At 43.3% G+C, this 108,852-nt stretch overlaps 1 protein-coding gene across 2 annotated transcripts; it reads left to right on the forward strand.

Annotated features, from left to right (window-relative positions):
• The first annotated feature begins 33,031 nt into the window (after nt 1-33,031).
• On the forward strand, nt 33,032-101,265 carry Fhl2 (four and a half LIM domains 2). 2 transcript variants are annotated; one of them, XM_090336077.1, is made up of 6 exons: nt 33,032-33,252; nt 77,240-77,423; nt 90,690-90,864; nt 94,902-95,071; nt 98,666-98,852; nt 100,671-101,265. In XM_090336077.1, exons 2-6 carry the CDS (start codon nt 77,268-77,270, stop codon nt 100,820-100,822), a joined length of 840 nt encoding a protein of 279 aa, XP_090192203.1. In that variant the 5' UTR covers nt 33,032-33,252; nt 77,240-77,267; the 3' UTR covers nt 100,823-101,265. The 2 variants fall into 2 exon arrangements, with proteins under 2 accessions (XP_090192203.1, XP_090192204.1); XM_090336078.1 differs by lacking the exon at nt 33,032-33,252 and adding an exon at nt 63,202-63,269.
• Nucleotides 101,266-108,852: the final 7,587 nt, after the last annotated feature.

Here is a 108,852-nt window from a genome sequence, read left to right on the forward strand (position 1 = left end):
AAGTGGATGAATGTTGAGGGCATCGTGTTAGTGAAGTGATCCAACCACTTCACAGAAGTGCAAGTCTGCTATGATTATACTTAACCTTAGCTATCAAAAGAACACAAAGTACATGGCTACCTGGGCCTGGAGAAGAAAGGAGGAGGAACTGATCTTTAATGGAATTAAAGTTTCAGTGTGAAAAACTGAAAATAGTCCTGAAAACAGAATGGTGATGGTGACACATTATGAATATCTGCATGTCATTGAAATGTAGACTCAAAAATAAAAAGCAGTTGAAAGGGTGAACTTTAAGCCGGGTGCGGTGGCTCACACCTGTAATCCTAGCTACTCAGGAGGCTGAGGTCTTAGGATCAAGATTCAAAGCCAGCCCAGGCACTAAAGACCAAGAAACCCTTATCTCCAGTTAATCACTAGAAAAAGCGAAGTGGGGCTGTGGCTCAAGGGGTAGGGCGGTAGCCTCGAGCTGAAGAGCTCAGGGACAGTGCCCAGGCCCAGAGTTCAAGCCCCATGACCTACAAAAAAGAGGTGAACTTTATATTGTACGTATTTTGCTACTTTTTATTTTTCAGAACTTGGGGCTGCACTCAGGACTCCATGCCTGCTTCAGAGGCAGGCATTCTATCACTTGAGCCATGCCTTCACCCCCTTTATTCTCTGGTAAGATCTTGACTAATGCCCCAGGGAAGCCAGGACTGTGATCCCTTTACTTGTGCTACCCATGTCATAAGGGGATGGCAGACACCCACCACTGCACTCAGCCATTTTTATGTGTCTGGAATAATAGGAAAATGTTACTTTGCTCAGTCATTGCTTGAGATGAAGTCTCTTGAACTTCTTTTTTCACTGGCTAGTCTCCATTCTTAAACCTTGATCCTCACCACTCAAGTAGCTAGGATTAAGGCTTGATCCATCATATTGTTACCATATCATTTTTTAAGCCATATGTGGGAAATGGACTGATGTTTTCCCACTTCCTGTGGTCTGTCTGTGACATCTGTGTTAATCTGGTAGGGCCCCCTCAGTACAGTAGAGTATGTCACAAAGGTGTCTAACAAAGGAATGTGAATCTCTCAATGTTCTTTACATCAGTCACATACACACACAAAAAAAACAGGCTATAAATTTTTCTTCTAGTTTGTTAAATAATAGTGATATGAACCAGGCTGATGTGCTGATAGTTCTATTTACTTTCCATCTCAAAGAAAACCTTCCTTTTTGAGGAACATTGTTTTCATACATTTTCATGTTTCCTGAATCTGAGGAATGTGACTGGGGATGGCTTGAATTTCAATTGCCAACTTTTTAGAAGAGATACGTGTTGAGCTTCATACCACAGCCTCCTACCTTTTCCACCACACTCCAATACCCAAACACAACTAAGTCAAGCCAGGGTGCTGTGTACTTAGCTTCATGATTCTTCTCCCGTATCCCAGGTCATCATTTTTAAGCTCAAACACTTCAGTGACAGGGATAAAAATGGATAAACAGAAACATAACATAAAATTTAAAATCTTAAGAAACATGTCAAGGAACTTTTGGAGTCAGACCCAAGGCTAATGAAAAGGTTTCTTGTGACCAGATTTTAAATATGTATGCCCATCCTGGGATTTGGATTCAAGGACCTAGGTGATACTTTTTGCTCAAGGTTAGCACTCTACCAGTTGAGCCACCACTCTACTGCTGGCTTTTTGGTGCTTAATTGGAGAGTCTCACGGACTTTCCTGCCTGGGTCATGGGACTCTGATCTGGGAGCTTAACTAGAATTAGAGACCTGAACCACCTGCACTGAGCTGTGATTTTTCTCATGTTTTTTCTGGTTCCACCAGGTGTTACTGATGGAAATGTGAACATCACAGAACTAATCTGACAGAAGCAGAACTTGAGCTGCTCCAGGGCTTCCTAAAGTAGAGCGCAAAGGAAATTTGTGCATGTGAGAAACACCCAGCTTGGTGCTTTGAGTTCTTCTCTTCCATTCCTGAATTGAGGCTTCAAAAGAGTTTCTCATTAGTTGGGGGGGGGAACAAGATGATTGAGAGGGGGGTGGGGGAGGGAAATGGGGCAAAACCATGAGGAGTATCAATGTGTGCGAAGTAATGCACCTACTTATCTGGCAAATGTAACTGTAGCCCCTCTGTATACTACAATAAAAAGAAATTTTAAAAAAGAGCTTCTCAACTAAGCTAAAAGAGAGGATCACACCTGAAGAAGAATAAAAAGAAAGAAGAATTGGGGTGGAGACCCCTGCAAACGTATGCACAGTCCCCCAGGCTTCCTGCACGTGCTCAGCATGTGTGGTTGTGTGAACTCTAGGAGATAGTGTGGATGGTGCTTACTGTTGAACAAAAGTCATGACAACCCTCTCACACACACACACACATGCACTGAGTATACATATGTCAAGTCAGCTCTTATTGAGCTCAGTGAAGTCTCCAGTGACTGCATAGACAGTCAGTTCCCACATGGGAAGACAGTACACCGATAGTGTCTCCAGGTTATTGTGGAAGTGAGGGATGGTCACAAGAACAAAGGCAGAATAATTGATAATGATGACCTGAATTTTAGTCTTTGTCATTTATTACAATGACTGTAGTAGTTTCCCCCATGGAAACACTACATGGTTTCAAATATCCACGGGGCAAGCTGTGTCCCTGTGACAAGATGGCCCATCCACTGGATATATGAAACCAGGGAGAGAAACCAAATCTTTTGTAAGCAGTATTGAGTCTGTTCCCATGAATGCATACCTACATTAAAGTTTATGAAGTAGAGCCAGATTACTAATAAAATAGAACAAATGATGCCAGAAATAAGGTTCCATGATAGCAGGCTTCCTTGGCCTGGAAAGGCCCCGGGGGTTCAATCCTCAGCTTACCAAAAGAAAAAAGTAAGAGAAAACTGTCAGCACTATACTATTACACAAATTTAGAGAGAGAATCTAAACAAATAAAATACTATGAGTATATTGAGTGCTCACAGATTACAAATTGTGGAGAGCAGCACACACATAAAGAGAGGGATGACCAGGTATTGTGACTCACACCTGTAATTCTCGCTACTTGGAAGGATGAGATCTGCTCGGGAAGGATCATGACCCAACGTCCAGCCTGGGCAGGAAACTCCATGGGACTTTTATATGTAATAGCTACCAGAAAACCGAAGTGGAGTTGGGGTTCAAAGTGGTAGAGCACAAGAACAGTGCCTAGATTCTGAGTTCAAGCCCCAAGATCTGGAAGAAAGAGAGAGAGAGAGAGAGAGAGAGAGAGAGAGAGAGAGAGAGAGAGAGAGAGAGAGAGAGAGGAGAGAGAGAGGGGGGGGAGGGGGGGGGGGGGGGGGAGGGAGGGAGGAGAGGGAGAGAGGGAGAGAGGGAGGGAGAGAGAACATAACATAAGATAAGCCCAAGGCCATCAGTGTGTAATGGGGGATGGCTATAAGGACTAAATGGCACCAAACAGTGCAGTGGCCTGTGAAGACGCTATTTGTTGTATCTCAGAATTATTTCTACTTGATGGGGGCCACAGACATATCAGTTACGTGTTAATCACCTGCACACAGAGCATCTCTTGAAATCCACTGATTTAAACATGAACTGAAGCAGACGCCCAAAACACCTTTCATTCGTGACGTGGAATACTTTCGGGGGTATGGAGAATGGGAGCAAGTCTGGCATACAAGGTTTTGTTGGCTTTCTTGGATTGAGTCCCACTGTTTCCACACAGTGTTCTACCCGACTTTCCCAGTCTTTGTTCTCAGTGGTTTCCAACCTTCAGCCAGAAGAGCAAAAATTGTGTGGCTGCCAGTGCCACCTGCCCCATCCCACGTCCTGTTTGTCTGCCACTTTTTGAATGGCAGGCACCCTCCTCCTCCTTTCTTGATTCTGTAGAGTTCTCTGCTCAGCTACCGCTCGCGGGCCTTCCGTGCCTGTGTTTACTGTCGCTTTGTCCTTTTGACAAGCATTTAGATGAAATTGTTTGCAGGAGGGAGGGAACAAGAGAACCTAAAACCAAAATAGAATGGTTCGCAAGGACAAAAATATTCCATGCTGAATGTTATCTGAACAGGGTTATCTGGAAGCCATCTGCTCCCAAAAGAATTATAGAAATGCTAGAAACTATTTTTTAAGAGTTCAGTGAAATCCAGGCGCCAGTGGTTCATATTTACTGTCCTAGCTACCAAGAGGCTGAGAACTGAGAAAATAGGTGTCATGTCGTTCATGCTAAACAAATCAAAGACACTTAATCTTCAGTTAACCAGCGAAAAGATGGGAATGGAGGTATGGTTCAAGTGGTAAAGCATCAGTCTAGAGCAAGCAAGCCAAACTAGAGCACAGGCCCTAAGTTTATAATCTAGCACTATCCCACACAAAATAATAATCAAAAAATATTAAAAAGAATTCAGTGGATGAAATCTTAGATGTTCAACCTAGAGAGAGCCCGGTTCACAGAAAACCAATCTTCTACCACCAAATCCTCTAATTTCTTGATTTTCTAACAAAATGGGAAGAGTGGGCAACACAGAGACTCCGTGTTGCACATTACTGTGATTGTAGCACGTGATTTAAGGAAAAGCCATCACATTGTGAAAACCCCCCTGGAGGAGAGAAGGGGAGGAAGTAAGCAGAGGGGGTACCCAGTATCCTTGCTGCCCTCCCTCCCCAGCAGTTCCCTCTGGGCGTTCCTCATGCTCCATGTGCTGCTTCACTTAGATAACTGTGGGTACACTCCTGAAAAAAGTGGGAGTTGAGGAGCTGGGAATGTGGCTTAGTGGCAGAGTGCTGGACTAGCATGCATGCAGCCCTGGGTTATGTTCCTCAGTACCACATAAACAGAAAAGGCAGGAAGTGGCACTGTGGCTCAAGAGATAAGAATGTGAGCCTTTAGCAAAAGCATCTCGGGGACAGTGCCCAGGCCCTCAGTTCAAGCCCCATGACAGACATAAATAAAAACAAAAACAAAACAAAAATGTGGAAGTTGAGAGCCAGAGGTTTCTGATGTCTCTCTGACCCTGGTCTGTGGAGCAAGACAAGCGGGAATGGAATTGACTCTCCACAGCTGCTCATGTGGACTCCCAGCCCACGGTAGAAATTTGGTCCTCATGTCAGGTGACAACGGAACGTGCTCTGAGGGTTATAAACTTAAGATTTAGAGAGACCAGCATTGTTGCCAGACCAGGGGAAATGTGGCCTTCCCTTCTGATGTCAAAGTTGTCAGATTCAAAATGGAGTCACCTGCATCAAACCCTGGCCAAGTGGATCTGGGGAGGGCTATGAAGTAAGGTCTGGGTCTAGGCACAATTTTCCCAAACACATGAGCCTTGATCAACAAGTGTGTATCCAAATAAGATATAGTGGTGATTAGACAGTAAATAAATCATTATTTCAATTAATATGCTTTTTTAATCAAAGATCTACTGTGTCATTAGGGAACAAATGCTTATCAAATTGTTTAATCCTAACTACCTATCAAACAGAACCAATGGGTTTTTTTTTGTTTGGGTTTTGGCTTAGCAGCTTTGGGACAGTTTCTGAGATAATACAATGGCAGGGAATGGAAGGCACATAGGAACTTCTAAGCTGATGGCAAGCTTATGCCCACAGAGGTAACATACGAGCAGGTAGGCTTCTGACAGGTGCCCTCATCCTCACAATTGCTTCTTAAACTTTCCTCCCTTGAGTTCAAGGTACAAGAGCATCTTGTCCCTCTCTCAAGGGAAAGTGGACATGAACAAAAAGATAGCTGTCTTCTTTTAAGGAAGTCAGCAAAAACCAAAACAAACCCCAAATGCTCACATTCAGGTTAGAGGAGGAAATTTTTAGATCTAACACAACCACACAGAGGTAGTTTGTCTCCTCCTATCCCCAGGACCGAACACAGCGCAAGAAGGGGCAGGGAGGAGGGAGGAGATGCCACAGAGAGGCAAGAATGCTGGCGTGAAGCACTTGCAGGGTCTGTAGTGGCAATACAGTTGCCAGGATCCATAGAGTCCATAGTCACAAAGTCCTATATTCAATCCTGAGAGACCATCCAGGAGTACAAGAGACTAGAGATGCTACTCACAGAGGTCGTGAGGTTCTAGATAGAGGAGGATAGAGATGAAGTTGACCTCATAGTAAAAATGAAAAACCAGATGAAAAGAAATTTTTTTACATATTTGAATTTATAGATCAAAAGTCACTCACCATTGGGGCTGGGGTATAGCTCAGTGGTTTACACACATCTACAGTGCAGAAGAGACTGGGTTACATTATATCCTCTTCTCTGTTCCATCATTTTCATGGTGTTTATAGAATCATCACATTACAGAAAATGAAGAGTTAAAGACATCTTTCAGACCCAGTCTCTAATGGCTGTTTGGTATACCTCTGTAATCACCTCTATTCTGGAAATTTATGTAGAAGAACCATAGTGCAAGACAAATCCAGGCAAAAACTGGACATTTTTTAATTATGTGGCAGGTAACTAGACAAAAAAGGCTTGGATAAATGATTTAAGTGGTACAGTGCTTGCCTAGCAAGGATGAGGATTTAAGTTCAAACCTTAAAGTATTCCTCCCTTCTGTCTTTGGAAATGAGTTAATGCAGCATAAAGGTCCCCCTCCTTGACCTTGGACTTCCTTAATTTTATAGGAACTACATTTGTATCCTTTATACCTTTTCCAGTCTGTGTTTTTCCTGTTATAACAGCACAAAACAGGCTAAGAAAAGTTAATTGAATAGATTTCCAGTGGAACCTCAAAATGTGACCTTGCTTGGAAGCAGGGTCTTGGCACAAGCATGTAAGTATTTGGAGATCCTAAACTTCTGGTAGCCACTGGTGTCTTCACCAGAGGAAGGGAGGAAAATGTGGCCCTCAAGAGAGATACCTGAGAGAAGGAAGGAGGTGGGGATAGACACTGGAGTTACCCATTTGTGAGCCAGCGAGAGTCGGGAGCCACCTGGTCGGGGTCCTGAACAGACCAGGACCGATTGTCCCCGAATGGCTTGGAAGAGAGTGTAGCCTTTGATTCTGGACTTTGGCTCTTACAAAAACTGTGAAAGAATATACTTCTGTCATTTTAAGTGGGTTTGTGGTAATTTGTCACAGCCCTATGTGTCTTATGTGCCCTGTGCTGGGTGCATTTGTGTAGCACCCAGCAGAACTCAGAAGTACACACGAGCTGGATGACTCCTCATAATTCTGCACACCTTTACTTAAGGAAAGAGGAAAAAGGGTCACAGGTCATGTGCTTACCTGCGTGGCGCTTGAAGTTTCGTTATGGAAATGAAAACAACAAGCACCCTAATCCTGGATAGAGGGTCTCCACATCCAAGAGCTCAACATCTTCACATGAAAACTATTTGAAAGATGGGATCTCTCCCCCGCCCTCTCTCTTTGTGTGTGTGTGTGTAGTGGGCTTGAATTCATGCTTGTGCTCCCACTTGGCTTTTTTGCTCAAGGCTAGCCCTTGAGCCCCACTTCCCATTCTGGCATTTTACTAGTTAATTCTAAATAAGTATCTCCTGGACTTTTCTTCCCAAGGCTGGCTTTGAACTGTTCTCATATCTCAGCCCCTTAAGTAGTTAGGATTAGAGGTATAAGCCACTAGCAGCTGGCTGGTATGAGGTTTCATAATCATCTATGGAGGATTACATCTATAGGAGATGGTGCCTGGATGCTGGGCTAATACTCCCATTGTTTGGGAGAGACTTCTGCATCTGTGGGATGTGGTATTCTTGTAGGGTCTGGAGCCAGTTTTCCTCAGATATCTTGAGAAGGACAGTACTTGAAAGAATGGCAGGCATGTGGAGATGGCATCACAGGAGTAAGGGTGCTGAGAAGTGTGGTATCCCCAAAACAAGCCAAGGAAATATTTTCAGAAGGGGGAGCGGATGGACATATCTGATGATTCAGTGACACAGGAAAGGAGAGGACAATCCAATAAAAGTGGCCAGCCTCAGTAACTCTGATGAAGTCCCTATAAAAATGTCCTGATGGTCCAACTGGAGTTGTTGATGAAGACAGGCAAAGAAGACAGAGTCAGCCCTCCTGAGGATGTCTGCTGAAGAGAGAGACTGGAAAATAGAGGTAAGTAGAAGTGACTTTGTTGGTAAACTTGCTCCTTTATTAAGACTGAAGATAGGATGTTTGCTGAACCAAAATGAGAGAAAAGTAATTTGAGGTGAGAGAGCAGAGAGAGTGAAAGAGAGAGGAGAGAGAGAGGGAAGACGGGAGGGAGGAGAAGGAGAGGGGGAGAGGGGAAGAAGAGGAGAAAAGAGAATGGGAAAGGAAGAAAAGAAGAAGGAAGTAGAGGAGGATAAGGAAGAAGAGGAAGAGGAGGAGGAGGAAGAGTGTTGGGGGCCGAGTAACGCCATTCCAATAACTTTCTGCTGAGACCTGCAGTGGGGATAAACAAGTGGACCTCTTTATCCTGCCCACCTGTTGTGCTGATAGGCTCCCGCACCCAATATAAGGAGGGGAGTTTTAGAGAGAGATTCCTGCCTTGAGGAAGCTGCGTGGCGTCTCTGTTCATGCTCCGGAGAAGCAAGGCTGAGTGCGGGAGGACAGTGGGCCCTCTCCTCTCGCTTGGACTGGTTGGGGTGTGTTTTTCCCATCCCTCCTCAAGAGGGACTGGGGATGAAGAACCCTGACAGAAGAGGAGGGAGAGGGCGGGAAGGGTAGGGGAGGAGGAGGAAGAGGAAGAAGAAGAAAAAGGAGGAGGAGGTGTTGGAGTGAGTGGAGAGAAATGTTTTTTTCAGGGGGTACCTATTTCTTTCCTGGACCCTTGAGGGACAATAGGAGATTCAGCAGTGAGAGGATTTGTGTTACATAGAGAGACGTCTTTCAGCAGAGGGATAGATTTAGGAGTAATATAAACATTGGAATTGGCATCTGGGCCATGTACACAGACCAAATGATATGTAGAAGAATAAAGGAAAGGCTAGAACTTTCTTGGGAGAAAGGAAAGTAACATAAGATGTCTTGAAACAAAAGTTCATTCATGCTGAGATATCATTTGGATTATCCTAAGCTCCCATTGGTGACAGTCCATGGGTGTGAAGGACTTAAAATCAGGATAGGCTGTGTCTTCGGACTGACCTTATTAAACTCTGTGTCACGGGAGGACTCTCATATGAACAGCTGGATGTCCTTGTGTGCCCAGCTGTCCTATGTGACTCATAGTATACTATGGATTGGAAAAATGTCTTGTGATAGTTCATATTGACATTATCTATTATGGACTTAGAGTCCCTTCAAAATTCAGTGTAGGTGTGGTTGGAGCTGGGGCCTTTAAAGAGATACCTAAAGTTAAGTGAACTCAGAAGCATGGGACCCAATCAACCAGATTAGTTTTATAAAAACGAGGGAACTGCTGTGTAATTAAATGGTAAACTTTCCACATACCTACAAAAGCCTAGGTTCAATAATTATAGGACTAGCTGATTATGAACTGAAGCCACAGCCCAAATAAATCTTTTCTTGAGCTGATTGTCTTGTGTATGAAATAAGGAAAAACTGTCTAGTACAACTCTAACCTTCCCTTTAGAATTAGACACCTCCCAGGGGCTCTGAATTTGCTGTGAGGCTACAGGGCCCATCAGCCCATAGTTTGAGAACCATAGTATCCAACAACAACATAATGCTAGTTATTCTTTTGGTCTTAAACCTTCACAGGCTTAGTGATACTAGGTCATATGTTCTTGTTAAACATCCAAACTTATTACTTGGCTCTTTTGACCAATAATTTATACCACCTCATAGTGTTATAAAACTTTATATTTCTAAATATTTAATGTCAATCTATGGGCAAAGCAAACATACCGAACTGATAAAGAGAGTCAGTGGAGCCACAGTAAAGTTGAGAGGTGAAAGGGAAAGAGGGATGATAAATAGAAGCTGCGCTTTCCTTTCTGAAAGTTATAACTAAACAGAGGAGAAAAGAACTATTTCAAAGATTTCAGTTATGTGATGTGAACCCCAAAACTCATTTGTCACAGTCTCTGAGCAGCAGTACTGGGAGATGGTGTGGACTTTTGAGGAGGAGGAGGAGCCTAGAGGGAGGTCCTTAGGTCGCCAGGGAGTTGCCCTTGGAAGGGAATGTGCCTTTTCTAGCATGGGATCTTGAGACACCAAGCAGTTATACAAGGCTGCGCCTGGCCCTGGAATGTCTGTTTCTGCCTAGCCTTGAGATGTCTGTTCCCTTTGTACTTTGGCTCTACTGATCCACCCTAAGGCCTTCAACAGAAGCCAAACAATGAGTCAACTGATCTCAAGAGTTTCAGCCTTGCAATGCATAAGCTGAATAAGCTTCTCTATCTTTATAAAGTTAGCCTGTCTCAAGAATTCCATTATAGTAAGAAATGCCTGAGTACTATAAATATTTTTAAATGGAGAAAGAAAAGAAGATGGGGGATGATGAGCCAAATTCCTCCCTGTACCTCAGAAAGTCAATGATAGGAGCTAAATCTGACACTTTATCAAGCACAGGGGTAAAACGAAAAAATTGTTCTAAAAGAATAGAGACGTGGTGCAGGTATCTTTTCCCGGGGAACACTGCTGTGTGTTGGGGCTTAAACTGAAGCATGATTCTTGTACTTTTTGTTTGAGACCATCCTATTTTCTTTGAAGTGGTTTTATATTATTTAACTGTATTGTGCTTATAATAATTTCTAAGAAGAAAATGCTCACCCAACTTGAGGTGGAAGAAATATCCAAAATAGAATATGCATGGTGATTCTAGTATATTCCAATATATTCGGGGGGAAAAGAAAATAAAATCCATTTCAGGGATAGAGAATGTTTTGCTACCTTCCTTTTGCTTTAAAATTAACTTGCTCTGTCTGAGTTAACAACAACTGATTTAAAGATCTAATGACTTTTGTTGGCAACTTCTAGGTCTGTCAGGGTCCCATCTAGAGATTCAGTTGCACTACAGAAGAAGTTTGGCTTTACAGGCAGAAAGAGGCCAAAGAGAACAGCAAGCCACTGTAGTTACAAAATCACTTTCTAAAAGAGCACTTCCTAACTCCACGTTCTCAAGTAAAGGAGGCCTTTTCTAACTGGTAGCTGTGAGTCTCCTTTTGGCTTATGTAGTACCTAACACGAATGACTCCATTCTCAGGTGGTCAGATCTTCTGGTCTAAAACAATGGCCTATAAATTTTATTTAACAGGAAGAAATCACATTGATAACAATGGCTAATTAAGGATAATGGGGAGATTTCTGGTTTTTTTTTTTTTTTTTGCCAGTCCTGGGCTTGAGCTCAGAGCGTGAGCACTGTCCTTGGACTCTCTCAAGGCTAGAACTCTACCACTTGAGCCTCAGCACCACTACTGGCTTTTTCTATATATGTGGTACCAAGGAATCGAACCTGGGTCTTCGTGCATGCTAGGCAAGCACTTTAACCACTAGGGAAATATGTGTGTGTGTGTGTGTGTGTGTGTGTGTGTGTGTGTGTGTGTGTGTGTGTTAATTTCTAACATGAGTAGGGAAAACCTTGCAAGCAGTCAAGGATAGGAACTGAAGACTTCCAGGTAGGTAACAATGAAGCATATGGGGCAGAGTGCTTTCCAGTTTCTTTCATTGTGGCTTATTGGAATCTGCTCAGAATCAATTAACTACTCAGTCTACAACCTTTAAGAGCAGCCTAGGGGTTGCAAACCCATTGCTTGCAACAACCAAGCTGATGCATGTATGAGTGGTGTGGACCACTGAGAGCACCAAGGCTTGGGGTGGAGAGGACACTGATCCAGACAGAACAAACCTTGGAAACAGGACAGCACTATGTGCCCATCTCCCAGAGAAGGGAAGCTGGGGAGGAGAACCCAAGGCCAGCCTGGCCCGTTCCCATTATAACAGCCCTGCTAAAGCAGGTCAGAGGAGCTAGTCCCTGAATGTGCCAGCTAAAGTTTGCAGTAAAAATTCTGAAGTAGAACCTTAGCTTTTCCAAATCTGGTTATTTTTGTCAGCCTTTGCTTAATTCTTTACTTTCCGATTTCTTTCTCCTCTTACTTTTTTCCCCTCTCAATTTAAGCAAAACAAACGTTGAATGTTTTGCCTCTAGAATGTTACAGAAAAGAACTTACTCAAAAAAGCTGACTTCTCATAAATATCCTGATTTAGGAAGGTGAGATGATAAGCAGAAAGCTGCAGACATTCTTAATTTGTGTGTGTTGTTTGTTTGTTTATTTACCTTTCCAGGGACAGGGTCACCTAACTTGCACATTCTTTACAGAGTTCAGCACTTAGTTCTGTAAATTTGACACAGTTTCTTCAGCTGATGGAGTCTACAGTCAATGACCTTTCAGGCCAACAGACAGAAGTAGTTGGAATATTAACCACACAAAGAATAACATATTAATGACAGGTAAGGTTGAGATCCCTTCTATCCCTTACTATGTCAAAACAAGGTATAAGGCAGAAAAATGTATTTATGTTGATACCTTCTCCCACCCATTCATGATATGTTCTTACTCCTAGAAGACACAGTAAGTCCTCAAGTTTCTAGAATAAATAATTGATAGAGCACTTTGGTCAACACAAGAAGGGTAATTTGATACCAAACATGGAATGCATCCCAGTCTTTAATGAACTGGCTTCTTCATGCTGGATTCCAGACCCTTGAAGGTGACTTCTGACCTCCTCTACTCAAATTGCCAACCACCAGCTGACTCACCCTTTCATGTATAGGTGAGATTTTTTTTTTCCTTACAAACAGGGGAGTGGAGAAATGGGAGTTTTTTTGTTGCTCTTTTTTTTAATCATCTGACCTTCTGACCTCCTACTACTTACTACCAACCTTAAGAATTTCGCAACAGAAAATAAAATTTTACTTAAGCCCTCTCTGTGTATCTCTTCATGGCATTTTCTTTTCTTTCTAATTTTTTCTATTTCTGCGCTTATTTTGCAGTACTAGAAAGTGAACACAGGGCTTCAGGCATGCTAGATAAGGATTTTAACATGTGAGGTATACACTCAGCCTCATTCTGTCTTTTTTTTTTTTCTTTTGCAAGTCCTGGGCTTGAGCTCAAGGCCTGAGCACTGTCCTTGGACTTTCTCAAGGCCAGAGTTCTACCACTTGAGCCTCGGCACCACTTCCAGTACGTGGTACCTAGGAATCGAACCTGGGTCTTCGTGCATGCTAGGCAAGCACCACTAGGCCAAACTCCTGTCCTCCTCATTCTGTCTTTTTAATGAAAAAATGGGTGTTGATGAAAAATGGAAAATATTGTTAGTTTAAGAACGTATGAACAAAGTTTTCAGAGTTTTCACCATGCTAATGATGTGTTTGAGGAGATAAGTATGTTTAATTTGCTTTAAGCATTATGTAATATATAGATATATGTACGATCAAACATTTCATTTATCCCATTAACATGTACAATTTTTTGTTATGTATCAATTAGAAAATAAATTTAAAAATTAACATTCTCATTTCTTTTTTTCTTTATTTTTTTTGTCAGTTGTGGGGCTTGAACTCTGGGCCTGGATGCTGTTCTTGAGCTCTGAAGCTCACGGCTACCACCCTACTCGCTAAGCCATAGCACCACTTTTGGTTCTTTAGTGGTTAAGAGAAGAGTCTCAGAGTATTTAGTGCCCCCAGATGACTTTGAACTGAGAGCCTCAGATTTCCTGAGTAGCTAGGATTACAGGAGTCATTTCTAAAAAGAAAAAAAAAAGAATGCTTGAATCAGAATAGACATTATCAATACATCACTTCCATTTTCTTTGTCATGAGACCTGTACAGTGGCCCAAATGTTATGTCTCCCTCAAATGCCTATGTTTAAATCTTGGTGATGCTATCAAAACTGGAGCCTTTAGGAAGTGATTTGAGCATAAGAGAGGAACCCTCTTGAATAGGATTAGTGCCCTTATACAAGAAGTGAGGAGGCATGACTCAAGTGCTAGAGGGATCTGTCTAGGAAACCCCAGGCTTCCCTAAGTTCAGTCCCCCTACTGCAAGGAAAGAAAAAGGAAGGAAAGGATGGAGGGGGGGACAGAAAGAGGGGAGAGAGGAACACACACAGATCGAGAGAGAGAGAGAGAGAGAGAGAGAGAGAGAGAGAGAGAGAGAGAGAGAGAGAGAGAGAGGGACCTCCTGATCCTTTTTATTATACAAAACCATGGGGGTAGGCGAGGGGCGGGGAGTACCTACTAAGAACCAGATGCCTGTTGTCAGTGCTATTGTTGGAGGGCTTCAAAACATTCCCCAAAACTTTCTCTTTTTTTTTGCATTTTTTTATTGTAATTAGTAAAGGGGTTACATGATATTTGCCAGATAGAAGGTGCATTAATTCACATACATTGATACCCTTTCACATGTCTTGGTACCCATTTCCCTCCCCCCCCACACACCGCCAACCCGTCTTGGTTTTCCCCCCTTTCCCATCAAATTTCAAATAACCAAATACAAATAAATTCAATATATCAGATAACAAAGTGAGATACTATAACAATATGAGATAACCAAGGGACAGCAAAGGAGATGAGAGACAACATAGTACATTAAGGACAACAATCATTCGTTATATGGCTTTTGTTTCGATATCCTGGAGGTCCTTTCAATTAGCTTCATACTATATGGCCTTATGTATCAAGATTTTGCTCTATTGCAGATCTCTGCTAGTAAAGCCCAAGGTTTCTACTGATTATGACGAATGAGGAAACCAGAACTTTCATTTTCTGGATATTGTCTCAATCAGGCACAAAGAGACGCTTGCTCTTTCTGTCCTTGTTCCCTCCAGTGTTGTCATCAGCTTCTTCTGACCCCCTCCCCTTATCCTTCAATTTGCACCCCCCACCCACCCTGGCTTTAGGCCTAAGCCCAGAGTTGGTAGAATGACAGCAGAAATCTGCCCTACCGAGTATGGCTCCTCTCCATACTCTACATTTCTCCTGGGGAAGCATCGTCCCCATGCCACCGTGAAGCATGAAGACATCCCTGAATGCCAGGGGCACTAGCTGTGTATATGGAACCTTTTGGTGGTCCATCAGTGTTGGTTTAAATCCTCCCATCCATTCCAGTGATTCACTCCATGGAGTAACTTGGAGAACAGGGCCCCTCATGTCAGGTAAGAGTTCATCTGGAAGGGAAGTTAGCCAAAAGGTGACATCTTGACTTTGTCAGCTGTCACCATTTACTTTCCAACTATTTTAGCTCAGCAAAACCAAATCCCTCTCTTCCTGGACTTTTTGTAGCTTTTTCTGTACTGCTGAACACCATGTGTACTTTAGATGAAATATAATCCTCGTGTTTCTCCCAGATTTTCACTTAATACAGCCAACTATTGCCTTTTTTTATATCCAAGAATGATTTTAGGAGATTTGAGCAAACATCTTTTAAAAGATTCTTCCTCTCAGGGCCCCCAAACAGGATATGGAATTTTACTGAGGACCAAAAAACCTTTTTTTTAATCATTTCTCAAGTTCAAGTGCAGTTCCACACCAGACACCCAACATGATTTAAAATACTCCTGAAATTCACATGTGTTCTATTCCCTCAGGCTCCATAACACACATAGATGAAGATCCCAAACAAGCTTGTGATACTGAATCAATAAATATATGTGCCTGAATACATAGTGTAAATCTCTACGTCTCCAATATGATGCTTTCGTTGAAACTCTAGGCGGAGGACAGCTCACGAGCATTCACCCTGCATGGGAGCATCATGTGAAGAGTCGAGCCTGGTGAGTCGCCTCCACCAACCTTGTGACTCAGGAAGTGAAAAATCAGGACTGAAATGTGAAGCCAGTCAAGGCAATAAGTTCATGAGACTCCTCATCTTGACAAAAAATACTGGGCATGCTAATACATACCTAGCATCCTGGCTATAACAGAACCACAAGGAAGGGATTTATTTCTGTCGAATCTGAAGAAAAACTGAGATGACATCCAGAAAGTAAAAGTTCTCGGGGGGGATGTATCTAAGCATTAGCACTGGAAACAGGCTACTCCTCTATATTTCCCCGACTTGGTTTAGTGAAAAGGATCAGGACCTCTCTCTCTTTTCCTCTTTCTCTTCCTCTCTCTTCCTTCCTCTCTCTCTTTCTCCCATCCTCTTCCCCCCTCCATCCTTTCCTTCCTTTTTCTTTCCTTGTAGTAGGGGGATTGAACTTAGGAACGCCTGGTGTTGGAGTCATGCCTCCCCACTTCTTGTACTTTAGGGTACTAATCCCATTCAAGAGGACTCCTCCCTTATGCCCAAACCACTTCCTAAAGGCTCCAGTTCTGACAGCATCACCATGGAGGTTAACATTTAAACATAGGCATTTGAGGAAGACAAAACATTTGGACCATCATACCAGTCTCCTGAAAAAGAAAATGGCAGCGACTTATTGATAATGTCTACTCTGAGGCATGCATTACTTCTTTTATAAATTATGTTAATTTTTAAATTTATTTTCTAATTGATACATAATAACATAAAATTGGACATGTTCATGGTACAACCTGCAATGTTGACTTTATCATATATAACTTATATTCCTGCTTCTATTCAGTCTAGTCTATTGGTGAGAATTTTTGTGGTTTTTTTTTATTTTAATGGACTGAAATTTTCATATCCAAAATTCATTTGGTTCTTGGTCAAAATCTCTATGTCTTAGTTCTTTTGTATCCTATATTTGCTTCCTTCACTCAGATACTTGTTTGTATCAGCTGACAATCTTTTGACTTATTTGTCAGTATTTCATCCATTTGGACACATTAGGAATCAGTTTCTAAAGAGTTAAGAACTTTTGGGAGAATTTCTTTATATTTGTTGTATTTCTATGTTAATATTTGAATATCCATTTGGGTAAATATCTTTTCAAATTTTATGTGAAGATTTTCTAAATGAGCAGTCTTCTCTTGAGGTCTCAAGTCCCAGTACTTTTTAGAGAGGAGAAAAATAAATCACAATAACATACAGAGAAATAGTTACCTAAAATCAATAAGAAGCGACTATATTGCCAGTAAAAATAGAAAATAAATGGGAAAAAATATATAAAATGAACTCAAAGATTAAAAATTAACAATATGATTAATAAAGACAATGAAAAGAAGGTAATGAAAGAAAAAAATGAAATGAAGGGGGAAGGAAAATGAAGGGGGGGGGGAAGTGCAAGAAATAACAAAAATCCAAGTAAAGAACAGAACGTAAGTAAACAAATTAGTAAACAAAATTAGAGGAAAAGAAGAGAAATAAAAGAAACAGAATAGGGGAAGTACCTACCAGCTGACATACTTGGAGTGGAGAAGCTCTACCCTGGAGCCTCTGATACTGGAGCCTAATGGGAGCAGGAAGAGTGGGTCGCAGCCCACAGTAGTTCCTCTTAGCACCCAACAACACGGTGATGTTATTTAATGGGCCTGCCTTGTGTCTCCCACTTAGCTGATTAAAGTTGCATTTGTTACAACAGAGCTATATTCACTCCAGATGCCTGCTGCTGGTACCCCTAACAAGCTTCAGGGACTGTGGGGATAGGCAGGTTTGCACTGACTCCATAGACCCTCGGGAACATAGTAAATATCCAAGCCCCAGCATGTATCCAAATGGAAAGGAGGACTGTGGGAACCTAATCCTAGCGCTCTCAGTCTTGCTACACATAGTCCTGGCATTCTCTGTTAACTCAGTAGAGCCCCACAGTTAACCACCTCTGACCTCACTCATCCCAGACAGAGCCCTTTACCAGCAGCATTCCCATTGCTCAGATGTCTCAGCAGGTTTTTTAGACCGTCTTTGTCCCCATGACTGCCTCTTCTGACCACCTTGAACACAGTCTTTGTGGCAAGGTCTTCCCAGGCATCCTGAATTGTGGTTGTTTCATATTTTCTGATCCTTGGAATGGTTCAATCCCTAACAAGAGGTCCCCTTTCAAGATGGCACCTGGCTGTAGCACTCTGATTTATGTGGAACATGTGGCACAGTGGATTTGTTCCCTGTAGCTGGCTGCCACGAGCATTGGGCCTCATCTTTACAAAGCATTAGATGTAAAGCTAGAGAGAACGGTGGGTTCCTCCTGCAGCAGAGGGTACCAATCTGTTGTCTCCATGGCAACCTCAACGTCCAGGCTTACCATATTGGCGTCCTCTCCCAAGGCAGGAGCCCAGGCTCCAAGCGTGAACTGATTGTACTTGTCCTTGAATCAGTGACTGTCACCCCAGTGTGTTTAAATTCCACAATTTCACCCACAAAGAACGCACCATTGGATTACGTGGTTCAGTGCACTGTACTGTCTTCTTGCCTGGACTCTCAGTTTTCTTTGTCATCCCTTTGCTCAAGTCTAGAAAAATATTCCATTTGGAGTGTCTTGCCTTCCTGACAACAGGGGTCGGGGGATACGCAGCTGCCAAATTCAGAAGTGTACCATTTCCCCTACTCATTACCTGCCGAGCCAGTTTCTACCCACTCCTAAATTCACCTCATAGTACTACAGGGATCAAAATCAGTCTGTCATTCACGCTGTAATTATAGAAGCTCTCCATCAGCACTTGCCCAGGCCACGGCCAGGGGCTGGGTTACCAGCTCCGTGCCAGGAGTAACTTTGACATGATCACAGAAAATAAACATCATTATCACAGCAACGGCAGTGAGGCTCTGCTTCCAAGATACCTTTGTCACTTGGGCCACATGTCTTTGAGTGTACTCATGCTCAGAACATAGCCTAATGCTAGTGTCGGCTGTCTGGAATGTTGACCCCCCTGGGGCCTGAACTCTGCTGGAAGGTTTTGTTTTAACTTCATCTACAGGAAACAACGGTTCCCAAAGTAAACTAGACCCAAATTTTTAATTCTACTGTACAAAACTAAAGAATAGCCTATGATAAAAACAATATATAAGGTCAAGAATAAAGCAGTCAATATAGATTTCATGTCTCAACTTCTTCCTTAGTATGGAAGAAGTAATAGAATTGTGTGTGTGTGTGTGTGTGTGTGTGTGTGTGTGTGTGTGTGCATGTGTGATGGTGGAAAGCAAACACAGGGCTTGCACATGCTAGGCAAGTGCTCTACCATTGAGTTACATCCTTGGTCCATGACTATTTTTTTAAGATTCTTTCTTTTGTATTTTATTGTCAGGATAGTGAATAGAGGGGTTACAGTGACATTCATCTGATAATGGGTACATTACTTTTCAACCTTCATCCCCATTCCCATGTATGTCCATTGTTTTTTAAGGTCATGAAAAGCGAGTGTGAAAAGCAAATACTTTACGGCTGTGTGAAATATTAAAAAAATAGTTTATTGAGTGAATTAATGAATAAATCTCTCAAAGTATATTATTGTTGGCTAGAATAAAACTCACATGATCTACCAAGTCAGAATAAAGGAAAAAGCACCAGAAGTTCTAATCTCTAGTCTCTACAAATACCATTAAGGCACGTTCATTTAAAATGTTTTCAGAGTTATTATCAGATGGAAAGTTGGAAATGGGAGCAGGAATTCATTACAACCACCTGAGCAGATTCTCATGTTTTTTTTTTTTTTACAAAGGTTTGAAATCAGAGGCTCATGCCACTGAATCGGTGCTTTTTTTTTTTTTTGTCGGTTATGAGACTTGAACTCTGGGCCTGGATGCTGTCCCTGAGCTCTTAAGCTCAAGGCTATCACCCTACCCCTTGAACCACAGAGCCACTTCCAGTTCTCTGGTGGTAAATTATAAATAAGAGTCTCACAGACATTAGTGCTAGGCTGGCTTTGAGCCACGATCTCAGATCTCAGCCTCCTGAGCAGCTAGGGTTACTGGCGTGAGCCACTGTGCCTGACTGAGTCAGAGCTTTTTTACTTAAGCCATACCTCCTGCCTAGCTTTAAAATTCTCAAGACTTTTCTGCCTAAGCAAGCTTTGAACCAATATCCTGCAAATTTCAGCCTCCTAAGTAACTAAGATTACAGGCAAAACCCACCAGCACATGGTTCTGAGCAGCTTTTTACACTAAATATCTCTGCTTCATGCTGGAGTAGTCAAGTGAGAGCCCCACCTCCCCATCCTGTAGTCCACTTAGAAGTTCTTACCTCCTGTCTAGTAGCACTAACTCCTGGTAACATCACTCCCATTTCTAATCCATGACATACAATGAGAACTCGTCCTTTAATCCATTCAGGTGGCTGCAGAGATCTCCCAAGCTAGCCACCTGCTTCACTCTTTCACCTTCATCATTATTTTCTTGTTGATTATTTATTGTGATTCTACTAAAGGCAAAGGAACAGAAAACACATAGGGTGATGTACTCAGAAAGAGTTGAGTGTTCAACATGTGTTGTCTCTCCAGCTCTCATGACTGGGATTGCTGCAGATAAACATAAGAACATCTTCCTTCTGTACCCGTGTATTTAGGAGAATGGAAGGAAGCCTTGGGAACTAGCCTAAGAGCCATAGTCCAAGCCACTCCCTGTCAGCACTGCCCAGAGAGGGCTTAGATATTCCCTTTATTGCCAACCCAAGTCTCAGATCCCCTATGGACTAAGCCCAAGTCCCAGGAATTCACACGTCCCAACTTATTACTACTAACTAAATTTAGTGCATCTCTTTCCTCACAGATAGTAGATACTCTTCTAGCTAGCATACCCATCCAGATCCTCTTCCTGCTATTCCTTTAGACACATTAGCTAATTCCCTCTGCAATATTTTATTCACTGAAGCAGGCTAACTACAACTATCCTGTACTATCTGTGAAAAAATAGTTCCAGGATTTTCTCATTATTTATATTAACTCCACGTGACAAATAGTAACTAACATAATGTAAATAAATAGTTGTTTTGCTGCAAAAGCAAGAAAAAAAAGCCTGACGTGTCTAGTGTAGTCATCAAATTTATCCAAATATTTTCATCTAGAGTTGGCTGAATTTGCAGGGATGGAAATGACAGATGTGAAACCCATGGATACAGAACCAACAGACATGGAGGTGACTTATAAGGAGGCCACCTAGCTCAGCTCTTCATGTAAAGATAAAGCAAGTCGACTCCAAAGTTAGTAAGTTGAAACATTTGTATAGAGAGAGATGGAGTAATACAAACCCTGTCAAACGCCAGGAATTGTGTAGAAGCTGTAACTAGAAACACAAAATCAACTTGAAGTAATTTAAACAGAGAGAATTTCATGCTGGGAATTGGGGACACAGATGGGAAATGGAGGAGCTGAAGGGCTGAATTAGGGAAGTGAAGAAGAAGTAATTGCCAGAGGGCCAGGAGGTGGGAAGGGACCCCACAGCTGCTCAAGTGGCAACAATAGACACAGCTGTGCCAGATACACCAGGGAGAAGGGGCAGCACCTCCTTTCCCTCCCTCACCTACAGGCTTGTCCAGGGGCCAGACCAGGGTAGGAGTCTGGGGTGACCCGTCCCTGGCAATGCAGAGCAGAGGAGGTGGGGAAAGGATGAAAAATGGACAGAGGCCAAACAGGAATAGATAATACAAACTCCACAGACAAACTGAGACAACAGAAACTCCCTGAGCATTCAATCTGGGCTTCTTTGGAGTTTTTACCACTCTATGTGGGGGTAGGAAAAGAACACTGCTCTCCTCTACAAGATGAGATAAAGCATCTCCACAGTCTTTAGGGACATGGTCTCGGAAATCCTGTGGTATGTCTCTAAACAGACCAGTTAATGATTCCTACACATATCTAAGACTTAAAGACTTGAAGAAAGCAGAGTGAGACTGGGGCTCAAAGTGGCTGAGTAGTTGCCCAGCAAATCCTAGGCTCTGAGTTAATCCCTAGTAAAAAAAAAAGACAAAAACAAAAACAAAACTCAAAGTGATATTTCTTGACCTCTCTCATTTTTTTTGCCCGTCTTGGTGGTTGAACTCAGGGCCTGAGCCCTGTCCTTGAGACTTTCTCAAGGCTAAAGCTCTGCCACTGGAGGCACAGCACCACTTCTGGATTTTTCTAGGTATATGGTACTGAGGAATCAAACCTGGTTCTTAGTGCCTGCTAGGCAAGCACTCTACTACTCGGTCAAACTCCTGGCCTGACCTCCCTCGTTTCTAAACAAGGACACTTATCTGCTGACCTACTGTGCTGTAGATATAACATATCCTTCTGACATTTATCCCAGTTGAGCTTCACAGGTTGAGTTCTTCTGACTTTAAATTATGCTTATTTTTTTTTGGTCCATTGGGTGTCTTGAATTCCAGGCCTGGGTGCTCTTCAGCTCAAGGCTAGTGCTCTATCTCCTCAGCAACTTTTGGTTTTCTGGTGGTTAATTGGAGATAAGGGTCTCACGATCTTTTGTGCCCTGGCTGGCTTTGAACTGTGATCCTCAAATCTCAGCCTCCTGAGTAGCTAGGATTGAAGTCATGAACCACTAGCATCTGACTCAAACTATAAATTTTGAATAGTTAAAACAGCCAGTTGCTGGTGGCTCACACCTGAGATCCTGAATACTGAGGGGGCTGAGATCAGAGTTCAAAGTCAGCCCAGGCATAAAGTCCATGGAATTCCAAAACAACCAACCAAAACAACCGGAGATGTGGTTTAAGTGGTAGAGTTTCTAGCTAAGCAAGTGACAGTTCCCGAGTTCAAACCCAGGTACCACATGGAGGGAAGGTTTAGAAGGGAAAAGAAGAGCCAATTTTATGTAGGTTTTACAAGTTAAAAGATAATTAAAATTCTTCCTGACGACTGGATATTTAGGCTATTTTAAAGTGACTTTTTAAAGTACATTCGGGGGTCATAAAACAACATCACGTTACAATCGGTGTGAGTCTATTGAAATCAGGTAGCTGCCCTGGATTCTTGATCCCTGTGGTCCCAGAGGAAGACTGAGAAAATGGGCACTGCCTCTATACCCAGGGGGATTAGAGCAGCCCACCAACATTTCAGTCATCCAAGAAAGGAATTCCTCCGCTGCCTAATAACTCAGGCAGAGGGTAACATCGAATCCACTTCCAGTGAGCAGATAGGAGGCACAGGTATGCTGAGTAATGGGACAGGCAGGGACTTGAAGATGCCCAGATGTGGCCATCTCTCCCATCCATCTAGAACCAGGACTCTGCCTTTATGACATCAGCTCCTCAGAGGTAACACTGGCTCTCAAATAAACAAGAGGTTTCCAGCAAGGTCAGCTGCACCTGCACCCCCACTAGCTTCCTGCTTAATGGGATGTGCTGAGGTTGCCTTCAGACTCCAGGCCACCCCATACATGGGAGATCGCCCTTGTCTCCTTAAACAAATGAAGAGTAACCGTTTGATGGCAAGCAGTTGTCAATGCTTCCCGAAGCTTGTTGTGTCATCAAAATCCGGTATTTTCTACACATCTGTTGAAAGGAGCATGGTTTAAAGGACGGTACTTTACCACTTGAGCCACACCTCCACTTCCTGCCTTTTGCCTGGTTAAATTGAGCTAAATGCCTCTTAGACTCTTGCTCAGATTGGCTGTAGTGGTGATCCTTAGGTATCAACTTTCTGAGTAGCCAGAATTAAAGGCATGGGCCACTGGTGCCCAGACGTCCATTTCTTTCTTGCAGTTAGAACTCTGGACTACCCATTCGAACAGTATAAAAATCTCTTCCTGGCATGAATGGGGTCCCTACTCTACCCTCACTTACTCTGCACCAGAATCAAGGCTCTGCCTTGCCTACCAAGATGGTGCCAGTCAATCCTGTCATCTGCTCAGGGCAGGGTGCCCCGCCCTTAGAGATCCATCCACCTCCCTTTCAGTCCCAATGAAAGTGGAAGTGGGGTAAGGGTAGGTGAGGCTATGCCTGCTCCTGAACACATTTGAAGTTTTCCTTAGCCTGCTCTACTCAGCTGTAACGGAAGGAACACCATTGACCCGGGAACCTATAAACAATAGAAGTGTTTTCTGGCTCATTGTTTTTGAGTCTGAGCAGTCCAAGATGGGGAGATCACATATGGTAAGGGGCTTCTGGCTGTATGGTGACTTAATGAAGGCATTTCATAGTGAGAAGGCAATAACAAGAGGAGGCTAGCTTTAATTTTACAACAAATGCACTCTTATGATAAGGATAATCCATTTGTGAAGACAGAGCCCTCCCGACCTAATCAGCTCCCTAAAGGCACACCTACAAACACTGATTAAGTATAAAAGTCACATGAACTTTGGGGAACACATTTAAACCATGGCAAGATCTGAATATTAAAAGAAATGCCACATTCCATTTGACAAGATCCAGCACCCCTTTATGCTAAAAGCTCTGGAGAAACTAGAAATCCATGGAACATTCCTCAGTATACTAAAGGCTGTGTATGACAAACCCACAGCTAGTATTATACTTAATGGCGAAAAGCTAAAGCCATTCCCTCTAAAATCAGGAATGAGACAAGGATGCCCACTCTCTCCACTCCTCTTCAATATAGTATTAAAATTCCTAGCCAGAGGGGCCAGGACTTTGGCCTTGTGGTAGAGTGCTTGCCTAGCATGCACGAAGACTGGGTTCTATTCCATACATAGAAAAAAAAAAGCCAGAAGTGGTGCTGAGGCTCAAGTGGTTGAGCTCTAGCCTTGAAAAAGTCCAAGTACAGTGCTCAGGCCCTGAGCTCAAACCCAGGACTGGTAAAATAAATAAATAAATAAATAAATATATATATATATAAGCATTTATCATTAAAAAAAGAAAAAAATCATAAAAAATTCCTAGCCAGAGCAATAAGGCAAGAAGCAAGCATAAAGGGGATCAAAACAGGAAAAGAGGAAGTGAAACTTTCCCTCTTTGCAGATGACATGATTCTCTATTTAAAGAACCCTGTAGACTCCACTCCCAAGTTGCTCGAGCTGATTCAAAACTTTGAAAAAAGTAGCAGGGTATAAAATTAACCCTCAAAAATCAACTGCCTTCCTGTATACCAACAATGAGAAGAGTAAGGCAGAAAGCAGGACAGCAACTCCTTTTACAATAGCCTCAAAGAAAATAAAGTATTAAGGAATAAACTAAGGAGGTAAAGGACCTTTATGATGAAAACTTTAAAAACCTGAAAAAGGAAATTAAAACAGAACTGAGGAAGTGAAAAACCTTCCATACTCCTGGATTCGAAGAATTAACATCATGAAAATGTGTAGATGCCAAGGGCTATCTACAAATTCAATGCAATACCCATCAATATCCCAATGTCATTCTCTAAAGAAATAGAAGAAGCAATCCAAACTTTCATATGGAATAATAAAAGACTCCATATAGGAAAAACAATCCTTAGCAGAAAGAACAGCGCTGGAGGAATATCAATACCAAACTTTAGACTCTACTACAGAGCTATAGTAAACAAAACAGCTTGGTACTGGCACAAGAATAGGCCTGAGGACCAATGGAATAGAACTGAAGACCCAGAAATCAACCTGCAGACCTATGGCAGACCTAATCTTTGGTAAGGGAGCCAAAAAAATAGAATGGAAGAAAGACAGCCCCTTTAACCAGTGGTGCTGGCAGAACTGGTTAAATACCTGCAAACAACTGAAGTTGGATCCTTCTATGTCACCCTGTACCAGGATTAATTCCAAATGGATCAAAGTCCTCGAGGTAAAAGCAGATACCCTGAAAACTTTACCACTAGGCCAAACTCCTAGCCCTCCTATTCCTTCTTGTAGAGTCCTTACTTTGCATGCACAAAGACCCAGGTTCGATTCCTTGGTACCACATATGTAGAAAAAAAGCCAGAAGTGGTGCTGAGGCTCAAGTGATAGAGCTCTGTTCTTGAGAAAGTCTAAGGACAGTGCTCAAGCTCTGAGCTCAAAACCCAGGACTGGCCAAAAAAAAAAAAAAAGGAATAGGAGATACACTAGGTCTACTTGCAACAAGTCAAAACTTTCTTAATAAAGTCCCAGAAACACAACAAATTAAAGAAAGCTTGGACAAATGGGACTGCATTAAACTGCAGCGTTTCTTCATGGCAAAGGACATAGCTAGCAAGTTAACTAGAAAGCCCCAGAGTGGGAGAAGATCTTCACTAACCATACAACAGACAAAAGCTTTGTATCTAAAATATATCTATAGCTAAAAATAACTGAATCTCTCCAAAACAAATCTTCAAAGAAGCAACCATCCCAAATGGGCTAAAGACTTAGAGATTTCTCTGAAGAGGAAGTAAGAATGGCCTATAGACACATAAAGAAATGCTCTACACCTCTGGCCATAAAAGAAATGCAAATCGGGGCCGGGAGTTTGGCCTAGTGGTAGAGTGCTTGCCTAGCATGCACGAAGACCTGGGTTCGATTCTTCGGTACCACATACATAGAAAAAAGCTGGAAGTGGTGCTGAGGCTCAAGTGGTAGAGCTCTAGCCTTGAGAAAGTCCAAGGACAATGCTCAGGCCCTGAGCTCAAGCCCAGGACTGGCAAAAAAAAAAAAAAAAGCAAATCAAAACAACTTTGAGATTCCACCTCACTCCAGTTAGAATGGCCCATGATCAAGAGTGTAAACTCATTCATCCACTATGGAAAATAGTATGGTGGTTCCTCAAAAGGCTAGACATAGAGCTCCCCTATGACCTAGCAATTCCTCTCCTTTGTATTTATCCAAATGTACTAAATCCACTAGCACAACGATGTTCATTGCAGCACTATTTACCATAGCAAAGATATGGAACCAACCCAGATGCCCCTCAGTAGATGGAAAAAAATCCCATTAAGTGAAGTAAGCCAGACCCAAAGGAACATAGGCTCAATGGTTTCCCTCATTTGTAATAATTAGTACATATCTAGGACTCTCCTAGGAGAGGATTATAATAGCTCAAAACCCAAGTACATAAGGTAATATAGGATGAGACTAAATAAAAGGAGCTCTAGGATATGGAAACGAGCTTTATCTTGTGTGATTGTTGTTCTTAATGTACTAGTTATTTCTCTTCTCTTTTGTTGCCCTTAATCTCATAGTTACTCTATCTGACTTTGTTACCTAGTATTTTGTATATACATTTCTATGTTTATTTAAAATAGGAAAGGGAAGGGAGGAAAACAAGATGATTGGGAGGGGGTGAGGAGGAGGGAAATGGGGACAAAAACCATGAGAAAGGGTATCAATGTGTGAGAAGTAATGCACCTACTACCTGGCAAATAACTGTAACCCTTCTATACATTACCCTGACAATAAAAAATAAAAATAAACAAATAAATAAGTAATTGAAAACAAAAAATAGCATAAAAAATGAAATTCCATACTCAAACCAGGTGGTTGTAGGTGCGTTAAACCAAAGGAAATATAGTTCACATTCAAAGAAAATCTGACTTTGAAAGGGAACCCTGATCCCCAGTGGCTTATCTCAGATATTTTGTCAAAGGACAGAAATCTGAGTAAAGCAAGAGAAAAGTGTAACAAATTAATTTGCTCAGAGTTCGATGTGCCACAGGAACCTTCAGAATGAATTACCAAAGACCCAAATCAAACAACCCATTTTTATGCTTAGGCTCAATAAAGCCTGCAGAGAGCCAGGTAAAGATGTGATTGTACTAAAACATATAAGATGATTGAAATAGACAGACAGGGAATCAGCAAGGCCTGTCCAGATTCTTGTTACAATGGTAGAATTTATACATGACTAACAACACAGATCAGAGAATTTGGACAACTTCTACACAGAAAGGCAGGGAAAATGTAGAGCAATACTTTTAGGTTTTTTCTGTTGTCCTTTGAAGAGATACATTCTGGTTTTGATGGATAGAAGGGATGGCTTACCTTGAAGAAAAATGGGAGGCAAGAACCTAGAGAGTAAAAGTTCAAGGGGAAATTTGCTTCTGAGGACGTTTTTGAGATCTCCAATTTGGTGTATTACTTCTGAATCCCAACAGTAGAGTAGCTTAAGATAACACTGAGGCTCCAGCCAATATGGAGTTTGTTTCCTGAGAAAGTAACTTGGTTCATTCCCGCTTCAAATGAGTTCAACATAAGCCACCATCAAAAGAAACAGGCCTGGATTCTGTCACATGGACAAATGGTAGTGTTATTTTTTCAGACTGAAATTTCCCAGAACTGTCGTGCGTGGATTTACACCATCAGACGTTTCTGCAGCTGTCCTTGCCTGTTTATTGTTCTGGAAAGTGTGGAAGGAATGTTTACTCAGAGCTTTCAGTATTCGCAAATGGAGTGATTAGGCAATGAGAGGTACTCACATGGAAAGAGGCGGACTTACCGTCCTAGCTGCCTCCTTAGGGAGTAACTCCTCACCCTTCTGCACCCCAACTCACATTGCTTCTGCATCTTCCTAGTCCAAAAAAAAATCCAGCCCTCCTGGCTCCATTCTCTTCTCTGCTTACAAAAGTGAATGGGGGGGCCAGGAGTTTGGCCTAGTGGTAGAGTGCTTGCCTAGCATGCACAAAGACCCCAGGTTCGATTCCTCAGTACCACATACATTGAAAAAAGCTGGAAGTGGTGCTGAGGCTCAAGTGGTAGAGCTCTAGCCTTGAGAAAAGTCCAAGGACAGTGCTCAGGCCCTGAGCTCAAGCCCAGGACTGGCAAAAAAAAAAAAAAAAATGAATGGGTTCCATGCTATGCTTCTTGCTCCCCCTAAATTTCTGGCCCCACACTGTTCTACCTCCTCCCTCTCAGCTTGTCCTTCCTTCTCTGGCTTCCCTGGTGAACTCAGTTTCCTGTATCCTAGAATCTCTTTCACAGCCACTCAGAGGGGAAGTATAGGAGTAGTAACAGGGTCCTCATTTTCACTGTCGTCAGGGTCATGGCTTCACGCCACAACAACCATACAGTTTAACAAGAGGAAATCAAAATAATTAAAGCCTTAGATGACACAAGAATCTTCAGAAATGAAGACCCAAGTCCTAGGGAAAACATCTGCTTTTAAGTTTAGCTTCCATAAGGCTTGAGCAAAAGGGTCACGGGTAATGGGAGCAGGGAGAAGCCAGATAGACCTCGCAGCTCAGATTCTTCCTAGCCACTCCAGCAGCTCTCCTTCCTTCCTCCCAGGTATAGGCCAGGATCCCACTGGAATGGACATCTTTGAGGAGAAGGAAGAAGACAAAGAGGGGCTTTCTGGGTTTTGTAGGTTGCTTTGAGAGAGGGGAATTCTACTGTTAATCATCTAACTTGGGGAAGAGAAATTTCCATCTCTGTCACTTAATGTGGAGAAGAATCAGGGGTCAGAGATAGGAGTTCAAATGGCCAGAAGAGTTTAATGTACGCAGTCTACCAAAGCCATACTTTGAAGAATCATCTTCTGAGCCACAACAGAAGAGAACTATCGCCCTCCACCAAGGGGCTGTGTGCATTAGTCTCTCCCACACACAGTCCCATGGAACCAAAAGATTAAATGGAAGGGGAGGAATATGAACTCTACTGTCCTTCAGGATGGATGAGAAGCTGAAACTCCACATAGCAGGTTTACACAGGGCCCACCCAGTGCTACAAGAATGCCCAGTGTCTTCCTCATCTAGTGATTGGACAAGGCACCTCATCAAGTTTTCTCCAAAGTGCAGCTCTGGCAGACTCTGGGAACCACAGAACCAGCTCTACAAAAAGGTTAACCCTTCCTACCCAAGAGCTGAGAGCCACAGTGTACATGACTTTCTCCAGGATGACTGTGATGGCAGCCGTAGTTAATGGTATCTACAGTGACTTGGGGGAAAAAATGGGCTCAGATACAGGCAATGCCTGCTGCATACCATGTATGAAGAGCTCTGAAGATGAGTGAAGGGTTCCTGCCTGGCTCAGGACTGAGGCTCTATGAGCTAGCTCAGGGTTTGGCATGTGGGAGATACTCAGAGAACAGTGATGAGGGAAGTGGAGGACAATGGGATTTCACAACCCCACAGGTCTGTCTGCATGTACAGACATGGCGGGTGAGGTTCTGCAAGAGATCCAGGCCATCGTGGGGTATCACTGGTCCACGCCGATGTCTGAGGATTTACTGTTGGACTTCCTGCCTATCCTGGTCTGTAAGCTCTCTGTCTTTGTGCCCTCATTCCTGTGGAGAACTCAAGCCTCTTTCATAAAATTAAGTACAGGAGACCATTATTTTGGACTAAGTTCCTTTACAGAACAAAAGTCAAAGTAGCATCACTCATGCCAGTTGAAAGGAAACTGCTTAGGTGACCTAATGAGAGATCAGGATTCAAAAGTTAACCAATTGTTCCAAATTGGCATGACAATTACATTTCCTCTTAATCCTTACACGAAAAAGGTAACCTCAGTTCTTTTATTAGTGTTCTGTCTCCTTGTCTCCTTCATGGAGTGAAGTGTTGGTCTAATACTAATCCAAGATTTTTAACCTATATTGTTGTAATGGTGTCCTTTTATTTATGCACTTCCCAAGTTCCAAGATACTGATTCCAGACTTACCTGTCTATTGACTTTGGTCTCAGTTCTGCAAACTGTAACCAAGAGAATCTGTTTGCCAGTGAGTGGTGAAAGTTGGGCATATGCCATGTTTGTGACTAGTTCTCTCTAGAGATCACTGGGTTCTGACCACAGCCCAGAAGGCTTGCCACAACCTCCTCAGACACTTTTCCTCCTGCCACTGAGCCTGTAAACATGGAGTATGGCTGATCAGACACAATACCTCCATCCCTAGGCCATCACCTCCCACTCATCCTGGAGGCTGTGCAACCAAGTGTGTGGCACAGGGAAGGTGTCAAACTGCGCTGCTGCTGCTTGAGGCTAAAATGTGCCATGCTAAACTATAATGGAAATATTGTAAGAATATACAATAAGAGAAGTAGGGTAAGGGAAATTCATCTCTATGGAGGAATCGCCATCTGTGAGAGTGCATCCCTCTCCACACAAGGAAAATGGCACTACATTCCAAGTCACTACGTGTTTATTAGTGGAGAGGCACTCTGGGACTCAGAACAGTGCTGCAAAATATGGTACTCTAGGCCTCAGAAACAGCCTCAAAAAACAACATTTCTCAGCTTATCAGGGCCCCCCTCTCCCCTACAAGCAAGCAGTAGAAACTAGCATCTCTCTTCCCTAAGGCAGGTCATAGAAACCAAAAGAACCTCTTTACCCCCAAACCAACCATAAAGCGTGAACTTATTGCTCTCATTTCCACACCCACCCACTCTCTTGCACACACACACACACACACACACACACACCCCTAACCATTCAAGACCTGCCATAAAGAAATTCTGTGATATACCTTCCCTAGTAAAAGACGACTAAGATCCCTATTCCAGAAAGATCCTGCCCCACATACAGGAAAGGAATGCCCCAGGGAAGGACCAGGAAGAATCTGGACAGACAGGCCTGGCTAGATTTTCCCCACAGTCCCATAAACTCTAATGAATCTCATTTCTCTTCTTTCTTTCTTTCTTTCTTTCTTTTTCTTCTTTTTCTTTTTCTTCCTTCTTTCTCTTTCCCTTTTCCTTCTCTTTCTTTCATCTTTTCTCCCTTCATCATCCATTCCTCCCTCCCCCTCCCCCTCCCTTCCTCCCTTCCTCCCTTCCCTCCCACTTTTCTCCTTTCCTTACTCTCTTCCGTGTGTGTGTGTGTGTGTGTGTGTGTGTGTGTGTGTATATGTGTGTGCACACATACACATGCACACCTGCACACCAGTACTGAACTTGAACTCAGGTCCTTATATTCTTGCTTGGCTTTTTTATTCAAGGCCACACTTTTACTACTTAAGCCACACCTCAACTGCTGACTTTTTGCTGGTTAAATGAAGATCAAAATCTCAGGTAGCCAGACTCTGGGGGTCCCCTCCCTTAATCCTAACAACTCCAGAAGACTAATATCTGAGGATTTTAGTTCAAAGTTAGCCCAGGCAAGGAAGTTTGTGAGACTCTTGTTTCCAGTTAACTTAAAAAAAAAAATCAGCTGCAAGTGGAGGTTGACTCGAGTTGTAGATATCTAGCCTTGAGCACAGAAGCTCAGCTCAGACCCTGAGCTGAACCCCTTATGAATGGCACACACAAAAAAAATATTGGGTAGTTTTCTTCCTGGGCTGGCTTTGAACCTAGATCCTCAGATCTCAGTCTCTGAGTAGCTAGGATTGCAGGTGTGTGCCAGCCATGGTCCTCTTCTGGCTCAGAGCCACCTTTCTTTACCTAGGAGACAGATGCATGATTATACAACCTTTATCCACCACCATTCTTTACCCCCACACATACCCTCTCATGCTTGTCCCCAGCCCCCTAGACGCGCTTCCCCCTTCTTTCTGTAGCTCAGGAAGCTCAGGAAGACATTCCAGCACAGATCCTCTTTCAGCCTCTCTGCCATAGCACATAAGCAAATAACTGGGATTTTCCTTCTATTATCAGTCTAAATGCCAATTCAACTTGTAGCCCATCCTTCCCCCATCCCTACCCTCACCAAAAAACAAACAAACAAACAGCTCCAGAACGATAGAAGGAAAACATTTTTCCCCTCCTATACATTGAGTCAGCTCCTCCCCAGCGTTTAGGTTACTTTCAACTTCCCTTAGTTATAAAAGAAGATCTTCAAGAATTGTCCTTGGAGCTGCCTCTGCCAGCATCCATTATTTTCCTTGGGATGAATTCCCAGATCTGGATTAGCTGTGGTCGAACAGCCAGCCCTGGGGAGGGGCTGGCGTGGGATGCCTTTTCAGCAATTCCAGGGAGGGATCTGGAGCCCTGTCTGTTCTTCCTTCTTCCAGCTTATGGCTTGAAAAAGACCCCAGTAAGGTTTGGTTTCAATCCATAAAGAAAATCATGTGTGTAGTTCAACCATCATGTGTAAATGGGGAATGTGATGGGGAGCGAAAACCTACTCCACTCCACAGCAGCACATGTGCCTGCCTGCCAGTCACTGAACCCCTGGGTCTTTCAGAGCTCCCCAGAATCCTCAACCAAGTAAAAAGCCTCTCCCTCCTGGGCCAGAAAGAAAAGGAAAGGTCAGCAAGCATTTCCCAAGAAGCAGTGCTAGGCAGCCAATACAGCCAAGATGGTGCTTTCCTAGCCTATGGAGGTGTTCGGCGGCTGGAAGAAGTGCCTCCCTCTCCCAGAAGTGCCAGCCTCCTCATCTCAGAAGCTTGCAGCCATGGCCAGGCTCCATTCTCACAGGCTCTGCCTTCCTTTGGCAAGGTGACATCCCTTGCTGGCCTTGGTGGTTTTCCCCCTTCTGCAGCTTTCTGGATTAATAGAGCATGTGTGAAACCTGGGATGTCCTTGAGGTTGCTTAAATGGGGACACAACAGCCCCTTTCCATCTGGAGCCTGAAGCTCCTTGCATGGGAGACCTTAAAAGGCATGCAGGAGCTGGGGCTGGTTCTTATCTCCTGGGCCGGTCAGTGTTCTGGGCTCACCTTATTTATAGCACTGCTGACAGGCACCAGTGGACTCGGGGCCATCCAACAAGACAGACCATCTGCATGACCGAGAAAACTAACCACACTGGCCCAGCTGCAGGACAGAGGGCAAAACCCTGGCACCACCGGTAAGGACCATAGCTTTCTGTCCCTTTTCTCTCACTGCCAGGCTCCCACGCCAGCTGGGTGGGGTTCCTGCTCCATGTAGAAGTAGTGTCCCAACCTGGGAGAAAGTTCTCCGGCACTGGGGACCTCCGGGGTCCAGCAAAGACCAGGCACTCTGGGCGACTGTTTCTCCCACCTCCAGAAGCAAAGCCATGGGGGTACCCAGCCCTGTGCTGGTGCGGGCCGCTCCTCTAGGCCTCCTTGATGGAGAACAGTTGGGGACAATACAAAATTGTTTTTCAAGGAGCAGCAAAAGAAGAAGGGGGAAAAAATATAAGATAAACATTGGAAGAGAGAGAAACCACAGCACACTTGAGCTTTTTCTCTCCGACAGTATTTCCGGATGGCCTGGGGTGAGAAGGCTGCCAATGGGTCTGATTATATTCAGAAAGTATGTTTAGATAAGATGACTTGTCAGGGCCAAGGAATGGAGAGTCCAGAGAGCTGTCTCATGTTTTCAAAAGGAAATGCTTAAGTATTTGGTTAATTTCTAAAGCAGAGCAGAGGCTAAGTTGTAGAGTACCGAGTAAGGCTGTTTCTCATTGTGTAATATTCTTGTAAACCGACAAGATGACACACATGATAACAGATATTATAAATATATATGTACATATATAAACATCCTTTAGTCAGTTGGAGGATTAGCTAAATTTGTAGAGTGCTTGCATACTTAGCCTAGGAAAGGGAGGGGCTCAATATTGACATCTCCACTTGGTTTGTCAGAGGCATGGCTCTGAAGTCAAGACCCTGTACCAAAATAATAAAAATAGTCAAAATTGGTTTGGTTTTTGAAAAGTAGTTCTAGAGAGTGTAGCCTGGTGGTAGAGTGTTTGCCTAGCACGCACAAAGCCCTAGGTTTGATTCCTTGGTACCACATACACAGAAAAAGCCAGAAGTGGTGCTATGGCTCAAGAGGCAGAGCACCAGCCTTGAGCAAAATTGCTTAAGGAGTGTGCCCAGGCCCTGAGTCCAAGTCTCAGGACTAGCAAAAAAAGAAAAAGAAGAAGGAGAAGAAAGAAAGAAGAAAAAACAAAAAAAAAAGAGAAAGAAAAGTAGTTCTGACGTGCAAAAAGTGCTTGTTGCAGGCTAATCTGATTTTATCTGTTATATATGTGTCCAGGTTTATTGTTTTTCTTCATTATTTCTTCTTTATTTCATTGATAGATTTTTAACTTATTTTTCATTGTCTTTAAGTAGTTGTACAAAGGGGGTTCAATTCAACAAATCATAAGATAATACATCTTTGTCACCCCTTTCTGTGCAAGGATACAGTCCTTGTACTCAGAGTGCATTTGTGAAAGTGGAAGGGGTTGGTGACAATGCAGGAAGATAAAAAGAATGGCACTGATAAGCTTTGACAACCAATTGCCAATCAAATTGAGCTATTATACTTTACAATTATTTTGTTCTTAATTGAATAACTGAATAATAATAATTTAAATAACTCAAATGATAACATTTTTAGAGATGCTTTCTAACACTAAAATACTAAAAAAAAAAAATGTGGTAGTGACTGAAATCAAACCCAGGGCTTTGTGCAGGCCAGTCACAGACTCTATCTCTGAGCCCTGTGCCCAGTCTTAAGAAAATAATGTGAAGGGCCAGGAGTTTGGCCTAGTGGTTAAAGTGCTTGCCTAGCATGCATGAAGACCCAGGTTCGATTCCTCGGTGCCACATACATAGATAAAAGCCAGAAGTGGTGCTGAGGCTCACGTGGTAGAGCTCTAGCCTTGAGAAAGTCCAAGGACAGTGCTCAGGCCCTGAGCTCAAGCCCAGGACTGGCAAAAAAAAAAAAAAGAAAATAATGTGAAATTTCCATGTACAGTTACATATTTTTCCACCCATATTTTTCTTTACTAAACATTTGGCATGGTTTTGAGCACATATTGCTATTGTAGTATTTTTGTGGTTGTTTTGGGTTTTGTTGGTTTTTTGGTGTGTGTGTGTGTGTGTGTGTGTGTGTGTGTGTGTGTGTTTGCCTGTCCTGGGGCTTGAACTCAGAGCCTGAGTACTGTCCTTAGGCTATCTCAAAGATAGAGCTCAACCACTTGAGCGATAGGCACCATTTCCAGCTTTTTCTATGTATGTGATACTGAGGAATAGAACCCCAGGTCTTTGTGCATGCTAGGCAAGCACTCTCCTACTAAGCCAAACTCTTGGCCCCTGTAGCTTGTTTGTTGAAGTTTTTAACTCAAGGCCTTTTACTTACTAGGCAGTTGCTCTACAACTTGAGTCAAGCCTACAACTCTTTTAGTTTTAGCTTATGTTTGAGATAAGGTCTCATGTTTTGGGGATTTGTTTGGTTTGGTTTGGTTTTTGCCTGCATCAACCTTGAACCATGGTCCATTATCTATGCTTGCCATATAGCTGGGATCTCATGTGTGCATTATTACCCCTGGCTTCTTCGTCAAGCTGGTCTCAAGTTTTGATCTTCCCAGTCTCACCTCCCAAGTGGCTATAACAGTGATTACAAAGGTATACTTTCATACTAAGATGTCTGGTCTCACTTTCTTCAAGGACTGTGTAAGATGCCTGGCAATAGAATTATGGAGCAAAAGAGCTATTCTAAAGCATATGAATGGAGGTGGGAGTGATGGAATCCATGATGATGGGATTTGAGAGTGAAAGAAAATATTTGGGACAGACAGAGCAGTATGTGTTGGGGGAGGGGGGTTAGTGCTGGAATGGAGGAAGTGCCAAAGGTTAGGAGTAGTACAGGTAAGGGCAACCTGAACAATACAGTTGTAGACCCAAATATGATTCATCCTAAGGTCTAAAATCCACTACTTTTGGAGTGAGGAAAAAATAATGACTTGGGGAAATGGCTGCTTCATGATCTTTGTTCTTTTTTGATACACACACACACACACACACACACACACACACACACACACCCCGGCAGCAGCAGCTCAGCAGCTCTCTGAGGAGCTCTGTCACTCCAGTTCATATATTTCAGGGCACAGAAGTGGAGGGGAGAGCCTGAAGTGCAGTCCAGTGTGATGTTAACAGAAGCCCAATGAGAAACTGTTGGAAGGACAGGTGAACCTTGTCTGAAAAGTGAATGGAAGCTTTCAATTAGCTTTCATTTTCCTTCTAGATGTTCCCGTGGCAGTCATCTCAGATTCTCCATGGCTTGTCCAATGACTCCCACGGCTGCCTAGAATGAAACTGTGTCATTCAATTTAGACTTCAAGAACTGTCTAGAGTTGAAAGCGGAGCTGTACATTTTCCCTGTTAGCTGGTACTTTTCCTTTAGCGATGCTAGCTGTTCACTTCCTGCTTTTCTGTGCACACCACAGGGACAAGGGTTCCTAACAATGCTTTTAAGTGGAATTTTTATTTGGCAATAAATACTAATATTTGGTGAGAATGTGTCCTTACGGAGGTAATTCTCTGACTTAGAAGTCTCATTTTCCAGTCGGGATGGGGAGAAGGGAAAAGATGAAATGCCAAGTAAATTCAAACTCTGGAAATTTCTCTTTTTGAGTCACTAATCAGTCTTATCTCAAATATTTTAGGTGTGATTTTTTTTGCCAGTCCTGGGCTTGATCTCAGGGCCTGAGCACTGTCTTTGACCTTTCTCAAGTCTAGAGCTCTACCACTTGAGTCACAGAATCACTTCCAGCTTTTTTCTATGTATGTGGTAACGAGGAATCGAACCCGGGTCTTCATGCATGCTAGGCAAGCACTCTACCACTAGACCAAACTCCCAGCCCCTAGGGGTGATTTGTTTTAAGGTGTACTTTAGGAAAAATCAAGTGAGAGAGAAGATAGTAATACCCTCATTTTAGTTGCACGGAATTGGGGTGGGTCCCGTGTACCAATGTGGTGCTCTTCCAACTCAAAGACAAGAGAGCAACAAGTGGTGACCCGTGAGAATGTATCCAGTGTGTGACATACGCAAAGCTGTTTGGAATAGCTCCTCTCAGTTCCTCTTCCTCTAGACTGGAAGACTAAAAATACAAAAAAAAAATCATATAAGCAGGTACAAACTTATAGGCATTCAAATTAAACCAGCCTAGGCAATCATCCAGTAATCCAAGTGAGAGAAAAATAAAAATTATCCCAGTGTGTTCAGTGGTAGGCAACAGGGAAAGCTGGGGGTAAGGGTCTAGTTGTATATGTAATACAGGAGTTCAGCAAGCCACTGGTGTGGGAATGCACAGGGTCATGTTCAGCCTGACCTCAGCAAAGAGCTATGGGCTGAAGAACTAATATGGTTTGCGCTACCATGTTTGCAGTTGCAGCAGCAAATCCTCCAGGCTAGATATTGATCAGGTCTGGTAGAATCCTGCCTCTCTGCCCACTCTGCAGTTTCTTCTTTAGTATGGCAGCACCTCAGTCTTTCCTGGGAGTGCCAGCAAGTTGCCAGGAGCAGCCAGGCAGTTCCAGAGGCCAAACATAAAGACTTCCTTTTTCTTCTTTGCCAGTTGTGGGACTTGAACTCAGGGACTGGGTGCTGTCCTTGGACCTCTTTGAACTCAAGACTAGCGCTCTACCACTTGAGCCACTTCCAGCTTTATTTTTATTTTTTTAGTCGTTTATTGAAGATAAGAATCTCATGAGGAATCTTCTGCCTGGGCTAGTTTTGAACCTTGATCCTCAGGATCTCAGCTTTCCTGAGCAGCTAAGGAGATCATTTAAAACACACTTTTCTTTGTAAAATGTATTGTTATATTTGTGGTTTAAAGCAAAACACCTCTCCCTTGTAAAAACACATTCAAATGCTTTCCCAAATCAACATAAAAATTAAAACTCTAACCATAGCACATGCGTACCTAGATGATTTAGCCTCTAGCAATCTGCCCTGTCTCTATTTCCCCTTTCTGTAGTGGGCCTCAGTTACAGTGCTCTTTCCCTGTGAGGCAAGTGAAGACTGTGTCAGAGCTTTTGCACTTAGCAGTATCTCTATAGATCACATGTCTGCTTTATTTACACCTCAGTGCTGTCCCACCCTTCACCTCCCAAGTAAAATTACATTCTCACTTCCTAGATCCTTACCCCCAATTGTTTTCTTACTTACTTTTGCTCAAAGCACTATCTCTCACATACGTACCCATGCCAATATTACATATTATATTACATGTATGCATTTTGTATTTATACAGTTTTCTCTCCATGTACATGAGGGATTGGTTTTGGGACTCCCTTAGAAATACAAAAATTCAGAGACAATTAAATCCCTCACATAAAATGACAGCATCTATGCATACAACTTAGACATATCCTCCCACATTCATTAGTCATCTAGACAACTCATAGAAATGATCTAGGTGAGGGGCTGGGAGTTTGGCCTAGTGGTAGAGTGCTTGCCTAGCATGCACAAAGGCCTATGTACCACATACATACAAAAAAAAAAAGCCGGAGTGGTGCTGAGGCTCAAGTGGTAGAGCTGTAGCCTTGAGAAAGTCCAAGGACAGTGCTCAATCCCTGAGCTCAAGCCCAGGACTGGCAAAAAAAAAAAAAGAAAGAAATGATCTAGGTGATTGGTAGCAGATAATACTATGTAAATTATATGCAAATGTACCTCAATAATATGTAGGTGATATATAGATGCTGTGTAGCTGTCTAGGTGACATGTATATGATATGTAAATTGTGTCCCATCTTTGTGACAACCAGGTACTATTATAATTCTTAGTTTTCAAATGAGGAAGCACACAGCAGCCCAGAGCAGGATTGAATTAAGGAGAAACACAGCGGTCACCTTCTTTTCCTTCCTACACTATGGCTCTGCCTCACTGCTGAAACAAATTATCCAAAACTATATTGTCATAAAATACCAGGATCTATTATCTTACAGCTATGAGGGTCAGAAGTCTGCATTGGATCTCACTGGGCTAAAGTCAAGGAGGTTCCAGGGGATAACATGTTTGCTTGATTGTCCCAGTGTGTCTACGGCCTGCTTATATTTTTGGCTCATGGCCTCTGCCTCCCTTCCTTCCAATACAGCAGCACAGTATCTCCAAATCTCTGTCCCTGAGTTTCTGGCCTCTGTGTTTCACATGGAAAGTTCCCCTAAATAATATCAGGGAATCTGCCCACATCCTGATTCTTACTCATACCTGCAAAGTCCTGTTTCCCCTTGAAGGTGTCCCAGGCCCAGTTTCTGGGATTTAGAAGGTATACATTATTATTGGGGGGAGGGGAAACATCATCCTGCAACCAGTCACTGAAAGGCAGAAGAGTGATTTGCTGACCTAGTAGTGTGCAGAGGCCTATTATGTTTAACATACCCTCTTCCCCTTTGTTGTAATGAGAGGAGGGTGGAAAAGCTCTGGCTCCCAGACTCCCATTTCCTTCTCTGACATTAAACAACATGTTTCATACCTTCTGCCCCTACTCTTCCACAGTATACAATGCCAAAGGTTCCCAGCTAACTCTAAGAATTGCTTTATCTCATTGAGGGAAGTTTTTAAATAATCATTCTCACCATATTCCCAAATGTGTCATTGACTTCTGAGAGACCACAGACATGCAGAACCATCAGCTTAGCCCTGCTAAGACAGACCATCCGCCCTCCCATCAAGAGCCAGGTGCCAAGCACAATGCAGAGCCACAGCTGGGCACACCCAGGGACCCAGGAGCCAGGGTGACCTAGCTCAGGTACACAGTTTGAGTGACTGGGAAGTGAAAGTGGGTCAAGATGGGACAGACAGAAGTTCAAGGCCAACCCAGCAGGGTGGCTGACTCATGAGGACAGAGAGAAGGGCAGGCACACATCTGCATCAGCCATAGGGGGCCCTGTCTGCAGCAGGTGATTTCTAGCAGGCCTCGGAGCTAGGCTGAGGGAGTCTAGGAGAGTCCCAGCTTCCCAGGTGTAGTGGGAATGGACACCAGGACTTAGAGGCATGCTGTCATTTTAGAACATGTGATAATCTCGCTGTGAAACTCAAACCTGCTCTCCCAAGATGGGATATCAGAATCTGAAATAATGAAATGAACTGGCAATGGACAGGCTGCTAGGAGAAATTAATTACAACTTTCTTTGACAGTACCTTCACAAGATACACAGACCTTCAGAGTGGAGATCACAAAACCTAGGATCAGCTACCCATGTTTGTACTTAAGTCCCTTGAAGAGGAATCACTGTGTGGAAATGGAACTGATATAATTAATATATCTCTATATATATGCACACGTGTGTGTGTGTGTGTGTGTGTGTGTGTGTGTGTGTGTGTGTGTGATCACTGATAGAAAGAGAAGAAGCTAGCCAGGCCTGTCTGTCCAGATTAGATTCCTCTGGCCCCTCTGAGCAGTACTCCTTCCTCTTGGGAAAAGGTCACGAGTGTGATCTGAGGGTCTCATGTTCTACTCTCAGGCAAGGAAGAGAGGAGAAGTTTTCTATGGCCAGCTCTGAGACAAAACAGCAGTGAAAAATTAAAGTCAGAATGATAGGTTTTATGGCCCATCAGGGATGAAAGGGTTCAGATTTCTAGGACCTGCTTTAAGGAAGGAAATTTTACTTTCTGGGACTTGCCTTAAGGAGAAAGAAAAGGGGGAGAAACTGGCAGAAGAGCAGGGAACATTTTTGCTTCTGAGATCTTTACTTTGGATATCACATTCTGAGCAACGACATTATCTCCACAATCTCCCAAGTCTCTATCAGCCGAAGTCTATGTAGAGCTTACCTTTAGTGGCAAAGGCTGGGAGCTAAGTTATTATTTATACACAGGGATAGTCTCACAAGTGTGATTGGTACCTTCCACCCACTGAGGGATAGTCAGGAGCATCCAGGACTCTAAAAGGGATCTCCAACCCTTTAGGTAAGAGGTACTCAGAAGCTTAAGCAAGTCTTCAGACCACAGGAAGATATCATGACCGTGATTTCCAGAGACAGGAGTTCTTATCTGGTCCCCAGTGGCATTATTTTAGTCCTTTCCCTACTGTGTATTACAGTGTTACAGAAAGTAAAGGTAAATCTATCGATGGGCTATGTTTGCAATGAAGCATACTGTAGACATTTTTTCCTCAATTGTCCTTATGGGGGGTGGCCATTTGTAAAATTCATGATTATAATGGAGGCACTTTATAGAGCCATGTATTGTAGAATGACATGTAGGTCAAAACAATGTTATGGCCAGGTGCTGGTAGCTCATACCTATAATCCTAACTATTCAGGAGGCTGAGCCCTGGCAGAAAATTCTTCTCTCCAATGAACCAGCAAAAATCCAGAAATGGAGGTGTGGCTCAAGTGGTAGAGTGCCAAACTTGAATAAAAAGTCAAATGAGACCATGTGGACTTAAGTTTAAGCCCCAGTACCAGCACCATAACAAAAAAATCATGATGGTCCCATAAGATGACAATGAATAAAAATGATTCTTTTCACCGTGTGTGGAGGCTCCTGCATGTAATCCTAGCTACTCAAGAGGCAGAGATTTGAGGATCACGGTTCAAAGGCAACCCAGGCACTACAAAGCCCTCATGACTCTTACCTCTAATTAATCAGAAGTGGTACACTGAGGCTCAAGTGTTAGGGTGGTAAGCCTTGAGCTGAAGAGCTCAGGGACAGCGCCCCGCCCCAGAGTCCAAGCTCCACAACCAATCAAAAAAAAAAAAGGATGATTCTTTTCATCCAGTACTTTTACTGTGCCTTTTCAATGCTCATTATATACTTAGATACATAATTACTTGTTGTTGTAACACAATTGTCAGTTATACCTGAAGAGAAAGGCTATCCCACATGGCCTAGGTATAGTAGAAGGTACTAATTCTAGTGTTGGGTAGTTGCATGTTTTGCTGTTCTTAAAACAACAGTGGATCTCCAGGATATGGAAACAAGAGCTATATATTGTGTCATTGTTGTTCTTAAGGTACTATGTTTTTTCTCATCTCTTTTGTTGTTCCTTGGTTATTCTCATATTGTTATAGTATCTTACCATGTTATCTGGTATATTGTATATAGTTTGTTTATTTGAAATAGGAAAAGGAATGAGGGAAAACAAGATGAGGGGAGAGGATGGGGGGAGGGAAATGGGGACAAAAACATGAGAACGGGTATCAATGTGTGTCAAGTAATGCACCTTCTATCTGGCAAATAAAACTGTAACCCCTCTATTAATTACAATATAAATATATATATATATATATATATGAAAAAACAACAGTGTCACCGAATGTGGTTCTCAGAATGTGTCCTCATCATTAGTTGAGGTATGGTTGTATGTCCACAGATGCACATGGACGTGTCTTTATTGTTGCTGCTGAAGGCAGGTCAATCTTTGTCCCCCACGGTCTCATACCACAGGAACTAAGGCCCTAGAAGAACTGCCTTTGTTACAGAGGGGAGATTATTCCCTCTCTGTACACTTGCCTGTAGCTGTTTTAAACCTTTGTATTCGTTTGATGTGGAAGATAAATTCTAACATCCTGTTTCTTACAAGTGGGCTCTATGATGACCCATCCTGGGTGTCTCCATTGGTAAGCCAGAGATTGCCTGCCCACAGGCAGTTATGGGCATTCCTGCTGGCCAGCTTTTCTTTTGTACTATGGTCCTAAGGTCTGAGCTCTTTGCTTCTCTACTGTGTTGTCTAGCAGGCCATGAAGGCTCTTGTTTGTCAGTCTTTTTGACTGTTGTAGCTTCCTAGTGTACTGTGAGCTAGGAAAGCAGCTTAGCAGCTAGAGATGGGCGTGTACTTAACAAAATTAAGTATAAAAAGAGGTGGAACATATGAAACAGTACATCTCATATTAGGACAGGAATTCTATCATGACAGTAGACTATTCTAGTCTGTATGGGGGAGGCGTGAAGTGGGTGTGAGGCAAAATGACACTTCTGGAGCAGGTTGCTCTCAGAGAGCTGGCATTCTCCTGTGGGCACTGCATTCAGCCTTCTCTTCCCCCTGCCTGGGCCCTTTCAGTGTGCCAGCTACTCCGTTGCTCTTCCTTTGGGCACCCTCCCTTTGCACATGGCTGATTTGTTTTTCAGCTGAGAGCTGATGAAATGGCTTCTTCATTCATCACTTCCATGAACATGTGTCTTTATCACTAAAGGAAAAGAAAAACACAAGCAACATCACAAAGCAACAACAAAACTTCTTGTGTCACTGAAAGGTGAGAAGGCCAGAGAGGGGCAGAGATCTCTGGGAAAACCAAAAACACATATACTGGGTATTAGAAGTTCTAGCTTCTGTAAGCATCCACAGAGAGGCACAATTTGTGCCAGTGTGTGAACATGCCACGTGAGTATGTGTGTGTGTGCATTCTCATCAACTTTCTTCTGTGCCACAGAGCAAGTGTAAAATAGTGCAGCCCTGCTTGGGCATTGTCTCAGGGTGCCACTGTTCTTTTCCTGTCATTGGATAGAAGGCAGTGACAGGAAATGGGGAGGGGCTCCCAAATCAAAGCCTCCTTTCCTGACAGCTGGTTAGAGCAGGGGTTGTGGAGCAGAAGGGGCCAACCCTGGGCAGGATGTCTGGAAGGAGAGATAGAGCCAACTGCAAAATACCTGAGTATACATGCTGTTTCCTTTACTTACCATGTGTTTCTCATTATCTATTTGGGTTACTTTCAGCTTGAAAATGGAGCTTGATTAAGGTAACTTGGACTCAAATACTTTTAGACACCAAAAAATGGATACTGATGAGGGTGGGGTTAGGGCTGCTCATAATTGGCTAAGACAGAAAACACATTGTCTTTTCAGAAAGCTGGAAGACTCTTCTCTTCTGGGAATTGCCTGTTTTTCCAAGAACCCAGAGGACTTTGACTAATGCAAGTGGTTGAACATTGCATCCAGTAGGGAATACAGCTCAGCAAGACGATACATGTGGCCTTTTATTGCTTACTCTTTGAACCAGAGGGCAAGACGCAAAGATAAACATATTTCCCTGCAGTGGCTTACTCAATTACTGTGGCCAGGCATTGGTGGCTCATGTCTGTAATTCTAGCTACTCAGGAGGCTAAGGTCTGAGGATCATAGAGCCAGACTGAGCAGGAAAGCCTATAAGACTCTTATTGCCAGTTCACCAGCAAAAAGCCAGAAATAGATGCATGGCTCAAGTGGTAAAGCATAGACTGTGTCTAGGCCCTTAGTTTAAATCCTAATACAGACAGACAAACACACACACACACACACACACACACACACACACACAATGCATACACTCTTGGTACTGTCCATTTGTTAGCAAAAGGGAAATACTGCTAGCAGCAAAATAAATTGATTATGCTTATGAGTGTGTGTATGCATGTGTGTGCATGTGTGCACATGTGCCAATAATTTTGTTTGAACTCAGGACCTGGGCATTGTCTCTTATACTCTTTGCTCAAGCTGGTACTCTACCACTTGAACCATTCTGCTCTCACTCTGTTGGGTCACAGCGACTATATCTGCTTGATATTGTATTGTTATTGGTCCTTGGAGTTTCTAGGTCATGCTAAAAGCAGAAATGAAAAAAAAAGTTCAAAAGTTATTTTTTTCTGAAAAATAGATTTGGCAATTCATAAGACCAGGGGAGCAGAGACTGCTACCCAGAGTAAAGAGATGGATGATCTTTGAGACACCTCCCTGTTCTTTCTCTCAGGAAGATAACACCTTTACTCATGAAATGTGTGTGTGTGTGTGTGTGTGTGTGTGTGTGTGTGTGTGTGTGTGTGTGTGTGTACATGTGTGTAGTGGTAGCAGGGATTAAATTTAAATTTGGGACTTTGCTCTCTTGTTTGTCTTATTTCACTCACAGCTGGTGCTCTACTACTTGAGACTTGAGCCACACCTCTAGCTTGGCTTCTGCCTGGTTATTTTGAGATTCACTTTCTCTGACTTTTCTACTCTAGCTGGCTTCACACTTCAATCCTCAGATCCCAGCCTGAATAGCTAGGATTACAAGCATGAGCCACTGGCACCCAACTATCATGTCCTGTCCTATCCTATCTTCTCCTGTTGTATGGCATCAAATCTATCTGACTCCCACCACAGACTCTTAGAATGCGTTAGCAGAGGAAAGCATGTGAACCTCTTACAAAGAAGGAATGAGACATTTGCTTCTGAATCCACAGCATTTTGTAATTTGACCAATATTTACTGAATTTAACTTAGGTTTTCTAAATAAAGTGGCTACATGAGAACTTTACAATATAGGGTACTACATGGACCAAACTAATGAGGCAGATTTCTCACTCAGGCTTAGTCCTGAGTCTCATCTTGCAGACAACTTGAATGAAAATGAAACTGAAGACCCTGATCTAGCTCAAGCTGGCCTGGACCTGAATCCCCATGATTTCAGCTTCCCAAGTAGATAGGATTACAGATGTGAGCTGTTTGTCCATGCACAGTTTAAAGTTTTCGTGCATCAATAGATATGACGTATGTAAACAAAACCCTTTGGGACTCATAATACTATTAAAGTACATATAAGGATTATGAGTAAAAAGGAAAGAATAGGTGATATCATTAAATGAAATTGATTGAATATGGTTCAACTCTCCTTCATGTTACCCATCTGCCTCCATTATATAAAACACAGAGGCAAAGATAAAGTTGTGTCATAACTAATCTGGATACATGTGTGATTCAGCATTGTGTCTTTATAGGGAGACTGGTGTTGTTCATAGACCTTGCTGCCTAACTTGGGACTAAGCCAATGCAGTTTAGAGGTGCATGCATCTCTGTGCTTTTAAGGAATTTGCTTTGCTTACTTTTTAAATTCTATTTTAGGAACAGTTTTTCATCAGGTTCTTTTTTCCCCAACACACTCTAATGTGATTTTCACAGACACAGTTTCTGTTCTTGCAAATTCTGCCATGGATTATTCCATTGTCTAATAAAAAGCCACTTTCATTCTCTTGGGTTAAAATATCAACAAATTTTAGTTATTTAAAGCCATGATGGCTTAAATTGCCTTTACTGTGATAGAGGATATCATTCTTATTTTATTTATTAATAAATACACATAGTGGATATTAGGTCCAAACAGTACAAGAGTGATGATTCAATATTCAGGTGCCCAAGGTTATAGACATAGTCTTGGAGATATAACTATATAGACATAAAATCTATGATAGGATATATACTTTATAGACATAATGTTATATTATATAGATTGATATGTATCTATGATATATAACCCCTCAGCTTAATTTTAATTATGTTCTATAATCTATGTGCCACTGATTGCATATAGATTCCCTTCTTGAATACTTGTTTGTTACACGTGACATTTGAGATATAATGTAAAAAGCAGTGTTAATAAAATCTTTCAAAAAATAGAGATGGTGTAAAATTCAGAAGGTACAAAAAGGAGAAATAATAGAAAATAGCTTGTATTCCAGTTTCCTTTTTCCTGTCTTGCATCTCTGCCTAGAAGCAGCTTCACTGCTAATTTTAAATGCCCTGTCTAGCCTTTCAGAGATGCTGCACACGTGAAGAATCCTGTGCGACTTAACACTAGGGACAGTTCTGATAGAAGCATTGTCACATCACAAACTTTGGTCCTTTGTGCTTCTGACATCGATGTACTGAGCAAACCTACTTGCTATCAGCTTTGACACACCGGACTATGTGCGTTATATGTGTATGTTCATCCATATGACTATGTTTTATATGTCCATGTTTACATGTAATCGTCGACTGCTCCTAAAGCCATAGGGAACATGAAATTGAATCTAACCAGGTGCTGTCAGCACATTCCTGTAATCCTAGCTACTCAGGAGACTGGGATTGGAGGATCAAGGTTCAAGGTCAATTTAGGAAGAAAAGTCTAAAAGATTCTACCTTTATTTAACCATCAAAAGCCTAGACTGGGGGTCCTGGCTCAAGTGGCAGAGCACAAGCCTTGAATAAAAAGCTAAGGTACATTATCCAGGCCCTAGTTCAAGCCCCAGAATCTGGCACAAAAAAATAAATTAAATTAAATCAATCACAAGAGATAACATCTTCCTGGGAAGTGGGGAGTGTATGAAGCTATTGTTGGCATAAACACTACACTGGTTTTTAAAATGATTATTATAAATCAAGATAATATCATCCCTTCCCTCATTCTGAGTTTCCCTTTGTCCTGGACGTATAGTTCATGTTCAACATAGGATCTATGCAGTGAGTATCAACCACTGCTACATTTATTTTCCCTTTGTCCCTGTTTATGTGCCTTCTCATACCTCCCGATGACAGATAAGTGAACAAACAAGACAAAAAGAAAACGACAACAACAAAGGTAAAAACTACTTGATTCTGATTCTTGGAGTTTATATATCTATATATTACATTTTTGGCCAGTCCTGGGGCTGAAACTCAAGGCCTGAGCACTGTCCTTGAGCTTTCTCAAGGCTAGAGCTCTATCACTTGAGCCACAGCACCACTTCTGGCTTTTTCTAAGTATGTGGTACCAAGGAATTGAACTTGGGTCTTCATGCATGCTAGGCAAGCACTCTACCACTAGAGTCCCAGCTCTTAAATACATATTACTTTATATGATCAGATGCACGTAGGCATTGTGCTGCTGTGTTCCTTGTCTAGAGTCCTATGTACTTTATCAAGTCCTGGGATAGTTTAGAACTAGCTTCCATGTGTGAGAGAAAACATGTGCCATTTGTCTCTCTGAGTGTGGCTTACCTCACTTAACATGCATTATTCTAAGTCTATCCATTTCCCTGAAAATGACATAATATTATTCTTTCTAATGGCTATGTAAAATTCCACTGTGTATAGGTACCACAGTTTTTATTAACTCATCTATTCTGGGGCATTTGACCTGTTTCTACAACTTGGCTATTGTGAATAGTTCAGTAATTAATATGACTGTTCAAGTATCATTAAGGTATCCTTACTTGTGATGCTCTAGGAAGATGCCCAGGAATGATATGCTGGGTCTTAGGGAATCCAAAGTGCTGTCCAGAGTGGTTGTACTAGTTTATATTGCTACAACAATGCAATATCTCAGAGGTGTCTTGACTTGCATTTCCTTTATGGCAAGAGATGTAACCATATGTTGTTTTAAAATAAATATTCTTTATGCGAGCAGGAGCACACTCAATAATAATAATAATAAGTATACATATATTAGGGAGAGCATATATACCAGAAACATTGTTATTTATTAACATTATAGAGTGCTATGGTTTGTATACAACTATCCATAAGACTCCAATTAACTACCCCCAAAAAGCCATAAGTGGAACTGTGGATCAAGTGGCAGAGCACTAATCTTGAGTGAAAAAACTAAAGGACAGCCTCTAGACCCTAAGTTCAAGTTCCAGTTTCTCTCTCTATGTCACATACACACACACACACACACACACACACACACGGAGGAGAGAGAGAGAGAGAATTTTCCAGCTCTCATCTTTTTTTGCCAGTCCCTGGCCTTGAACAGTCCTTGCCCAGGGCTGGGCAATGTCCTTGAGCTTTTTTGAGGCTAGCACTCACCATCTGAGCCACAGCATCACTTCTGACTTTTTCTGTGTATGTAGTACTGAGGAATTGAACCCAGGGCTTCCTGCATGCTAGGCAAGCACTCCACCACTAGGCCCCACTCCCAGCCCTATTTGTCTCATTTTTTTTTTCGTATGTGCTAGTTCTAGGGTTTGAACTCTCTGTCCCTGAGATTTTGTGTTCAAGGTTACCACTCTAACAGCATTTCTGGCTTTTTGGTGGTTGGCTGGAGATAAGCCTCTCATGGACTTTCCTTTCTGGCTTCAAACCACAGTCCTCAGATCTCAGCCTCCTGAGTGCTAGGATTACAGGTGTGAGCCACTGGTGCCTGGCTTCATCTTTATCTTATGGGAGCACCACTGAATATATTCAGTGACCATATAATGGACACTTTTTATTCCAGATGGAAGTAATGATTTTCATTTTACTCTTTTCACTTAACACTGTCTTCATGATGGTTCCATATGGTCTGATTCTTCCATACTGCTAGAACTGTAGTGCTCTACTGTACAGATCAATGGTGAATGTCACCCTTCATCTGCTTATAGACATTTACAGTGCTTCTCATATTTTGTCATCAGAAGCATAATATCCATATGTTTGCATTTTGTACAACAAATATACACAAGTAGAACTTTCTAGCTCAAAGAGTTTGTAAGCCAATATCCTTTGAGCTACAGTTAGTTGTATCAGAGAAAGTTGTGTCACAAGCTGCCAAGGGATTGTTAATAGGCTGCATTATTTAAATATGTGGGGATATTCATGTCATGATTCCTGAGAATCATATCCTAACATCCTTTGGATCTCTAGAGAATTGACTGCCTACTATGCAAATGAGATAACTGGGGCCCTAGACAGCTTTAGGATAAGGAAGAGACAGGAAATCAAACCCAGACTTAGAGCATAAAGCCAGAAAGACCTGCAGTCTTTGGAGTAGTACTTTCTCCTGATTTGAGGGCAATCTATACAATTCATTCTGGCCCTGGGCATGGCATTTAACCACCCTGGGCCTCAGATTCCTTATCTGCGGAATTGTGTAATGCTGCTTCCTTTTCCCCCCACCTGTGCCATTTAACAATCCCTGCTCCTCTGGAAGACCTTATTCATTCCATTGGTTTCTTTTATCATCTAATTTTTGCCATGTTGGGTTTAATATAAAATTTGGCTAACTGGTAGCTCATGGTATCCTAGCTACTTAGGGGAGAATCGGAGAATTGAGGTTCAAAGCCAGCCTAGGCAAGAAAGTCTATGAGACTCTTATCTCCAATTAACCACCAAAAAAAGCCAGAAGTGGAGCTGTAGCTCAAGTGGTAGAGTATTAATTACCCTTGAGCAAAAAAAGCATCAAGGCCCTAAAGTCAAGCCCCAGGATCACACACACACACACACACACACACACACAGTAGCTATAACCCCCACATAAATACCACCAGAAGTTTAGGAAATTTTGCTACTGGAATGTTGGCCACAGAGCATTTTTGTTTTAGTCAAAACTGGATTCATCCTCTGTTATGAATTTGTTTGTTGGAGAGTTTCTGTTGTTTTGTCTTGTTGATAATTTTTCTTGATAATTCATACCTTGCAAGCCATGAGGGTAGAATTATCTTAGAGTCATTCTTAATACCCAGTGATCTGATTTTCTATTGATTTTACGGCTTTAAAGAGTCTGGAATGGCTGCGTTTCAGTGGCTTACACCTATAATCCTAGCTACTCAGAAGGCTGAGGTCTCTGGAGATTTGGTTTGAAGCCAATCCAAACAGGAAACTCAAATCAACCAGCAACAAATCTGAAGGCAGAGCTGTGGCCAAAGTGAGTCCAGCATTGAACAAAAAAGCTAAGGGACAGCGTCCAGGTCCTGGGATCAAACCCCAGTATTGGCATGCGCACACACGCACACAGTTTGGTGTGTAATCCCAACTTCTTAGGACACTGAGTCCTAAGGGTTGTATAAGCCTAGGAGTTTGAGGCCAGTCTGGGAAACTCAGTGAAACTTACCCAGAAAAACAAACTAACAAACTTGAAACCAATACACTCCTGTATTACTATTACTCCTGGCCTTATCCGTATCTTGGCCCCTTTGCTGACAAATACTGCAGAAACGACAACTATTACCTTTCTTTCCCCTGAGAAATACCAGGCCTCACTGCTCTGAACCTGGAGCATTTGCTTATACATACCCTGTATGAGCTAGCTTGTGCAAGTCCTCAGAGTGTGCCCCACAAAAGGTCCTGTCAAGTAACAGGCTACCTTTAAAAAAAATAGCCCAATGATAATACTAGAAACTTAGGCTAATATCCTATTTCATCTACATTGTAGGATAAAATGGATGTCAACCTGCTTTAATTTTATGATCAGCTTTCTTTTATTGTTTTTTGTTTTGTTTTTGTCAGGAATGAGGCTTGAACTCTGGGCCTGGGCGCTGCCCCTAAGCTCTTCATCTGAAGCTAGCGCTTCACCATGTGAGCCACAGCGCCACTTCTGGTTTTCTGGTGATTAACTGGAGATGAGTCTCATGGACTTTCACGCCTAGGCTGGCTTTGAATCACGGATCCTCAGATCTCAGCCTCTTGATTAGCTAGGATTACAGGTGTGAGCCACCAGCACCTGGCTATGATCATTACTCTGATGTCAGAATAATTATGTCTGTGTAGCAGGGAGGAATCTTTTCTAAAAAGGGCCATATCAATATTGATAACATCTTTCCCAGGCCATACAAAATTATCAACGCAGGCAGATGGCTACGGGCAACCAATGAGAAGCATAAGAAAAGTACATGGCCTGTCATGTACCAAATGATTTCCTGAGTTTTATATGGCACGTGGATGGAAGGTTCTACACCCTTCATAAGTGAAGCTGTCTCCTTTCTAGTTTGAGCATTGGCCTTGAGTGAGAAGGCTAAGGGACAGTGCTAAGGCCCTGAGTAATGGCACCAAAGAAAAAGAAGGAAGGAAGGAAGGAAGGAAGGAAGGAAGGAAGGAAGGAAGGAAGGAAGGAAGGGAGGGAGGGAGGGAGGGAGGAAGGAAGGAAGGAAGGAAGGAAGGAAGGAAGGAAGGAAGGAAGAGAGAAAGCTGGAAGGGAAGTGAAAAGGGAAAGAAAGAGAAAAAATGAGAAAGAAAGAAAGAAGAGAAAAGAGGAAAGGTAGTAATAGCCATGATGAATGATTGAGCCTCTTCATCTAGGATCAGGAAAAGTATGCTGGCCAGCTTTTTGTTATTGCTACAAAATACCACAGACAATAAGGTCATAAAGACGAAAGATACATTTTGCTTCACAGTAGTCCCTGAGAGATTCACCTTACCTGCTGCTTTGCCCCTGTGGCAGGCAAGGCAGCACATCATGGAAGGGAAAGTGTAAATTCACCAGATATTTGTTCCTACAAATGTAGACTTTGCAGGGAGCTGTGCTCTCTGTGGTTTGCTAAGGCTCAGGCTTGGAGTGCCAGGGGGCCGAGAAATGGGCTTGCCCTAAGGAAGAACAGCTGGTCATGGAGACAGAGAAACAGTCTCTCAGGCACGGGCACATTCATTCAGGCTGTCTGCCACCTCCTTACAGCACCCAGGGATTTTGAACCCAATTTCTTACTCCTCTTAGTGCAGGAAGATTCCTAAGTCCACGTCTACTGCCTTCTGCAAGGCTGGGGTCTTTAGCTTCACTTTGATTCAAGTTGTCTGCAAGATGAGTCTCAGGACTAAGCCCTTCTTGGTGAACTGCCCGAGTGAGCAAACCTACTTCAGGTTTGGTCCATGTGGAGCCCTATATTGTAAAGTTCTCATATGGCCACTTTTTTTTTTCCAGTCCCGAGGCTTGAACTCAGGGCCTCGGCACTGTCCTTGGGCTTTCCCAAGACTAGAGCTCTGCCACTTGAGTCACAGCACCACTTCCAGCATTTTCCCCCATGTATGTTAGTACCAAGGAATCAAACCTGTGTCTTTGTGCATGCTAGGTGAGCACTGTACCACTAGGCCAAACTCCCGGCCCATAGTCACTTTATTAGAAAACCTAAGTTAAATTCAGTAAATATTGGCCAAATTATAAAATGCTGTGAATTCAGAAGCAAATGTCTTATTCCTTCTTTGTAAGAGGTTCACATGTTTTACTAATGCATTCTAAGAGTCTGTGGTAAGGGTCAGATAGATTTGATGCCATACAACAGGATAGGATAGGATAGGATAGGATAGGATAGGATAGGATAGGATAGGATAGGCTAGGCTAGGCTAGGCTAGGCTAGGATAGGATAGGCTAGGATAGGATAAGATAATACAGGATAGTTAGGTGCCAGTGGCTCATGCTTGTAATCCTATTCAGGCTGGGATCTGAGAATTGAAGCTTGAAGCCATCTAGAGTAGAAAAAATCAGGGAAACTGAATCTCAAACTAACCAAAAGCCAAGCTAGAGATGTGGCTCAAGCAGTAGAGCACCAGCTGTGAGTGAAATAAGAAAAACAAGGGAGCAAAGCCCCAAATTCAATCCCTGCTACCAGTACATACACACCACACACACACACACACACACACACACACACACACACACACACACACACACTTACTTCATGATTTAAGGTATTATCTTCCTATGGTAGAATCTGTGAAGGTAAAGAGAAGGAACAGGGAGTATCTCAAAGACCCTCTCCTAACTGCGGGTTACAGTCTCTGCTCCCCTGGCTTGATAAATTTCCAAATATATCCTTCAGAAAAGAACATCTTTTGAGCTTTTTTTCTTCATCTGCTTTTAGCATGACCTAGAAACTCCATGGCCAATAGCAATACAACATCATGCAGACTTAGTTGCTGTGACCCAACAGAGGGAATAGGCCCTGAGCTCATGGTATGATAAGCTTGTCACCATGGTCATGAGCAAAATGGAAGTGAAATTTCAAACTGGGGAGAGGATAGCCAAAGAGAAAAAAAAAAACTACAAGATTCTGTGTTTAGTTAAAAGACAGCTAGATAAATGTTTCAGATACCCAACTAGAATTTGCACTGGGGGTCCACCAGCTCCTCAGGAGGCAAAGGTCTAATCCGGCACCCATGTGGAATAATTGCTCAGCATGTCACTACACTGAAGATTCCGAAGATATTTTACAGTTCAGTGGCCTAGAATATGTTTTTGGTTTCTAAAAAAAATAAAAAAAGGTCTAGCCAGGTGACTGTGACTCATGCCAGCCATTCTAGCTTTTTGGACGTCTGAGATCTAAATATTGTGGGTCAAACCAACTTGAGCAGGAAAGCCCGTGAGATGCTTATCTCCAATTGACCATCACAAAGCCAGAGATGGAGCTGTGGCTCAAGTTGTGGAGAGCTAGCCCTGAGCAAATAAGCTCAGGAACTATGCCCAGGACCTGAATTCAAGCCCCAGGCCCTGCATTTAAAGAAGGGGGTGGGGAAGATGTTCTAGCTAGGGGATATGAAGCATGAGACAAGTTAGGAAATACTTTTCTGTTATTTCAGCATTCAACCATTCATTGCAATGATGAACCAAGAAGCTCAGCTGTCCCCAAAGGCTCTTGTGTGACTCAGATCCGATTGTAAAGCCTCTTCTAAGATAGGAGGAAGATAGCCTTAAACTTGACTTCTGGGAGAACGTAAGCACAGCTTTGCATCATGAAGAAATATATACTGTTGCGCAGAATTTTCCACAGGCATCTAGAAAATTTTCAACTGTCAATTAGCTATGAAAATGACTGGCACTTTGAAATTAACTCTTTGAAACAGGAAGAGAAGTTGTATCTCCTGTTTCACAAGTGAGGTAAAGACAGAAAAGGGTATAGGTACTTAGCTGTGGCCAAACACACTGTTTCTGTTATAATTTGGAGCTTATTTATTCTCTTCAAATCCTAAGTGCTAAAGCCTGTGTCACCAGGAGAGGTGTGTGACTCAATGGTAAAGCTCTTGCTTATCATGCACAAGGTCTTGAGTTCAATTCCCAGCACGGCTGGTGGCAGAGCCGGTGAGGTTTGGTTCCCCATGTGCTACTGTTGAAATTATGGAACCTTTAAGGAGTGGGGCCTCATCAGAGGATTTTAGGTCATTGTCCTTGAAGGGACCTTAAACCCCTTTTTTTCTCTTTCCCTTCTACTTCCTGGCTACAAAAATGAGTGATTTTTGACTTGCCTCATGACAGTCGGTAACATCACAGGCCCAAACAATGGGGCTCAGGAACCATGGACTGGAGCCTCTAAACCTCGAGCTACATACCTTGTCTCTTTTTTTTTTTTTTTGCCAGTCGTGGGCTTGAGCTCAGGGCCTGAGCACTGTCCTTGGACTTTCTCAAGGCTAGAGCTCTACCACTTGAGCCTCAGCACCATTTCTGGCTTTTTTCTATGTATGTGGTACCGAGGAATCGAACCCGGGTCTTCATGCATGCTAGGCAAGCACTTTAACCACTAGGCCAAACTCCCAGCCCTATACCTTGTCTCTTTATAAGCTGATTATCTCAAGCTGATTATCTGCTGTAGTGAGAGAACGCTATGACAGCATCCAAAATAGTTCCCAGTCCCAGAATTCAACCCAATCCTCTGCGGGCCAGTTTGGCCTCAGTCCTCCCTTGCTAGACCATTCATAGTTTCTGTTAATGACTTTCACCAATGCCAAAGTAGAAATAATATTAAATGACTTCTGAGTTACTATCAAGACTGTACATAGAGAGCTTGAGATCTTAAAGACTGACTCAAAATAATTTATAAAATGTACAATTTTAGTGTGGTGTAAGTAAATACTCTGAGAAGCAAGTAAAGCATAATCCTCTCCCACTCAAAGGCAAGGGTGCCAGAAGAATGGTCAAGGCCACAAGTACAAAACGGGTGGTTTTCTCTGGGGTGGAGAGTGGGAGAAAATTAAGGAGGGGATAACACTATTCAAAAAGAAATGTATTCATTACCTTACTTATCTAGCAGTAACCCCCCCTACATATCACCTTTACAATAAAATTTAAATTTAATATAAAACAAACAATATTTTCAGGCATTTAAGGGAGGTAATTTGTTCATGCACAACAGGATTTGTCCAGGTTTGCATAAGCCTGGACTTCATGTGTGTGTGTGTGTGTGTGTGTGTGTGTGTGTGTGTGTGTGTGTGTGTGCGCGCACACACGCTGATACTAAGGTTTGGACTCAGGGCTTCACACTCTCCTTAGCTTTTTTGCTCAAGGCCAACCCTCTACCATTTGAGCCATACCTGCACGTCCAACTTTTTTGGTGGTTAATTGAAGATAAGTGTATTATAGTTTGGTTTGCCTGGGCTGGCTCTGAAGAATGATTCTTAGATCTCAGCCTCTTGTGTAGTTAGGATCCCAGGCATGAGCCACTTAACTCTGCATTTGTTTTAAAAAGTGGACTTTGTAATAGTTGACTAAGGAGAAAAGTGGGTGTGACTGTCAAAGAAGGCAAACAGATAACTAAATGGAAAGGACTAAGATTAGACACAAGGGATCTCAAAACCTGAGTGAGTTTTACACTTTTTTCCTTAAAAAAAAATCTCATGGAGGGAACACCCTTTTTCAGGATATATGTAAGAAATGTTATCACTGAAAGAGTCTAGGATCATTAATCATCAAAAGGACTGTGACTTTCATTGGTTTCATTACAGAGCCTTTCATAAGGAGGTTATCAAAGCCACAGTGGAAACTTGTATCCAATGCTCAAATAAGCTTTAACCACCCATGGAAAACTCAGAATCATAGAGTTGTTTGTGGATTTGGCTGTAAGTCAGACATGTTTTGAGGCTTGAAGCACTGACTATTTGTATCGTAAAATCGTTCGTAAAAAAAAAAAAAAAGATGGTGAAGAAACAGAATATGGAAACTCTGTGTCTCACAAGAAAGTGGCAGGAATTTTCCAAACCAGAGCCTGGCAGATGGGGGATGGGAAGGGGAAGAGATTGCGCATTGAGGAAGAACTGGGCTTTTTCCTCTCAGACTGGCAGGCAAAGGAACAGTTTGTATTCAACTATCTGTCACCCTATCACCAACCACCCATTTGCTGGAGGAGGTCTTTGTCTCCATGTTTACACAGCTCAGGACAGGCAGGTGAGCACTTTGTCTGCTGACTCATCTATGTGGTTTTGCTGCTGATCTGGGCAAATAAACAGTACTTTTGCAAAAAGAGGGTCCAGCCTTCATGACCTTCGGGACCACCCCACTGGGGTCTGATGTGGAAGCACACAGAGACCTGTCTCCTAACCCTATGCCCAGAGGAGCAGAGAGGTTGCTTCCCTGATGCCCCTTCCCCCAGTTTTCTGATGTTAGACTCTTACTCACCTTCCAACCATGTGAGACAATTAAGAATGATTAGTTCTGAATCAACACTGAGTCACCCATCAATTTCCTGCCCAGAGTTGTAGAATCATCTCTTGAGGGAAAAAAAAAAAAAAAACCTCTTGAGTGGGACCAAAGACTTTTCAAAATCTCCAGGGTACCAATGAGTTAGGAAACAACCCTTTAGATTTCCTTGCTGTTTTATTAATTGTCTACCTAAGGAGTAAGGGTAAAAAAGCCTGACCCCTCTTCCTGTTTTCATACACTTTCTCATTACCTACTGATTATGAGGCCTCCATCCCCTTGGCTTGACCACCATCTGGGGAAGGTAACCTACCCTACTCTGCGCAGATAAGCCTGAGGGTAGCACTCCATGACCCTGCCACGTGGTGGTGACCTCGAGCATTGCCCAAGTTCCTAACTGGGCATCTCAGGGAGACTCAAAGTCTACCACAGAGAGGAGCACACTGCTCCATGAAACTTGGTTCGGTTTCCATCTTGCATTTCCCCAACCCCGTGGAGTAACTGACTGTAAGTAATACATGTCGTGGACTTCTACGTTTCTAAATGGGGTCTCATTAGTCTATCTCCAATCCCTCTCCTCCTACCTCTTTTCTAAGATTCATGGTAAATCACTGAATCTGGAATCCCCAAGAGGTATTATGGGCTATCAGAATCATCTGGAGGGCTGGTGCCACCTGAGGGTAGGCACTTCTAAGAAGCTTCCAGAACCCTCAGCTGCTAGGTGACTCCCGTCTTAAGAACCCATGAAAATCATTGTCCCTGGCTTTCCCAGCTGTGAACACTTCATCTGTTGTACTCTATAACCAATTATAAGGGAAAGACTTGTCATCAGTCATTATTTATTTGTTTGTTTGTTGATTGCTTGAACTAGGGCTTGAACTCAGGGCCTGGGTGCTATCTCTTAGCTTCTTTGCTCAAAGTCTGGCATTCTAACCACCTAAGCCACAGCTCCACTTCCAGCTATTTGGTAGAAGTGGAGACTCCTACAGACTTTCTGTCTGAGCTGGCTTCAAACCTTGATCCTCAGTTCTCAGCCTCCTGAGTAGTTAGAATTTCAGGTATGAGCCACTACCAATGCCTGGCTACGAATCATTTTTCAGTGATGGCCTATTCATTCATACACACTTATATTTTCTTACACATTTATGTATCAGACATCATGGTTAAGTCCTGGGAGTACAATGATGTATGAGATAATATATTTTCCCAGATGGTCTAATAAAACTATTTTTGAATAGTTGATCTTTGGAATTGTTCATTTAAACACATTATTAAATCTAGAAGTGCTGTCTGCCTTCCTTTATTCTATTTTTTAGTTAAAAAGATTATTTATTTTTCATATATTTTATTGGAATTAATAGAAGGGTTACATTATATTCACCAGATAGAAGGTGCATTACTTCACAAATATTGATACCTTTTCTCATGTCATGGTCCCCATTTCCCTCCCCCCACCCCCCACTCGTCTTGATTTTCCCTATTCCCTCTCCTATTTCAAATAACCAATTAAGCATATATAAAATATATCAGAAAACAAGGTGAAATATTGTAACAATACGAGATAACCAAGAGACAGCAAAAGATATCAGAGATAACATGGTACATTAAGGACAACAATCACTCATTATATGGCTTTTGTTTCTATATCCTGGAGGTCCTTACATTTAGCGTCATACTGTATGGCCTTATGTATCAAGGTTTTATTCTATTGTGAATCTCTGCTAGGAGAGCCCAAGGTTTCTACTGATTATGTCAAATGAGGGAAACCATTGAGTCTGTTTCTTTGGGTCTGGCTTACTTCACTTAATATGATTTTTTCTAAGTCTTTCCATTTCCTTACAAATTGCCTTCCTTTTATTCTTAACAAACCTCCTTTGACAAAATTGTTTCCAACTTCTTTTAAAGGTGTTGTGCCACATTTAATTGAAAACCATTCCTATTTTTTACGTAGTTAACACATTTAGATAGCTCAAAAAAATCAGGACACAAAAAGTATGCAAAAAGAAAGGAAAGAAAGAAAGAAAGAAAGAAAGAAAGAAAGAAAGCAAGCAAGCAAGCAAGCACCTCTACCTCCTGCCTTGCCAGCTACACCAAAGTCACCACATATGCCATTTTTTCAACTTTTGGCTCATAAACATGAACGATTAATTACAACCCATGGAATGTACCCTATTTTTATTTTTCTTGGTTGATCTTTGAGAACATGCCAAACAGTTAACATAGTTTCCTCCTTCTTTTTAGCAACTGTATAGGTGAATAATTGTCAAGTGTGCTAGACTGTGCTTAACTAGCCTCTTGTTGATGAAGACATAATGCAACTCGGGATTTGCTATTATAAACAATTCTACAGTGGCTAGTCTCAGAGAGGTATTATTTTACACAGGAACAAGCAAGCATCCAAGAGGATTCCTGTAAGGGGAAAGGCTGAGAATGGCAAGTTGGACACGCATTTGTAATTTCAAAACCTTCCTCCCTTATGGAATTGTAAAGAGAGAGACTATTATAAAGGATTCCCTAGTTCCTCTCCTGAAGCCTCAGTGATCCACATCTGCTAATGCTTCATACTGACTCCATCCATCCCCCCACAACCTCCATTTATCTTAACTCAATCCCTTGCGAGATGCCAATTCATGAGGATACAGTGTATTGCTCCCAGCAAATAATCTGTCAAGTGTCACATACCCACTCTTCCACAAAAATAGTTTTGTTCTTTGATCAAAATGCAAATAAGCTCCATACATTACACTTGGTTGAGTCAGCTATACTCCCCCCGCCCCTCCCCAGTCATGGGTATTTGAAATCAAGGCCTCTCATACTGAGTCACACTTCCAACCCTGATTACTTCTTTTTTTTTACTCTACACTTTATTCCCACAATGTCTTGCGCTTTCCCATCATGCATTTTAGCACATTTGCTTATCATTTCCTGCAAGGCCTGATCACCTTTGATGAGCAACTGCATTGATTTTCTTTACTTTTATGACATTAGTGCCTAGCAAGTGAACTAAACCTAACAGGAACTCAATGAAACAGGTGACATAAAACCTAATAGATAGATAGTCCATAAATGCTCTTTCAGTGATTTTTTTCTTTTCTAATTTTTTAATTATTTTATTTTTATTTTATTTTAACATATAGAGGGGTTACAGTTATATTCACCAGATAGGAGGTGCATTATTTCTCACACGCTGATACCTCTTCTCATGTTTTTGTCCCCATTTTTCTCCCTCTACCCTCTCCCCTAATCTTTTTCCCCTCCTATGTCAAATAAACAAACATATATATAATATACCAGGTAACAAAGTCAGATACTGTAACAATATGAGATTAATCAAAGGGCAACACAAGAGAAGAGGAAAAAACATAATACATTAAGAACAACAGTCACTCACAATTAAGCTCTTGTTTCCATGTCCTGGAGGTCCATAATATGGCCTTATGTATCTAGGGTTTGAGCTATTGTAATCCTCTGCTAGGAGAGTCCTAGATGTGTATTAATTATTACAAATCCGTTGAGCCTATGTTCCTCTGAGCCTGGCTTACTTCATTTAATATGATTTTTTCTAAGTCTCTCCATTTCCTTACAAATGGGGCAATGTCATTCTTTCTGATGGCAGCATAGAATTCCATTGTGTATAAATACCACATCTTCGTGATCCAATCCTCTACTAAGGGGCATCTGGGTCCAACCCTGATTTCTTACTCACCGCTAGGATAATCTCACTTCCCACCTAGGCACGAGCCTAAATCACAGTCTGCCTATTTTTGTTTTTTTGGTTTTGCTTTTGGTTTTGAACTCAGGCCCCGAGCACTGTCCCAAGACTTTTTTATGTTCAAGGCTACCACCCACCTACTTGAACCACAGTGCCACTGCTCAGAGATTTTCTTGCCTGGGCTGGCAACGAGCCAGTAGCTTCAGATCTCAGCTTCCTGTAGCTAGGATTATTGGTGTTAGCCATTGATGCACAGCCAATGTGCCTACTTTTACACTTCCTGTTGTTTCTGGGATCAGAGATGTATGCCACTACAGCCAGCGGAGATAGTGTGTGGACTTACTTGGCACCAGGATTCTTCCAGTCTCACCTTTCCACATTACTTGACATGACAGCCACTCATCACTTTGTCCAGGTATGGATTGAGAAAGGGTCTTTTGAATTTTTAAGCCCAGGCTGGCCTCAATTTGGGATTGTCCCATCTCTAATCCGCTCAATTGCTAGGCTTGCGGGCATCAGCCATTGGTGCTTCTTTTGTCATGCTATTGTCTTCTCTTTCTCTCTCTTTTTCTCTTTCTCTTCCTCACTCTCTTCCTCCCTCCCTCCCCACTTCTTCTTTCCTTGTGCAGAACTGTTATAGAAACTGACTCTGTTTGCAGAGACTGGATTTTACTGACTATATTCCCCATAGACTCAATCAACTATTCCTAAATTTTAAAGGAAAACACAGAATTCAATTGTAGATTTTTGTTTTCTGGTGCTGAAACTTAAACTCCGGGTCAAGAGCTCTTGCTCAACTTGAATTCTACCATTTGAACCAATTTCAGGCCAGCCTAGGCTATATATCAATACCTTATTTCAGCAACAACAAAAATGAAACTAATCATGCAAGAAAACACAAAACCCTAACAAAGCCAGGTACTAGTGCTTACCTTTATAATCTTAGTTATTCAAGAGGCTGAGATCTGAGGATGGGATTTGAAGACAGTCTGGGCAGAAAAAAAAATTGCCCAGGGGAGACTCTTACCTCCAACCAGACAAAAGCCAGAAATGGGGGCTGTGACTCAAGTTATAGAGTGCCAGCCTTAAGCTCTAAAGGACAGAGCCTAAGCCCTGAGTTCAAGACTCAGGACACACAGAGACATAGTCATTCACATATATACCACCCTAACATGCTGATCAATAGCATTTCCACCATGCTTTTAGTGTCTAACCAGGTGATCATCTTCCACCTATCTTTCTGAAGGCTGGCCCCCCACCCTAGGGCAAACACACCCCTAGGATGAGACTGCCTTTGCTTGGGATTGTTCTGCCACCATTTGAACAGCGAATGCCATCTGACCCTACCCCCAGGAGTTGCTTCACATCCCAGTCTTCTACCAGTCTTTGCTGGTAGAAGGTGACTCTTCCTGGATACACTTGTGTTTCCAACACTTGGAGGAACAAGGAATAGCTATCTGCTTTCTGTGGCTTTTGAGAATTGTGTTAGAAATGGCTCGGGATGTTGGGGTAGGAATAGACACCAACTGGAAAGGAACTCGGCAAAACAAAACTGACCTCTGCAGAAGGATGTTGTCACCAGCCATAACGCTGGCAAGCAAGCACAGGGAGCAAGCAGGCTGCTCCTCTTTTATCTCTAACCCAGCAGACCCCATGCCTCTGTTCACATTGGCAGAGCTCAGAGTCTCAACGGGCAAGAGAATGTTGCTTAATTAACAGTATGCAATTAAAATTTAAAGAATTCTAACAGGATGTTATAATTGAAGTGCTCAGGGAAAAGGCTGTAGGTAATAAACAAGGGCCAAGCCACCTGGCCAAACAGACCCTTGAGGAAAACCTTTGTCACAAGATTAACCCAAAGGAAGCGAACGAACTGTACTTTGTTAGAAAAAGAGCTTTTTCTCACAGTTGGGGCTGGACTGCCCCTTAATTCCCTCCCTCCTGGAACAAAGATCCAGGATGGTTCTATGGGATCCTCTGCTGGGATCATTTCTCTAGGGCAGGCACCCGCAGCAAGGTGAGGCTAAGGCTCTCCAGTGCCAACCGCGTCCCTGGGCACTGGGAAGCTCCTGGTCCCTGTGTGAGGAGTGGATCGTCCATCTTCCCACTCGCGGCCTCCCGCTCTGGGGGCCGGGGCACACTCCCCCTCTTCCCCGAACTCCGCGGCCCCCACCGGAGGCCTGTGCAAGAGCCACGGAGCAGCGTGCGCCCAGGGCGCCTGGGAGCCAGAGAAAGAAAGGCGCGGGGAGACAAAGGGTTCGCCCAGGAGCGCCGTGCCCGGGTGGGGGCGCGGCGACCCAGACGCTGGGCTGGGGGTCTCGGGTGCCCGCGCCGGCCCCGCGCCACCGCCCGCCCGCTCCGCGCACGCCCTCCCCCGGCGGCGGGCGGCTCCTTATTTGGTCAAATGACTCGGCGGGGGTTCTTGGGGGCGGTGCCCGCCGCGCTCCGCTCCGCTCCTCCGGCCGCCCGCCGCCGACAGCGCCTCTGCCCGCCGCGTCCCGGAGCTCCTAGCCGCGTCGCGCCGCACCGTGAGTGCCTCTCCCGGCCGGGGACCGGGGCGGAGGGGACCGGGGCGCCGAGATCGCTGCGCGCCCTGGGCGAAGCGGGAGACTGAACGCGCAGAGACCCAGTTAAGGGGGCTGGGACGATGGGGGCGTCGGACCCAAACCGTGAGGTCTGGGGCTCGAGAGAGGGGCTGAATCGCGGAGAGACCCGAGATAGGGGACCCGAAACTTGCGGGGAGTGGGTGGGGGATGGGGAGGAAGCGGTGGGCACGATCCGTGGAACAGGAGGCTCCGGAGAGTTGCCTATCGTGAAGCGGAGACGCGAGATGGACCCCCCTCCCAGGATGGGGGACCCGAAACTTGGGGTGGGCTCGAGCCGTGGGGTGGTGAAATCCTGGGAAATGGGACGCCGAACCATGGAGGGCAGACCGGGTGTGTGTGTGTGTGGGGGGGTGGCCCAGAACATGGGGTACTGGAAGTGTTTGGGGAAGAAGACGCTGGGCCAAGGAAAGTGGCACCCGGGAGGGGAAGACCACACGAAGGGGGCCTGAACCCCACGGAGGGCTCCGGGGAGGCAGAGCCGAACTGTGGGTTCCGGAGAGAGTGGACCAGAACGCATGGCGGGATGACCTGGGGAAAGGTGAGCTGACCTAGAATAGGAGGGAGGGGATGAGATTGGGGGTGTGGCTGGGCATGCCAGGGGAGCCCACAGATTCGAGACAGGAGACAGAGGAGGGATGAGGGGCCGCGGGGTGGCCGGCCTGGGCTGAACAACCCTGGGACGAGCGCTGGGCCAGGACTGCACTAAGACTGAGTGTGGTTAACCACTGTTTTGCGTTCTGTCTCCTGGCCTGACTACTGAGCCAGCTGGCACAGGCAGGTCCCTTGGGTAGAGTATGGGAGCCTTGGTGGTTCACGCCTGTAATCCTAGCTACTCAGGAGGCTGAGATCTGAGGATCAAGGTTGAAAGCCAGCCCGGCAGGAAAGTGTGAAATTCTTATTTCCTATTAACCCGCAAAAGGCTGCAAGTGGAGCTGTTGCTCAAATGGTACAGTACCAACCATGAGGAGAGAGGTAAGAGACAGAATCAAGACCTTGATTCAAACCCAGCAGGTGACTGCCAGTCACCTGCTCTGTTACCGCTCACTTGGACTCCTGCCAAAATTTTAAAAACACCTGCGAAGTTTAAAAAAAAAAAAAAAAAGGAAAGATTCTGATGTTTAGGTTCCCATCGTGGAATCGGTTGCCAGGCAAAACTGTTACTTGTTATTTAGGATTTTAAATGAAGAGGGTGCGACATTCATTCTCCAGTCCCCATTTAGGTCCCTAGGACCTAGGCAAAACCATTTGGGTGAAAAGTGTGAACTCTGTTTCCAGGACAGGCAGCTCGTGACCTGCACTCCCTGCATGGTTTGGGGAAAGAGTAAGACCCAGATTGGGCTTATTAACAGAAGAATTGTCTGCAACACACTATTCTAAATGAACCTCGCATTTTTTGGTGCTGATTGGGTTTGCATGTGTGCTTTATAATAATACATTAAGGGAGGGGGCTTATGGTATCAGGAAGATTACTTGAACAACAACAAAAAAACCATTTGTAGCAAATATTACATGTACAAGAACTCCTAATCCATAAAGTGTCAGTAGAACAGAACTCAGTGGAAAATATTTCATTGTGCTGGTGGGAATAGGATAGTTTTCACAAATTTTCCAGGCTGAACCAACCCCAAATTGGTAAGCGTATCCATCAATATAGGTAAGGGAATTTCTCCATCCCCTCATGTGTTAATATGTGCTTTCAGAGAAGCACAGTTCGGGTGAGCAGCTTCTATGTGGCGCTTTTCAACCTCGTTTCAGGTCTCACACTCACAAGTACAACATCAACACACACACACACACACACACACACACACACACACACACACACACACACACACACACACACACACACACACACACCTGGAGCTAGGCAGCCGACATACCCATTTGGGATTTCCATCAACCTGCCTCATCACCTATGTCTTGGTGTCTCATTCCTCAACTGGGGAGACAGATACCATGATGCTCTTGTGGTGGAGTTTTTAAGGCTGTGTATATCGATTTAGTGGTCTCATTCTTAAATGGAATGCAGAGATCAAACCAACTTTTTTTCAAGGTTTCCTACTCTGAGAATTGTTACTGCGACAGCTTGACCACTGAGCTTCTGGCCACTTAACTCTTACAAAAAAGAAACACTAAATGTCTCACTGAGGCCTTCTGCTGCATGCTTTGACATAAAATTTGCTTGTCAAACCATATCCAGTACTGAGAGATACACAGACTGCAGACAAAAACGCCATACTTCAGTGCTCAGGCCCTGAGTCCAAGCCCCAGAACTGCCCCCCCCCCACAAAAAAGCCATGCTTTATATAGAGCATCAAGAAGCCTGGTTTTCTTCCTGCCTTGTACCAAAGGCCTTTTCCCAGTGTCTGACTCAGGCTACCTCATTTGTAAGTAAGGAGGACTTCTTTGCTTGGGATATGGTCTGATCTTTAAAGTTCATGCATTGTGAGCTTGGTTCCCAGGGTGGCAGTGTTAGGAGGTGAGACTTGGTGAGAGATCAGTTGGTCAGTTGGGATATCATTGCTTTTGGTGGGGATTGTGAGACCCCAGTCACTTCTTTTTGACAGTGTGATCTCTCCATCTTACCTATTCCTGCCATGTATCATGAGGTCCTAGCCAGAGCCAACCTGATGCCCTAGAATCTTCAGAACTATGATCAAATACGTTTCTTTTCTTTGTGGAGTTAGTGTGCTTCAGGTAGAATCCATTCACGGTTGTAATAGGCAGACTACTCTCTGACTCAGCTTCCAGGAAGTGTATACAAAAATTCCTGGAGCCTGGTGAACCAAAAGGTTTGATATTGAATACTTCTGTGTAGTTGTAATAATAACTTAATCAAAGCTACATGTATCAATTATTTCACAGGGAATTACACTAGGAAGTCAGGTGAATTTCTTTTGTCATCCTAAACTACAGATTTCAACATTCCCTCCTGTGATGTGTCCACTTGATTGGCTCAGATATTTGGTCAACTATGAGGGAATTTCTGGATGAGATTAGATTAGCTTCTGAGTAAAACAGTCTGTTTTCTCTAGTCTGTGGGACCCTTAGGCCAGTTATTAAAAACTTAAATAGAAGAAGAAACTAAAAGGTAAGAGGGAGAGACTGTGTTGAGACACTGGTCCTTTCTACCTTTGGCCTGGGCCTGAAACATCACTCAGCATGGGTCTGTTCAGACTGGAACTTTTGACTCTACTAGATCTCCAGCCTGCTGACTAGAGATATTACGAACTTCTCCTTCTAGCAGTACACTAGTCTCTTGTGCCTATAATCCTAGCTACTGAGGAGACTGAGATCTGAGTATCATAGTTTAAGCCAGTCTGAGAAGGCAATCCGTAAGACTTAGTTCCAGTTAACTAGGGAAACAAAAGCAGAAGTAGAGGTATAGCTCATGTGATTAGATTACCAGCTTTGAGTGGAAACGCTAACCAAGAAAATGAAGCCCTGATTTTTGTGCTCACTACTAGTATGCATGTGTGCACATACACACACACAAACATTCAAAATTTGAAGTTCTTTCTACTGAAAGGAGATAATTTTTGTATCACCACTATGGTCAAAAAGACAAAAAAAATCACAAGTAAGCTTGGAATTGGTTGCTTATGTCTATAACTCAAGCTACTCAGAAGGCTGAGAATCAAGGCTCAAAGCCAGCCATGTCAGGAAAGGCCATGAGACTTTTCTTTTTGCCAGTCCTGGGCCTTGAATTCAGGGCCTGAGCACTGTCCTTGGGCTTTCTCAAGGCTAGAGCTCTACCACTTGAGCCACAGCACCACTTCTGGCTTGTTTTCTATGTATATGGTACCAAGGAATTGAACCCAGGTCTTTGTGCATGCTAGGCAAGCACTCTATTCCTAGGCCAAACTCCCCGCCCCCATGAAACTCTTATCTCTAAATAACTAGTAAAAAGCCAGAGCTATGGCTCAAGTAGTAGAGTGCAACCTTGAGCAGAAAAAAACTAAAGGACTGAGTTCAGGCCCTGAGTTCAGACCCTAGTACCAGCATACACACACAGAATCACAAGTTAAACTGTTCTAAAGCATGGACCATTTGTGCAAAAAGCAATTTATCTGCTACTAGTTCAATTTCTCCTAAATACCTCCTCAGTAACATTTGTAAACCCCCACCCCACCCCAGCTCTTACTTGTACCAGTTTAAATGCTCTCATTTGTTGCTTCCTGATAGGCTATGGTTTCTCCTCCCCTCCCCCGCCCCACCTCCTTTTGCCATAAAGTGAACAATGTGCTAAGAGGTGTTGGTCAGTATTGGGGCTGAGCCATAGTGCCTCTCAATATGGAGCTGGGCATTTCTTGTGGCATCACTTGTCTTTTGCTTTCATGCGCCATAGCCAGCCTGCTCTGCTATGGCCTGGGACGTCAGGGCCTCCTCCTCAGTGCTTACAGGACTGAAGAAGGCAAGGCGTATCAGTGCCATCAGGAGAAGCAGCCGCCCTATGATGGAAAGTAGAATTAGTCAGAGTATCCTCGGAGCCTGCAAATATTGAGACTGTCTGTTAAGAAGAAAATAGACCGGTGTGGGATGATGAAACTCTTGAATCAGGCATCAGCGATGGAATGGAAGAAGTGCATGAGCCTAGCTCGGCAGTCTGGATACGGTTGCCATGACAACCTCACCATGGAGTAGGCCTTTGATGAGAAGGAAGAGCCGGAGGTGGGTTGTTGTGAAAAGTCAGAGGAGACCAGAGAAAAGGCCAATCTGGGGAGGGTCGTGGGAAATGGAGGTCGAGATAATAGGAGAGTGAGGAAGGAGATCAGGTGGTTTTCATTCTGATGGAGGAGGGACATGCTCACCTGTACACATGCTCCCAGCGAGGGAGTCTTTGGGTGGAGTCTCTGTCCCCATGCCAGAGTGATTTATGAACTTGAGACAGCCTGCCCTTCTGGCCTGAATCACTGTGTTCGTCTTGTATCTACTGAAATGGCAAGTCTTGAGATTAGCTGACAAGATAGAATCTTAAAGGTGATTTAAATTTTTTGGAGCTCCAGCCTAGACCAAGACTCCTTGGAGATTGTGTGTTTGTTCTCAGGTTCCCAGTACCTACCACTGTATGTGGGATGTCCTTATTACTCAATACGCCCTCACTGGTTGGATTAAACAGTCTAAAGCATCTCAAAAAACAAGTGTAACTACTCTTTCACTCATGGATTCAGATGAGAAATTTGACTTCTATTATTTTCTCCTGTCTTACTATTGCAAGGTAAACAATAATTCATACCTTACTTGAGTATTGTCTCACACAAAATGTATCTTAGAAATCTCCTAAACAAGTCAAGAATTTCTAGTTTGAAAGTTACTGCATAATAATACATCCTTTCTCCTTACCAGTAGATACATTCAATAAGGGATCATTAAATGAACCCATAAGTATACAGTGGTAAGCATGGGCAAACTTAGACCTTACAATCTATCATGGTATGTAGTCCAAATGGCATGAAGTTGGTTTCGGGTGAATTCCAGACACATTATTCCATTTCTAGATACAGCAGCATCCCCTGCACTAATGATCTCTCCTTTAAAAAACAAACAGAAAAACACACAGAATTTCTACTTGAAAGAAAAGACTCAAGAGAACAGTGCTGGGGGAAGTCTTGCTATCATTATTCAGTATCTACTGAATCTAATTTGTTTCCGAGGAAAACAAATTAGTACATGTATCCTTTCACCACATCCGGAAAGTGAGTCCCTGACTTTGGGTTTGGGCACAGCACCTTTGATTAGAGACTTAGTATGTCTATACAGAGCAGTCAGGGCTCTAGCTGGCCCAGAGCCCATGCTGTGGGGTAGGCATTCTTCCCAGATCCTGAAAGTATCTCCTGGCTGGCATTTTGCTTTTTGACCTGCCAGGCCTTATGAACTCTGTGATTGTGTGTGTTCATTTGAGTTCAGAGTCCAAATACAATAGAGAAAGCTCTCCCTGCTGTGGAAGCTGCAGTTTGTCTGGGAAGAGGAATGAAGGTGTTTGGAGGCAGAGAGAATAAACTTCAGGATCTGTCATAGTAGCAGTTTTAATGGTACCAGATGCTAAACCACACTACTTTCGGGGTTTACTATGTAGTGTGGATTGTGCACATAACATGTTTCATGTTTTTTGTCTTCTTTTTTGCTCTCATGCTTGTACTCCAGGGCGTTTGCATTTCTTTCTTCATTTGTTCTGCAAAGGCCTTGTGTGTGTTACTTGCTGATGGGATCTTAGCGGCGTGTACTACCACCTGCCCAGTGCTTATGATGTGGTATGATGTCATAAGAACATTGCATTTTTAGCAGGGCACCAGTGGCTCATGCCTGGAATCCTAGCTACTCAGGAAACAGGTCTGAAGATCACAGTTCAAAGCCAGCCTGGGCAGAAAAACCCATGAGAAACTTTATCTCCAATTAATCAGAAGCAGAGCTGTGGCTCAAGAGGTAGAACTCTAGCCTTGAGTGAAAAAGCTAAGGAACAAGAGACTGAATCTTGAGGTAGAGCCCTAGTACCAGCGTGCGTGTGTGTGTGTGTGTGTGTGTGCACATGTGCGTGCGCTCACACACACACACACACACATATTGCATTTTTGTAATACATTCTTGTAAAGAATACTATGTACCTGTTTTACTGATTCTCTCTTAAAAACTCTGGTTGGTTGTTGATGGCACTGGCACTTTCCATTGGGTGCCTGGCATTTAAAGGTCAACATAGTGAAGCTGGGTGTAGTGACACATGCCTATAATCTCTGCACTTGGAGGCTAGGGTAGAAGGATGCTAAATTTGAGACAAGTCTGGCCTACATCGTGAGATCATGTCCCAAGAGAAGAAAGCAAAAAAAAGAAAAGGGAAGACCCGCATAGTTTTGTCCAGGTATTGGCTAACTGAGCTGCTTTTGCGTGTGCTGTGAAAAGGACTTGGAGATGTTCTAACTTTCTCTTTAGGAAACAGCTATATCAGAAGCTTCCTCATGAAGCAAGAGTGATACAGAGAAACTCTTGAGAATATGTACAGGAAGAAGAAAATGGTCCGTGGGCATCAGATTGAAGTATGGATGTGAATTTTTAAAAGGGGCATGATATGCCTGTGATCCTAGCTACTCAGGAGGCTGAGATCTGAGGATCATGGTTTGAAGCCAGACGAGGTGTGAGGCTCCAGTTAACCCCCAGAAAACCAGGAAGTGGTGCTGTGACTCAAAGTGGTAGAGCACTAGCCTTAAGCATAAAAAAAAAAATCTCAGAGACAGGGCTCAAGGCCAGATTTCAGGTCCCATTGTCAACAAGAAAGAAAGAAGGATAGAGAGGGAGGGAAGGAAGGAAAGAACGAAGGAAGGAAGGAAGGAAGGAAGGAAGGAAGGAAGGAAGGAAGGAAGGAAAGAAAGAAAGAAGAAAGGACAGACTTCTAGTTTGGAATGGATGGGCCCCATAGTCACAGACCTTGGCCATTTGGCCAAGAAGAGGCTATCTACTGTGTGGCCCTTTCCTCAGTACTCAGGAAATCTTTCTGATAACTAAAAACAAACAAGCAAACTGAGTGTGGTGGCACACTGTTGTGCTCTTAGTATCCCATGAGAGAATCAGGAGTTCAAAGCCAGGACCTTCTCTCAAAACAACTATCCCTCCACACCAGCATTTCTAGCTCTGAGTGTACTACTCTCTCTCATGCACCCCTTTTCCCAACCTCTTTCCACTAAACCTTTATTTTCCTTTTATTTTCCTTCCCTTTTTCTCTGTTCACTCTTCTCTTCGTCGCTATAATACATACTCTCCTTTATTCAAACCTTGCCTTTTTTTTTTTGCCAGTCCTGGGCTTGAGCTCAGGGCCTGAGCACTGTCCTTGGACTTTCTCAAGGCTAGAGCTCTACCACTTGAGCCTCAGCACCACTTCCAGCTTTTTTCTATGTATGTCGTACCAAGGAATCGAACCCGGGTCTTCGTTCATGCTAGGCAAGCACTCTACCACTAGGCCAGACTCCTGGCCCCAAACCTTGCCTGTTTTTAAGTCTAAAGATTTACATACCACATTTAGAAATCCGTGGACTTGTCTGATTTTATCTGTAATGTAGTTTGCCCTGACATCCTGGATCCTTCGTTTTCTGAACCTGTATTTTGTGACTGACCAGAGGCCAGGATGATGAGAGATGGAGAGATCAAGGCCTCACTAGATCACCTCCAATCCTTGGAGCTTGCTCCTGGTGCCTGCCTCACCTGACCTCAAGCCTGGCCCTTAATGTCCAGGTGGTTCAAACACTCCTGGTTGCTCACAGCGAAGTGTAGGGGGAGAGACATCAGGATGATGTTTTCCTTGGTAAGTGGGAGAACTCTGGGACACTGTAATTTGAATTTGACTCAGTGAAGACCAAGTCAGCAACCACACCTAGTGTTCGTCTCCCTGCATGCCCCTACTCAGTCCTCACAGCATTCCTGAGTGCCAGGTAATGGGGAAGACTGATATAACCTTAAGGCGCGGGTGTAGGGTTCAGAGGGTAAGTAGGTTGTGTGCCATTGGTGGGTGGTGGGAGGGGAGGAACCCTACATTTCTCCTACTTCTTTTTTTTTTTTCGGAGAAAACATTCAAACCTGTACTCTTGACTCTTAGAAGTCACTAATCTCCAGTCTGGTCCTTACCTCCATCCTCCTGTTCCTGTCTTAGGTAGCCCAGTGGCTTCCATGCAGTTAAATAATTATTAGAGCCTGCTGCTTTCATTCCTCAGCTCGGTGCTGTTGCAGGCTGCAGGACAAGGCAAGCAGAATCCTGTTACCTACAGGAAACACCCAAGTCCATGAACAAAGCACCCAGACTCTGGGCCCTTTTCTTGTCTTTTTTTTTTTTTTTGGTTGTATCTCTTCTTATCCCTGCCAGCAGCCCTTCCAGCTTCCTGGTATGTGCCTCTACCCTGTTTTTCATTTCCATGGCCTTGCTTACTTGTCCCTTGAGCTCCAGCATCACTTGGTCACCTTTCCAGCACAGATGCTTCCCTTCCTGGAAGTCAGCCCTGCCCCTCCCTCCCAGAACTCCTTCCTGCTCTTCTAAGATCTGTGTCTCTCCTGAGCTCTTGGCATGGAGGTTTGCATTCTGGTATACGGTGCTTTCCCTCTCTTAGACCACCTGTCCCTGAGCAGAAAGCCTGGACTCTCTCTCACCTTTGCTATCTCCAGCACTTTGCCTGACATCTAGCATGTGATTCCAGCTTAACTAACCAATGTTGCTTGAACAAATAGGTTGTTTTTAGGATTCAAAAAAATCCTGTGTACATTAAAATAAAATTGAAAAACAATGCTCCAGAGTGGCTCATGTCTATAATCCTAGCTACTCATGAGACGGAGTTATGAGGATCGTGGTTCAAAGTCAGACTGGGCTAGAAAGACTATGAGACTCATATTTCCAAATAATCTGCAACAAGCCAGAAGCAGAGATGAAGCTCCCATGTTAGAGAGCAGGTCTCGAGTGAAAAGGGTAAGGAATAGAGCCCACTCCCTAAATTCAAGCCTCATATCATAAAAAAAATTTAAGTAGTGCTTACTTTAAGATGTATATATATATATACACACACACATATATAATGTGTGTGTATATATATGTATATTCCCAATAAAGAAGGCTTACGTTGATCACATAACTTTATACAATTCTCCAAAAAGAAATCTTCTGGGGCTAGAGATAGAACTCAGCGGTAGGACACATGCTTAGCCAGTGGGAGATCCTGGAGTTCAAACCCTACCTTCTCCTTCAAAAAAACAAAAAAGGATTTTCTCTTCGGTAGCATTATAGGAGGGATGGGCTTGAATCAACCCTGTGTGACCCAAGAAAGCTTGCAGCTTTGTCATTAGTTGAGGGATTATTTCTTGTGGCTGTCGGGGGTGTGTGTGCTTCTTTGCAGATCCGTAGGATGGCTTTATTAGATAAAGTGCTTTTGCTGTGCTCCAATTTCGTGATGGCAGTTAGTTTCTACACCCTACCAGTTGGATATTGCAGTTGGATATTGTGATCTATTAGTAGAGATAAGGAACATGACAATTAGAAGTGATTGTGTAGAAATGGGGGCCTATATCAGCCAGATTAGACCCTCTAATTAGGCAGTCAGAACTGCTGCATTATTCCTGTTAGAACCTGGGGTCCGCGGTCATACCATGAGACCTGCTTATGCTCGGGTTTCACCCTTGGACTATTTTTCTGCACGGGACACACAGCATTAGAGAAGGTAGAAAGGCGTTCACCGCATAGGGGATCCTCTGAGCATGACCCTGGAGGGAAGTGGTGCCTCTCACAGGCTGCAGACATGGATGTGGTGCTCCTGTAAGTGGCTGCACAGTCTACAGGTGGCCTCTTTTCCTCCACAGGGCTAGGACTTGTCCAACGCCACAAGGAAACACTCCTGATTAAGGCTCAGTGTTCTACTGGGTGCTAGTGCCTCACGCTTATAACCTAGCTACTCTGGAGGCTGAGATCTGAGGCTCACAATTTGAAGCTGGCCTAGGCGAAACAATGAGATTCAGCTCCATTATCTTCCAAAAAGTTACCAAAAAGTTGATCTGTGGCTCAACTGATAGAACACCAGTCTTGAGTGAAAAAAAACTAAAGTAAGAATTCAAAGCCCTGAATTCAACCCTCACCAGCACCAGCACACAAAGGAACAAACAAAAGATTGGGAGTTTGTTTCCTCTAAGTGCAACAGCTGTTGGAGCGAGCTCCTGAGGTGACTCTTGTTTCCTCCTTACTCCTGGGCTTGTTTGTCGAAAATGAGGTAGTTGTAGATGATCTCAGGATTTCTTTCTAGCTGTCAAACTTCCAAATCATCATTCCTCTGTGTGAATGGAACAGGCAGTCTCTCATTCATTTCTCTCCTTCAACTAAATGGCAGCCTTTATTGGAAAAATACCTCTATTGGCAGGACAAATGTCAACTGGAATGTCAGTGAAAGCCAAGTTCAAAACTAGTAACAGAAGGGTTACAAGAAAGCCTAGGATCTTCTGTGGGCCTCTCAGGAGACCTCGGTTACAAAAACGTGGCCATATGTTAGGTTTCTGAACAAAAGTTCAATGCACATGAGCCCCTCTTGTGATGTTATCACAAGAATGTTCAGACAGTGTTTTCCTTAACTCTAGGAAGAGCGATTAAAGAAAAGAGATCTGGCCACATGTACACAGCTGCACATCTAATAGTCCTGGAAGAAAAAGTACTCTATAAACACAGAAATATTGGAGGACGAATGCTCAAGAGATATTCCCTTCCCAGCTTAAGCTTGTCATAACTTTGTATATACAAGAGCATAAAATTGATAAACACTATTAAATTTGCTATAAACCTAAACCATGCAGTAATGTTTTATATGTATCTGAGTATCTAATTCTGGAAGTTCATCCTCCAATGTTTTGAAATGACTAGAAATTGAATTATGAAGCATTTTCCCAGAGTTACAGCCAGTGTGTCTTTTTCAACAGCTTACAAAATGTCTTCCTTTTAGCAAATTAATTATTGTCACCTAAGAAAATGTCTCTTAAGGAAGAATCAGTCCTTGATAAGGAGGAATGATACTGATCAAGATGCATGATATTCATACTGTTTTGCACAACTCTAAGATTAAAAAAGAAAGTATCAGGGCTGGGACTTTGGCCTAGTGGTAGAGTGCTTGCCTTGCATGCAGGAAGACCTGGGTTCAATTCCTCGGTATGACATACACAGAAAAAAGCCAGAAGTGGTGCTGAGGCTCAAGTGGTAGAGCTCTAGCACTGAGAAAACCTTAAGGATGCTTCTTAGGCCCTGAGACCAAGCCTAGAACTAGCAAAAAAAAAAAAAAAAGTATCAACCCTATGGTTTCAAAGCATTTATTTCTTGTAGTAAACTCCTTCATTTTTCCTTCTCTCCCTCTCCCTCCTTCTCTCTCTCCCTCTCTCCCTCCCTTCCCCCCCCTTTCTTGTACTGGGACTTGAGCTCAAAGTCTCAAAGTTAAAAGCTCTAACACTTATACTTTGTCTTCACTTCTGGCATTTTGCCGATTAGTTGGAGAAAGGAGTCTCAGAATTTTCTGCTCAGTCCCCTATGACCGGCCCAGCAATTCCACTGTTGGCATTTACCCAAACGTCTAAATAAAGGACATTCTAAATCCACTAGCACAACGATGTTCATTACAGTCCTATTTACCATAGCAAAGATAATGGAAACAATGCAGATGTCACTCAGTAGATGATTGGATCAAGAAGATGTGGTATTTATACACAATGGAATTCTATGCTGCCATCAGAAAGAATGACATTGCCCCATTTGTAAGGAAATAGAAAGACTTGGAAAAAATCATATTAAACGAAGTAAGCCAGACCCAAAGGAACATAGACCCAATGGTTTCCCTCATTTATAATAATGAGTACACATCTAGGACTCTCCTAGCAGAGGATTACAATAGCTCAAAACCTAGGTACATAAAGTAATATAGAACGAGACCAAATGAAAGGATCTCTAGGATATGGAAATAAGAGCTTTATCTTGTGTGTTGTTCTTAATGTTATTTCTCTTCTCTTTTGTTGCCCTTAATGTCATAGTTACTGTATCTGACTTTGTTACCTGGTGTTTTGTATATACATGTATTTGTTTATTTGAAATAAGAAAGAGAAGGGGGAAAAACATGTTTAGGGTGGGTGGAGGAAGGGAAATGGGGACAGAAGGGGTATCAATGTGTGAGAAGTAATGCACCTACTACCTGTCAAATGTAATTTTAACCCCTCTATACATTATCCCGAGAATAAAAAACATAATTAAAAAAAAGAAATTTTCTGCTCAGGCTTTGAACTGTGATCCTCAGATCACAGCTAGAATTATAGGTGTGAGCCACCGTACCCTGCCCATGGTGGACTTTGTTTTTGCTAGTCCCCAGGCTTGCAGTCAGGGACTGAGCACTGTCTTTGGTTTTTCTCAAGGCTAGAGCTCTGCCATTGAGCCACTTGAGCCACAGCATCACTTCTGGCTTTTTTTTTTCTATGTACATGGTACTGAGGAATCGAACCCAGGTCTTCATGCATGCTAGGCAAGCACTCTGCTACTAGGCCAAACTTCCGGCCCATGATGGACTTTTTTAATCTAGATAATCTACAGAGATGGAAGGTGAGACCCACTAACTTCCCAGCCCTCACCCCTCAGGCCTTCCCTTTGTCTCTGTCCATCTTGTATTCCCATCCTGGAAAACTGGGACGTGTCTGGAGACACATTCTTACTCATCTTTGTAACACTGGAGGTGTTGCCTGCAGAGCCTCTGGCAGTTGCCTCTGCATTTTGACCAGGTGCTAATCCTTATTCCTGGAAGGGAGCCCTTCCCTTTAACCTGTGCTCTGGGGACCTGGGAAGATGAAGGTGTTGGCCGTTTATTGGGAGAAATGACTCTCTGAGGAACTGTGGCGTTTCTTTAGTGTTCGGGGCAGATTATACTTCCTGATACACAGTTGGGGGCCAGGTCAATCCACTCATGGAATCACCAATTTCCCTGTCCGCCATCTCCCCACCACCCCACCATCAGTTTCTTCCTGTTCAGATTCATGAATCACAAAGGGGAACATGTGGGAAATCTTTTTATAGAACTGGACCTATTGTTTCTAAGCCTGGCTTTCTATTTTGGGGTAGAGAGCAAAGAAGCAAGACATGGTCACACATTGGTAGTGAGCACACAGCCAGACCTGAAAAAAATAATAAAGTGGAGGACATTCAAACAGAAAACTATGCTCAATGGATGAAAAGTGTTTTACTAATTAGGAGCATAGCAAGGTTGAGTTGAATGAATCCAGGTGTGCACGTGAGCAAGCACACACGCGCACGCACACACACACACACACGCACACACACACACACGCACACACGCACACACGTGTGCGCGCGCATCTACACGTGTAGGCGTGCACATACACAGACACCCTGACCCTTGGCTGGGTCAGACAGGACAGACAGATGGGACCCAGCTCACGCCTTGGCTCTATGACTGGTGACAAGTGCTCACTGAGACCCTTTCCCCATCTCTCTTCTTTTTGACAGGTTGCTGTAACACGAAGTGAGTGTCAGCATGACTGAGCGCTTTGACTGCCACCACTGCAACGAATCTCTGTTTGGCAAGAAGTACATCCTGAAGGAGGAGAACCCCCACTGCGTGGCCTGCTTTGAGGAGCTCTATGCCAACACGTGTGAGGAGTGTGGTCAGTCCATCGGCTGTGACTGCAAGGTAGCTCCCCTCACGCCCTCCTCTGCCCCCCTGGGCAACTCTTTCTGTGCCCTGGAACCCTTCACATGCCCTTGCCATCTTGCTCAGGTGCCTGACACTAGCAGGTCTATGCTCAGTGTCACAGGCCTGTTCTCATTATTAGTGTCCTTATCGTCCCTCACTCCCCGCCAACACTGTACCTTTCTTCAGGGCAGTGCTCCCCTGTCTGTTTCTTGATGACTGACTGGGAGCAGGTGCTGCTCCGTAAATATTCAATGAATGGATGTGTACACAAAAAACTGGAGTCAGCTCCTAAATAAGTGGATACACAAAAGCACCAAAATCCTGGAGGTACTTGGGGCTCTTTTTCTTTTAGTGGGAGGAGAGAACAGATCCTACCTTCTTCTGCTTTGTTAGTAGTGTACAAATGCGGAATTATTATCTTCCTAGTTGGTTCAGCAGTAGCTGCTTCCTCCCTGACTAGTGGTGGGGGTGTCTGATCCTAATCTGTACCTCTCAGCATATCCTTATGCCAAGGACTCTGTGTTAGTCAGATCTCTGTTACTGTGACAGCAGGCTTGAGGAATGACAGCCTACAAGAAGGAAAGAGTTAGCTGGGTGCAGTGGCTCACGCCTGTAATCCTAGCTACTCAGGAAGCTGAGATCTGATGGTCAAGGTTTAAAGCCAGCCTGGGCATGAAAGAACCTGAGACTCTTATCTCCAATTAACCTCTACAAAACAGAAAGTGGGGCTTGGCTCAAGGGTAGGGTGGTAGCCTTGAGCTGAAGAGCTCAGGGACCGCACCTAGGCTGAGTTCAAGCCCCATGATCCACACAAAAAAGGAAGTTTATTTTAGTTTACAGTTTGAGTGGTCTCAGGCAATGGTCAGTTGACTGCATTGTTTTGGGGTCTTATCAAAGCAGTTACAGGTGTGAGCCGCCAGCAGCCAGCAGACTCTGCCTCTTAAAGTCCTATCACCTCTTATTAATTCCACCCTGGGCACCAAGACTTTAACACACAAGTCTTTGAGGGTCATTCCAGATTCAAATTACAACAGGGTCCATTTGTGTCTATCAGATGTCTGGTATCTTTAGTTACCTGCAAAACAGCTGTGAAAAAATGGAATCACAGAAGTGATTGCAGAGTGGAGCCAGGTGAGCATCTTCCCAGGGACTCCCAGCTTTGTGGACTCAGACTTAATCCATTTTACTATGGTTTGCTTCCATGTCTTCATATTTCTTTGGGGTCTTTGCTGCCCTCCTCCATGACTGTAAAATATCAAGACAGACCTGCTGAAGGAACTGACGCAGGCTGTGTGCTGCTGGAGACCAACAGGCCCTGTATGTGTATCTTCCTTCTCCCTATCACCTCATTCCTGCGAGGCTTCCCCGTCCATTCCTGCTGCTAGGAATTTAGAGGTTGAAGGCAGGTTTCTGTCAAGTGCAGATGCTGACCGTTGCTCTGAACATGAAGTGTAACTCTGGACCTGTGTCACTGAAAACCAAGCTGTAGAGAGCTTAGCTTTCGAACAGGAGGGGCATATACAGGATTAGAAAAGGAAACTCCGCAGTCCTAACCTGAAAACTAAAATATACAGAGCATTGAGAAAAAGGTGACCTGGCTGGTCTAAGATCAACTATCCTTTCTTGAGATTTGGCTGGTGTCGCTTGCTATACCTGAGAAACATTCTTTGTCTTTTTATTAGCCAGTTTTTCATCATTGTGACAAAATCCTGTGAGATCATTAACTGAAAAAGAGAAAGTGTTATGTTGGCTTTCCTCCATGTAGTGGCCAGTATATCATGGAGAAAGCATGTCCCAGAGCTGGAACTGTTTTTATCACCACTGAGGAAATAAGAGAGGAAGAGGAGCAGCCAGGGTCCCCCAATGCCCCAGTCACCTAAGAGTCTCTCATGAGGCTTCACTCTAAATAACTCCACTCTGGGACCAAGCTAATACATGGGCCTTTAGAGACATTTAAGATCCAAATGATAGGAGTCTCTTTTCACTTGAAGCAAATACAAGAGTTGAGCCACCAGCCAGATGGCCTTAGCTGCACACCAGGCTGAGTGTCTCACTAGCTGTGTGAACTTGAGCCAGCTCTTTCACTCCTCTGTGCTCTTTTTCCACACCTGTAAAGAGAGAATGGGAATGCCTGCTCAGTGTCAGTGGTGAAGCTACAGACTCCAGCGTTCTTCCTCCTTCTGAAAACTTTCCTGTTTTTCCTTTCATATGCTTTCAGAAGCCTCTCTGTGTCTCCTTATCAGTTTTCCCAGTGAAAGCATCATGGAGGAAGTCATAGTTACTTTATAAATGCTTTACCTGGGTAAGAAATATTTAAGCTGGTAAGAAACCCAGACATTTGACATAGCTATGCTGATCAGAACAGCTCCAGCTGAAAAGAGTGTGTTGAGTCAGGCTTGACCAGTGACCAAAGTAAAAACAAAACCAACACACTTCTCATGTGTCCACTGTGATTTGTAAGATTCATCATTTATGAGCAAATAAACGAATCGGCTTTGTGGGGCCAAAATCAATTCAGCTGCTACAAAACTCAGGAGGTAATCTCTGCACTTTTCAACCCAGATTTATATTTGAAGATGTGCTGAGTTACTCTACAGTATGACATTCTACATGATGAACCAGAGAGATCTGAGAGTGTGGGGGGAGGGACAGATGAGGGAGGCGTAGAAAAAGGAAGAACCTATCTAGGGCTCTGTGATTTTTTTTTTAATTGGTTATGGGGTGTTGGGAGCCAGAGTGGAATCAAACTGTACCTTGATTTGCATCAGACAATGGCTTTATTGTCTTATTGTTTTCTGGCCCTATTGTATGTAAATGACCTGAGATTTACCATATGAATGTAACACCTGGAGGTTCCCTGGGTCTGAAGGAGGGAAGAAGCTGGAGTGAAAAATAAACACGGCAGTCTTTACCTGGACTGCGGACATCCCGGACCCCGGGTGTCTGTCTCTCTTCTATTTCTTCCTAGTCCTTGCCCCCTATTTCAGGAACCCCAATCTGCGAACCCTGGTTTGCTGCCGGCTGGCCCCGGCAATGGGGCTTGAACTCAGGGCTTGGGTGCTGTTCCTAAACTTTTGTGCTCAAGGTTAGCACTCTACCTCTTTGAGCCACAGCTCCACTTCCAGTTTGGGGTTGGTTAATTGGAGATAAGAGTCTCATGGACTTTTCTGTCTGGGCTGGCTTTGAACCTTGATCCTCAGATCTCAGCCTCCTGAGTAGCTTGGATTACAGGTACCCAATGGCTTTGTGACTTTTTAAGTCATAATGAGTAAGTCATATTTTTAAATTTTCCATATAGAATTGGTTCATGAAGTTTGTAATAATAAGCCTAACAATATATGTGCAGTGGACTCCTTGCCCATGAGGGCACATTCCAAGAGCTCCAATGGATTCCTGAAACCTTACCAGTACTGTGACACCCCTACACTCCAATGGATAACTGAGATGGCCACTGAGTGAGTGAAGGGGAGATAGCATATACAGTATGGACACACTGGACACAGGGGTGATCTCACCTAGGACAGAGTGAGATGACTCAAGATTTCATTAGCTTCTCAGAATGAGGTGAAGTGTGATTCCTAGGGAGTCTTAATTTCTGGAATTTTTCACTGAATACATTCAGGTCTTAATTGGCCAGTTATCTGAAACTATGAAAAACAAAACTATAGATAGTGACTGAATGGTCAATGTTTACATTTAAATATCTTGCCGTAGAAGAAAAATATGTGTCTGGTGAAAATTTATCAAGAAAAGTCCTTAAAGGGGTTGGAACTGCAGCTTAGTGGTAGAGTGCTTGCTTAGTGGGCATGAAGCCTGAGTTTTGATTCCTCAATACCACATAAACAGAAAAATCTGGAAGTAGTAGTGCTATAGCCTTGAGTACAGAGAGGCTTAGGGACAGCACTAGGCCCTGAGTTCAAGCCCCAGGACTAGAAAGAAGGAAAGAAACAGAGAGAGAGAGAGAGAGAGAGAGAGAGAGAGAGAGAGAGAGAGAGAGAGAGAGAGAGAACAAAAGAAAGAAAGAAAGACAGACAGACAGACACAGAAAGAAAGAAAGAAAGAAAGAAAGAAAGAAAGAAAGAAAGAAAGAAAGAAAGAAAAGGTCCTTAAAGTTAAGAATGAATTTGACCAGATGGGTTCCAGAAGGACTACCTGGACTATGAAACCAGTCACCTTCCAGGTACTACAAGAACTGAGGTGGACAGTATTCCAGAGTGACAATACACACTGAAGGCAGGAGTCTGCCTTGAGCTAAGATGTCTAGAGTTAGATCTGGTTTCACCTTCAACAAGTTCTGTGACCTAGACTGGGAATGCCACATACAGGACTGTCAGGGAAACTGAATGGGCTCACATCCATGTTGCCTGTGGGGCGGGGCCAGGTGGCCCAGTGAGAGCTGTCCTGTCCACTCTTGGCCATTCTTCCAGACTTTGGACAGATCTGCAAGAACACACAGCTGGAATCTTGGCTGCCTGACAATCTTAGAGCACAGATTCTCTTTTCAAAATGGGAGTGACTGGCTTGACATTTCACTTACAAAGTAATGACATGGTATGGATTTGAAAGGAAGCCAAATATCTCCAGCGAAATAGTGGCAGTTGAGGTGATTCTGATTCCCAGAATCAAGTCCATTTGCAAAGGGGCTTAGGTCCCTTCAGACTATTTACTCCACCCACCCCAAGTCTCAGCCGAAGTTTCAACCAGGGCACAATTAGAATCAAGCAACAAGCATGTCCTATCAGAATGCTCCTGAGGAAGAAAAAAATAGAAAATCTGAAAAGAAGTGTCTGGGTCTAATCTTCCATGTTTATCAACATTTTCCAGCAGTTTATGGCATTGTTGAGAGCGTGAGTTTAGCCATGGTATTTGCTTTTTCTGGAAGTGTAAGAGATTTCTTCCTTTTTAGAAATCTGTCTCTACAGGACTTTAGTTTTCTATTTTTTAGTTTTTTTTTTCTTGTGTACTGGGGATGAACCCAAGGCCCAAGCAAGACAGACCTGTGCTGTATCACTGAACCTAACCTTGTGTCTGGCTACTCAGGAGGCTGGGATAGGAGGATCAAGGTATAAAGCCAGCCCAGGTGGGGAGGTCTGTGAGACTCTTCAATTAACTACCCCAAACTGGAGTAGAGCTGCATGCAGCTCACGGTGTAGAGTGGCAGCCTTTAGTGAAAAAGCTAAGGGGCAGTACTGTGGACCTGATTTCAAGTCACATGCACACACAAACATGCACACAAAGGGATTCTGATTCAATATGTCGATTTCTGACTACAATGTGTTTTGGTCAGTGTCACTCTTGTCCTTGGCCCCCCCATACCATGAGCAATTTTGTGTATTTTTTTAATCTATGGTTAACTGAACCTGAGGATAGTTTTAAACTTTTTTTTAATATAAAAGTGATGCACAGAGAGGTTATATAAGTAAGGTAAACAGTACATTTCTTTTTGGAATGTCACCCATTCCCTCATTCCTTCCCAGTTTTAACACCTACAAGTTATATAGTTCATTTTCAACACAGGTTCTAGTGAATACCTCAGCTGCATTTGTCAGCCTTTCGTCCTTCCATTTCTGTGCCCCCTTTAACCCTTCCAAAGACAGAGAAGTGAACAAGCAGTTAAAAAAGAAAACAAAAACAGGGGCTGGGAGTTCTGCCTAGTGGTTAGAGTGCTTTCCTAGCATGCACAGAGACCTGGGTTCAATTCCTCGGTACTACATACATAGAAAAGCTGGAAGTGGTGATGTGGCTCAAGTGGTAGAGCTCTAGCCCTGAGGAAAAAGCCCAAGGACAGTGATGAGGCCCTGAATTTAGTCCCCTTTGGAAAAAGAAAACAAAAACGGTAGCAAAAAAGTCTCTTATTTCCATTCCTGGAATTCTTTTCAATAAATATTATTTTATATAATCAGATGTACATAGGTATTACACTTTTGTGTTCCTCTTCTATGAGTATCCTCCTATGGCCTCATTGTGTGTGTATAATTAATATGTTCCAGTGTATTTTAGGTTTAGCTTCCACATATGAGAGAAAACCTGCACCATTGTCTGTCTGAGCTTGGTTTACCTCACTTAACATGATTTGTTCTAGGTCCATCCATTTCCCTGCAAATAACATAATATTATTCTTTCTAATGGCTGTGTAAAATTCCATTGTGCATAGGTACCACATTTGTTGGCTTACTCATTCGTTGTAAAGTGTCTGGGCAGTTTCCATAAGAATCTGAGGATATTTAACCCTCAGATACTCAGGGCTACTTGTACTAAAAATATAGTGAAGTTAAACTTGCCAAGATGCCATGGTACTGATAACGGAAGCGAAGAATCTTCTAAGAACTGTGAATGGGAGATGAAAATGGTTACTTGATACCACACTAGTCTTCGGGTTGATCACAGTGTGGTCAATCAAGGAAGGAAGGAGGTGTGAAGCAGGTTTGAAAACTGAGACTGCTCTATCATGTTGAAACCCCTTAGAAAGGTGCTGTTGTGCCAAATGGAAAAGAGGGACACAGTTTAGTTTGTTGGGTCAATGAAGACAGAAGGGCAATGAGAAGGCTTTGACAAATACAGCTTTTCAGCATTATTAAAATAAATTTGTTCATGCATGAGAAGATAAAAGGGCAGATTCTTATTTTGTACAACTGGCCCCAAATGGGCACAAGAGATTCAAAAGACTAATGGAAATGACAAAGGACTACACAATCTGGTGCCAGTGGCTCAGTCCTGTAATCCTCCTCAGGAGGCTGAGATTTGAGGACTGTGATTTGAAGCCAACCTGGGTAAGAATGCTTGTGAGATGCGTGTCTGCAAACTACCAAAAAATGGGAAGTGGACCTGTGAATCAGGTGGTAGAGTGTAAGCGTTAAGCAAAAGAAGTTCAGGGACAGCATCCAGGCCCTGAGTTCAAGCCCCATGACTAGGACAAGGAGAGAGAGAAGGAGAGAGAGAGAAAGAGAGAGAGAGAGAGAGAGAGAGAGAGAGAGAGAGAGAGAGAGAGAGAGAGAGAGAGAGAGAGAGAATATGAAGAGAGGAACAGGGGGGAGGGAGGGAAGAGAGAGAAGACAAGCGCTTTATAAAAGCAGAAGGGTAAAGTTATAATCATGAGAGCTGTCATATGATAGAAATTACAATTATTAACCTGACAAAGTAATACATATCTGTAGTGCCAGAAACTGAGGCCAGTCTTGGCGATACAGTGAGAGACTTGTTCTAAAAACCAGCAAGGGAGGGAAAACCAACAAGGGAGGGAGGGAGTTTTTATGAAAATGGAGGAGAATGGAAAAAAGAATAAACCAGACTCTATCGTCAACAGGCTAGGGCTGTTTTGCCAGGGAGGAGCACAGACTTTCCCGTGGGTTTGGAGGTTGCGAGAGGGACTGGATTTGGGATCTGGTTTATCTAGGTCTTCACAAGGAAGCAGCCAGGCCCAGAGTGAAATGCTCAGCTTGCGGTGAGGGGGTTTTCAGCTAAGCCATGATGGGAATGAATGACCTGCCTGGGGACAAGCGGATGAGTGGACCCCTGGTGCTTCTCTTGACCTGGGGGAACAAGGCAGGACTGAATCCTTTGTAGTCCATCTTTAGATACATAGGAAGATTGGGAGAAGGAGGAGGCAAATCCTTCAGGAATTTCTGTTATCTTTATCAGGAAATTGTGGCAAGTGACGTTCAGAGTTGACTCCATGATTTGCTATGACTGGGACAGTGGCTAACGTTCACTGAGCAGTTTCCAACTATCAGCAACTGTTAGGAATGGTTTATGTGTGTAACAACCAATAGTTTCTGTTTCTTGGGTGAGTTCCCAGATCAACTTGCTCTCTGTCCTGCAGCTGATATATATGGTAGGACCAGGATTTGCTGTAGGGCTCTTGAGTTTTCACCTTCAGAATGCCATGTACTTCAGAAGTCTCTAAGGTCATTTAGTAAGGCATGGTGATTTCAGGGTCCCCTGTAGTCTGCATGGCCTAGGAGACTATCACCAGCTCCAGCTGGAACAGGGGAGAGGTCCAGTTCTGTTCCTACTGAGGACCCACCACCAACAGGGGTGAGTCCTCAGTTCAGGGAGTATTTTTTTTTATGGTACACCATCAAACATCATCAGAGGTTGCAATTTCTGTCAGAAGCCTCTGAGAATGATCAAATGTCCTAAGTGGATCTGAAACTGTGCAGATGCATGCAGGAAAGCGAGCCCAGGAGCTATGCATATGCATGCAGGACTGTGTCTGGGTGTGCCCGAGGGAGAGGTGGACTTTACCGATGAGCTAAGCAGGCTCCACAATCAGCAGCCCAAGTCAAGAGAACGTAGCTGTGCAAAGGGCTCTAGCTGATGTTTCTTATATAATCTTAGATCTCACGCCCTTGACCCAGCTTCCTCCGGTGCATGGAGGAATATCCCAGCATTCCCTGGACTTCAGCCTTCAGGGAAGGGTGCTGGAAGCAGATTAGGAAATCTTTATAGAGGGACTAGAATGAGCAGTAGCACTGGGGGAGTGGGTTCCAGAGACCAGGAATAGCCTTGGTATGGGCTAGTGGGGGCAGGGGGTGTGGTGCAATCAAGATTGGGGACTGACCTCAAAGGTCTTTCATTGATGCTTCTGTTTATAGGACATGGGCAGTGTCCACACTGAGGGGGAGTTTCAAATGTCAAATGTCAGTCCACAAGTCAGTTTCAAATGCTAATCTTCCCCCGTGGAAAAAATAGGATTTGGGGGGGAAAATAGGCTTCTATATAAAGTCTGTGCCCCACAGGGGCATCTCAGCCAGTTTTGTTGAGAGCCTGGTTACCAATTCACTAATTACATTTTTCTCCAGGAGACCCTAACCAGGACAGACTGATACCTACTCTCCACTTCATGAGATTATCCTTGAAGTTTCCTCCCAACAACCTTTCTTTCCTTTTTTCTTTTTTGGGGGGAGGGGGGTACTGGGGTTTGAATCCATGACCTTTTGCTTGCTTATTCTGCTTACTCACTGCTAGTGCTCCACCACTTGAGCCACATCTCTAACTTGCTTTTTGCTAGTTCTTTTACAGATGGAGTCAAGACTTTTCAACCCTTTGTATCTTGAAGAAATCCTTCCAATCTTAGCCTCCTGAGTAGCTTTTTTGAAGGTTATTTCCCAAAAGCAAATAAATTTCCTTGAACGTATGCTTCTGTTCTTTTCACTGAGCAGCCAGGCCTTATCATGTTTGGTGTTCCCTCTGTTTCAGGTCAGAGTCACTGCCCTGAAACCATAGCTCATTTTCCATTGTCTTCTGACTTCTTTTGAGAAGGGGCCTCTGACCTCTCTCCCTCTTTCAGGCAGTGATTTCACTGGTGAAAGATTTCAGGTTTTGCCACACAGAGCAGTACTTCATATGAGACCTTATCTCAAGGGACCCAACTAACCAGAAAGATACGTTTTCTACTTACTATGTAACCATCAAACCCGATCGTGTATTTGTGTGTACCAATACTGGAACTGGAACTAAAGGCCCGGATGTTGTCCCTGAAGATTTCTGAGTCAATGCTGATGCTCTTCCACTTGAGCTACATTTCCACTTAAAGATTTGTTTTGTTGGTTAATTGGAAATGAGTCTCTCAGACTTTTCTGCTAAGTCCTCAAATCTCAGCCTCCTGAGTGGCCTAGATTATAGGTGTGAGCTACCAATACTCGGTTGTTTTTAGTTTTTTAAGTAGCTGCTGTTCTGCTTTCTCCATATAGAATTAAACTTTTAAGAATATGATTCCATTTTTCAACTCATGATTCCAATCCACTATTGAGTACTCAGGCTTTCTGAATTAGGCTGTTGAGTGTTTCTGGTAGACAGGACTTCACATGTTCATCAGGCTTCCTTTATTCAGTCTGACCAGGGGAGCTTTACATCTAGACAGGAAATATGGTTTTAGAACTTGTGAAGTCCTTGTTTCTGACTTTTTTCATTGAGTACAAATAGGTCTTATGAAAGATACATTTTTCTAAAGCAATGAGAATCTCAAGTCTGACCAGGATCTCACAGCTTTTGAATGAGGATTTGAGCTGGAAGCCTCTCTTAACGACTGCCCCTGTGGGACTGGGAGAGGCATGCAGGACCTCTCTGGGCATTAATAGCAATATCTACATGGCAGGGCTTAGCACTGGTGAGATTTCTGGATATATTGTTATTGTATGTTTCATTTTGTTTTTGAGCTGTTACTGAACAACCTTGCAGTCAATTTCCTCCCTCCCTCCCTCCCTCCCTCCTTTCCTTCCTTCCTTCCTTCCTTCCTTCCTTCCTTCCTTCCTTCCTTCCTTCCTTCCTTCCTTCCTCCCTCCCTCCCTCCGTCCCTCCCTCCGTCCCTCCCTCCCTCCCTCAGTAGTGGGGTTTGAACTCAAGGTCTCACACTTGCTGGGCAGAGAGACTGGAAGCCAAGGGCATCCATTCTGAATAATAATGGCATCCTTGTGCATGTTACAAGCTTGGCAGTTTGTGATGATCTCACATAAGAAGCAAAAGTCAAAGCAGTTTAGTCTTGGACTTATCAAAGCAATGGATAGAACACTGACTTTTCTTCCAAATTTCTAAAAATACTTCAAAGATTAAAATACCAAAGACAGAGCCCGTTCCTAGGTGCTAGTGACTCACACCTGTGATCTTTTAACTGCTCAGGAGGCTGAGATCTGACTGAGGGTCATGGTTCAAAGCCAGCCCAGAGAGATGAATCTAATTAGACTCCTATCTCCAGCTAGCAAAAAGCTGGAGAGTGAGGGTGTGGCTTGAGTGGTAGAGCACCAGCTTTGAGAGGAAAAAAATAATAAGGGGGAATGTGATGCCCTCAGATCAAGCTCCAGTACTGGCATGCATGTGCACACACACACACACACACACACACACACACACACACAACTACAAAAGACAGATGAGTCCTCTTCTTCCCTCCCATGTCCCAGTGCATAGACTCTACAATTGGGATCCCCACAGGCTGACAGGGCTCTGCTAGTCCAGTGGACTATGTCCCTGTTTTTAACAAGAGGTGTCAGAAAACCCACTGATACCCAGAATTCTGGGCTCTGGGGAAGATAGACCTCACTCAGGAAGGAGGCCAGGCTTTGGGCTTTGAGAACATTTTACACTTGTCACATACTCATTTGTGTGTGTGCACGGCAGTCCTAGGGCTTGAACTCAGGGGTTTGGCTCTCTCCCTAAGCTTTTTTCATCAAGGCTGGCTCTCTACCACACCTTCACTTCAGGCTTGTTTTTGCTAGTTACATGAAGATAAGAGTCTCCGAGATTTGTCTGCCTGAGCTGGCTTTGAGCCATGATAATGGGTCTCAGCCTCCTGAATAGCTGGAATTATAGGCACCCAACATCAACTTCATTTTGTTATCAGTTTGCACCCACAATAATCTTACCTAAAGATGTTTCAGGAAGCCAGCCTTTAGGCAGGGAAAGCACCACAGAGAGGACCAGCACAAAGCAGTCCCCCTCACAGCCAGCTTGAGATGGTTCTCTTTCCAAAGTGATTCAACACTTAGATTTTTTAATTTTTTTTCTTTATGCTAAGACAACATATACAAAGGGATTAAGTGCAATAATTTTCACTTCTGGGAGCACACACACACACACACACACACACACACACACACATTCAGTGGCATTTCAGCAAAAGAAAACTTTTAATTTGGGCCAGCATTTGATGGGTGGGTGTCTCAGGACTTTCTAATCAAGTCTAAGAGCTAATTTTTGCAGCCAACACTGGGCAAAACCCCAGGTGTGACTTCAGCATGGGTAACAGCGACGCTCTGGGGGATGATGTCTGACGTTCATCCACACAGCGTTCAGGATGCCTTCCATCTGGAAGCTGGCTTGGGAAACCACCCACGGGCCTTCAATTCTGTCCCTGCCTCATTAATAAATGGATCATGGCTAGGACAGCAACAGAGCAATAGCCTTTCTAAGGCAAGGTGAAACATGAAGAGACCAGTTTTAATTTTGTATTGGTATGTTCAAAGGCCATATGTGGTTTTAAGCATGTAAAGATGAAAAGCTTTCTTCTTGTTCCTCATGCAGGGTCAAGAGTCATTGAGTAGCAGTTTCCTGTCTCCTGGGCTCATTTACCTTTCTCCTCACCCTTCTCTACCTCTTTTTTTCTCCTCCTGGGCTTTTTATTTTGTCTCCTCCTCCTCCTGCTCCTCCTGCTCCTGCTCCTCCTCCTCCTGCTCCTGCTCCTCCTCCTCCTCCTCCTCCTCCTCCTCCTCCTCCTCCTCCTCCTCCTCCTCCTCCTCCTCCTCCACCTCTCCTTTTTCTTTGTGGAGCCAGTACTGGGGCTTGAACTTAGGTCTTTGTGATTTGCTGCTGAGCTTTTTTTTCCTTAGCCAAGGCCAACACTCGACTGCTTGAGGCACACCTCCTCACCCAGCTTTTTGCTAATTAACTGGAGCTAAGAGTCTTGGGAGTTTTCTGCTGGGCTTGGCTTTGAACAGGGATCCCCAACCTCCTCAGTGTCTAGGATTCCAGATGGGAACTACTAGTCTTTTTATCTTTGCTAAACACCTAGGATTCTGTTTCCTCCATGCCTCTTTCATCTATGCCCTATTTGTGCCAAGGATACAGCCCAGTGCAGACTCTCCCTGCTCCTGTTGTCATTCATCTGTTACACCCTAGCTTTCCTTTCATTTACCCAGGCCTTCAGGGGGCACTAAAATCCATGACAAGGGCGCCTGCATCCTGATGCACCTGCTTGTGAACTCTCTCAACTCAGCTTCTGGCTTGTGTGTCCCTTTCAGCCAGACACATAGCCCTCCAAATTCCATCTCTACCCCCATCTCTGTGTCTCCCCGGAACTTCCTTGCCTATTTGTGAGTAGGCCACACGAAGCCAGTGCCCCGTCACAGGGATTCTCCTCACTGCTCTCTCCACCCGCATTCCCACCAGCTAACCTAGGGTCATGCTGTCAAGATACTCCGTGAATGTCTCAATGCCCAGGGCTTCTCCTCCATGTCTGTGACCACAGTGGTCCACTTTCTGATTCTCTTTACAGAAAACATATAAGGGAACTCCACTTTCATCCACTTTTCAGAAGCATCTATGCCTGTGTTTGTCCCTTTCACGCATGCACATGCACTTGCCTGCATGCACATTTCAGCAGTCTGGCTGTCACAGTGCATGAAGACCCACAGGCTTTCTTCCTCATTTCTCCTGGCCCCTGTAGGTTGCACAATGCCCTTGGATGGGGTTAGCAGTGAGACATTCCATACACCCCCTGCCCTCTGCTGCATACACCCCTCTGACCGCCTTGTGTGTCTGGCTCTGCAGGACTTGTCTTATAAGGAGCGGCACTGGCATGAGGGCTGCTTCCACTGCTCCCAGTGCAAGAGCTCACTGGTGGACAAACCCTTCGCGGCCAAGGAGGACCAGCTGCTCTGCACCGACTGCTATTCCAACGAGTACTCGGCCAAATGCCAGGAATGCAAGAAGACCATCATGCCAGGTCAGGATGCGTGCTACCCTCATGCAGGAGATGCCACAGGGCCTCTTATCACAGAGGGGAATCAGAGAGCTTGCCTTTGCTAGGAGAGCACTCCGCCACTGAGTCACACAGCCCCAGGCAACCAGTCCATAGCTGAAGACCACAGTGGGGACTTCCCAGTTCAGAGCCCTGTGGCCTCAGACACTAGAATTGACACTCCAGGGTTATTCCTTAAGCTGCAGAGAAGATTTGAAGAGGTTGAAAAGCAGGGGCTAGGGATCGATCCTGGACTTCTGGAGAAGGGTTGTGGGTGGATAATGGAAACGAAGGGAATCTTTGGGGGTGTTTTACACTGGTGATTTTTATTTAACTCATTCTAGGGCTTAAATACAGGGTCTTGGTGCTGACTCTGAGCTTTTTTGTTGGCATAGTTTTCAAATGAATTTAGGTTTATGACAAGAGACATGTCTCAAGAGAAACCTCCTCATCAACCTCACAGCCCTCAAAGGTCAGTTTCTTGAAGAAGAGGCAAAGTTTTATCAAACCATTGCTAGCCATGCCTGTTCTAACTACAAAGAAGGTTGAGATCACCATTTGAAGTCAAGCTTAGGCAGAAAATAGCACAGTTAACCAGAAACAAAGGTGAACTGGAGGCATGGCAGCATGAGTGCAAAAGCCAAGTGAGAATGCGAGGCTCTGACTTCAAGCCCCAGTACACACACACACACACACACACACACACGCGCGCGCTTCTTGTCAACTCCTTAGGAGAAGTCATTCCACAGATGCTTTGAATCACATTCTTCAGCCCTTCACCTAGCTAGCTTTCTGTTTCCTTGCCTACCTGATAACTCAGAATCACACCACTTCCTCCACTCACCAGACTAAAGGATACACATTACTTTAGCAGAAGGTGCTCTCCTGCCCCCTGCTGGCAACATTGTATAATAGCTTCAGGACTGTAGTCCCAGAACTCAGTAGTTTTTGAATTGCCTCTGTGAATCCGTCTGCGTGTCTAGTGCCTTTGCTATGGGGAGACTTTCCTAGCATAAATGTTGATATGACATACTTCACAGCACACCGAGAATGCACTGTAGTTAAGACCATAACTTCTTCCTTGTGAATAATCCAATCCTCTGGTTTCTGGCTTGCCTGATCAGAGTGAAGGTCAGATATTAAAGCAACAAGTGATAAAGGCATACCTAGGTAAAGAAACCCTGGGAAAACCATCCTAAAATGTGTGTTAAACCCCTTCTGTCATTTTTACTTGAATTCCTAGTATTCGTTTCCGAATTCATCCCTCCAGGATTAAATTCCAGATTGTCACCTCAGCTTTGAGGTTACAGACTCAAATATCCACACATATCCTGTATATTTTCTGGACACCTATGTGTGGTGGAGACTGAGTGTCTGGTATTGGACACTTGAGAAAGTGGCTCAAGAATGATACCTAACAAAATAATCATACAATAATTCTCAACACATTCCTAAATTCCCCATAGAATGCTCCTGTTTTTTAACCAGCTGGAATATAGTCTTAAGTTAATGGTTTGGATCCTCTCTATTATGTTTGGATTTCTAGCTAATGACTAATTTGTAGGCTTGCAAATGCTGTGTGCTGCTCTGGTCTAGAGCACATAATCTCGTTTCAGCCTCATTACTCTATTCCTGGTTGAAGTCTTATATGTGTGCCCCTCCTGACACAGCCCCCATCTCTTGTGTAAGGCCACTGCTGTACAATTTTTCCATTAAGTACTATATGAGCCAGGAGTGGTGGTTCATACTTGAGTCCACCACTCAAGAGTGGGAAGCTAGAGGATGTCAAGTTCCATCCAGCTATGGCTATAGAGGGAGACCCTGTCTCAAAACACAAAAGAACCCCCAGATTGTCTGGGGCTTTTCAGTCTCTGTCACAACTCACCAGAGCTACTCTGTACAAGTGCATAACAGTATGTAATGACTCAACTTCTCTGCCATTGTACTGTGAAAAGGCCATAGACAGTGGAAGTAAATGGGTTAGGTGGAGCAGTTCTCGGATGAGACTTCCTTGCTGGGGGTTGCTGGAGGGCTGGAGGCATGCTCAGTAGCAGAGAACATGCCTGGGTATGCTAGAGGCCTGGGCTCCATTCTTCATACCACAAAACAGCCCCATCAAATAATGAAGCCACAATAAATAAAACCACTGAAAATACAGATAGGATTTTGACCCATGGGCTGTACTTAGTTGACTAGCCCTGAGCCATGAGAGAAATGTTGTTCTGTTTCCTGCCACATTCATTTCCTCAAGTCTTTATGCTTTATACAGTGTGTGTGTGTGTGTGTGTGTGTGTGTGTGTGTGTGTGTGTGTGTGTGTGTATACATGTGTGTGTAATCTTCTGTCTTAAATTAGCTCTTTCTATAAATATGCCTACATTTCAGGTGGGGAGGGAGATGTGGAGTATGATAAATATCAGTTAACAAATGAGCATTTGCTATAAGCCAAAGTAGGTGGTGATTCTGATGGGAGCCAGAAAGTGTTTCTCTTCTCTGGGACTTGCCTAACTTGGAGGAATGAATGATGGAAGCATATCAAATGGTAGTAGTGGCATATGATACCCTGTGGTCCTGACCCACCACTTGGTGTAACCAGTTGCTTAAAACAAGTGTAGAAGTTCCATAATCCATCCACTCTCCAGCCACTTCCATCATGTAGGACATGTTTATTAACAAAAGTGCATCAGGAACATGCAACGAGACCTCCCTTCCACACCCATAGAGGATCTGTTCCCAGATTCCCCGTGATGCCTGGAAACGTGTAGAGTCCAATCCCACAGGTTAGGTAAGGTAAGGTTTATATGAAAACAGGCAGTGAGATACCATGGTTAATTGATCTGATAGCCAAGTAGTTAAGTGACTAATCGGTGGCTAGCATGTATCATGTGGATACCCTGAACAAATGGATGATCCAGATTTCAGACAGGACTGAGCAAGGCAACATGACATTTCTTCACACTGACCAGAATGGTTCAGTTTAAAATATAGTTGGCTCTGGGCACTGGCGACCTCACACCTGTAATCCTACCTACTCAAGAGGCTAAAATCAGGATCCTGGTTCAAAGCTAGCAAGGCAGAAAAGTCCCTGTGAAACTCTTATCTCCAGTTAACTACTCAAAAACTGGAAGTAGAGCTGTGGCTCCAAGTGATAGAATGCCAGCCTTGAGCAAAAGAGCTCAGGAAGGGCTGGCTGGGAGCATGGCCTAGTAGGAGAGTGCTTGCCTAGCATGCCCAAAGCCCTGGGTTTGATTCCTCAGTACCACATATACAGAAAAAGCTGGAAGTGGTGCTGTGGCTCAAGTGGTAGAATTCTAGCCTTGAGAAAGTTCAAGGACAGTACCCAGGCCCTGAGTTTGAGCCCCACAACCACAAACACACACACACACACACACACACACACACACACACACACACAAAGAATAATTGTTTCTTATTTATTTGGATATTTTATTTCTGGGACTTGCCATTTAATATTTTCAGAGTGAGACTGCTCGGAGGCCATGGAAACCACAAATTAGAGGTCTACTCTAGTCCCTTTATGTCAAGTTGTCCCCCAGAAGGCCTAGGCTGAGCTATGCCAGATTCTACTTTCCATTTTGTAATGCTGAATCAAGACTTCTTTTAATTAATATTCCTAAGAATATTTAACCACCGGGGCCAGGAACTTGGCCTAGTGGTTAAAGTGCTTGCCTAGCAAGCACGAAGACCCGGGTTCGATTCCTCAGTACCACATACATAGAAAAAAGCCGGAAGTGGTGCTGAGGCTCAAGTGGTAGAGCTCTAGCCTTGAGAAAGTCCAAGGACAGTGCTCGGGCCCTGAGCTCAAGCCCAGGACTGGCAAAAAAAAAAAAAAAAGAATATTTAACCACCAAGTGTCAAGTGTGTCCTAGGTACCTGCACAGGAGGTAGGTATACAGCATTGAGTCAAAAGACAAAGCCTGCACCCCACATTTGAGAGCTGGAGAGACTTGCTTGAGTCTCAAAGTCAGGGATAGCAGTTGTTCTGTTTTCATTCTGACTGCAGGAACTCGCAAGATGGAGTACAAGGGCAGCAGCTGGCACGAGACTTGCTTCATCTGCCACCGCTGCCAGCAGCCCATTGGAACCAAGAGTTTCATCCCTAAAGACAATGAGAATTTCTGCGTGCCCTGCTATGAGAAGCAATACGCCCTGCAGTGTGTTCAGTGCAAAAAGGTATGTATCGCCATGTTCCCTGGGGCCTGGCTTGTCCTGGTCTGTGTGTCTCCACGGTCCTAGGTCACGTCTCCTTATGAAGAATAGGCTGCCTGTTTGCATCACTGGATGAAAGTGAGCCTCTACTCTCATGAGCTTCTGTGCATTTTATTAATTTATTTTTGCCAGTCCTGGGGCTTTGAACTCAAGGCCTGAGCACCGTCCTTGGGCGTTTCTCAAGGTTAGAGCTGTATCACTTGAGCGACAGCACCACTTTTTCTTTGTATGTGGTACAGAGGAATCGAACCCAGGTCTTCATGTATGCACTCTACTACTAGGCCAAACTCCCAGCCCTTCTGTGCATTTTATGACCTGGATCTGTACTCTGGTTCTTCTTTCAAAGAAATACGTGTTGTGTTGCTTTGCAAGAAAAATCCTTTCACCTGCCTTCTTCTAGAACATTCCAAATATCATGTCACTCTTATGACCTGATGCTAGATGGCACCTTTGTTCCCAAAGCTTTGTTAAGCTGACAGGGAATAACAGGCTAGGTGGAGGTGGCTTGTCCCTATAATCTTAGCTATTCTGGAGGCTACGATCTGAGGACTGGGGTTTTAAAGTAGCCCATGCAACGAAGTCTATGGGACTCTTTTTTCCACTTAACCTGTAAAAAGCTATAAGTTGAACTGTGGCTCAGGTGGTAGAGTACCAGCCTTGAGCAAAAAAAAAAAAGCTAAGATTTTCCCAGACCCTGAGTTCAAGGCCCAGTAAGCAGCCTAACCACTCCCCACCCTCTCGCAGGGGAGACAAAGACAGAAGGGAGTGGGTGGATAGGAAAAGAGGGGATAGGAATATGGGGAGAGAAAATGGGGTGAGAAAGGAGGAGGAGGAGGAGGCGGCGGTGGCGGTGGTGGCAAGAAGACAGGAGAGAAGAGTGGAGAGAGAAGAGTGGAGAGAGACTGCCCCAGGGAGAGGGGACAGATCCTTATGAGATGACCGGCTTGAAGATGAGCCACTTCTGTCATGTCTGTTGGGTTAAAGAAAAAAGATGCACACTTGCAGAACACCTTGTCACACCTGGCAGGAGTCCTTCAGAGGGCGGCCTGGTTTCCCGCCATGATCTCTGTTACTCACGAATGCAGCTCCAAGGCTGGCATGTCTCCTTGGGTCTCTGTTCCTTGGCATCTGTGCCAGTTCTTAAGCTGAGCTCCCTCTACATTTGTCTTATGTGAAATTTATTCCTGCACCATATGCCTCAGTTTCTTCCACTTCTTCTGGGGTGGTGAGCAACTTCAGGTTTGGGCACAGCAGCGGTGTTCTGTGGTGGAGACGCTCGTGAGGCTGAATACATCCATAAGCTCAGGAAATACAGCGGGCAGGGCATCTGGTTCACCTGAATGTGTCCCGTGCCCCGAGGATCTACACCTAACTTCAGTGTGCTCTCTGCACTTGTGAGCCTGTAAAGCAAAAGTCTAAACTCTTTGGGGGTCACCAGCGGTGAATGTAGCTGGCTGTTTGGGATGGGTATTCTTCCACCATTCTTATGCCAGATGGCACACATAGCTTCTATACCGTGATAGTTTTCAGGTAGTTGGTGGCTTTGTTGATTTCTCATACCCTTGCTCACCCCTACCCTTTTTATTTTCCTGTGCTGGCACTGAGGTTTGAACTCATGATCCCACTTGGCTTTTTTGCTCAAGACTGGCACTCTACCACTTGAACCACACCTTCATTTCTGGCTTTTTGCTTGTTGACTGGGAATGAGAGTCTCATAGACTATCCTGCCTAAGCTGGCTTTGAAGTGGGATCCTCAGATCTCAGTCTCCTGAATAGCTAGAATTACAAGCATGAGTCACCAGTACCTGGCTAGACAGGTATTCTTAAAATGTACCTCTTAACTTGCATGGTTTTGTGGGATTTTAATAAGCCAAATTAATAGCAAAATCATTTTCACAGCTCCCCTCCAGACACTGACAGGAAGCTTTTCTCCTCATTCTAAAGGGATATGCTATACTTTACTGTTAGGAATTCTCTTCTATGTTCCTTTTTTTCTCATAAAGATCCAAGGATGTCTACTCTACAGCCCTCCTTTCTGCCATCCTGCCTACCTGTTCAGGCTGTTAATGACAAGAACACAGGCTGGGGGGAGGGGGGGTAGTGCTGAATTCTAGTTCTGGTCTTCATTAGCTAGCTATGAATTCATTCTTGGGAAAGTCACTGGTAAATTCCTAGATATGTTTGTTTCTCTGTACCATGAAAATAATACATCTTACTTTATTAAGGACCTAAGGAGTGACAAGGTGCTGCCAAAGTTCAAACCACATGTGGACTTGATGTTTCCACTCCTCTTTCATTGCTGAACCTCACCTGATCTTACTCTATTGTTCATCCCTCATTTTAATGAAGATAAAAACTAACTTTAGAGATAGGCACTAGATTACACACCTGTAGTCCTAGCTATTCAGGAGGCTGAGATCTGAGGATTTGGGCTTAATGCCAGTCTGGGCAGACAAACCTGTATATCTCTCATCTTCACTTAAAGGCTTTCTACTTAACCCAGAAAAAGTCAGAAGTGTCTCAAGTGTTAGAGCTAAGCGGCAAAAGCTATTTCTGTACCCTTTGTCTTGTAAATAAATGTATCTGATTTGGAGAAGGGAAGGAAAAATCACAGAAATGTGGGGACAAAAGGTGAACCAATTCAGCAGTGACACTAGGTTGGAAATAAACTTTACAACTTGGGGACCAAGGGGGTTCCAAAAGGGAAAAATGAGAAAATGAGAGAAAAAATGAGAGAGGGAGTAACAGTGTTCAAGGGAAAATGTACTCATTGCCTGACTTAGGTAAATTATGTAAATAAAATTTAAATTTAAAAATTTGGAGAGCTAGGTGATGGCTCACACCTATAATCCTAGCTATTCAGGAGGCTGAGATCTGAGGATCAAGGTTCAAGGCTAGCCCGGCATAAAAGGAACTGAGACTCTTAGCTCTAATTAACCTCTAGAAAAAGCAAAGTGGTGCTGTGGCTCAAGAGTAGGGTGGTAGCCTAGAGCTGAAGAGCTCAGGGACAGCGTTTAGGCTGGCCCAGATCAACCCCCATGACCCACAAAAAAAAATGGAGATATGTCTATTTTTAAAGCATTCCCTATTTCATAAATTAAAGGATTATGAAGTTGACAATTTAAGAAGCCATTAATAAAGAGAATGACTCAAAACAAAAACAAAAAATGCTAAGAACCATGCTTAGCATGTGTAATCCTGGCTACTTAGGGAGGCTGATATGAGGATCTCAGTTTGAAGTCAGCCTGGAGAGAAGTCTGTGAGCCTCCATTTAACCACCAAAAAAGCCTGAAGTAGAAGTGTGGCTCAAGAGCCAGAGCCTTGAGCAGAAAAAGCTAATGCAGGGCACAGTGGCCCTGAGTTCAAGCCCTAGTACTGGCTTAAGAAAAAGTATATGGATGGATTCTAATGGGAGGCAAGGATTATAGAACAGCTTCTTCATGTCTGAACAAATTGGATATTTTCTGAGTGAAGTTCAGGCATCACCCAATTCTGCCAGTGGAGGCAGAAGGTACCTGGTGAGGGTACAACCACCCTAACTCTTGCTTGTCTCCCCAGCCTATCACCATGGGAGGTGTTACTTACCGAGATCAGCCTTGGCATAAGGAGTGCTTCGTGTGCACAGCCTGCAAGAAGCAGCTGTCAGGGCAGCGCTTCACAGCCCGGGATGAGTTTGCCTATTGCCTGACCTGCTTCTGTGACTTGTATGCCAAGAAGTGCGCTGGGTGTACCAACCCCATTAGCGGTGAGTGGCCTGAGGAGACCCACCAGGCATGGGTCATCTGATGCTTCATGGAAATGTCTGAAGGTTGAACTTGGCCTATACAATAGCCTGTGGTGGTACTGGTATCCGGAAACCTCCCTCCAGTTCTCCTTGAAGCTGTTCCCAGCATGTCTTTTTCCTTCCTGCTTTCCTCTCCTGTATACCTTACATGGACATCAGCAGGTGACCCTTTCCCCTCTAGCCCACTTGGTCACCAGCCTGCTGAGCACTGTGAAAACTGGCCTTTTCAGGTTCAGCAGTTAAGCTGGCTCTTAGAAGAGTCTTGTGGCAATGTGTGTGTGTGTGTGTGTATGTGAATGTGTGCGCACATACACTGGTTCTTGGGCTTGAACTCAGAACCTTGGCATTGTCCCTTAGCTTTTTTACACTTTTGGTGGAGATTAGTCACCAAACATGAGTTAGCAGTCAAAATGAGTTACTGTCTTGGTTAAAAAGAATAGAGGCAAGATGGGCACTGGTGGCTTATGCCTTGTTACTACGGAGGCTGAAACTAAGAATCGCTGTTCAAACCCAAGCCTGGGCTGGAATGTATCTGAGACTCATCTCAACCACCAAAAAGCCAAAACGTGGGTATGTGACTCAAGTGCTAGCTTTCAGCACAAAAGCTCGGAGACAGTGCCTAGGCCCTGAGTTCAGGCCCCAAGACCAGCATATACACAAAAAAGTATTGGAGGTAGCCTGGCCCCAGTGGCTCATGCCTGTAATCCTAGCTACTCAGAAGACAGATTCAGGAATCACTGAGATCCAAATATCATGATTCAAAACCAACTTGAGAGTCCACGAGACTCTTACTTCCAAGTAACCACCAAAAAGTTGTAAGTAGAACTGTGGTTCAAGTGGTAAAACACTAGACATGAGCAAGACAGCTCAGAGATAGTGCCCAGGCCCTGAGTTCAAGCCTGGGATGTAGTTCCGGAGTAGGTCATGAATGTATGAGGCCTTGGGTTCTGCCCTTTCCAATGAAAAGGTAGATTCTAGTGGCTCATATCTGTAATCCTAGCTACTCAGGAGGCTGAAACTGAAACTGTGGTTCAAAGCCAACCCAGGATGCCCCCAAAATTCCATAAGTGTCTATCTCCAATTAATCAGCAAAATGTTGGACTGGAAGCATGGCTCAAGCGATAGACACCAGCCATGAAAGATAAAAACAGTTGGAAGTACAAGACCCTGAGTTCAAAGTCCAGTACTGGTGGGGAGAAAAACAACAAAAACAAAAAGTGTCTTTTGAGCACTAGCACTTCATAGATCTCCTGCGTCAGCAGCCCATCTTCCTCCATAGCTACTTTCCTGTACCCCTTTTCCCATCCACCTGTGTTCCTTAGCTCCTCCGAATTGGCCCTTTGCAGAGCCAAGCAGCCCCTTCCTTGCCCTTATCTCTCCTTTGAATGAGGCCATTCAACCTTTTCCTCTTCCAACTCCCTGTCACGATTCTTGCGTTAAATCACGCATACCTGAAGCACACAACAAAGGCCCAAGAGAAACCTGCTCCATTTTCATGGAGCTTTATTTCAGTAAAGAGTACAGTAAGTAAGCAAGTAGAGCAGGCCCTTTTTCATAGCATTTATCCCATTCTTTCAGAGCCCATTTCTGCATCTGCTTTTACTGTGTGTGAGCTCAAGGCTCTGAACAGTAGCTAATTTAAATTCTCAGCTCATAGGCTGAGACTAAAAAGTCACCCAGTGTCCATCACTCCACATCAAACCAGAATACCTTTCTCAAGCCCAGTTGCACGCTGCCCATCCTCTCTTCACCTACTGTGAACTCTTCTCTTATTCACAGGACTTGGAGGCACAAAGTATATCTCCTTTGAAGAACGGCAATGGCACAACGACTGCTTTAACTGCAAGAAGTGCTCCCTGTCCTTGGTGGGGCGGGGCTTCCTGACCGAGAGGGATGACATACTATGCCCCGACTGTGGGAAAGATATCTGAAGGCAACATGCAAGTCACAGCCGTGGTCTCACACGCGATTTATATGTTTTCTATCTCAACCAGGCAACATTGTGTTCTGATGCTCACCAGCCACCTCAAGTCTTTCCTCTCTCACCACCCAGCTATCTTCATGTTTATTGAAACCCTTTTCATCCTTCGTTCTAGTTCTGGCCCAGGGAGAAAGCCTTTCTGTAAACCCTGTGCGAAGAGATAGTTTGGAATTTTTGTAGTCAAAGAAAACAAATTCAAGTGTAAAATCCCTCTTGAATGGTCTTTATAAATGCATCTTTCTTTCACTGCCTATTTAATTTTTTTAAGTGCAATTAACATTCATCACAAATTTGAAAGTTGCTCTGGAGTTGGTATCTGCAGCTCTGTAATGTCCTGTTATGGAAAACCCAGAGCAAGATTCTATGACTTAGAATAAAATTATTCAAAACAAATTCTTCTGTTTGGCGCAGTGTATGATGTTAAGGTTCTCAGAGTAAATAGTGATTTGTTAAATGATCTAGAGATTGTTTTATAAAGTGCAGGTTCTGGTGTGTCAGGGTGATGTTAACTGAAATTCTATCACATCATCTTAATTCAAACTTAGTACTTACTGTACACTCTGCCTCCCTCCCAAGTTCCTTCTCCCAGGATGGAATGCTCTACATTTCATGCATGAACATCAAATGAACAGCAGAGTAGGAGGCCAGTGGCAGTGAAGCCAGGTTCTCAGGTTACTTTCATGGGCAGAGCTGGGCTCCCTCTATCTCGTCCGCATGGACCCAAATGTTATACTGACCTGCCTTGTCTTCAAAGTGAAGGACATGAACCACTTGAAGCCAGACACGGCCTCTTACTCATCCTGATATTCTTAACCCTAGCAAGTGAGAGAAAACTGGAACCTTGAGAGAAAAACTCAGCTATGCTGCTGTGGAACTGATATTCTGAGAGCTCCGACTCCAGCAGCGTTCTGTATACATCTATCCTTGCACAGATCTACACAGTTTCTTTGACTGGCGGCTACAGTGGGAAATGTTTGATGTGTGGGCTGGGTTTTCTGGATCTATAGTGGACTAGAGTTTTTGCTTTGAAAGTCAATTCCACCCTTTCACTGCAGATTTCCTTCTAGAACAGCATACCTGTTCTCCACTACAACTGCAGATATATCTAAAATTAATAGTTTGGAGTTTCACTTCCTCTGTTAAGTGGAATTATCTTCCCTGGTATAACTATTCTGACCACAAACTATTTGTAATTTTGGAGCACTGGAACATGACCTAAAGCAGGAGTATGAGGAATGAGCACTTGTGAAGAAAGAATGACACTAGGTCATCTAGGGCAGCTAAAAACTTTGAAAGTCACTGCTTGAAGAGCCTGAGCCAGAGGAATAAATCCTGGGCAAGGGACTCCAAGCCCTTCATCTTTGGTTGGTAGCTGAGCTAGTGTACTAAGGAATCAAACCTGGCGTGTACACTAGGCAAGCACTCTACCACTAGGCCAAATTCCCAGCCTGATAGTGAACTGGGGTCCCTCTAGCTCCCACTGAATCAAGTCTCTGAAAATGCCCACAAAATCATACAACGGACTTTCCTGTTTTCTACTTCCCTGCCTACTAGGTTGCTTTCTAGTTCATCTATGTGGTTTTGTTCTCTGATGCCATGTACTTTAGAACACTTCTTCCATTAGTCACCAAAATCACTGTTGAGTTTCAACAGAGCAGTAAAATACTTCTCTGGATTCTGATGTTCTCAAGATTTTGCCTACAGTTGGAGTCTTCTAAGAATTAAAAAAAAAAAGGAGGGTTATAGAGATTCCCTTCTTGAATACTTGTTTGTTAAACATGTCATTTGAAATATGATATAAAAATCAATGTTAATAATTTCTTTAAATAAAAAAAAGAAAACGGGGGGGAAGGACCTGGAAGCTTTGTTCACTTGGTGGGACACCAGTTAATGAACAAAGAAGGTATCAGGTACCAAGTCCCAGTCCAGTCTTGCAAAATAATAATTTTTAATCCCACATAATTGCTTCATACATTTAAAAATCAGAGTAGGTCTTTTTCTCTATTTTGAACATACAAAAAACTTTAAGCACTGTAATAATTACTTCCCATTAACACTCTACAATGTTGAGGTTTACACTAATTTTTTACCTAGCTCAGTGTCATATGTAGATATTATTCAGATGTGGCACCATATAGGATAAAGTTTTTTCTGTTTTGTTTTTGCCAGTCCTGGGGCTTGAACTCATGGCCTGAGCACTCTCCTTGGGCTTTCTCAGGGCTAGAACTCTACCACTTGAGCCACAGCACCACTTCTGACTTCTTCTAGGTATATGGTACTAAGGAATCAAACCTGGCGTGAACACTAGGCAAGCACTCTACCACTAGGCCAAATTCCCAGCCTGATAGTGTAAAGTTTTTAATAGTCTACCTTCAACCAAAATCATGACAAATTGTTGAAGTAATAGGAAAGTTTTACTTACAAGGCTGTTTCTCTGAGGACAGTGAATATGATTAGCAACTCAAATCTACCATGATGCAGTATCTGTTTCTGAACAATGGTGACTATGGCTTCTCAATAGAGTTTTGTTGTTGTTTTTTATTTTTTGTGCCTGTACTGGTACTTAAGCTCAGGGCCTCATTCTCTGGCTTATCTTTTTTCACTCCCATTTGGTTTTCCATCGTTTGAGCCACTACTTCAATTTATTCAGTGTCCTTAGTGAACATTTCACCTCTGGAATGACCTTAAGAGAAATGTCTTTGAAGGAACTTAGTGCTGTTGGTAGAGTGGAGCCTTGGAGATCAACAGAAATTAGGTAAAGCCACTGACATTTACTCAACACACTGACTTGCCACACATAACCCAATCTATAAGCATAGGATCCTGGTAAAACTTACTTGGAAAAGATTTTAAATTAGCTATGCTAAAGCAGAACAAAAGCAGCATTAACTGATATATCAGTTTACCATATTATTTTAGAAACTTGAAGTATACAAATAATTCTCACCAGTAGTTGGTAATGCTCATTCTAACATAAGGACACCTCTGAGTGCCTGGCTATAAAGTGTCAAGATGAAGCACATGGAAAGTTCTTTTGTACTATCTTTGCAATTTGCCTGTAAATCTTAGTGTCTTAAGGCTACTTAACAAGGAAGTTTAAGAAAGTATATAACAAGGTAGAAGAGGCAATTTCTTGCTATCAGTCGAGGAAACATTAATATTTTCAAATTACTGACCTAAAAAAACTGTACATGTTTATCATTTGATGAGACTGTTTTTGGACAATACTGAGCCTTGGACTTACAAGGCTGGTCCTCTGCCACTTGAACAGCTTTATGCTCGTTATTTTGGATATACTGTAAACTAGTTAACTTTTCTACCTGACCAGGCTATGAACTACGGTCCTCTAGATCTAAGACTTTTTATAACACTTTGCCTGTTTCCAGTCTTAAGCCAACACATCTTTCTATTCTAAAGTGTGTAAAGGCATCCGGACTTGCCCACTCTGCCCTTATCTGGTGGTATGGTTTTTACTGCAGGCCAGCCAGCCATCTCTAACACTTGGAACTTAATAAAACTCTCATTTTACTCATGATTCTAAGTCAGCAATTTAGACAGATCTCACTTGGGACGATGCAACTAAAGTTGGCCACAGCTAGGCTCAATACAGGTAGCTAATGCTTGCTGTCAGCTGGGCCAAGTCCTCCCATCAGGGAAGCCAGGGCTTTTTCACATGGTTGGAGAAAGGGTCCAAACTTGAGAGAAGCATTTATCTGATCAAAGCAAGTTACAAGGCCAGTCCACACACTGGAAGTAGGTAGTGGGTTCCACCTTCAATAGGAAGAACAAAGTAATATGCAGCCATCTCAACTGGACTCTACTGCTGTTTGTTATTCATTCACCCTTTAAAACACCTTTCTGTCAGGTGCGACTAATCATGCCTATAATCCTAGCTACTCAGGAGGCTGAGATCTGAAGATCTCAGTTTGAAGCCAGCCTGGGCAGGAAAGTCAGTGATATTTTTTTTCTCTCATTAACACCCCCTCCCCCCCCAAAAAAGGGAAGCAATCACTCAAGTGGTAGAGTTCTAGTTTTGAACAAAAAAAGCTCAGAGATAGTGCCTGGACCCTTAGTTTAAGTCCCAGGACTATAACAACTCTCTATCTATATATATTCCCACACCCACAGGTTGAGACAGAGATGGCTTCCAACAAGCACTCCTCCTGCCTCTGCCTCTCCTGTGGTAGGAGGACCACACATAGTCTGTCCTCATATTTGCAACTGCTTCCCACTAACATTGCCAACCCTCATCACCTCAGAATTCTGTTTCATGTCCCTTTCCTCACCACAGTTACCCATTATTTCACTGTTAAAGACTAATCGGTTCACTCCTAAAATGTAGTACATAAGCACTTAAAAAGCATGCAGACAACTCTAAGTTTCCACCACACTCCAGTTAGAATGGCCAGGATCAAGAAATCTAATAACAGCAGATGCTGGAGGGGATGTGGCCAGGAGGGATCACTACTACACTGTTGGTGGGAGTGCAAACTCATTCAACCACTATGGAAAGCAGTGTGGCAGTTCCTCAAAAGATTAAACATAGAGCTCTCCTATGACCCAGCAATTCCACTACTTGGCATTTACCCAACCGTCCAGAAACAAGGGCATACTAAATCCACTAGCACAATGATGTTCATTGCAGCACAATTTACCATAGCAAAGATATGGAACCAACCCAGATGCCCCTCAGTTGATGAGTGGATCAACAAGATGTGATACTTATACACAATGGAATTCTATGCTGCTGTCAGAAAGAATGATATTGCCCCATTTACAAGGAAATAGAAAGACTTAGAAAAAAAATCATATTAGTTGAAGTAAGCCAGACTCAAAGGAACGTAGGCTCAATGGTTTCCCTCATTTGTCATAACCAGTAGAAACACTGGGCTCTCCTAGCAGAGATTTGCAATAGAGCAAAACCTAGATACATAAGGCCATATATTATGACACTAAATGTAAGAACCTCCAGGATATACAAACAAAAGCCATATAATGAGTGATTGTTGTCCTTAATGGCCTATGTTATCTCTCATCTCTTTTGCTGTCCCTTGGTTATCTCACATTGTTACAGAATTTTACCTTGTTATCTCATATACTGCATATATGTTTATCTGGTTATTTGAAATAGGATAGAGAAGGGGAAAAACAAGATGAGAGGCGGGGGGTGGAGGGAGGGAAATGGGGACCAAGACATGAGAAACGGTATCAATGTTTGTGAAGTAATGCACCTTCTATCTGGTGAATATAATGTAACCCTTCTAATATTAATTACAATTAAAAAATATATGAAAAAAGTAAAACTAAAAATAAATAAATAACAAGGAAAAAAGAAAAAAGCATGCAGACAATTCACATCTTGTCTTACAACAGGGAAAACAAGTAAATTATTAAACAACCCAAACGGTAAAAGCACTTTAATAAAAAAACACTGCAGCAAAAATGGAAATAGGACTGTTGAACCTTGTTATAGACAAGAAAATGAAAGATCTACTTTTTCAAGTCCAAAGCAGGAAATTCAGATTCTTTTTCCATGTGATTTAATTCAGAGTTTTGGCTATCAAATGTAGTAACACTAAGATACCAGTTTAGAAACAAGTGGTTTACTGAATAAATCTTTTGTCCCATTTTGTTAAGAAAGTTTTGCCTGGGAAAGTTCACGGATGTCTATTTTTCACTCATAGTGTGTCAAGGCAGAGTCAACACGTCAGCCCAAACACCAGGCCACCTGAAGCATCCTCCATTCAAGAGAGTTCAAGAGGAAGCTGGACTGCTGTCTGCTCTCTTTGCAGACACACAGAGGAGGCTATGCTATAAAGAATGATGTCGCTTACTCAAATAAAGACACATCACATCATCAGAATATTTTTCCATTTTATTTTTTTTATGAATGACAGATCTACTCAAGATAATTGTATTCAGTTTAAATAAGGATAAGACTACTTAAAAGACTTTCACATACAAAAATGTACAAGTTCAAACTTTTGTGTATTGAGTTACAAAACTTGAACAAGCATTTGTTTAATAAAAGAGCACACTTCAGAACATTTGACCTTTTGTTAGCTTCTGAAAATGACTGAAGTTCCACAGTAGTAGAGGAAGCTATTACATACATTTATGATTTAATCTACTGGCAGTTTTACTTAATGTAAGTTTAAAAAAAATCATTGCTATTCAATGAGTCTCTAGATCAGTTTTAGAATCTCTCAAAATGTAAGTCAACCAAAATATTTCAAACAAAAATTCCAATTCTGAAGAATTTTAACACTAGCAAATATAGCATAACCTCATAGTAGCAGTAAACCAATTTTCCAAAATGGCTGTTAGCTATCTAGAGGAAGAAGGTTCTCTTGGAAAACTGTTACTGCTAGGAGAAGCAATGAGTGCCTGAGCTGCAGGTCCTGGGACTGCATAAACCATAGCAGAGAGGACTGGGGGTCCTGAAGTGTAGGGCCAGCAATACAACTTGCCAATTTTGGACTGGTGCTTAGAATAGAATCGAGGAGGAATAAAAGGAAAACTATAGAGCCTCACATGCTAATACCAGGTGGTGGTACCTTACAAGTCACCCATTGGCTTTAAATGTTAATTCACTGCCTAAACTAGTACTAAGATAACTGGCTCTATTGGAATACAGAACCAAGAACAACACAAAGATTATCCCAAAGGGGTTCACCATTCACATCAAGTCTTCCAAAGCTGAGCCTCCCAGTGCGCTCCCCAGATCTGAAGCACTAGGCCTGCCTACGTGAGAAAGCCAGTGTCAGGTGAGCAATTTCTACATGCTGCAGGAAGGCACGGCACTCGCTCCTCGCTCTAGGATGGGCGAAACGTGTAAACGGTGTACCATAGCACTTCCCACCTTCCAAACTCCTAACAGTTCAGTAAGGCTGCTAGAAAAGCACTGAAGCTCCTGTTCATAAGATAAACTTCAATTTGAAGCAACAATGTTACACAGTTCAGCTGTTATTATCAACCTACTCTGTAAGTTAAGTATACAAATTAAAAATTAATTTCAGAGTAACTAAAAGTTCTCACTGACTCAAAATCGTCAAATTGCTAACTCTCTCCTGATATTGAGAGAAATACAGGTGGAAGCTGAGGGATAACTGAATACAAAATATAATTTGTTATTCTAACTAAAACCCAAACTTTTTAAATCTTCCTTAATATTTATGAAAAGAATCACAGTTCTCATCCACAGCATGCATCAGCCCTGAAGTTAATAATATAGTAAAACTTACTATAACATCAATAATTTATCCAACACTAATATACATATTTATTTTGTTCTATGTGTTATAGATTTAGTCCAGAATAAAGGTAGAGCTGATTAAAAACTATAGGGTTAGTACTTACCTGTAAGGCTGAATTAACTTTTTTTGAAAGGCTACTTACTAGCTGAACAACTTGTTTTAACAAATAGAGAAATGAGATTTCTCTAAAACCTAGGATAAACCTCAATTTGAAGATACATGAAAAAGAAAAGTACAAAGTATCTTTTGCTCTTGGTTAGAAATACAATGCAGAAAAGTAGACACTAAAACTCTTGAACATAATGTGGATACTATTTTCTCATTGCCTTCCTTTATATTGGAAGTGAGTCACAACACACACACACACACACAAATATTAAAAACCCCTCTTTACTGCATGGAACAGCTGTGTGGGAAGTTGCATGTGTTATACCACAGGTTACCTCAGTCTACTGGAACTCCATTCTCCTCTGCAGCACCATGCAGTGAGCTCTAATTCCAGTAGCCTCCCTACTGAACACATTAGAGCAGACCTTTTCTCCTCACTCCCATACTTCCTATCCTCTCCTAACTAGACTTCTATGCCTCCCATCCATTCTTAAACTTCCTGCTACCGAGTACCATCTCTAACATGATTACTCAGCCTCAAGATTTTGAAATCAACTTCATTTTTTAATGAGATCAAGCTCCTAGAAGGTAATAACAACTAAACTCAGAGTGAGAT

The sequence above is a fragment of the Megascapheus bottae genome, chromosome 7 (assembly GCF_031878675.1).
Source record: "Megascapheus bottae isolate mThoBot1 chromosome 7, mThoBot2.hap1, whole genome shotgun sequence".
Lineage (NCBI taxonomy): Eukaryota > Metazoa > Chordata > Mammalia > Rodentia > Geomyidae > Megascapheus > Megascapheus bottae.

Excerpts from the sequence above, each read along its gene's own strand:
- Fhl2 (XM_090336077.1), top strand. The coding sequence starts at position 77,268 with ATGACTGAGCGCTTTGACTGCCACCACTGCAACGAATCTCTGTTTGGC. Across the intron at positions 77,424-90,689 it reads CCATCGGCTGTGACTGCAAG|GACTTGTCTTATAAGGAGCG; the intron begins GTAGCTCCCCTC and ends CTGGCTCTGCAG. Across the intron at positions 90,865-94,901 it reads CAAGAAGACCATCATGCCAG|GAACTCGCAAGATGGAGTAC; the intron begins GTCAGGATGCGT and ends TTCTGACTGCAG.